General features: G+C 51.3%; 4 protein-coding genes, 1 long non-coding RNA gene and 3 pseudogenes across 24 annotated transcripts; 3 read left to right on the top strand and 5 right to left on the bottom strand.

The window, feature by feature from the left end:
- Positions 1 to 7,358: 7,358 nt before the first annotated feature.
- LOC309665190 (NUT family member 2D pseudogene) lies at positions 7,359 to 8,357 on the bottom strand (annotated as a pseudogene). The gene is made up of 2 exons: positions 8,325 to 8,357; positions 7,359 to 8,153 (listed from the first exon to the last, which is right to left on the bottom strand). The product of its transcript is annotated as an NUT family member 2D pseudogene (transcript).
- Positions 8,358 to 8,589: 232 nt separating this feature from the next.
- LOC309664204 (NUT family member 2G-like) lies at positions 8,590 to 11,440 on the bottom strand. The gene is made up of 4 exons (XM_082469275.1): positions 11,155 to 11,440; positions 9,936 to 10,108; positions 9,187 to 9,482; positions 8,590 to 8,791 (listed from the first exon to the last, which is right to left on the bottom strand). Exons 1-4 carry the CDS (start codon positions 11,361 to 11,363, stop codon positions 8,645 to 8,647), a joined length of 825 nt encoding a protein of 274 aa, XP_082325401.1. The 5' UTR covers positions 11,364 to 11,440; the 3' UTR covers positions 8,590 to 8,644.
- Positions 11,441 to 12,158: 718 nt separating this feature from the next.
- Positions 12,159 to 16,732, bottom strand: LOC309665191 (NUT family member 2G pseudogene; annotated as a pseudogene). The gene is made up of 2 exons: positions 16,707 to 16,732; positions 12,159 to 13,007 (listed from the first exon to the last, which is right to left on the bottom strand). The product of its transcript is annotated as an NUT family member 2G pseudogene (transcript).
- A 4,605-nt stretch (positions 16,733 to 21,337) lies between these two features.
- On the top strand, positions 21,338 to 24,314 carry LOC309665192 (RNA transcription, translation and transport factor protein pseudogene; annotated as a pseudogene). Its single transcript has 2 exons — positions 21,338 to 21,342; positions 21,624 to 24,314. The product of its transcript is annotated as an RNA transcription, translation and transport factor protein pseudogene (transcript).
- Positions 24,315 to 26,804: 2,490 nt separating this feature from the next.
- Positions 26,805 to 35,109, top strand: LOC309664503. The gene is made up of 2 exons (XR_014265836.1): positions 26,805 to 32,660; positions 33,650 to 35,109. It is a non-coding gene; the product is annotated as an uncharacterized lncRNA (long non-coding RNA).
- Positions 35,110 to 42,016: 6,907 nt separating this feature from the next.
- On the top strand, positions 42,017 to 59,849 carry NINJ1 (ninjurin 1). Of its 7 annotated transcripts, XM_082469934.1 has the most exons (5): positions 42,027 to 42,209; positions 49,834 to 49,848; positions 50,064 to 50,289; positions 51,110 to 51,272; positions 52,438 to 53,029. In XM_082469934.1, the coding sequence occupies exons 1-4, from the start codon at positions 42,135 to 42,137 to the stop codon at positions 51,262 to 51,264; spliced, it is 471 nt and encodes a 156-aa protein (XP_082326060.1). In that variant the 5' UTR covers positions 42,027 to 42,134; the 3' UTR covers positions 51,265 to 51,272; positions 52,438 to 53,029. The 7 variants fall into 7 exon arrangements, 6 of the variants coding, with proteins under 6 accessions (XP_082326062.1, XP_082326063.1, XP_082326064.1 ...); XR_014265763.1 differs by lacking the exons at positions 51,110 to 51,272; positions 52,438 to 53,029 and adding an exon at positions 53,956 to 59,849 and having other exon boundaries at positions 42,017 to 42,209; positions 50,064 to 50,558; XM_082469936.1 differs by lacking the exon at positions 52,438 to 53,029 and having other exon boundaries at positions 42,017 to 42,209; positions 51,052 to 51,186.
- A 922-nt stretch (positions 59,850 to 60,771) lies between these two features.
- Positions 60,772 to 75,288, bottom strand: CARD19 (caspase recruitment domain family member 19). Of its 10 annotated transcripts, XM_082469899.1 has the most exons (6): positions 74,969 to 75,276; positions 64,537 to 64,679; positions 62,902 to 63,055; positions 61,647 to 61,706; positions 61,328 to 61,399; positions 60,772 to 61,037 (listed from the first exon to the last, which is right to left on the bottom strand). In XM_082469899.1, exons 1-6 carry the CDS (start codon positions 74,973 to 74,975, stop codon positions 60,922 to 60,924), a joined length of 552 nt encoding a protein of 183 aa, XP_082326025.1. In that variant the 5' UTR covers positions 74,976 to 75,276; the 3' UTR covers positions 60,772 to 60,921. The 10 variants fall into 10 exon arrangements, 9 of the variants coding, with proteins under 9 accessions (XP_082326025.1, XP_082326023.1, XP_082326027.1 ...); XR_014265750.1 differs by lacking the exon at positions 61,647 to 61,706 and having other exon boundaries at positions 61,328 to 61,604; positions 62,898 to 63,055; positions 74,969 to 75,279; XM_082469897.1 differs by having other exon boundaries at positions 61,328 to 61,706; positions 74,969 to 75,288.
- A 13,398-nt stretch (positions 75,289 to 88,686) lies between these two features.
- SUSD3 (sushi domain containing 3) lies at positions 88,687 to 107,684 on the bottom strand. 2 transcript variants are annotated; one of them, XM_082469904.1, is made up of 5 exons: positions 107,544 to 107,684; positions 95,451 to 95,639; positions 93,726 to 93,873; positions 92,907 to 93,059; positions 88,687 to 89,344 (listed from the first exon to the last, which is right to left on the bottom strand). In XM_082469904.1, exons 1-5 carry the CDS (start codon positions 107,629 to 107,631, stop codon positions 89,149 to 89,151), a joined length of 774 nt encoding a protein of 257 aa, XP_082326030.1. In that variant the 5' UTR covers positions 107,632 to 107,684; the 3' UTR covers positions 88,687 to 89,148. The 2 variants fall into 2 exon arrangements, with proteins under 2 accessions (XP_082326030.1, XP_082326031.1); XM_082469905.1 differs by lacking the exon at positions 92,907 to 93,059.
- Positions 107,685 to 125,075: the final 17,391 nt, after the last annotated feature.

Raw genomic sequence — 125,075 nt, forward strand, 5'->3', positions numbered from 1 at the left:
TTCAGTGTACAGGTCTTTCACTTCCTTGGTTAAATTTATTCTTATTTTATTCTTTATGATACAATTGTAAATGGGATTGTTTTCTTAACTTCTCTTTTGGTTAGTTTGTTATTAGTGTGTAGAAATGTGACATACTTCTGTATAATGATTTTATATCCTGCAAATTTACTCAATTCATTTATTAGTTCTGACAGTTTTTCGATGGAGTCTTTAGGGTTTTCTATATATTGTGTCATGTCATCTGCAAATAGTAACCATTTTACTTCTTTCTTCCCAGTTTGGATGCCTTTTATTTCTTTTCCTTGCATAATTGCCCTGGCTAGGACTTTAGTGGTCGTCTTTGTCTTGTTTCTGATCTTAGAGGAAAAGCTTTCACCTTTTCACTGTTGAATATGATGTTATTTGTGGGCTTGTCATATATGGTCTTTTTTATGTTGAGGTATGTTCCCTCTATACCCACTTCATTGAGAGTTTTTATAATAAACTGATGTTGAGTTTTCTCAAAATTCTTTCTGCATCTATTGAGAGGATCATATGATTTTCATTCTTCAAGTTGTTAATGTGGTATATCACATTGATTGATTTGCAGATATTGAACCATCCTTGCATCCTAGGAATAAATCTCACTGGATCATGTTATATGACCATTTTACTGTATTGTGGAATTTGTTGTTTGCTCTCCACATGTTTGTGAATTTTCCAGTTTTCTTTTTGTAATCAATTTCTAGTTTCACACCATTGTAGTCAGAAAAGGAGCTTGATATAATTTAAATCTTCGTCAATTTGTTAAGATTTGGTTTTAGCTTTACATATGATCTATCCTGGAGAATGTTCCATGTGTACTTGAGAAGAATGTATATTCTGTTGCTTTTGGATGGAATGTTATATATATATGTTAAATCCATCTGATCTAACATGTCATTTAAAGCCAATCTTTCTTTATCGATTTTCTGTGTGGATGATATATCTGTTGATGTAAGTACGATACTCAAGTCCCATACTATTATGGTATTGCTATTTCTCCTTTAAGGCCTATTAATATTTGCTTTATTTATTTAGGTGCTCCTATGTTCGATGCATAAATACTTACAAATGTTATATACTCTTATTGGATTGACCCTTTTATCCATATGTAATGTCCTTCTTTGTCTCTTGTTACAGTCTTTGTTTTAAAGTCTATTTTTTCTGATATAATTATAGATAGCTACCCCAGCTTTCTTTTGGTTTCCATTTGCATGGAATATCTTTTTCCATCCCTTCAATTTCAGTCTGTGTGTGTCTTTAGCTCTGAAGTGAGTTTCTTATAGGCCACATATAGATGGATCTTCTTTTTTAATCCATGCAGCCACCCTATGTCTTTTGATTGAAGCCTTTAGTCCACTTACATTTAAAATAATTATTGATAATTATGTATTTATTGCCATCTTGTTAATTGTTTCCTGGCAATTTTGTGATTTCTCTGTTCCTTTCTTCTCTTGCTCTCTTCCTTAGTGGCTTAATGACTTTCTTTAGTTGTATGTTTAGATTCCTTTCTTGTTATCTTTTGTGCATGTACTCTAGGTTTTTGCTTGGTGGTTACCATGAAGCTCACATATAACAACTTATATTTTAACAGTCTATTTTAAGTTGATAACAACTTAAGTTTGAATGCATTCTATAGGTCAAAGTTTTTACTCCTCCCTCCTCACATTTTTTGTTTTTGATGACATATTTTACATGTTTTTATGTTGTATATCCCTTAACTAATTATTTTAATTATAAGTCTTTTTACGAGTTTTGTCTTTTAACCTTCATACAGCTTTATAATTCATTAATCCACTACCTTTACTATATACACTTACCTTTACTGGTGAGATTTACACTTTCATGTGTTTTCTTGTTACTAATTAGCGCCCTTTCTTTTCAGCTTAAAGAAGTTCTTTTAACAATTCTTGTAAGGTTGAGTTAGTGGTGATGAACTCCTTTAACGTTTAGTCATCTGGAAAACTCTTTTATCTCTCCTTCAGTTCTGAATATAACTGGGTGAAGTATTTGCTGGGTGAAGTATTCTTGGTTGGAAAGATTTTTCTTTCAGCACTTTGAATATATTGTGCCACTCCCTTCTGAGCTGTAACACATCTGCTAAAAAAATCTGATGATGGTCTTATGGAAGTTCTTTTGTATGCAACAAGTTGTATTTCTCTTGGTGATTTTAAGATTCCCTTGTTATCTTTAACTTTGACATTTTAATTTTAATATTTCTTGGTATGGATCTCTTTAGGTTGATCTGCTTTGGAGCTCTCTGGGCTTCCTGTATCTGGATGTCTGTTTCTTTCCCCAGGTTAGGAAAAGCTTTCAGATATTATTTCTACAAATGTTTTCTGCCCCTTTTTCTCTTCTCCTTCTGGAGTTCCTATAAGGTGAATGTTATTCCATTTGATGTGCCATAAATCCCTTAAGCTATATTAATTATTTTCATTCTTTTTTCTTCCTTATTCTCTGATTGGATGAGTTCCTCTGACCTGTCTTTGAGTTCACCTATTCTTTCTTGTGCTTCATCGTCTGTATTTCTAAGTTCAGTTATTGCGTTCTCCAGTTCGGTGACTTCTATTTGGAACTTTCTTATATCTTCTATTTCTTTGTTGAAGTTCTCACTGTTTTCATCCATTTTCCTTCTGAGTTCAGTGAGCACTTTTATGACCATAACTTTGAACTCTTTATCAAGTAAATTACTTATGTTCATTTCATTAAGATTTTTTCCTGAGGTTTTATCTTGTTCTTTTTTTGGAGTATAGTCCTCTCTTTCTTCATTTTGCTTGACTCTCTGTGTTGGTTTCTACGCATTAAGTGAAATAGTCACATCTCCCAGTCTTGAAGAGCTGTGTGACAGATGAACCTTGTCATTTAACGCTGTCTACTCTTGGTTGCCTCTCAAACCTTTGTGATTGTCTAAGCAGTTTATTTTTAATAGACTTGGCACACCCTCCCAGCAGTTGAGGGTGTGCCAAGACCAGTGAGCATCCCAAACTGGAGGATCTCAGTCAGCACCTAGATTCAGGTTGATAGGAAGCCAGACAATTTGGTAACAGCTTTTAAAGAATGCAAATATATTCAGTCCTGTGAGATTGCAAGTGTAAGCCTTGCTGGGCCCCAGAAGCAAGCAATCTGAAGATATTCCCTGGGGAGCAGTCACAAGAAAACAGGGCTTCAGATAAGTGTACAAGCTCCATTCTGGGAGATACCAGTGAACTGTAGTAAGGCAGAGTGAGGGTGGAAAGATGGTACCCCCAGCCTACCTTCCTTGAGAGCACATCCGTAGCCTCTAGATGTGTGCTGAACCTGAAGCCTGCTCTTAAGTCTTGTCCCTACTAGCAAATAGGCCTTTTTCATGTAAAGGCTGGGACTGTGTCTCAGTCTGATGTGTAGTGGTACATCCTGGGGGTGGTATCCTGCCAAGAACTGTCTCTCCAATTGTTACAGTCCCATGGGATGCAGAAAAGAGATCCCTCCTGGCCTCCAGAGCCAGGTGATCAAGGAGCATCCCCTGAGTGGAGACCACAAAAATGGAATCTCCCGTCTTGGAGATTCTGGCTCTCTGGAGCACTTCAGAAGGAAAGTGTGAAGATGATGCTTACTGGCTGGAGTGAGGCGCTGGGAAGAGTGCAAAGATGACACCATCTGAATAAAGGGGAAAAGGGAAAAGAAAAAAAGAAAAAGAAGAAGAAGAAAAAAATATATATATAGCAAGACAGAGGAAGAGCAGGGAAGAAGGAGCCAGCTGGCTGGAGCACAAAGTTGTCACCTGCAGGAAAGGAAAAAGGGGGGAAAAGATGGCACCTTTCAGCTTTATCAAGGCAGAGAGAGAGCAGGAAGATGGCACCCGCCAGCCTCTGTCCCTGGGGAGTATTCCAGCAGGCCCCTGTTCCTCAGATTAATGCTTTAAAATTGGGAAGTGAGTCTCTTTCACAAAAAGTCAGAGTGCTTTTCAAAGGGCTGCTTCTGCACTTGGCCCTGGGGCAGGTGAGTCTGTGCACAGGCCCTTTAAGAGCTGTTCCTCAGTCCACCACAGCCCTGTGGGTCTCATGGGATGTGCCTTGTTGGTCTTCAAAGTCAGATGTTTTGGGGGTCTATCTCTCAGGTGCCAGCCTTAAAAGTTGGAGTGCCCAATGTGGGGTCCAACCCCTTCACCTCTCAGGGAGAAGCTCCAGGTTTTGAGCTCCTTCCTGATTGTGTGTCTCCACACCAGGGATGGGATTTATGGAAAAATTGTGTCTCAGCCTTTCCTACCTGTTTTGATGTAGTTTCCCTCTGGTTTTCCTGATGTGAATGGGTTGCTCCACCATCTTTTAGTTTTTTTCAGAGGAAATTTTTCCATATGTAGCTGTAGATTTGGTGTGTTTGTGGGAGGAGGTGGGTTCAGGATCTTCCCATGTTGCCACCTTGAACTGGAACCTATTTACTATGTTTTAAATTTTGGTTTTCAATCGTTCGGTTTGTTACTAGTATATGGAAATATGATCAATGTTGTGTATTAATGTTTACATTAATGTAAACAATGTACAATGTACATTGTTTACATGTAAACAATGTAATGTAAACAATGTTTACAATGTTGTGTATAGATCTTATATTCTGAGATCCTGCTAAAGCAATTTATTATAATTTATTATGAGTTTTCTTATACATTCCTTGGAATTTTCTATGTAGACAATTATGTCATCTGTAAATAATGACAATTATATTTCTTCTTTTCTAATATGTATGCCTCTTTTTTCCTTTTCTTGCTGTACTACACTAACTAGAATCTAAAGTACTACATTGAAAACTAAGAGATGAGAGTGGACATTCTAACCTTGTTTTTGAACTCAGGGAAAAACATTCATTCTTTCACTATTTCATGTGATGTTAGAAGTAGGTTTTTTGTAGATGTTCTTTATTAGGTTGAGGTAGTGACCTTCTATTCCTAGTTTTCCGAGCATTTTTAATATGAATGGGTGTTGAATTTCGTTAAATGCCTTTTCTGTATTAATTGGTGTGACAGTATGTGTTCCTTTAGACCCAATATGGTAGATTACATTGATGATTTTTTACCATTGAACCAGGCTTGCATCCCTGGAATAAATTCCACTTGGTCATAGTCTGTTATTCATGTGGATTCTGATGGTAGGTATTCTTGTGGATTTCTTCTAGTAGGGTAAATTACGGTTCCCCAAAAAGGTCCGTGTTTAACCCCTCCTATGACAATATGTGAATGTCACCTTGTATGGAAAAAAGGACTTTGCAGCTGTGACCAAGTAAAAAATCTTGAGATGAAGAGATTATCATAAATTTTCTGGGTGGGCTATATATAAACATAAAGATTTGTATAGGAGGGACACAGGAAGAGTCAGAGTTGGAGAGACCATGTGATGAGGGAAGCAGAGATTAAAGTGATGCACTTTGAAGATGGAAGAAGGGACTAATTCCAAGGAATGCAGGCAGCCTCTAGAAGACAGAAAGGGAAAGGAAGCAGATTCTCCTGTAGGGCTTCAAAAGGAACAAGCCCTGAGACACCTTGACTAATAGACTACTGAGCTGCAAAAACTTTCTTTCACAAAGGGTCAAGGAGGGCTGGGAGCACATATGTGCTGCCCACCTGGACAGAGGAGGACCTGTGAGGCTGACCTACAGATTAGTGGAGGTGGAGAGACATGAGCCCCTTTCTTCTCCAAGCTCTTTGCAGGGTCCAGCAGAGAGCCATGCCACCTGCGGAAGCCTGCGGCCCCAGTTTTGCATGCTGATGGTGTAGGGGTCATGTTCAGGGAGTCCCTGTTGTCCTAACCCCTGCCTGGGTCCTGGGGAAGGAATCAGAACTCAGAACCTGGAGAAGAGCCTTTGGCCAGCAGGGAAGGGGGGTGAGGCCCAGGGCAGGTCTACAAAAGATCAGAGCATCTGAGTGCTTTAGGAGGAAGGGGCTTCAGAGGTGGGCCAGCACAGGCCGTGACGGAAGCTAAGCAGACTGGGAGGGGGGGCAGTTCAGGGAGACAGCAGGGGTCTGCTCCCTGCCCCTCATTGTTTGCTCGTCTCACCCTTATGAGCGGGTCATTTCCCCTGCTCTGATGATTCGAAGTCTCTGCCGGCAACCGCAGGACGGTGACTGAGGCCTCTACACTCCTCAGCATGGATCCCAGCTCCCACCCAGATCTGGGGCCGCAGACACCTCTCCCCCACCCCTGCTGCCCCTGTGAGCAAGCTGTTCTTGTGAAACACGGTCGTAGTTTGTCAGGAGGAACTGTTTTCTATGGGAATACAAATCAGTGTTGATACCAATACACACACATGTCCAGCCATGGGTGGAAAGGGAAGGGACAGTAGTTCTGGGGTGTCTTTGCACACCCCTAGGCCCCTAAGGCCAGTCCCCACAGCCACAGCCAGATGGGTCCTCCTCCCTCAGTTGAAAGAGATGCTGCTGCACAGAAATCCCAAAAGTCCCACAAAGGGGCCCAACTGTCGTTTCCCTTAGACACACCTGTAACAGGTGCCCCATGAATTTCCCCGCGCCCATTCCCCTCGTTGCATCCTCACTGGGATTAAGAGGTAGCTGCCTCAACCACTCTCCACATTGCAATAATCCCAGTGGGACTAGAGAACGCTCCCGCTATGACGAGGCAGACAGTCCTGTCCCCATGGCCAAGACTTTTCCTCTCTGGTCAGGCCACCCACACAGGAAACCCTGGATGAGCGGAGGGTCACCCCAGCGCCATCGCCTGGCCACTTCAGGGAAGCAGAGAGCAGCTCCATAAAGACAAGGGCCGTCTCCAGGCTCCGTCCTAGAAACTGGTTAGTGTCCAGAGGGCTGAGAGGCACAAAAGCAGCTCTCCTTCCCCAGACGGTTCAGGGATGCAGAAGATGCTACAGATGCCCCAGAAGGCCCCTAGCCAAGCAGGCTTTAGAGAAGGGGATGATGAGTGGGTCCGTGGGGAAAGTGAGAGCTGTGCGTTCCCAGGGGCAGCCTGAGGAGTCCTTGTCTATGTGGAGGAAAGGTTTGGCCACCTGTAGATCCATAGCTCCTGTGACCTCCCTCACCATTCCTTCCTCTCAGGTTCGCTCTCTATGGAGCAGCTCAACACGAAGAAGATGACAGTGGCCTGAGAGCATTTCCCACGAAAACTATCTTTATTCACAATTTACATACATCACTCCAAAGGTCCTGCCCACACCCACCTCCCCCACCTCCCTAACCCCCCACAATCGCACTTCCCCTCCCCGCCCTGCTGGTCCTGCACTCCCTCCCTTCCCCCCACATCCTCCAGGATCAGCACTGGGATGAGGAGGCGCCCCTAGGCTTCCCTGGGGGCCGCCCTGGGGGGCTCGCCCTGGAGGGCCGGCCCGGCTGTTCCCTACTGGCTGCAGTGCTTCCTCTTCCTGTTCCTCCTCTTCCCTGTGACAAACGGGTCACGCTTTCTCTTTCTCGGCTGTGAGGGGCGAGCCAGCCCCAGAGCCAAGGCTGGCCTCCCAGAGACCCCGTGGCCAGCCCCGGGGATGGACAGCTTCTCAGCAGCGGCTGGGCACCCACACAGAGCCCGCTTCCTCGACTTGGGAGCGGCTGGTGGAGCTGGGCTGAGGCCTCTTCTCTGAGGGGAGGGGGCCTGGGGAGCACTCTGGGCCCCCCAACCTCCACGGGAGGCCAGGCCTGAGGCAGGGGCAGGACTCTGGGACAGCCAGCAAGGCAGCAGGCTCTGCGGAGAGGCAAAGAGGAAGGCCAGGCTGGGGAGCTCCTCCTCATCCTCACTGGACGCGTCCCTGGGCCCTCGGGCCTCCCGAACAGGAGACGCCTCTCTGAGAACAGACGCATCCCTGGGTCCCAGAAGAGGGCCAGTGCGCCTTTGACCCTGGGGAGGGGAGGGCCGTCCGGCCCGGAATGGAGAGACTTCCTGACGTCCTCGACAGGGAACAAACACTTTGGGCCCGAACGGGCCAGTGTCTGTTCGGATGGGCCTATGAAGAGCCTCAAAATCAATCTCTGGTGGGCAGGCTTCATCACTGACCCCTCGATGGCGGTCTTGATCGTGCCTCTGGGCACCTTGGCCGGCGTGGGACTCAGAAGGACTTGAGCCCGTTCCGGGTGCACTGTGGCTCGGGGCTGCCGGCCCACCCTCGTCCTCTTTCAAGGCCAGGAGTTGTTTCTGCACCAGCTGGTAGGAGGGAAGAGGACAGTGACGGCTCCACGCGCACGTGTGAGAGGAGGAGCACTGGGCAGTGGGACAATGGCCCTGGGGGGGAGGAGGGGACGGGTGACCCCAGGACTAGACTCCAAATCCAGACACGGTGGCATTCCTGCCATCCTCCTGCACCTTATTCCCAGCTGTGTGTCCTTCCCTCCGCTCCCAGCTCCCCATACTCTCCTTCCTATCACCCTGCGCTGCACCCACCCCAGAGAGGGCCCTTCCCCATGCCAGGCCTCCGAGGTAGGGAAGGGATGGACAGAGCCATGTGGGCCTCCTGCTCTGGGGCCCTACCTCTCCCCTGCTCACTGGGGTCCCTCCGTGCCCTGGTCTTCCTGGGCGTCCCTTGTCTCCCCTGTTCTACCTGCGATCCCTCCCTCCTCTGGCTCCCCTGGGCCACCTGGTTTCCCCTGTCCCCTGGATCACCTGGGGTCCCCCCTCCCCTGGAGTCCCCTGGCTCCCTAAGTGTCCCTCTCCCTCCCCTGGCTCACTTCTTCAGGGGTGAGTCCTTCCTCCTGCTCCAGCTCCTCAGCAAGGGCCAAGAGATCCAGCTGTGGGTCTGGGGAAAACAATTTTGCCAGGAATCGAGGGTGAATGACTGCCTCCACCTTGGACAGAAAGAAGAGGCTGTGAGCATCCTTGGCCTGTGACACAAGAACACCAGGAGGGAAAGTGAAAAGCAGAGACCCACCCCCACTCTCCTCCACAAGGCGGGGATGGTCAGCGCGCACACACACACACACACACAGACACACACACACATGCACATACACAGTCACACACAAAAGAGCACATATACAGATGCACATACACAGACACACAAAGGCATACACACAGACACAAACATATACACACATACATCTGCGTAAACCTCCCCTAACACCAGGCTCAGGAACAAGGAGCTGAGCTTAAGTCCCATCGGCCTGAGCAGAACCCAGATCTTGGGTGCTGAGAGTTCCATGCCCTGGCATCTTGTAGACCCCAGGTTCCAGGCCCAGCCTACCATGGTGACAAAGTCTTCCTGAGAACACAGCTTGTCAATGTAGCTCAAGAGACCCGGGTCCAAGTAGGTGCCGTCCTCTTCCTGCTTCAGCTCATTTCCGTCCTTTCCACATTCTGCATCTGATTCGCCTGTGGCTGAGTGGACGGGCCCCACCAGCGCCTCCATGATGTCCACATACTCCCTCACAGCCTCAGGGGGAATCTCCTTGGGTGCCTTGGGCTCCGGAGTCCGCTGGGATCTGTGTGGCTTCGGGTGCGAGGGCTGGGCCCTGGGGCCGGACATCCTGGGAGCACAGGCTGAGGCAGAGCAGGAGGAAGGGAAGGAAGGTGAGGGACTCCCGGTCCACCTCCTGACCACCGAGCGCACGTTGCTGAGGGCATTGTTTGGGGGACGTTGATGTGGGTGTGGGAGGGGTCAGGACCATCTGAAGCCTCATGCACAGTTGGAGAGGGGAGGTTAGGGGGTCATCTAAGAGAGTCACAAGTAAGGAAGTGGGGAACCTCCAATTTTCTAGGGGTCTCCCCTTCAAGCCCACTACTTAGGCAGACTTCGTGTGGGGTCCTTTGACAGGGAGGTGTGAGAGGAGTTACAAAACTGACCAAGTCAATACCCCGTAGTGACAAGGGGCAGCTGAGACCCCACCCCCCCACCCCCCGCCTCGGTGGCTGTTTTGGTTGAAAGACCAATGCCCCTGTCTTGAAGGAAAAGGATCCACATGGGGACGGTGGCCAACCCTAGGCCCCTGTTACCTGTGCCTTCAGCTCCAGTGGGAACCTGGGTGCCTGGCTGAAGGCCCACTTTCGGGGCTGGGGGCCCCCGAGGATCCAGCTTCGGTGGGGCTGGAGGAGGCAGGTCCTGCGCGCACTGCATCCACTGCAAATGCTGAATGTGCATCTCCTCCTCGGCCGCAAATTCCATGAACCTGGGGGGTGACGGAGGCACAGGCCACCCTGAGAAAAAGGCCTGGGTTCTGGAGCCCAACAAAGGCAGCCAAGAATGAGGCATTGGGAGAGGATGTGCCTTGGGGCCGTCAAGGCCCTGTGAGGTGCTGTCCACAGCAGAGAGCTGCTCCTGGAAGTGATAACAAGATCTGGGACCCTTCCTGCCTCACCAGCACTGGAGGGCATTCAACAGCATAGACCCAGGTCGCTGAATTGAACCAGGTCAACGGGACACATGGCTGACCCAGGGGGCACCCTCCTCATGCCCCCGTCCCCGTCCAGAACCACATGAAGGGCTGACAGCCAGAGGCTGGAACAGGCATGTGTTCCCCACAGGGGTCCCTGACCGAATCCAGGACCCTGGGCTAGGACTGAGAGTCCTGCAACATAGACCTGGAGACAGGGCCCAGGAGAGGCTGGACGATGTGGATGCTGAGCTTAGAGGAGAGGCCTTCCCTTCCTCTGAGAGGCGCTCGTTTGTTTGCTTTTGTTTCTTAAACCAAGGGGATTACCATGGAGCAAACACTGGAAGGGCCGGAGACCCTTGGGCCGATGACAGCTGGCTTCCCCAGCCTCTTCAGGGATGCCAGGGTACCCACACAGGGCACTTTTCATGAGAAGAGGTGGTCCCAAATCTATGTTAGTGGCCGCCAGCCACCCACCACTAAGGAAGCAGCAGGCTGGCGGGTGGAGCTCTTTCCCCGGCCCAGCCCATATGGCCGGAGTTGGACCCCTACTGGACTCACAGCTTCACCCTGCCCCGTCCTGAGACCTTCATGTCAAGGCAAGGGTAGGTCAAAATCAGGGGAAGGCAGAGCTCCTGGTGGAGGAAGGACAGAAGTCTCAAACTCTCAAGGTGAGGGAGGGGTTTCTGGGGGACAGTAGGGCCCCTGGGCTGCGGGGACCCTGTGCTGGGTGACAGCCCTTCTCCTCTGTCCTCTCTGATGAGCACCCCCACGGCCAGACCCTGCCCTCACCCACTCGCCTCACCCTCCACGCAGCCCCTGGGCCCAGGACGCTGACTCACTTTTCCGCCATCTCGTAGTAGATCATCCGGTCAAGTTTGCTCAAGCGCCGCCATTCCTGCACGGCCCTCCGCAGTCCCTCCTCCTGCGTCGTGCTGGGCTTCAGGCGGGCCAAGGTTCGAAGCACTCGGCTGTAAGCACTCGGGGTCAGTCTCCGGGCCCAGCCCAGCCCCCACCTGCCTGACCCCACCCGCCAATGTGGACCACACATCACTCAACACAGCATGACTGAGCAACAGGAGGGTGAGAGGCGGGCGTCTGGGAGGGCAAAGACAAGCCTTCCCGGCCACTGCTGTCACCGCCTCACACTCACTCAAGGACGACCATCCACTCCCAGGCTAGAGCTGGGACATTGTGCCTTGGGGAGCTCTTTTCCTCCTCAAGGCTGCATTTTCATCATAAAAATCACCATCATCAATGAGGCGTGGCATGTGCCAAGCAATCTGCTAACACTTCATAGATTAGCCCAAGGCGTCTTCTGCACAGTCCTCTGAGTGAAGTGTAATTGTCCCCTTTTTACGAGGGACCGGAGGTTTAGGATGGAAATGCCTGCCAGGCTCACAACTCTAGTGGGAGAGAGCCCACGCCCTTAGGAGAGCTCTACCATCACCCTGATCCTAGTGGAATTCTCCACAACGAAGTGGAGGCATGCATAAAGCGCTCTCCTGGGCCCCGCGCTCCTCCCCCTCCTCTGAAGTGACCTCCCCTGGCCATGTACACTCAAGTCCTGTATGAAGGACACGGCACCACAGGAGAGTGCGGCATCCACTCCTTGGCTCCTCACCTTACATCACGACCCTCTCTGACTGCAAGTCTTCAGTCCATATTACCATGAGAATCATGGAAGAGCAAGCTGGCCAGACTCACAGGGTGGTGGGGCCAGTTGAGATAGGGCACATTTCAGTCCTGATGTCACGGACTGGCAGGCCCACCCATGTGACCGACAATGTGCCCTCTCATAGCATGGACATCGCCCTCACACCTTCCTCCCAGTAGCCCTAGAAACCTAACGTGCGAGTCCATCCCCAGTTCCTCTTTATCTAAAAGCTCCCATAAGCTCAGGACCCCCTGAGCGTTCACTCACATGAGAAAGCAGGAAAAAGCTTCTGCATCAGGACTCCGGTGAAAGTGTCTCCGGGCCAGGGGCCTGAGGTGCTGCCAACGTCGGAAGTTACTGTACACGCTCTGGGTGTTAGAGGAGCCATCCTGCGAGGCGTTGGACTGGTTGGTGGCCAGGCGGCCCTCCCTGGAAGTGCCATGTGGCCATGGCCCAGAGTTCACTGGGCGAATGATAGGGGCCAGCTGGGCAGCTGGTGGTGGAGCTTGAGGAGGAAAGCCTGGGGTCCAGCCTCCCTTGCCAGCCTGACTAACTCCAACAGCTGGAGCAGTCACAACGGTCCCCATCACAGGGGTTGCTATGAATACGGGTGCAGGACATGCAGCACTCCTGCTGAGGGCCCCTGGAGCGCTCCAGTTGAGGGGGGCCTGAGTAACGACAAAGGTCTGAGTCTGGGGGGCCTCCACTGGCCTCCCTTGTGACCTGACTTGGACAGTGAGGTTGCAAGCCTCACTGGGGCCATGGCCACCATTAGCCACCAAAGGCGTCCTGGGGAAAGCTGGCAGCAGCAGGCTGCTTCCAGGAGGGAATGCTGGGGTGATGGGAGGTGGCAAGTGCTGCTGCCAGGGTGGCCGGTGCTGGGCGCCAGGAATGGGTGGAGGGAAGGGCACTGCCGTGAAATCAGACAAGGAGGCACCGGGGTTCATGGTCACATCCGTTCCCAGCACTGGAGATGCTGTTGAGGCAAAGGAAAGGAGTGAATGGAGGAGGAGAATGGGCAAGTGGGACTGAGGCTTTCTGTGGCATCAGAGTGTAAATCTCCACAGGTGAGGGACACTTGGACAAGGGAAACTGTGCAGCGTGCAAATGTCTTCAAGTGATTTTCATGCCCTGACCTCCAGTTGAGAATTATTCCACTGGTGACCCCGCGCCCATCCACCAAGGTCCCTGACCCCTGTCTGCCGAGAAGAAATCGCCTCAGCAAGCACTGACTTGGAGAGCCTCCCTAAGGCACCCCCTGGCACCTAAGCCTCACAGGCTGTCTCCCAAGACCTGGAACTGTGTGGACATCCGCTCTGTGAGAAATGCCCCTCAGCCGGCATACTAGCAGGTAGGGACCTTCTCCAAGGTAAGTTCTAGGCCCCCAAAGGCCCTTTGTGGACAGGCACGGTGCAAAATATTGGGGCCCCACCTCCTCCTCAGTCCTCCTTTTCCTGATGCTCAGTAGAAATCCCCTCTTTCTTTCCTAGCCTCGCAAAACAAAACAAAATGCTGGAAAATATCTCTCTAATGGAATCTTGATACAAACCCTTAACACTGGCCCAGAATGCACCTGCATCTCAGAACAACCCACAGCAGACACGTAACATGGGCCAGGTCCTGCCACCCCCTCCCCAGTGCCCAGAGTCACTGTCATCACTCAGGAGTTCTGTTCCTAGGAGGTGGCGCGGGTTGGGGGGGGTCTGAGAAGTAGGTGCGTGTCCCTTAGATTCTGTCATTTCACAGCCAGTGATGGCTGCAGAGGATTAAACAAGGGCCAAAGAATTGTCATGTTACATTGGTCGTGGGAGTACAGACCGCCTGTGGTCCTTCCCCTTCCAGCTCCCAATAATGGAAAGACAATCTAAGAAGCAGGCATAAGCCAGGTGCCATGGCGATCAAGTTGTCTGGAACATATCCTTGTTCAGGAGAACAAGGTACACACCACGGTGCACCTAATTAACCAGAACAGGTGTCATAGGACGTTTAATAATAACACAGAAGATCGTCTTCCTGCCCCTGGGCTACACTCCTTCCCCCTTTAAAAGAGGAAGCAGCCTTCACAGACAATCCACCCGAAACAACCCCACTCCACATCTGTTCCCTGTCCATGAAGGAGTGACAGGAAATATGAACAAACTCTTCCTCTCAAGGCAGCCTGAGAGTCCACCATGAGATATGGGACGAGATGAAGTAGGTCTGAAGTACTTCGATTCCACAAAAGGAAGAACAATTCAGAGCAACTCAGGAATCTGAGCCCTCTCTTGGCTCAGTTACACGGTTGCCCATCCCCTGTTGAATCCAAAGCAACAGTTGCCTGAACTGAGAAGTGAGCTCTGGGCTGGGAGGAGTGGACGAGGTGTGGGCTGCGGCAGTTAGAGTAACCTCCTGCCTAGCTCTCGGAGAGGGCACTTCACTGCAGGTGTGGCCACACACAGCCCCACTGAATAGTTTTCTCACCAAGACCATCTCTCCCCACGGCCCCCTTAGATACAGTATGCTCCTGTTCAAATCCCTTAGAAAGATATGGTGAGGCAAGCTTCAGGTGCCTCAGGAACACAAGACAGGTCTAGGCTTTCCTCATGACCCTCCCTGTGTCACCACCAGGACATCACACACATCCTTACACACACGTTTCAAAGTGGCTTGTCTCCCTTCTAGAAAGAATCAACCTGCCTGCTGCCATCCTTTCTCCATAGCCAGGGCAATTCCTCTTGATCCGCCTCCAATGACCCCTCCTCCCCAGTGCAGTCTCAGGTTTCTTCAGGCTCCCCAGTCTCCCCAGGTGAAATGTCCTCGTGTGTCCAGTGCTCTCTTCTCCCTCTACTTCAGTCCAACTGTGTGCCCACCTTGAAGTATCACGTGTGAACCCGAAATATGTGAGGGATGGCAGGGTCTCTGAGAACACACCCCCAGCCTATAGGCTTACCTCCTTCTGAAGCCATCCTGCAGGCTTGGGCACGGACTACTGCTGCCTGGTAGCCTCAATGAGAAAAGTCAAGACCAGGACCCAGAGAGTGACCTGCTTCAGCAGACGCTCAGGATCCAAGTGAAGGAGGGACAGGTTTGAATCTAAACATTCTGCAGTGGGGGAGGGGCAGAGGGCACGTGGGTCTGGGTAGGGTGGGGGTGGGGAGACATTCCACGAGGGCTCTGGCAGGTAGGCAAGAACCGGAAGTTCCTTCCACCTCACACAGTGGCAACACAATTGGCGTGTGCCTCTTTACGCAGTTTATAAACTGTTTTTTTTGATTCACGGCACCGAGGTTGGACTTGACGGTCCCTTCCTTTCACTTCTTTTTCCATCAACTTAGTTTTGTGTCCCTCAACACACTCTGCTTCCTACCTGGCTCTTGACTTACTTCAACAGAGACTAGACTTTCTGAACAAAATTCAGAACTGTTAGTCTGATAAACACTTGGGTATTTATGGCCACATGGAACTGAGTATTTGAAATTAGGATTGTCTCAGCAGATCCAGTGTCTCTGACTGCTGTATGTACATCACTCCTAAGGGAGTGGTCCTTGTGCTCCAACCAACATCCAGCAGGACCAGCCTTACTAATGATCCTTTGTGCTGGAAAGCCCCCGTCCATCAAAAAACCGTCATGCAGCCCCCACGTCCAAGACCAGAATTCACTAAATGTCTTTCTCATAGTATTCCATGGTTGTAAAAGATTTAGTTTTTTACCTTTTAAATGATTTTAGTGTAATATTTTAAGCGAGCAACACCTTCTCATGGTTCAAAATTAAATTGTGCAAAATGGAATATGCAGTGGCGAGTCCTCCTCCCACCTCTTTTCCCTGTCAACCCAATCCTCTTTCCCGGAGGAAACCAGTGTTATCTCTTTCATTAAAATCTTCCCAGAGATACGTCATGCAACTAAAAACGAAGGCAATCTGTTTTCATTTTTTAAAATGTCTTCGTTTTTTTTCTAGTTGAAAATTCATATATGTTCCAATATATCTGAGGATATTTCCAATGATTGTCTTTGTACGGGTATCGTGGCTCCTCTGTTTCTGCACTAGATTCCTAGAACAAGAATTTCTACAGTCTCTTACATTTCAAAGCACCTGAAAGAATAGGGTGGCTCGATCTAGTAAAGAAAAGTAACAAATGCCTAACTGAATTTGACTTTTGAATTTCACATAAACAATGAATTCATTTGTAGTACAACTTTGTCCCATGCAACATTTTGGACATAGTTTTACTGCAAATTCTTTCCCTGTTTATCTGAAATTTACATTTAACTCGAAATCTGTATTTTATCTGGCAACACTACCAAAAAATCAGAACATACTAAGCTATTATCAGTTACTCATCCTTATGAGAAAGAGAACTTGGAGTGACGAGACTCAAGTGTGCACCTTGGCTCCAACAGAAAACACAACTGTAAACATACACAAAATCTGCAGGCTCTTTGGATGAAATGGATTTGGAAGAGCCATCATATAGCACTGAACATCTTGGCTTAGTAGGGGTAAGGACAGAAGTAAGGAACAAGAAGGCAGAAAATCTTCTTCTCTTTCCTTATGTTAAAGGGACTAAACAGCCTAGAGCCCTGGTTTTTCTAGGTGTTAAAAGTCCACTATCCATGAGATGGATGTGCACCTTGACACAATGCCAAGAGTTTATCCACCAGTGTCCAATCCCCATTCAGACAAGCCCACTTCCATCTAAATCCTAGCCTGCAAGCCCTGCTTACAAGTTTGTTAATTTCCTGTCTGCATTACATACACTTGCTCTTTACCATCTAGGCTCATCGTTGCATATGGCCCCATCTGCATGGGAATGATGGTAGCATTCCTTTTACAAAACTTGTCTGATTATTATTTTCATATTGAGAATCCATGTCAGTCAGTTTACCACTATCAAAATGATATGAAAGAGTATTCGTGGTTTGTGTTGTGAGAAGAGAGGACTGTTAGGAAACTTGTCAAGGGAGATGAAGGCTGAAAACCTCAGAGGATGGCAACCAAATCTCTTGGGAGATGAGATTCTCTCACTGCTGTAGCTGCAGTAGAACTCCAACTGATTGTGGGGTGTTGGAAGGAAACAGAGGTTTAGAAGGACTGTTCCACAGTGTGAAAAAGACTCCTGTTGGTGCTTAAGAAGTTCCTTGCCCCTTGTCAGGAAAAATTGACTCAGAAGAAGATGAGAAGATAAGGTGAGAATATTTCAAGCAACATCATGGTGAACTTTATATCTAAAGAAACTCCTGTCGGGGACTGAAAAAAATAAACAGTTTGGGAATATCGCTCAGTACTGGAGCTTTTACAATGAAGGAAAACTCATATGATTTTCAACCAATAACTTCATACTAGAGGGATGGTGAGGCAAAATATTGTACCCAGGCACTCGAGAAAGGCAGGCTTCCTTGTTGCTTCCTCCCTTTGTTCAGTCATTCAACCAATTATTTACAAGATTCTCACTCATAATTCTGATACAGTATTTGAAGGACTCTTCTCAAGGCCACTGATACAAAAATTGCACTGTGCAAAAATTAGTCAGTCCCAATTCTGCAATCACTTTTGTAATACTTCAAAATCCTACACCCCAGGGACAGAGATAATCATATTAGCCCAAATGTAATTTGGGAAGAGCAGTCACAGAAGGGAGTATCTAAAAGTCCTTTGGATCATGGTCTCTGACTATTCCTGCACAGAGGCTGCGGGCAGGCATTGACTACTGAGAAAAAACAACTCTGGACATGCATCACAAGCCTCAGAAGACAGTTCATCTTCCACTCAATCAGGAAACATTAAAGAAACGAAGAGATACCATGTTTGTGTCCTGTGGAGTTTTCAAGTCTGTGCACTTGGAGGCGCTTAGTGCTGTTAGACGTGAGGGGTCTTCAGAGGCATCCTGTTGAGTGAGAAATGCTCTAATCTTGCAATTGACCAGAAAGAGGATCTGATGATTGAAGTTTCTTTGGGAAGTATTACAAAGTCAGGTCAGTAAGTTGATCCCGCTACTATTTTTGTTGTTGTTGTTGTTTTTAATGCCAACTGAAAGTCTGCAAGATATTACAAAAAAGGAGGGAGGGAAAGTGAAATTGTTCCCATACTACCTGCTGTGTTGAAATTGACCCAGATTGTCCGCTCTCTCTCAAAGTTATTAAAAAAAAAAAAAAAACGTACAAAGGAAACACCTGTGAATCAACATTTATTGAAAAACCTCCATGTATTAAATACACTGAGAAAAAATATTCTAGTAGAGTAAATGCGTTTGGAAAACCTCTAGGAACGGAGTCAGGAGACAGTATCTTAAGAGTGTTTCCCAGGTCTGAATTCTTTGCTAGAATTGTTCTTTAAAGGAAACTTCAGGCTTGCTAGGAAAAAGGACCTACTGTTTTTTGAAAGGCATAAAGAAGAACCAAGGAACTGCAGTCCAAAGGGCATGAAAGCACTTGCCCCAATTTGAGGCTACTGTGCTTAGAGCGGAGCTCTCCAGAACTCTTTGTAGCTAAGTGCATGGGTTTCACGTGTGCAATATAAAAATCAGGAGTGCACATCTCACAAGATCTGGTTTTAAGAAGAGACTGTCACGAAGGTTCCCAGCGAGGAGCGTCGCCAGAGATGCTCCCTAGCGTGCCTGACCCTGCATTTCTCTCCTCTCCTGCAGAGACCTCCTGGAACAGATCCCCGCGTGCCCCGCGCCTGCACGCCTGCGCACGCCCACTGGGGCGGGGCTCTCAGGCACGCGGAACTCCGTCCTCCAACAGCTCCTGGCGTCTGTTGGGGCAGTTGGCTCGGCTCCAGAAGACAGGAGCGCATGCACGAGCGCGGAGGTTGGGGCCCCAACGGCCGTCCGGCGGGGGCGGGGCCTGTCATGGCCGCCTCTGGAGTCAATTCTAGGAACCCTGAGGTAAGGGTACGGGGACTTTTCACCCCTCAGGTGTCGCCGCTCTGCGCTGTTGTTCACCCTGTGGGTTATTTGTGCCCTTGTCCGTGTAAGGAGACTCCCCACAATGTGGATTCACGCCCCCATAGAGCTCGATTCCCTTGAGGGGTTTACCCCAGGGTTATTGGCACCACTGGGGAGCCGGCTGCATGAAGGGTTCAGTGATTGCGGGGCCTACAGTGGGGGGTAAGTAGTGTGTGTGAGCTATTAAACAGGTGCTGTTCTAGGCTGCGCGTTCTGAAGAGTACAAAAGCTAGAGGGACGTTCTTGCGAGTTGAAAACCCTCATCTGGTTCCAAAGGTGTAGCTCAGGTGATTGGAAAATGAGTGAAGATCTAGCGAACATCCTCATAGCTTCACTAGTAACTTTTTAACATAAAAATATCAAACAACACTTATGTTCAAACGGTACTCTTTTGTCAATGAGAGGAGTAAGTTTGCTGAATCTAACAATAAACATGTATTCGTAGTCTGATACTCTCAGATCATGACGGAATTGTAAGCATAGTTTGGCTGGTGATGCAAGAGTTCAGCAAAAATCAACGAAAGGATTAGGTAAGAATCAATTCGGTATATAGAATTTACAGTGAAGAATAGTGTACATTTTAAGTTATTTGTAAATTATGTGCACACATCCATTATATCTTTAAAATTAATTATATGGTATATATCTCCACACTTCTTTAGGGAGTGCTGATTCAGGTTATTAAGGCTTTGCTTGATGACACACCACTGCAGGTGCGTATGGGGCTTAAGGTAGTTTATGTTTGTATTCTGGGGTTGTGAAAGTACTGTGTGGGTGTGTTTGTAGTGTGAATTACATATATGTGCGTTTGTGGCTTGTTGGAGTTCAGTGTCTGTATTTAAGGATATTAAGAAGTTACATCCTTGTTTTTGGCAATTGGGGAGTTGTGGGTGTTTATGTGTATCTGGAAGTGTCATGTTGTATATGCGTATTTGTAGATCTTCCAGGGATTGTAGGACCTCATGGGCAGTGGGTGGTTTTATGTATATCATTATTTGGGAGTCTATTGGGAATGTGTTTCCATGAATTCCTGGCGTGAGGTTTATTTGTGTATTTAGGGAGTTGGTGAGAATCTGAGTAGTGTATTTGCATTTGTGGGTTGGTGATGTCTGTGTGGATATTTGGGGTTATGTGGAATACATGAGTGTGTTGTTGTGAGAGTGGATGTATTTGAGTTTATGTAGAGGGTTTGAGATGTAATTCAGATGTACTCAAGTTGTTTGGGTTATGTATTTGTAGTGTAAGACTTTGGGAATGTGCGTTTATTTGTGTGTTTTCTCCCAGCATGTTAGAAATGCGTGTCTGATGGTGGGTCCCTGCAGCCACAGGTGGAGGCAGCCAGGAGGCTCAGTGGTCTTGAGCGGGTGGTGGCACCCCTCTCCAGCCTCGGTTTCCCCACTTGCAAGGTGAGGACAGGCAGATGAGTGAATGAATGTGGTAGTCTCTGCTCAAAGGATTAGAGGATGGAAAGAAGGGGAGGAGGGAGGGAGGGAGGGACACACAGAAGGAGGGAAGGGAGAAGGTGGAAGGAAGGAGGGAGGGAAGGGAGGAAAGATGAATAGGCAAAAAGACAGGATCACAATCTGTTAAGGATAAACTAGGAAGTTGCCCCCGTATGGTCAGCTGTGAAACCCTGGACAGGTTCACTGACCTCTCTCAAACTTACTCCTCTCTCTGAGCTCTCCTTGTTGACCTGCAGGATGGAAACTGTAATAATAGAGGGGAAGATAGCTTGTCCTGGATTCCTAACACCTGGAGCTCCTAGACCCGGCACTGTTCTGGCACTTCTCTTGGCTGTGCACTTTAAGAAGCACACCGTGGTGCTCAGTGCCCGGTCATGGTCATCTCGTGATATACACCCCGCTGTGCTGGGCTCCTCAGGGTGGGGAGGTGCTGCCTCTATCTGACTTCACCCTAACCTCACTGCGGATCAGCAGTTCAGTCGCAGGGCCAATTATAAAACAGTGTTTATTTGTTATTTAGTTGAATAAATTAATCTACTCTGAGGTACTGTGGGTACCTCTGGAGATATTTTTTGAATGCATGCATGTTGTGCATGACAGAGAAAATCAACATCATCTGGTCCAGCCCCCAGCTGATACAGGAAGCCCCTCCCCAGGACCTGAGGGGTGACAGCCAGCCCTGCTGGCATCTCTCCAGGATGGGAGCACACGGCCTTCAAGATGCCCAGACTTACTGCACACCTGATGTTCCTGTGCTGTAACTGCCCTGGGACAGCCAAGCAGGGTCCCAGAAATTGTCACTATCCCCACCCCACCTACATAGCCGGGCCCCCGGCTGTGCTCCTGTCTGCCACATTGCAGTTTTCCATCACATCCCCCCACCTAGCCCCAGAGAAAGAATCACAGTGCGAAATGAATGAGGACATGAATTTGACAGAAAGCTGAAAATATGTGGAAACTGGGCAGAAATGTTTAAGAATGCCGTGGGTTGGGGGGCCAGAGTTGCAAGGACATGACCAACCCTCAGCCACCACATATCACACTGAGCAAGAAAGTCTTTTTTCAATTGAGACATCACTTGCATACCATAAAATTCCCCTTTTAAAGTGTACAATTCAGTGGTTGTTAGCACATTCACGGACTTATGCAACCATCACCACTAATCCAGAATGTTCTCATCACCCCCAAAGAATACCCCGCCCTCCCGACTGAAGCAGGGAGCACGATGGCCTTCAACTACCACCACCTACCTCTTCTACTGAAGAGATGAAACAAAATTTAGAAACGATGTTTGCATTGAAGACCAGAAAAGTAGACACTACAAGACTGAAGACAGAGGTAATCTAAGAAACATCCACAGCAGTGACCAGCCCAAGTTCTTTGAAAAGTATCTCAGAGATGTCAACTGTTCTTTCAAGATTCAAGATGGACAAGAAGGAATTGACTGGCTTCTTGGTTTAGCTGTTAGTCTTGAATATGGAGATAATGCTGAAAACTACAAGGATTTGGTACCCGGTAATGCAAAAACTGCTGACAATGCAACTAAAAATGCAGAGCCCATGATCAATTTGGATGTAAATAATCCTAATTTTAGGGCTGGTGTCATGGTCCAGGCTAACTTTCAGAGTCAGCTCATGGTGGTTACCTGGCAGTACTTCAGGCAATTAGCATTTTGGTCCAGGAGCCCTGACACAGGATGCAGTTGCTAGCACAAACCCAGCAGAAGAGGGCTTGCCTGTTGGTTTAGACAAGTATATTCTTGGTTTTGACACAAGAGATGTGGTTCTTAATGAAGCTGCTCAAATTCTGCACTTGCTGCATATAGAAGAGCTCAGAGAGCTGCAGACAAAAATTCATGCAGCCAGAGTGGCTGTTCAGGTGATTACTGCTGATCCAAAGACAGACCACAGACTGGAGAAAGTTGGAAGATGAACATTTTAGAATTTTAGCTTCCCCCTTACCTAGTACTCTCTGGCATATATTTGGAAATCAAATATCACATTTTCAATGGAAGAATCCCAGAAATTTGACTATGTTCTAGAGAGCTACCATCATTGCCTTTTCTTTAATAAAGTTTGGGAAAGTGGAAAACAAAAAATAGATCCTGTACCCATCAGGCAATCACTCACCACTCAGGGCCCCTCAGACCTTGACAACCATGAATCTACTTTCTGTCTCTGGATCTGCCTATTCAGGACATTTTATATAAATAGAATCATACCATACATGACCTTCTGTGCCTGGCTTCCTGCACTCAGCATGTTTTCCAGATTCATCCACATTGTAGCATGTACTGGCACTTCACCCCTTTTATGGCTGATTAATATTCCATTGTTTGGATATACCACATTTTGTTTAATCCATCATCCAATGGTGTACGTTTGGGTTGTTTCTGTTTTTTGGCTATTATGAACATTCGTGTACACGTTTTTGTATATATCTAAGTGGAGTTGCTAGGTCATAAGGTAATTCTGTGTTAACTGTTTGAGGAACCACCAAACTGTTCTCCACAGTGGCTGCACCATTTTACTTTCCCACCAGCAGTGTATGAGAGCTCCAATTTCTCCACATCCTCACCAACACTTATTTTCCATTTTTTCTATTCTAACCATCCCAATGGGTGTGAGGTGGTATCTCACTGTGGTTTTGATTAACATTTGTGATGTTGAGCATACGTTCATGTGCTTACTGACCATTTGCATATCTTCTTGGGAGAAATGTCTATTCAAGTCCTTTGCCCGTTTTTGAATCGGGTTGTTTGTCTTTTTGTGGTTGAGTTTTAGGAGGTCTACATATTCTGGACACTAGACCCTTGTCAGATCTGTGAATTGCCAATATTTTCTTCCATTCTGTGGGTGGTCTTTTCACTCCCTTAATAGTGTCCTTTGATTCCAAAAGTGTTTAATTTTGATGAAGTGTATCTGTTTTTCCCTTGGTTGCCTGTGCCCAACAAAACCTTTGACTAAATTCTCCACACTCCTCAGACAAAGTCCTGTGCCCTCTCCCTGCTCAGTCTCCTGGACAGCAGGTCCATTCTCAGACCCTGGTGCGCTGCGCCCCCTGGTGGCGCCTGGCCATTCAGGACACGTGGGCGAGCCAAGCAGCAAAGCACAATCAGGCTCTGAGGGCATCAATGTTAGATGTGACAAAGCAACATCTGTGCTCAAGGCTACTTTCTTCCTCTGGGAAGAGAGAAAGAGGAAAACATTGCCGCTTCCCAGTCCCAGGCACAGCTGACCACTGGCCATCTCTCTTTGTATCCTGCCCACTATACTGTGAGGTGAAGATTCCAGTCCCCACTCTACAGAGGAGGAAGCTGAGGTTTGGGGAAGTGCAGTAAGTACCCAAGGTCCAGAGTTACTGATGGAGCTTCAGGGACGAGCTGACTCTTTCATTTATTCTTTCAACAAATATTTGTGAGGATGCATCCCCACAAAGACCCCAGCTGAGCCCTGGCCAACTCAGTCAGGGACAGACTTAACAGGATTAATGCCATAGGGAACTTCAGGCCAGGACCCCGAGGATCCTGGCCCAGGGTCTGGGGTCAGCGTTTGGTGGGGAGTGTGGGAGAAGGGATGTCATTGTTCCCAGGCTGGTAGCCCAGAGCTGAATGCTGACTGAAGAAACCCTGAGAGGGGGATGTCAGAGGCCTCATTGGTCCTGCTCCTGCTGTGAGTGGAACCTATTGCCCACGGAGCTCCTGAGTCCCCCGAGAGCCGGCCAGGTGGGCCTCATCACCCGACAGAAAAGTCAAGAAAAAGTGCAAAGTGCAGGATGGTGAGAATGCGGCCCTGCCCTCATCTGTGTGTATGGACAAAGAACCTTGGTCTGTGTCTGCTTCACTCCTTCCCAACAAGAGATTCCAGAAGGAAACCCAAGGCAGTGGTTCCCTGGGTGTGGGGACCCTGAGCAGGTGGGGGCAGGCATGAGGGGAGGCCTTCTTAAAATGCCTGAGTCACTTGAATATGACTTTTCAAAAAATAAACTAAAAACAAAAAAGAATGATCAAAGTGTCCTAGAATTGATTGAGGTGGTGGATACACAATTCAGAATATACTAAAACCACTTTAAGTGGGTAAAATGTATGGGGTGTGGATTCTTTCTCAAGCAAGCTGTTAAAAAAGGGGAAATTTTCTGTGGTCCTGAATGTTCTCCGTGAAATGGTGGGAAGGACAGCGCGAGTAGTGGGCTTCCACTGGCACAGACGGGCTGGGGCACCTCCACGCATAGATGTATTTGCAGGCTCAGGACCCCCAAGGGGTGGCTGAAGCACAGATTCCTGGCTCTCTCCCAGACCATCTAACTCAGCAAGTCTGGAACAGGGGCCTAAGAATCTGCATTTCTGAAGTTTCCTGATGATGCTGGGCTGGTCCTGGGACCCACTTTGAGAATTGTTGGCCCAGACAACCTCTGGTAGCTCTGGGTACCTCTGGGGGCAGGTGTGAGAGGGAGAGGTTTCACCACACACCGTTTTGAATTTCATACTGCAGGATCAGGCTACTTAACAAAAAATACATAGGGGCTTCCCTGGTGGCGCTGTGGTTGAGAATCTGCCTGCCAGTGCGGGGGACACGGGTTCGAGCCCTGGTCTGGGAAGATCCCACATGCCGCGGAGCAACTACGCCCGTGAGCCACAATTACTGAGCCTGCACGTCTGGAGCCTGTGCTCCGCAACAAGAGAGGCCGCGATAGTGAGAGGCCCACACACTGCGATGAAGAGTGGCCCCCGCTTGCCACAACTAGAGAAAGCCCTCCCTCAGAAACGAAGACCCAACACAGCCATAAATAAATAAATAAATAAATAAAATTTCAGAAAAAAATACACAAATAAGATTTAAACTTAAACAATGGTTAGAATTTATCAGAATTAGGTGTGTGTTGGGCTTCTCTGGTGGTGCAGTGTTTGAATCCACCTGTCAGTGCTGGGGACACAGGTTCGAGCCCTGGTCCAGGAAGATCCCACATGTCGCAGAGCAACTAAGCCCATGTGCCACAACTACTGAGCCTGCGCTCTAGGGCCCACAAGCCACAACTACTGAGCCTGCGTGCCACAACTGTGAAGCCCCTGTGCCTTGAGCCCGTACTCCGAAACAAAGAGAAGCCACCGCAATGAGAAGCCCGCGCACCGCAACGAAGAGTAGCCCCTGCTCACCACAACTAGAGAAAGCCCGTGGGCAGCAACGAAAACCCAACACAGCCAAAAATAAAATAAATAAATTTATCAAAAAAAAAATAACATTCTAACTTAAAAAAAAAAAAGAATTAGGTGTGTGTAGCAGAGATGGCTAAGTGCACTCCACTATCCTTTCTCTTCCTCTATCATAGAAACTTTAGTTGGGAACATGGATGGATACCTGGAACAGAAAGTACATCTCCCTGATTCCCTTCCATCTAGGTATAGCCACGTGGCTAAGTTCTGACCATAGATGTGAGTGGAAGTATCCAGAAACTTCTAAGAAGTGTCTTAGAGAGTTCCCTGGTGGTCCAGTGGTTAGGCCTCGGCATTTTCACTGCCATGGCCCTGGGTTCAGTCCCTGGTCAGGGAACTAAGATCCTGCAAGACGCGCAGCGTGGCCAAAAAAAAAAAAAGGAAGTGTCTTAGAGTGTAGGATGCACACTTCTTTCTCTCTTCCTCCTTCCTGCTGGATAGATGCAAGCATGATGGCTGGAATTCAAGCAGCTATTTGGGCCACAAGGTGGAGACTACGTATTGAGAACAGCAGAACAGGAAGTTAGGAGGAACCTGGGTTTCTGACAGCATGGAACTGCCACACCAGGCTCATCCTGCTTGCCTTGGGACATCCTCTACATAAGAAAGATCATCTTTCTTGCTTAAGCAGCTGGTATGTTGGGGTTTGTGTTACTCATAGTCACACTTGCCCCGAGTGACACAGCATATAAAGTAACTGGCACAGCATCTGGCCCATCACAAGAATCCCAGCTGAGGATCCTACCCAGTCACACATGTATGATGGGAGTGGAGTAGAAATGAACCCAGGCCTGTGAGCCTGGGAGGGAAGCTGACACAAAGACCGTGAAATTCCACTGCCCCACCCCAGCCCTGGCCCAGCTATTGGTCATTGGTCCTTAGTCTCTGAAGGCCAACACCTAACAAAATGACATGTGTTAAGCCACACATTTTTCTGACTGTATGTTTTGCCAATTCAATTAGATTTTCCTCTGGTTGATATTGGAGTGAGTCTTCATTTCCTGACCATCTGCTGTTTGGGTGGCAGGAAAGTCCTCTGAGTGCTAGAGGAGAAGCCCAGATTGAACGTGCTCCACGGACGCCCCAGGAGCAGAGGGACTGATGGCGGTGTTCCCGGGGAGCTCCCGACAGCTGCGCCACACACAGGGAAGCTCAAGGGCTGCCAGCCCCCGGTCTGAGCCTGCGTCCAGAGCTCTTCCCGCTCCAGACGCTCGTAATATTATTCAGTTTAAAAAGGAAGGAAATTCTGATACATGATGCAGCATGGTTGAAACTTGAGGGCATTATGCTAAGTGAAATAAGCCAGTCATAAAAAGGACAGATACTGTACAATTCCATGTGTATGAAGCATCTACAGTCATCAAATTATAAAATCAAAAAGTAGAATGTGGGTTGCCAGGGGCTGGGGGAAAGGGAATGGAGAGTTAGTGTTTAATGGGGAAAGTTTCTGTTTGGAATGATGAAAAAGCTCTAGAGATCTTTTGTACAGCAATGTGAATACACTTAACACTACTGAACTGCACACTTAGAAATGATTAAGTGGTAAAAAAAAGATTACCTACCTATATCTATATTGATAGATCTCTTGTATCTCATTGGTCACAGACCTTCTTGGAGAGTATCTCTGTGACTGTGTCAATCTGTGTCCAGTCAGAGGGTAGGGACCACACAGTGACCTGAACAGGATGTCTAATAGGCCCAGTTAGTAAGCACTGATGAGACATAAAAGAAAGCTCCAGAGAACCCAGGGCTGAGGGAGGGCACTCACGGAGGTCAGCTTGGAAGGAGCTAGGCCTCAATGGAGAAGGCATGCCTGAGCCCACTAGATGTCAGGGAAATCTGCTGGTTTGTGTGGGCCAGGCTGGTCTGCAGCCACCATGGCGCAGGCGCTGTGCCTGGTGGCCAGGTACCTAGCAAGCTCAGGGCATCAGGATGCAGGTGGGGGCTGAGAGCGGGAAAGCTGAATCTAGAGGCCTTGGAAAGGTAATCACCAGGGTGGGGCTGCAAGGTCACAAGGGAATGTCATTTGGGGTGCATGGCTGGGCACCAAATGTCCTGACCCCCACACCTCAGACCCCCAGGCATCAGAGCCTCCTCCCCCTTCCACCCCTCCAGTGCCCTGAACTGGGGGAGCCTGACATTTTGCTCACCAGGAAGGAGAAACGTCCAAGGGTATTTGGAGCTCAGAGGCAATGAACTGGTACACTGACCTTGGGAGAATAAGAGGCCTCCAGTACAGGATGCCAAAAAAAATAACTGGTAAAATAATATAAAATTATTATTTTATCTGAATTTATCTGAATAAAATCTAATAAACTGGACTACATAAAATTGAAAACTTCTGCTTATCGAGGAATGGGCTGCTGATACACAAATAGCACTGGTGAACCTCAGAAATATTTTGTGAGTGAAAGAAGCCAGACATATAATAAATGAATCCGTTTATTTGTGGTTCCAGAACAGGCAAAGTGAATTAGAACAGTGGTGGCTTCTGTAGTGGGGGGAGAGGGCTTGACTGCACAGGGGCCAGAGGAAACTTTCTTGGGGACAGCAATGTTCTAAGACTTGATATTCGTGATGGTCCATCTAAACAGTTCTCAAAACACATCAGTCTGGACCTCCAAGATGAGTGCTTTTTCGGTGTATGTGAGTTATAATTCACTGCTAACATCTAAAGCATATCTCACCCTGTCTAGCCCTGGCTGGAGAGGTAGCTCGAACACGTGCTCTCCCTGCAAAGTTCAGAGAAGTAAGACCAAGGCCTGAGGCTGCACGGCCAGAGGGCAGAGGCCAGCCTTGAGACGAGAGTGTCCCTCGGGTTCCCTCTGCCCTCCCCAGTCCACACCCTGGTGACTAACTTCTGCATCCAGGAGCCACCCGCACACCTCTGGCCACCCCAGCTGACACAGGGCGTTCCCTAAGGAGTGTGCGATGGACAGTGCACTCAGTGGGTGGTGGGCTGGGAGCAGAGGCCACCTTTGGTGGGGGGCAGGGGGGGTCCCTCGGTATCACTGGGGGCCTATGGGCATCATGGAGGTCATGAACATCACAGGGGCCATGAGCATCACTGGGGACATGTACATCACAGAGGGTCATGGGCATAATGGGGACCATGGGCACCATGGGGCCTGTGGGGGTCATGGATATCATAGGAGCCATAGGCATTTGGGACAATGGGCATCATGTGGGCCATAGATATTATGGGAGCTATGGGCACCAAGGGGGCCAAGGACATCATGGGGTGTCATGGACATAATGGGAGGACATGGGCATCACAGGGGCTGTGGGCATCATGGAGGACACGGACATCATAGGGGAATATGAGCATCATGGGGGCCATCAGCCTCTGGGGCCAGTGAGGTGGGAGATGTCCCCAGCCTTAGGCTGGGCTCTCACTTTGGCCTGAGTGGGTGGTGCCCAGGAGCCCAGGGTTATCCCCACCCCATCTCTGGGGATGCAGAACCAGGACCCTGGTACTCTCTGAAGCATCCCTGATCCTACCTGGCCTGTGCCTTCTCCTGCATCCACTCCTGGGGAAGCTTAGGGAATGCTGGGAAGCTGTCACCTGAGAGGGGACAGTGAAGCCAATAGACGTGCCTTTGACTAGGGATCAAAAAGACCAGCAATACTTTTTAAGTTGTTTCTTTTAACTCTTTTGTCTGGTTATAAAATAATGTAGGAAGTATACACACAGAACTGTAACTGACAGAGGCAAGTCCTCTAAAAAAAAAGGCATTTTTGTCATGCCATTTTTGTTATGGATGAAGAAAGAAGCCAGCGGGCTTACAAGGTGTCACATGCCCACTGGAGAAAGCTTGGTAAGTCAGCAAAGGTGATTAGGAAGAAGACCTCATCCCACCACCCAGGGAAAACCATGGTTAACATTTCAGTGGGTTTTTTCTAAGGAAGTGTGTTTGTATCATTGAAATCATTTAATTTTGCAACCTCTCCCCATAACAGTGTAGTGTCAGCCATAACAAGCTGCACTGTAAGCATCTCTTGTAATGGTCACATGATATTCTATCACGGAGGGGCCACAAATCATCGTTTCCCTGGCATGCATTTAAGTTGCCTACAATTTTTCATTACTTCATATAATGCTATGGTGAATTATTCATAATGCTTTTATCATATTAAACAATGTCTCTTTAGAATAGATTCCCAGCAGCAAAATTATTTGGGTCAGAGGATATAAATATTCTAAAGGCCCTTGATATATATTGCCAAATTGTTGTGTGGAAGAGTCAGTCACTGTGTTTGCAGATGCTTCTCATGTAGCAACTGTGGAAATTTGTGTACATTCAGGGTTTGTTGTTCATTGTGAATCATGGTTTCAACATATAGGTCTTTAGCTCTGAGGCTATTTTTTAAAATATGTGGTAGCCATTTATATTTCTTTTGATTCACTGGCAGAGACAATGCTCAGAGTTTGTCAAATTATTTTCTTGGTCCCATACATCTGGGTGTGATCACATGACTAATTCTCATGTGTGAGAGGAAGTGACCTGCTACTAGATTGAAATATGCTGGGTCCCTGGGCACCACTTGGTTGAAAAGCAGGAGAGCCCCCTTACCCACATCAGGTGTGTGAGAGTGAGAAATAAACCACTCTGTATTAGCCACCAAAATGCTGGGGTTTATCTGATACCACAGCAGAGTTTGGCCTCTCGACCAAAATACTCACACTATTAGTTATCTATCACTTTAAAACAAACAAGTGGCTTTAAAAAATAATCATTTAGTGTCTCTAATAGTTTCTGTGGGTCAAAAATTCAGAAGTGTCTCTGCACAGTGGCTCTGGCTCAGGGCCTCTTATGAGGCTGCAGTCAGATGTCAGCTGGGGCTATAGTCTCACCTGAAGATTTGAGTGGAGCTGGGGATGTACTTCCAAGGTGATTCAGTCCCTCATGGCCAGCTGGTACCGGTGGCCATTGCTTGGAGGCTTCAGCTCCTCCCCACACTGGGCTCTCCTCAGTGCTGCTTGAGCATCCTCACAATATGGCAGCTGGCTCCCGCAGAGAGAGTGATCCAGGAGAGGAAGAGAGAAGCCACAGTGCCTTCTATGACCAAGCCATAGAAGTCACACACCATCACCTCTGCTGTAATTTATTGGCCATATACACTAGCTCTGATTTACTGTAAGAAGAGACTACAGAAGGGTGTGAAAATGAAAGCAAGGATTATTGTGGCCATCTTTTTTTTTTTTAATTTTTTGCTGCATTGGGTCTTCATTTTTGCACACTGCCTTTCTCTAGTTGCGGGGAGAGGGGGCTACTCTTCGTTGCGGTGCACGGGCTTCTCGTTGTGGGGGCTTCTCTTATTGTGGAGCACAGGCTCTAGGAGCGTGGGCTTCAGTAGTTGTGGCTCGTAAGCTCTAGAGTGCAGGCTCAGTAGTTGTGGCACACGGGCTTAGCTGCTCTGCAGCATGTGGGATCTTCCTGGACCAGGGCTCGAACACTTGCCCCTTGCATTGGCAGGCAGATTCTTAACCACTGTGCTACCAGAGAAGTCCCTTGTGCGCATCTTGAGGCCAGCTATCTCACTCCCTAAATCTGCTTTAGAAATTTATTCTTTAAAAAAGTCATGGGTATGTGCAAAGATTTAGGTACCAGGAGAGGATGATCATTGCAGTATTGCTTTTAGAAGCAGAAGAAAAAGGTGGGGGGGACATAAATTCCATAAAGTTGAATAAGGCATAATATGACATTAAAATAGAATTGTATGCAGTCATATGTTGCAGAAGAATTTTTATGACACGGAAAGTTGTGTTTGTAACATAATTAAGCAACAAAATAACATAAGTAGAATGATTCTGTTGTGTAAAGAACATGTCTTTATAAAAAAGCATAGAAAAGGTATGAAAGGCTATACGTCTGGGGTAATTTGGATTATAAATGGGCATGTATCCACACACCTCCCCTTCAAATGTGAGTGGAGGACACTTTCCCACCATGTTGATCTTGGGCTTGGCCAAATGGCTTGCTCTGGCAGCAGCATCAGTAGCCGATTCCAATCCTAAACCTTCAGAGGACTTCCATGCTCTTCTTGCCAATCTGGGAGCTCCGGACTCCCAACAGGAGAGGAGCATGCCGAGAAGCATGTCCCAGGAGAATGGGAGACATGCGGAGCACACCTGGATCACACCTGAAGCTGAGGCTGAGCCCCATCCAACCCACAGGTGCAAAAGCAAGACGTACACCCTCACCCTCCTGCACCTCCTAGTATTCACGATGGCGGTGACTGATGATACAACATCAAACTAGGAAAAGCTGTTATTCCTGCATGATAGAATCATTTTCCTTTTTTTCTCTTACCTTGTCTAAATTTTCTGAAATGAACATAATATTATATTATTATATTAACTAATTATATATTTTATTCAATATATTCATTATTTATATAATACATTATATTTTATTATTTAATTATATTATATTATTTATATAAATTTTTATTGTTTATTTAAATGTTTTTATTATTTTATATAAAGAATGTGTGCATGTGTGTGTATGTGTAAAACAAGGTTTTGGGAAGTTTAAAAAGAAAACCTTGCCCTTAAGGCCACCCTGTCTCTCTGTTCCCTGCCTCCTGCAAATGCACCGTAACTAGTGATAATCACAATGCACATTTTGATATCCTGTCTTTTCTCTGAAGTTACATTGTAAGCACTCTTTTTGTTACTATATGTCCTTCATGAGTAACATTTACAGTGATGACAGAATATCCCACCAAGTGAATATAACAGCATTCTCATGTGTTTTACCTGCTGGAAATTTAAGTTACAGGCATAACTTGTTTTACAGTGCTTTGCTTTATTGCACTTTGTAGATACTGCATTTTTCACAAATTGAAGGTTTGTGGCAACCCTGCATCAGATGATAGTTAGCATTTTTTAGCAATAAAGTATTTTAAAATTAAGGTATGCACATTGTTTTTTTAGACATAATGCTATTGCACACTTAATAGACTACAGTATAGTATAAACATAGCTTTAATTTGCTCTGGGGAACCAAAAAATTTGTGTGACTCACTCATTGAATTGTTCATTTTATTGCAGTGGTCTGGAACCAAAGCTGCAATATCTCCAAGGAGGTCTGTATTTCGGAATTGTCGTTTAGTGAATGTGTGACCATGAATATATTCATGCATGTGCATTGTGTTTTTCCCTTTGCTTCCCAAAGATAAAATCACAGACTTGAGACACACAGGAGGGGATGAATATTTTACTCCCTCTTGATATGTATTTAAAAGTTTGCCTTCCAGAAGGAATCAGCCAATGTACCTCTCCACCAGCTGTACTTACAGGTGTGCCGGCCTGTAGAAGACACCACAGATTACCCACTGCATGTCCCTCAGGAAATGAGACCTGATTTGATTCTGGAGTGTGGGGGGCAATTTGCCCATCCCACCCTGTATCTATGGGTAGCTAATGAGATGTAAGCAGAATTACTGAGTGAGTCATCTGGAAAGCTCCTTAAGAGGGGATAACTGGAAATGAGCCCTTTTTGCCCCCATGCCTGCTTTCTGTTGTGATGGTTGGATCTCCAGCAGCCATCTTGGGCCATGAGGCTATTTTGAGGAGGGAAGCTCCACACTATGCAAGGCAGAAAAGAAAGATCCCCCCCACTCCCTCCTGCTGAGCTGACATTGCCCTGTTGCATATCCCAGCTGCTCTGTGGGTTTTGTGAAACTGTGTGTGAAGTCTCTATCTCATTGTATTATATGCAGGCAAGACTGAACTCTCCTACAGATGTCTGGAGTAAGCTATGGTGTAGTGGTTTTTTTGGCACATAATAAGCACGTTACAGCAGAAAACAATAATAATAATAGTACTGTGGAGGAGCCATGCCAGCCTTAGATTTCCTGTCTCCAGGTTTGTTTCAATGTGAGAGTAAAATAAATCCAGTATTAGTTAAGTCTTTGAATTTTAGACCTCTATTACTAGTAACTGAGCTACTTCTTAACCTCTCCAGAACATTACTAGCATTGGCTTTAGCACATTACATTTTTTAAAATTATGTATAGGTGTCAAATAAGACTTAATTGTTGCTTAATTGTACATTTTTGGAGGAACATTACAGGCAGAAGGAGTAGCACAAGCAAAGCTGTGCAAATTGGGAATGACAGCCATTTTCAAAAACACAACAGTCACTTCCTGGGGCATGACACCGTCTGATTTCATCTTACTGAGAGGGTGTCAGGTAAGACATAAATGCACGTCACTCCCATCATGGAGAACCATTGAGGCAGAGCATCCCTATGGAAACTCAACCTGTGTTTTCATGTCTCTAGTCTCTCTCCTCTCTTGCTCCCTCTCCCCCTTTTTCCCTCTCTCTCTAACAGTTTTAGCAGGAGAGGGATCAGCGAGTCCCCTGCCCAGGACAGGGTGAGTAACTCACATAAAAAGGGACGGGTTGCACAGCTTGGAGAAAGAGCTGGAAAACTGACACCCTCAGAGCAGGAGAGCCCAGCCCTGCTGGCACTCTGTGAAAGGCTGCTTCTCTCCTCCCTGCATTCAGATGGAGACACACCATGCAGCCCAATAAATGCCCCTTTGTGCTGGATGGGTTTCCATCAACTTATGAGATGTCTTTAATGAGAGCTGGTTGTACTCTGCCCAGCCTCTGCCCAGCAACAGGCCTGCCAGCCTGGACACCATAAGAGCCAGCAACAGGAGATGGACGTTTTGGGGAGACTCCCCGGAGTTTTTAGCATCTGCACAGTGCAGACAACATCCACGGGCTGGACAGGCAGCTGGCCCCATGGAGAGGCCAGTGGGTCACATGCAGGGCCTGGCTCTTGGACCTGCCTTGAATATGCAGCTGGAGGCCCCAGTGGTCTGGTGGTTCAGCCCCCAAGCAGTTGTGGCCCCAGAACCAGGCCCTGGGGTCAGCCAGCTCCCATCCCACTCCATGTCAGACCAGGAGGACACACCTGCTTCCTACCTGCTCCTAAAGGGACAAGGGTCCTTTCCTTGGGCAGGCCAATTCACCCCTCAAACCTCCACACCCTCTCCCTTAGATGGGAGGTAGCAGTTGTGGAATTGAAATGGAATATCTCAGCTTCCAAATTCTTCTGATCAGCCTTAGCTGAAAGCAAGGAAAGAACCAGGGGTTAGCCAACCAAACAGGATTCAAGAGAAACTTGAAAGAAGAGGCTGTGGGGACCAACATTTTCAGACCGAGAAGCACAGCCCAGGCATTACAGCAGGCGAACAGCGGCCAGAGGGTAAAAGGCAAGTTAAAGTAAAACCATCTTGCTCCCTCACCTCGTTGCCCTACAGTTGTTCTTAGCAAACAAGGTCCTCTGGGAACTCCTACTTTTTGATGACATAGTCTTTACCAGGATGAAGGTAGCCTTGCTATCTGTTGGACCAAATCTGCTCATCAACTGTGAGAAATGACCGATGACAGGACATCACCTGGTCATCGGGAACCCAGCCAGCATGAAAACTTTGTCGGCTGACCCTGGAACCTATACAGGATCCCTCTTTAGGACTCTTTTCTTCACGGATTTATGCAAGTAAAATAACTAAAAATGGTGTCTTTGCAGTATAGTCATTTCTAACATGCTACACTGAGCAGTCAATTTTTCCACAGCAGAAGACACATGCCCTGTGCTGAGGGGCAATTAGTGAGTGCATCTGTGCAAAGGTGCCATGGCAGGTGCTGAGAAGTGGGGTCTCTTCCCCTCTGCACCCCTCAGTCAAATCCACTTGACTCAAATTCCCACCTTGGGGCTCAGAGTGGGGTCCCCAAAGCAGCCACACCAGCCTCCCTGGGACCTGGGTAGAAATGCAGGGGGTGGGCAGCAAGTAATGTCTCTCAGCAGTTCTGATGCTGGCCTAACCAGGATCAGAACAAGGACACCCCTTTGGATGGCACTGCATGACGTCCGGCAGGCACAGGGGCCAACCACTGTCCCCTCCCCACCTCAGAGCAGGAGAGTCTACGCCTGTGCTCAAAGCCCCCACCCTGTTGTGGCTCCTAGGGCATTTGCAGGGGTCTCCCTAAGGAAAGTGAAGCCATGGGTCAGCCTGAGATCTGAGGTGGGCCACGCTTCTCCAGGGTAGAGAGGAAAGGGCCTGAGATGGCTGAGTGCTCCTGCGGGACTCACCCCAGCCTCGCGGTAGCTCCCAACACCCATCTGGGGTAGGTGGGGTGGACTCAGGGGACCTGGGTTAAAATCTCAGCTCTTAGAGCCTCAGTTTCCCCACATGCAGAATGGGTTCATAGTGAGATAGTGCACACCAAAGCCCCAGACCAGGGTCCCTTAGCAACGCCTGCTAGTTCTATCCTTGGCTTCTCAGTGGCAGTGTCTCCACTTGTCTACAACCTGTGGGAAACTGTGGGTGCTAAAGGAGACAGCCCCCAGCCTGAGCCTCCAGAGCCTCAGTGGGGCTGGGGGTCGTGAAAGGTGGTGGGAAAGACCTGGGGATGCAGAAAGCATGTCCTCAGGGGCATCTGGAGGTTTCCTGGAGGAGGCAGTCCCCAGACTTGGATAATGAGGAGACTGACCCTGGGCCAGGAAAGGCAGGAAGGCGGGGGGCTTCAGGCTGGGTATGTGCGGGCCCCACCAGTCCCTCAGCAACTTTTCTCTGAACACCTGTGTGGAGCTTTCAGACCCAGTTTACTATGGAGGAGCCATCGCCTGTCCACAGGACCTCCTCATGGCCTGAGTTTGGGCCTTCTGCCCAGCTGGCTCCCTGGACAGGCCAAGGCTAGCAATCAACCTTCGGGAAAGGAAGGGGGGTACTTAGACTAGACCTGACCTGCCAGCAGACACCTCTTTGCCAAACCACAAGCCACCTACCCCAGCAGAGCTCCAGACACCTGTCCTCACTCCCACGTTCACCTGTGGCCCAGTGGTTTCGTGGTCTGAGTCAGCGGTCAATGTCAGAGCCAAGAACATGGCGCTCCATCATTAGTGGTTTGCAAAGCATGGGCTTGGCCGAGCCGGCTAGGCTGAGGAACTCCTGGAGACTGGACAAAGCCCACATGGCCAGGGCATGCCCCGGGCAGCCACCAGGTGTGGACTGAGGGTCAGCAGTACCTGGGGTTTTGCGTCTGTGGTTGCGAGGGAGGGGGCAGTCAACACACAAACAGCAAGCATGGTGCTTTCAGGAGCTGACCCAGTGCACGGGGTAAGGGAGGCCAGGGGCTACTGCAGACAGGTGGTCTACAATCAGAGGTTATGAAGAAGCAGGCCACATGGAGACCTGGGGGTAGGATCTTCAGGTAGGGAATATGGGGAGTGCAAAAGCCCTGAAGTAGAGATGAGTCCAAGGAACAAACAGAAGGGCAATGGGGAGGGTGAGGAGAGGGGAGGATGTAGGGGTTTCAGTTGTACAGGTTCCAGGAGTGAGGATTTTCATCAGAAGACTTCAGAGGGACTTAAGCTGGTCAGTGATATAATCTGATTTACTTTTTCAAAATAGGATTGTGGGGAGGGATGAGTGTTTTAATCTGTTATATGTCCTGTGTTTAAAGAAAAAAAAACCTATTTATCAATGAAAAATATAACATATAAAAACTAGGACTGAGATCAGATGTATCAGGAAAAAAACAAAATTACAGTACCCTAAAACAAGACAGTGGTTTTTTTTTTCACATTTAAGAAGTATTGAGGTGGGCAGCCTAGGGAAGGCCTGTGATCCAAGCATTGGGGACACAGGCTCCTTCTGTCTTTGGTTCTGCTGTGTGAGACTCCCATGCCCAAAGTCTCATGTTCCAATATAGCTGCTGGAGCTCCAGCCATTACAGCCACATTCCAGCCAATGAGAAGGCAGAAGTAATAAAGAATGGCATACGTCCTCTGTTTAAGGTCTCTTCCCTAATGTTGCACAACCCTTCCATTGCCAGAATGTAGCCACATGGCCACACTTCGATGCAGGAGAGGCTAAGAAATGCAGGAGAGACCCCTATTCTGGGAAGCCATTTGCTGAGCTAAAAATCAGGAGCCTGTGACTAAGAGAGAAGGGAAGAACCAATAGTAGGGATGACCACTGTTCCTGCCACCTTTGCCCTGCTCCTGGGGACAAGGACTTTGCTGGGCATAGATACCCATAGACGGCAAGTGGGGTCAGCCCCTCGGGGACTGGGGAGAGACCAATGCACAGACAGGCAGGACGGATGGGTGGATCAGGGCTCCACAGAGGAAGCTGCATCTCACTGTTCTCTCTCCACAGTACTGGGTGGGCACCTCCAAGCCAGCTGACCTGCCTCTCACTAGCTCTGTCGATAGCTACATGACAGTCCAGAACATGATGAGCATAACTCAGCGACAACCTCATGGGGGGAACTCACTTTGTTTTGGGGTTGAGGGCCTTACTGTGTGACCTTGGGCATGTCACGTCTCACTAGAGGATCAAGTGAGGTGGTGCATATGCCTGCCTGGGTGCCCATCTCATGCTACCTAGTCCATTACCATGCTTGACCCAGGCATGTCTGCATGACCTTGGCCAGTGCCTCCCCATCCCCGTCTTTAAAATGGGGGTGATGACACAGAACCTCCTCACAGGCTTGGCCTCCTTCCTCTGTCCTTCTGGAAATGGGGTGGCAGCCCTGCCCTGCCTCCCGGCTCTGTGCACTGAACTAGTGGGAGCAGTGGTGCCTGGAAGTGCCTGACAGAAATGCAGAATCCTAGGCCCACCCCACTGCCATGAGATGGTTCCCCTCAGGTGGGTGGCGGGCAGGCGGGCCACCAGCTCCCAGGGAGTGCCCATTGCCCCAGGCTGTCCTCCTCCTCCCGCACTCCCTGGTGGTGGGCATGTGTAGGCCAGCCTGGGCCCTGGCAGAGGCAGGAGCTGTAGCTGCAAAGCCAGCCTCCCAGGGTAGGGTTGAGCACAGGCCTGCTTCACTCAGCCTGGGGCACCTCAGACATGCCTCACCATGTTTCCAACCTTGGTCTCTCTCTCTCTGTAAAATGGAAATGCCATCTCTGCCACCTTGCCTCTCAGGAATGGAAAAGGGCCAGGGATTCAGCCACTTTCGAAGGTTCCCATTCATGAGGTCTATCTGAATGCACATCTTCCCAGGTCCCAGGTGACACAGTCATGATCTCCCCACAGTAATTCGGGGGCACAGGCAATGTTCATCCCCCTCCTGGTGGTGTGTTGGGTGAAGTGGGGCCCAGGCCCTTCTAGCCATGAGACCCCCACCCCTCCTGATGAGTGAAGCCGGTCAGGCATCCTCATCTCTGTATCACCCAGAGCATGAAGCCACCACCCTAAGAGCCACCAGACTCTGGTGATGTGGCCCTTGGCTATCACTGGCCAGCAGGATTTCAGCACCTGCTCAAGGCAGCAGCATGAGGAGGGGGCTTAGGTCAAGGCCACCATCACCCTCAATGCCGGGAGCTGGTCTGGGCTTCACCTGGGCAGGGTCAATTCATCTTCACAGCATCCCCATTTTACAGACTGTAAATGTATCCCCAGTCACACAGCTCGGAAGGGGCAGGTGAACTCAGCATCATGCTGCATGTGTGTGTCTGCACATGTATGTTGGCTGCACATACAGCCCCTCTATCACATGTGTCTCTCTGCTGGAGCATAGCTGCTGGCCCTGTCCCTCCCCAGCCCACCCCCTCTCCTGGGACATTACCCAATTGTCACTTCCCCTTGGACCCAAGCCTCATGGTCAGCATCTGGGAACCGGCCTTGGACAGTCATACTGGTCTCTCCAGCATTAGAATTTGAAACCAGGTAGATGTGAGGACACACGGTAGGCACTGCCCCTTTCAGTCTGTCCTGGGAACAATCTGGTAAACAGACACAGCATAGGCAAATGAAAATGACAAAGCAGACAGGGGAAGTCCCTCCCTGAGGACAGGCACGCCTGGAGAATGAGACCCTGCCCAGGGCTGACCAAGCCCCCCACAGGTCTACCCTGGGAAGGTGAAGTGCCTGCCTGAGTCCCTGGTGGTCAGTACAGAGCAGTTACAAACCCAGGTTTAAATGCCCAATTATTCCACCACGATCTTCCCTCGCTTCCGCCTTTTGGACAGAGGGAATAATGAACCTCAGCACAGAGCTGCCATGTGGCCCACATGAGAGACCCCTATGACACCCACCGAAACCCTCTCACTCAGCAAACAGGCAGGAACAAAGCCCTCTCCTCCCGCCTCTCTTCATCTGCCCCACCCCCGCACCTGGGGCCTCCCCTGCAACCTCAGAGCCCTCTCTCCTGGCTGCCTTCTCCCTGGCCCCTCCAGGAGCCAGCACTGCCCCTAGGGCAGAGAGGCTAGTGCTTTTGTATGAATAATACCAACTTAAAATATCTGGATTTCCAGCTGCTCATGAATAGTTAGCTGTGGGTTATGTGAGAATAACAGTTAACTGCTACTTGTAATGGCCACCATGCCCAGGCCTGATCAGACCCCCAGGCACTGCTGTGTCCCCACTCATGGTGTCTTTGTGAACTAGGACTGAGGCAGTAGCCACCTCTGTGAGCCTCAGTTTCCTTAGCTATGAAGTGGGCCAACAGCAGTTCCTCCTTCATGAGACGGCTGTGTGTGGGCAGAACTGATGTCCCATTGGGATGCATTGGGCCCTCAGCAGTGCTGCGACTGGGCAGGCCCTGCCCACACCTGCACAAAAGGGATACCTGTCGGTCTGAACTGTGGGCTGCAGGACTTCAGGGCTAAGGTCAGGACAAGCTCCCAGGGCAGCCCATACAGACCCTAGATACTAGGCCCCCACCATGGGCAGAGCACTGAGGAATCAAATCCAAACACCTCACTGAACGGAGAAGGAAACCAGCCACATCATACAGCGGGCGAGCGCCCAGCTGGGTTCAGCCAGTACTGTGGGCACCCCATGGCCCCCAGTCTGTCCTCTACCACAAATGGTTTGGACATGCCAGCAGGTCAGGAGGAGGACCTGGAGCAGATTCCTTTTTCTGATAAATCTCCAGGGTGACTTGCATTTTCCATGCCTTCTATTTCACTTTCAAAACTCCCTCTAGCAGCGGGGGTGAGGCTCTGGGCAGGGGGAAACAAGGAGGGTCCAGTGTGGAGGGCAATCACAGGTGAGGCAGGCACTAGGTTACAATGCCCATGGGTGCCCACCTGCTGGCTGGGTAGACTAGCCGGGAGAGCATCCAGTCCACGCTTACAGGACTGCACAATCTCCCCAGTTCTGAGCGTGGCCCTCCTGGGTCTCTTCCCAGCTGTGCCTCAGTTTCCTCCCATCATGTGAGGGGGTAACACCTGCTTCCCAGGGCTGTAAGACAAAAAGTGATGCACCTGGCCCCACACAGGGCTGTCCCATGCCACCTCCCACCTGCCCCAGAAGTCCTGTTCCAGCCCACAGCACCTAGAACAGGGCATGGCATACAGCAGGCACTCTGTGGTTACAGGATGAATGCATGAGCCTCCAGCTCCAGACCAATGTAACTCACTATCTCCTGACCTTGGGCACTGCTGCTTACCCTCTCTGGTCTTTGGTTTATGTGGAGGGGGAAGGTCATGCCCACATGGCCTTGGTCTCCCTCGCAGGCAGGGAAGTTGACGCACAGAGGTCAAGCCACCTGCCTGAGCCACTCTGCTGAAGACATCAGCAGACACCGTGAGAGAGGGCAGAAAAGGGGCAGGGGTGGGGAGGGGGAGGGCGGCGCGACTAGGAGGAGTGAAAAGCAGGTGGGCCTGAGAGCCGGGTCAGGGTCAGGACAGGAGAACACAGAGGCCTGTACTTTCGCATACCTGCCCGGGGAGATAATGCCTGGCCCCTTCACACACGCCTGTCTTCTGGGAGAGGCCCGCGTCCTGGCCGACAGGGCCAAGGGCTGGAGGAACCAACACGCTCAAGCCACCCCCAACGGCTGGCACAGGCACAGACAGGGTGCCACCCCAAACAAGGGGGCCCTGCCTGAGGACACAGAGGCTGTTTCATGAGGGGCAACGGCGGGCACTGGCACAAAGCGGGCCCAACCTGTGGTGATCCGCTCTCTGCCTCCCCCCTCCCTCCCCTCGTGAGTGCGTAGGAGGCCTTCATGCCCCCATTTCCTAGATGAGAAGGCCGAGGCTCAGAGGGTGTGAGACCCACACGACTCGTTGACTCAGGTTCCGGGTGCGGGGCGGACGATGTGTTGGCGAGACCTGCAGTGGGGCCCCCGGGGTGAGCCTCACCCCGTTAAAAAAAAAAAAAAAAAAACCCACACCCGCGGGAGCGCCCAATCGCCTTCACAGCTCGTTCGGCAGTTAGCGAAGCGGCCGGGGAAAGGCCGGTTCTTGTCCTCGTTTTATGGATTAAAAGAGTCCACGACAGGAGCACAGAGGGCGACGTGCTTTACCCACGAACACGCGAGGTCCGGGGCCTAAGAGTGCCGAAACGCAGCGCGGGGTCCTGCGGCCCTTAACGCCCACGCGGCGAAGGAGAGCGGTAGTCTAAGTCTAGCCAGCCGGGCCTCCAGACCCGGCCTGGGGGCGGAGTCTGAGGGCTGTGGCGTGCACTGGGCGGGCCGGGGAGGCGGGCAGACGGGGGGGAGGGGGCGGGCGCGCAGCAGGGTCTCAGCGGCTGAGGCGCCGGCCTCCCTGAGGCCCGGAGCAAGGCTGCCCCAGCGCCGCACCATGGACTCGCGACCCGAGGAGTATGAGCTCAATGGCGACGTGCGCCCGGGCTCGCCTGGCTCCCCGGACGCCTCGGTAAGCACCCCTAGCCCCGTGCCGCTGTGCGACCTTGGCCGATGCCCGCCCTCTCTGAGCCCGGCGCCAGCGGCTCCCAGGGACCTATGGGCGCCGACCAGCTGCGCGCCGCGGCCTTAGGGTGGCGGTGGTCGCCACGCGCCGTGCGTTCCGCCCCCTACCCGCGCGGTCGGGGGCCCCAGCGGTGGCCCTGGGGCTCCAGCCACCCCGGAAGGTGAGCGGGGGCGTGGGCTGTTGGCAGAATGCCGGACGTGGCCCGGGGCAGGTAGCGCCCACACCGAGCTGCACAGCCGAGGGGCCTGGGCGCCACCTTCCTCCCTCCCCCCGCCACTTCCCGCGGGCCCCTGCCTTCCCGGCTCCCACACCACACTCCAACTTTGCCTCTCCTCCGGTTCGATGCGCTCCCGGACTGGGCGGAGTGGATCTCGGCTTCTGGGCCCCAGGCCAGCAGCGGGCAGACAGTTACGTCACCCACGGTGTCCACGGAGACCGCACAATCTTGTGCGTGCCCTAATGGGGAACTTGGGGCCGCTGTGGCCCCCTCTCCTCTCTCCACCCGCATGAGAGGCTCTATTCAGAGCCTGCCCTGCTGGCCTGGAAGCGCTGTGGGCATGGGGCAGGCCCTGGCAGTGGTCCCATATTACAGCTGGTACCCTCCCTCCCTGGGGTCCTGTCCCACTGGCAGGGCCAGAGTAGCGGTTCCTAACTGGCTTTGCCTTGGACTAGCACTTCCCCAGGGCCTCTGTTCGTGGCGCAGTCCTGAGCACTGCCCTCCCAACTTGTTGACTTTGGACATTCTTTCAGTTTCTGACCCCCTCGGGATGGGGGTAGGGACGGTGGCCATGAGCGCCTGACTGGGGCAGAGACCAGCCCTGCTCAGGTGTGGGTGACCAGTCCTAGGCGATGTTGTGGTAACAGGCCACGTTTAGGGGATGGGGGGAGAACATGTGGGGCAAGCAAGGCCTTGCACTGGGGAACGGGCCCTCAGCAGGCAGGACGGGTGTGTTCAGGGATCACTGCATTCATTGGCTTTGGGACCAGTTGCAGTTGCTGCAGCCCTGTACCACTCGGTCTGAGAGCTGAGACCCGTCCAGATGGAGAAGCCACGGCCAAAGTGCTGAACTCCCTGGGGTTGGTCCTGAAGGCAGGTGGGAGTGGGGCCAGGAAGGCTTCCTGACCAGTGGGGACATTGGCACTGAGCCCTGGAGGACTGGAATGGGGTACGGTTATGCCTGGGAAGGGCATCCCAGGCAGGGAGAACAGTGGGAGAAAGGCCCAGGGGCTGGACCACCAAGTATCAATACATTGGAGCTGGGGAGCTGGAGGTGGTATGGGAGGTCAGACCTTGCCAGCTATGGAGGCCCATGGAGGGGCTGGAAGCTCATGTGAGAGTGAACACATTCTTCCAGGGTGGCTCCAGTCACAGGCAGCGAGGCTCTGGGAGAGATGGTCAGTACTGAAGGCTGCTCTGCTCACCCTGCCTGGGGCCCAGGCCCACCCAACACTGCCCTCCAGCCTCCGCCTTCCCCTTCCCACCCTCAGGACCTGCCTCACTGTGTTCTTGAGCACATCACTCTGTGTCTCAGTTTCTCATTTGTGAAATGGGGTGAGAGTAGTGCCTCCCTCAGAGGGTTATGGTGAGGATTAAATGGGTTAGTGCGTGTGAAGTGCTGTAGGAAACTGGGCACACAGCATTGTTAACATTCCTGCCTGCCACATGAGACCATCTCCCAAAGATGAAGCCCAGGCAGCGTTTGGAAGGGGCAGCACCTTCCCTCAGGTGCAATCCCTGTGGACAGGCATGGCCCTCCCCCTGCACCTCACCTGGCTTTTCCACAGCCTTTTCTCCCGGCAGTCCCTGCCTGAATCTGAGCCCCAAGCTCCTGCTTGAGGAGGGGTAGAAAGGCTTGCTGGGAGGAGGGGCAAACCCCAGGATCTTCAGATGTGTCCCCACTTAAGCAAGAGCCCCAGACAGCAGGGTGTGTGGGCTGGGTCACCACTATGTCCTTGGCTGCAAGAGGACTGAGTGGGAGGCCCAGGCCCAGAGCCCCCATCGGTCTCGAGACGCCCTGCCATGTAGCCTTGGGCAAGTGCAGACCCTCTCTGAACCTCAGTTTCCTCCTCTGTGAAGTGGGCAGGATCACTCACCTCCCAGGGTGGCTGGGCTCAGGGAAGAGTTGTATGTGTAATCCATGGGCAGATGAGCCCTGTCGGGCCAGGGTGGTGGGGGAGCTCTGCAGATGTCCCCCTCCACGTGCCCCGTATCCCCATGGCCTCCATGCAAGGCCGGTCTGCTCAGGTGCCCCGCAGGAGTGAGTTGGAGTCTTCACTAAGTCAGCTTACTTTTGGCTGGCAGCAGAAGGAGTAGTAAACAGCAATTTTATTGTGAAAATAAATGTGGCCCTTGACTGTGTCATGCCCAGGGATTTATCTCAGGGGGCAGCTGCGTTGGACCCTGCAGCAGACTCTGGGACCACAGCCAGCTGAGGACACAGCAGGGAGGTGGCAGGACAGGGTGCAGTGAGGCTCCTGGGGCCACAGTTGGGCTTGGAAGCCAAGTCCTGGGAGGGAGGGGTGCGTGCACAGCCTCAGCTGCTGGGGGAAGTTTGCTCCTTTTCTCTTAAACTTTTTTTTTGGCCATGCTGCACGACATATGGGATCTTAGTTCCCCGACCAAGGATCGAACCCATGCCCCCTGCATTGGAAGCGTGGAGTTTTAACCACTGGACCGCCAGGGAAGTCCCAAGTTTGCTCTTTTTCTCATTTCTGCTCTCCTGGCAGATCCCGAGGCTGGTGGGGTCTTGGCCATGTTCCAAAAGGCAGCCCTGACGTGGCTGCGGGGTTACTGCTGGCCATTGCTGAGTCCACAGGAAGCGGGACTGCCCAACCCAGCTGCAGCAGGGAAACCCCCCCGCCCCCCGCCCTAGGAAACTTCCTGCCATGAACTCAGACATGGAGCAAGAGACATCTCGGGGCTGGCTGGGTGCTGACGGTATGGGGACAGGGCAGGAGTAAGCCAGTGTGACCTGAAGCAGGTGCCTTCATGCTGAGTCCAGGCAGTGGCCACAATAACAGCTTATGCCCCGCACTAGTGGGTCAGACAAGGGACACCCCAGGCCCCAACAGATCCTACTCAGTCAGTTCTCAGGTCCCAACCAGAGGCAAGGACACCAGAGCCCGCACATCCACTGTTGCCCACTGAGCCCAAGGGGAGGGGCCTTATGCAGGAGGGGCTGCGATAGCCCAGCATCTGGAGCTGGACCTCCAGTGCACCCTGGGTCTCACTCAGCTCATGCATTTTCTGGGACTAGTACTTTCTCTTCCTTGTTATGGATTTTTTAAATGGAATTAATTACAAATTGGTACAGTTCGTTTGGGAGGTAACCTTTCAAAGTGGTGAGGCCTGGGTGGCGAGGAAGAGGAACATCCAGTCCTGCCCTGCACCAGCTGTGCTCTGACCAGCCACTGGGCCTCTGAGCCCTTCATTCACTCCCCCTTATGTGCCCATTTTATAGATGAGGAAACCGAGGCACAGACCAGTCACTCTGTTGATCCGTGGTGTGGCAGGATATGGGGATGATAAAAGATAGGTGCTGATGGAAGGCCTGCACCCCAGCTCCTCCCAGGGTAGCTGATGAGCCTCATAGATTTGTTGGGAGCTTGGTTCTACAGATGTGAAATTGGGCTCTGGGAGCGTGGGCAGGAATTCCCATGTGGGCTCCTTGTTCCATACTTGTACATGGGGTTTGGAGTCAGTGGCAGAATTGGGGCAGGCAGGATTGGAAGAAGTCCATAACCAAAACCCTGAGGGGTCCTGCAGGGGTTCAGTGGGCCACGGCCCTGGCCTGCCCTTGTCTCCCAGGGGAGCAGAGAGTATACAGGCAGGAGGCTGGGGGTGGGCCAGACCTCCTGGGCCCAGCTGGAGGCCATGGGCAGCCCATCCAAGCCCAGGGTGGACTGGAGGATGCATTGTGCTGAAACTGGGTTCTCTGAGTACCACAGATCTGCTTTGAATCCCGCTTCTGTCCCAACTCCCCTCCCTGTCCAAGCTGAGGTTGCCCAGCAGTGTGACCCTGGGCCAGGTGGCCTGGGTCCCTGCGAGCTGCCTACCAATGGCTGAGATGAGACCCTCTGTCCACAGAAAGTGGGCTCAAGGAGCCAGCCCTGTGGGCACCACTGCCAAAGCCAGCTCCCTCCCCACAGGCTCCTTCCTGGCTTTTAGGGGGAAAAGTCTGGCAGCCCTGAGCTTACTCAGCTTCTGGGATGCCTTTGAGGTTTCAGGGAAGTCCTCTTGGCCCTAGGGACACGTTAAACTGGGTATTTGTTCCCTGCACTGCCCAGGTCATGGGCAGGGGTCTCGGTGAGAGGGTCCCAGCATGGCTCCTGGCAGCTGGGTGGGCAGGTGGCCTGTCCAGGCCCATAGAGCTCCGCACCTGTGAGAGGTGGGCTCTGACCGCCCCCCCAGCCCCAGTGACCTTCTCAAGATAGCAGCCTCCCTGGGATTCACCTGTGCAGCAGTCACCTCTAGGGCCCAGAGCTCCCTCCACAGCTCAAAGCCCCTCCGCAGAAGGCCTAGGACACCAAGGTCAGGCATGGGAGAAGGGGATCAGCCCTGCAGCCTCCTCCCCACCCAAGCCCCTACCACACAAACCTCCTGGGCCCCCTGACCAGGGTGGACATGAAGCTGTGCCATGTCCTGGGTGGTCCTAAGCTCTGAGGTGGATAGGCTGGTTCAAATTCTGATCTGCCCCTCCCTCACAGTGGCCCTGGGTGAGCCCCCCTGAGCCTTAGTCTCCCACTCTGTAGAATGGGAGAACAGTGCTCTTTCTCAGTGTTAGTGGGGGCACTTGGTGGGTTGTAGAGCTTCCCAGACTGTGGCCTGGGGTGTACAAATGGGGAAGCTAAAGCCCAGTGAGGGGGAGCATGTTGTCAAGGCTACACTGCCAGGCTATAGTGAGCTGGGGCTTGACCAGAGCTCCCCCCACCAGCCCCCTGGCCTGCAGCCTCTGGCCAGCACTCCTTATCACTGCACAGGTTGAACAGGAAGCAGATGGCCATATGGGCAGGAAGTGCCCTGTATCAGGAGGGGCACATGGCCTGGGGCCCTTGCTTGCTAACTGGGGCCCTGAGACAGTGGCCAGACCCCCCAGAACCTCCCGGCATGTTTGCTCCGTGGCCCTGTTGCACACATGGGAGACTGAACCCCAGAGGGGGCTGGCTATCCTGAGGTCACTCAGCTAGAGCCAGGGGCTGGGGACTTCTGAGCACTCAGGCTCACAGGTGACCCAGACCCCAGACCCCCACTGCAGAGCCCAAGGGGACTGTGGTGTCAGCTCTCAGGGCTTCTGAGCCCTGGGACCTAGGTTCAAATCCCAGTGCAACCCTCACTTGCCATTGGCTTTGGGCAGGGTTCCTCCCCATATAGCCTCAGTTTACCCTTGGTAAGTGGAGTGTGAGGACAGGGGGGAACTCCCTGGAGGAAAGCACCTAGCTAAAGGGTGAGTAAGATGATGGACTGTGCCCTGGGCACCCAAGGTGGAGAACAGCGGGGCACAGGCACCCTGTTCTGGGGGCACTGCTGCTGATGGTGTCATTCTGTATTTGAACGTGCACGTGGCTGCATGGGCATAAAATATTTAAACAGTTCAAGAGAGCTCAGAATAAAAAAGAATTCTCCCTCCTCCTCAGAAGCCTCCACAGTTAGCCTGGATGTGTACATATGTGTGTGTATGTGTGTTTGTTAATGCATATATACATATGTATTGTATATGTGCGTACATGTATGTATACATGTGTGTGCATGTGTGCTCATATGTGTGCATGTGTACTGTGTATACATGTTTGTGTATGCTTACACACATATATGTATTGTGCTTGAGATGTGTATTAGGTACTTACGTGTGTGTGGAAGACATTTTGGCACTTCTGGTTTATGAAACATCGGGGCACATGGCCAGCGGGCCAGTGTCTCCAGGATGCCCGCACCCAGAGGAGCACACACATGGCGAAGCATGGCCAGCTGGGCCGCTTTGCAAGAGCAGAGCTGGGAGACAGCCTGGTGCTTTTGAGGCGGGGTGGGGCACAGACCCTGGGGAGGAGTAGTGTGCCTTGGGTGTTCTTGGTCTGGGGGTGTGGCCCACCCAGATGTGAGTGCAGCTGTAGGCCTGGCATGGAGAGGCAAAGGGGAGACTTGAAGAAAGAAAGAGGAGACCCCAGGCTGCACATGGAATTTCCCAAAGAGTAGGCCAGGGCCCTGGGTCCAGCGGAGGAGGCTTTCCCTGGGGGCTCTTGGGTCTAGAATTTTAAACCAAGTGGATTTGCTACTTAAGAACAACTGACACTGAGGGAAAGCAGGACATAGCAGAGCCACCTACTTTCCCGTCCTCCCTCCTGGGCATGTTATTGTAGATTAAATTTAAAAGACATAATGTAAAAATGAAGACCCCGCCCTTCTGTAGTTCTGTAATTTCCATGGTGAAATATCTCCAGCTGCAGAAAGTAGAGGCTTGCCCTCCTCAGAACCCCCACCTCCCATCCCTGCATCTTTCATGACTCTAGAAACAAGATCTGAATGGCCCCAGGAGGCCTAGTGGCTCAGGGATTCCTGTGGACAAGTGGCCAGGGCTGAGGGGTACAGGTTTGTCCTGGGAGGTTGGGGAGGGGCCTGGCCAGGGGCAGCTTGAGGAGGGCAGATGGGCTGGATACAAAGAGGAGGCCTGGCAGCTTAGAGCTGGCTTCAAGTGAAACAGCTGCCCCAAGAGGTAAACTCCAGTCCTGGGAGGGGTCTTTGTGGCCTGGACTCCAGCCTCGGAGGCAGGCCTTCTCCTGCCTAACTACCCTCCCCACTCCTGCCCCAGGAGAGAAGAGCCTATCCAACAGGGGGAGTCAGCTCTGGGTGGGGCCTTGGGGCATGGAGGGCACTTGGGAGTGACAGGGGCCCTGGCCTTGAGGACTGGGGATGTTCTCAGGCAGAAGTGAGGGAAGAGGTATCAGAACTTGTGTTCCTGTTTTATCAACGTGAACATGAAGGCAGAATGAGCCCTGGAGATCGACTGTGCAGCATGTCGTGACCAGTACAGCACTCTAAGGGTGATATTAGTATTATCACAAATACTAATAATAAAGGGTCAGGAGAAGACTCTGGATGTGTGGTGGCCTGGATGTGGTGATGGTGTCACGGTACACATTTAGCTCCAAACTCTTCAAGTTGTTCACATTTATTATGTACAGCTTTTTATGTGTCAATCACACCTCAGTAAAGTGGTTTAAAATTTTTTTTAATAAAAATTAAGGAAGAAGCTAAGCTCAGTTGCATTGTAGAATGCAGAGGCATCTATCGAGCACCTGCTGTGTGACTGCACAGCTGGGAGATGGCCTGGGTGGATCGGCCATCCCAGGAAGACTTGTTTCAGGTCTGGGCGAGTATGCAGGAATCTGGGATCCAGCTGCCGTCACGTCATTTCCCGCCCTGGCACCAATCACCTCCTGGAGAGGAGGGCAGGCAGGGGCATGCAGGGAAGGCTACCAGACGGCCCCGCCCATGGCAGGCAGACAATTGGCGGCATTTTCCCATCTAAAACCTGAGTGTGTGCTAAGGTTGTGTTTTGTTTCCTTTCTCTTCCAGGACTTGATTCGTAGGGTGGGTCTTGCAGGGGCTGCACAGCCTTCTCTGGGCCTCTTGTTCTATTAATAAGCACTTCCCTTTCGAGCCCTCATCTGGGCCCTCACCTGCTGATCCGATGAACCCCCACATCCCTGGGAAGGAGACCAGGCTCAAAGGGGGGGACACCAGGGTGGGCCCAGGCCTGCAGCCCCCTGCCGCAGAGCCCGGGCTGACCACCCCCCTCCCTGCAGCCACCCCGCTGGGGCAGGAACCGGCCCATCAACATGAACCATTATGCCAATAAGAAGAGTGCGGCAGAGAGCATGCTGGACATCGCACTACTGTTGGCCAACGCCTCCCAGCTGAAGGCTGTCATCGAGCAGGGCCCTGGCTTCGCCTTCTTCATCCCCCTGGTGGTCCTCATCTCCGTCTCCCTCATGCTGCAGATTGGTGTGGGCGTGCTGCTCATCTTCCTTGGTGCGTGCCTGGGCAGGGGGCCCCAGCAGTGGGAGGGCCCTGGGGTACCCCTGCCCCACGGTCAGCTGATTCTGCCTGCACGCACCCTGGGATGCGTCACTTACCCCACTGAGTGTTTTCCAGGCCCTCACAGAGCTGCACGGGAGCCCCGGCCCTTCTCACTAGGCACGTGGTCCAAAATGTAGCTCCCATCGTGGCCCCCAGAGGGACCCCCATGTCTCCATCTTTCCACTCACCCAAGCTGAGGACACAGGAAAATGTCATAACCATACTAAGAGTTGATATGTACTGGGCACCTACTGTGTACCCTCTAGACCTTATGGCGGTCTGTAGGGACTAGGTGGTAGTCCTGCCCCCAAGGTGAGGGTCAGGGCTAGGAGCAGCGAGAGCTTTGGGCTCCCCCCAACCTCTGCCTGGCTGTGTGACCCAGGCAGGTTACATGACCTCTTGGGCCTCTGTTTCCTTGCCTAGAAAGTGGACATAAGGACAGCCTTGGGTAGGTGTGAGGATGGCTAGATTATCATGCACCAGCACTCAGAAAGGTGCTTGCCTGTGCATGTTCAGCACATTGTGCCTTAAAATCCAAGCCTGGGCCTTGGGCCTCCATGCCTTCCACTTCGTGACCAGGCACCAGGCCCCTCTGAGCTTCTGTTCACTGAACAAGGGGGGATGCAGTGGTCAGGCCACAGATACCAGACTGCCCAGGCCAGAGCCCATTGTCTGTAATGTATTAAGGCAGCCATGTCTCTCTCTGGGGGACAGAAGAGGGCCCCTTGGTGTCGCACAGCCCTGGGCAGTGTCTGCTCCCTCTCGCCCACAGTCAGGTATGACCTCAACAACCCTGCCAAGCATGCCAAGCTGGACTTCCTCAACAATCTGGCCACAGGCCTGGTCTTCATCATCGTCGTGGTCAACATCTTCATCACTGCCTTTGGCGTCCAGAAGCCCACAATGGACATGGCACCCCGGCAGTAGAGGCTCAGGTGAGCTGTCAGGGCCGGCCCCGGCAGGGTCTACTCCACCACGAGCCCACCCGCTCACCCCACTGGGCCACTGACCCAGCGTGGGGGACTCAGGGTCTTGCATGCAGAGCCCCTGTGACTGCATCTGCCCTCAACTGGGCCTTGCAGGGTGGGCGCCCCTGGCCGTTTGCACCCCCACACCACACTCAGCCCACTGTCCTCGCTCGGAGAGACCCAGCGCCTGCCCAGGGTCACCCCACTTGGGAGCAGGAGCCACAAGGAAGTCGAGTGACCCTCATAACACACTCAGCAAGCCCCTACTATAGGATGGTTCATGGGGGCTCAGACACAGGCAACCCTGATCGTCATGAGGGCAGATGCAGAAGGTCAGCAGGTCTGGCGTGTGTCATGTGTCCAGAGTCTGGAGCCCTGGCCAGGGCTGCACAACACAGGTCCACCCACCCTTGGGTCCAGCAGTCCTCGGGCCTGCCCCAGAGGAGAGGTGGGTGCCACAAACAGACAACTGTCCTTCCACTAGCACAGAAGAGTGGACAGGAGACTGTCCCTACACAGCAAGCACCTATGTGTCAGAGGCATACTGGAAAACTTTACAGATTGACCAAGTGGACAATGAGGTAAGATGCTGAGAGCAGGGCCTTTGTGTGGCCCCATTGTGAGCATCTGGCCTCCACTTGCCCATGCCATTGCTATTGGCCCCACCTGGCATCCGATTCACTGCCCAGCTGCTGGCACCAGTTTGTTGTTAAGTCTGTCCCCCATGGAGCCCTCTGGATGCCAGCCTGCTCCCTCACTCATTGCATGACGACTGGGCCACTTATTAATCACCTGCTTGTGTGCCCCAGACACAGTCCTGACTCTCCCCAAGCATCAGCCTAGCAAGGAGACCTTGTGGGCCCCACGGCACATGTCCACCCGCCGGCCCCTGCTCTCAGAGGCCCCCTATCAGAGTGTGCTGGGACCAGGCTTTTAAATCCTGACAGTGACCCAGGAGGGGAAACTGTGGCTCTCCCAGGTCAGAATTGGGCTGTCTGATTCCAGAGTCGGAGTGACCCCAACATTTGTGGGCTGGTTGCCAGACACAACACTGAGGCAGGGTCACCAGAACAGAACTGGAGGCCCCTCTGGCCTTGGCGACCCTCATGCCTCTCCTCTGCCTTCTTTGCAGATGCCCCCGGATCGTGCCTGGCCGCAGCTGCCTAGACCCAGGAGGCGCCTTGCCCTTGAGGCCCACCCTCCTGTGCGCACATTCCCCCAAACCGCCATAGCCCAGGCTGGCCCCACTGGACTGCATCCAAACAAGCCACACACGGTCAGGCCACTCTGGCCAGCACAGGGCCTGCTCCATCCTCAGCTGCTCCTCCTCCTGGAGCATGGCGCGGTGAGGCCCAGAAGACAGAACTGTAGAGTCCTCAGCAAGGGTCGTCGCTGCCGTGGACATGCAGCAGGCCCAAGGATGGGGGGGCAAGAGGCTGGCGCCGTCTCAGGACATTTCCAGAGGGATGAGGAGATGCCTGCCCTCTGCCGGTGCAGCAGTGTCCTGGCCTTGTGTGCTGCCCACCCTGAGTGACCCATGACCTCTGCACTTCCTGACCCAGGACTGTAGACCACCAGTGACCCTGTGGGACCCCCACCGTGGCCACTGACTCAGGCCTCACACCCTCCACCAGCAGTGACTCGGCAGGGCCCTAGCCCCTCCTTGGCGGTCTGAGCCCCCACTTTTCTAAGTACAAGTAACCAGTAAAGCTGATGCTTCTCCTCGTGTGGCTCCCAGTGCCATCCTCCCCTCCCCCAGGCCTGGGTGCTGCACCCTGTCCCTCACAGCACCAGCCTGTGCAGGCCTCCTCTCTCTCTCCCCACAAGCCTGTGACCTTTGTGGGGAGCAGCCTCTGTTGGCATCTGCAGACATCACCCCCATGTGTCCTCGGGGCACTCAGCCTGGTGACCCCTGACCAGACCCTCATGGGAAGTTCCAGCACTCCCACGTTTCCTGCAGTTTGCATGCCCACACAGGTCCCTTCTGTACCCACAGTACTGGCTCACCTTGTGGTAGTGCTGGGCACTGCTGGTCAATCAGGCCGAGGGGACCGAGGAGAGTGGGGCTGGTGCTGAGCAAGCCTCGACCCTGCAGAGGCACCAACAAGGGCCAGGTGCTGTCTCGGGGGGCCATGGGGCCACATCTCACCTGGCTGGGCCCTCCAGCTCCCTCAGTCCACCCTGTGGCCTCTAGGGCCTGAGCCCTCACTCTCTGCCCCCTTGTCACCTCCTTTCTGACTCCTGCTGGCCCCACCCCCCTCATCTCCTTGAGGCAGCAATGCCCTTACTTGGTCCTCTCCAGGTGGGATACCTGAGAATCCCCTCCAAGCAACTGGAGCCCCAGGTGGGGATGCAGCCCCTAGGAGCTCCCAAGGCCCCTCCCCCATCACTTCTGTTGCCCTCTCTACTCTGAGCCTGGGGCAGCTCCAACACCTTGTTCCCTTAAGACAGTCAGGTGACCCCACAGACTCTTCTGTGGGGCTGAAAATTCAACTCTGCACAAAGTGATTGATAAACAGGAGTGCTTATGGGTGAGATGATCTAATCCTGGGCTTTACTTTAAAATAAATAATCCAGGAAAAAACATAGTGAAATGGATGAAATAAGATTGAAAGTGCTAGTGGCTGCAGAGCTGGGGCCACGGGGCCAGCTCTCTGCTCTTCTGAGTGTCTGAATGTCCCATAAAGAAGGTTTTTAAAGGTGATCCACACATGGGATGAGGTCCATGAAGAAGCAAGACCAGCAGGTAGGCAGTGGGTGGACACATGTTCCCAGAGGATCCAATGAACCTGGGCCACCCCAGCCAGAGGGGTCAGATGCAGAGCTGTGCAGGTGACTGGGCCCTGGGAGCAAGTGGTACAGAGGACCACCCCTCCTGCCGCTCACTATGAGCACATCTTACCTTGGCTGTCTTGTTATTGCCAGGAAGCAGCAGAGGTCAGGCTCCCGGCTGTGAACCTCCCCTTCCACCTGGCCCTCATGGTGGGTCCAGAATGGTGTCCGGGCCCATGCCCCCAGGTCCAGCCCTGCCCAGGGCCCAGCACAAGTGGATGCTGCCCAGCCCTACATGCCTGGTGTAGCCTGAAGCAGTCTGTGGCCTGTGGTGTGGGCTGGCTGGCAGCCATACCAGACGGATGCCAGCCTGTGTGGACCATGGACGTGGCCAACAGATGGCCTAGTTCCTCCTTTGGCCAGGACAGGAAGCTGGCCCAGATGTGGCCAGAGGTTAAGCCCCAGATGGCTGGACTGGGTCCCCGGTCACCAAGCCAGGCTGGCCTCCACGGGTGCTAGGGGCATTGGGGACAGGGCATGACAGAGGGTGGGTCTGTGCATCCCAGCCCCCTACAGCCCCTGCCCCAGCTGCTCCCGCAACAGGTACACATGACAGCCCCCCACCTGCCCACCCACCAGCACCCAGGCTCATGTCTCTACAGTTCCAGCCCCCTGACCCTCACTCCAGATGTATTCCTGTCTCAGGTCCATGGCATGTGCTGCTGCCCTCTAGGGTCAGGGCTGTGCCCTGAGGTCTTCCCCACTGGCCCTCCTGACCACCACTGCTGGTCACTGTCATGGTGGGCCATTTGGGTTTACTCTGCCTTTGGTGCCATTGGCTAGCGTCACTGCCCACAGTGTCCCCCTGGGGCCCATATCTGAGCCCTGACTACCCTTGCACCGTCTGGCCCAAGACCAGGGCTGCTCCCTGAGAAGGAGGGTCCTGCCCACCAACTCCCTGAAGGCTGAGGGAACTCTGCCTGAGCTGGGGGAGGAGGTGGACCCCTACTCATACTTGCACTTCTATTTGGTCTGACCTGGCTCTCCCACCGGTTGCAACCACCCACAGCCTACGTCCCCAGCACTGTGTCTGACATACAGTAGGTACTTAGTAAATATCTGCAATAGATTCACTCCTCCTCGAGTTCCAAGCCTTGTGCATGTGTCACAGTGGCCAAGGGATGGACAGAAAACCGAGGCCCAGAGAGCGAGTCAGGGCCAAGCCAGACCCAGGGGGGTGTGACAACCCTCAGGGAGTCCTCCTAGACCCTAGCACATCCACTGCTTGTTAACTACCCCCTCTGCCCTACCATGCAGCTGCCCCACCCGGGGACACTTCTCTGTCCTCCCTGGGGATGGCAGAGACCCTTAAGGAGTAAGAAACAAGGAAACATACGTGCCAAGTTGGAGGACTCCACAGAGGGACACACAGGGAAGTCGAGAGCTGGGGAGCTCTCAAGACCGATGCTCTAGGACCCAGGACCGGGAGGGAGCCCCAGGAAAAGACAGGCTGTGGTGCACGAGCCCTGAGGCCACGTGAGCTGGGGCTGGCTTTGAAGGAGTGTGGGGTGGTCAGTGCAGGGGAGGGGGCAGTCATGCAGAGCTTGTTGAGCAAGCTCTGGGGGGACTGTGTGCTTAACCTTCTTACTGTAAAAGATAGAGAGATGATGGCTGATGGATGGATGACGAAAAGATGATAGATTGATGGACAGATGGATAGATGATAGATAGATGATAGATAGCTAGATGATAGCTAGATAGATAGACAGATAGATGATAGATAGGGGTAGGGATAGATGAGTCATCCCCAGGTCACCCCTGGCAGAGTCACCAGATGAGGAAGTAGCTCTGTGCCAGTGGACGCCCAAACAGGACCCCTCTGTCCCTCCGGGAACCCTTGTTCTTGTCTCCTCATTTCTCATGTCCCCTGCATGTCTGAGGACACCACAGTTTATTCCCGCCTGGCTCAAACCCTGGGAGTATTCTAGGTCCGTTTCACTCTACACGTTCTCCTTCCCTGACTCTCCATCCCCACTGTCCACCCTTCAAGGCCATGGCCCACTTGACCTGGGTGGGGGGAGGACAGGGTGAGTCAGGGGGCTCTGAGGAAGGTAGGCCAGGATGGGATGGGGGCCAGTGGACCAAGAAGGTGGACTTTTGCTGCAGGATTGGGTCATTCCTCCTTCCCACACCTGCCACACCCACCTACCCATTTCCCTCCCCTCTTAGGTGCCTTCTCTCCCACCTGCCTTTAATTGAACTTAATTCCTCTTTTCTCACCACATTATTTATAAAAATCAAGGAGCTGAATGTTTTAACATTTTTCTTCCTTTTCTCTCAAGTATTTATTTCAGGGGAAACTAAGCTAAGCTGCTGGATCTGTGTGTGGCCCAGGGAAGATGCCCCATGGCAGCAATGCCCCCCAGGCCCTGCCCCAGCCCTTGGTGTCCTCAGAGGGGAGATGGGGCTCCAGTCCTGCCTCTGGGTGGAATAAGAATTGAGGTCCCAGCTGCCACATGGCCAGCGATGAGGAAGGGCCCCTGCTCCGTGCTCCCAAACCCCCATCCAGTCTACAAGACTGGGGTCCCAGAGCCCATACAGCAGGGACCTGACCCAGGGCTTGGTCAGGCCTGGGGTTTATGCAGAGGTTTTGGGGGCACAGGGTGAGCAGTATCTTCTCTGAGATAGTCCACAAAGCACTGACCTGGCGAGAACTGGATATAACAACCCCGGATTCCAACAGTGTCAGCACCCCAACCTGGACCCTGTGCCCTCCCCCCAGAGGGAAACCCTGCATTGTGCAAATTGCAGTTGCATTTCTGGTTCCACAAACACCATCCTGTGACCTCATCCGGCCTGAACCACATCACTGCTGGCAAGAGTATCTAGGGCCCTAACTCCCTCCATCACAGGACCACTACTCTTCACACACACGCCTTCTTCTTCACAGACACACTTCTCCCAAATGCCTGCATCACTTCCGTCCCTCCCATCCTCCTCACACCCTCCCTCATTCCTCTCCCTACACATGGGAGTTCTTCCCCACCCCAGGCAGACTGGAGATGGGAGTCATCCCAGCACTGTGGTAGCCAGGATGAGGAACCACTCTTTTCTTACTAGAGTTCTGGGGGGACTTTCCTGGTGGAGATGGCATTTTACCAAAGACCCAGGTTGAGTAGATGGGGGGTGGAGGGCGGATGGTTAGTAAAGAGTGTTCCAGCCGAGGGAATAGCATGTGCAAAGGTGCAGAGGCGTGGATCATGGGCAGTTCCAGTTGTTGAGGTATGGAGGTGGGGACAGGGGACAGAGGGTCAGGGGGCCAGCAGGGGAGACGGTGGCCCATGGTGTCTTTCACACCCTGATGAACTTAATTCATTCCAGGTCATGGTCACTGACTGACAAGGTGGTTGGCAGGGCATGGCCTCATGCAGGGAGGTACTGTGCCTAGACATGGATGCCCCATTGTTCTACCTCCCTCAGTCCCAGCCCAGGAGTGGAGGCATTGCATGGCAGCAACCAGCCAGGGGCAGGCAGATGGGAGAGGGGCCTGGCTGCTGGTCTGGGCTGTTGTTGCAGACTTCAGCTGCAGGCATGGAGTCCAGGCACAGTCGGGGAAGGGGCCGTTGAGGTAGGGATCCACGGAAGGGTCCAAGAACAGCCTGAGCTCGGGGGCTGCTTTGGACCTCCAGGGCAAGGCCTTGGTAGGTCATGGATGGAAGGAGAAAGTCAGCAGTCTCAAGAAGTAGCCCAGCTCGGGCCAAGGGAATAGGTGTCCTGGACTATCACAGCTCACCAGACGGGTCCTGAGACCTGGGACAGGCACTCACTGCCCCTCGCTCAGGGGATGGAACCCTGCCACAGGGCCTCACAGGTCTCAGGGGGTGGACAGTACCCAGGCCTTCCCTGCCACAGGACTGCGGGGCCACAGTGGTCTCATTTACTTTTGCCCAGATGTCTCTATCACCTACAGTCAGGTGTCTGTCACCTTCACCCAGTAGTGCCCTTTACCTAGTTGTGTCTGTCACTTTCACCAGGCATGTGTCACTTTTACCCAAGCGTGTCTGTCAGAGAGCAGGACAAGCATCAAAAATACCCCAGGCATCTGCCCAGGAAGCAATTACCCTCGGAATCAGAATCTCGCTCGCTCACAGTGGGTGGAGGGGCTGCAGACTGGACAGGACATGCTGGGCTGGGCCTCAGGAGTCTGCTGACCTCAAGAACCCCTGCCACCTTCTGAGCTCAGAGTCCAGAGCAGGTGCAGGGACTAGTCCCCTGGTCTGGCTGGCCAACCGGAAAGGTGGCCTCCAGTCAGTCTCTGCTGCAATAAGAGCCAGTTTACATGGGGATCTGTCTGCAAGAGATCTGGAGTACGGCGGTGCACGTTCACAGCCCTGAGGATGGAAGGGAGTGGGCACGTTCACAGCATCCCTAACCCTGGACTCTGAACAAGATCAAGAGGAACCTTCACAGCCATTGGGGGATCCGTTCAGCCCATTCAGCTCAGGGTGGCACCTGTGTCCTCCCCGCTGACCACTGGCAACTGCACTCCTTTCACCCAATGGGAGTCTGTCCCAGAGAGAACACGCATTAGCTGTGCCTTCCAGCAAAGTGGTAAATTCATGAAGCAATTTCCAGAGAACAGTACTTGGAGCAGTGCTATCCAGCTCAGGATAACCATGCTCAAGGAGGGGTCCCAAGGTTGTGTCCCTTTTTACAGATGGGTAAACTAAGGCTCAGAATTTGGAGACACACACCCACAGCCTGCAGTGCAGAGGTGGAGGAGCGAGTGGGAAGCTGCACTGTCCCGGGCTTCAGGGTAGAAAGGAGAGCTCTTATGCCTGGCTCTCCCTTGCCCTGGCCCTCACTTTAATGGCTGGGCATGCAAATGAGTGAACTAGCCCACAAGCTGGCTGAATGAATCAGCCAGAGACCATGTCCTGAAGCTGATTCCTCTGCCTCCCATCTTGTCTCCTTCCCACATGCTCTGAGAGACTAAAACCTGGGAGTGGAACCCTTCCTGGGGGCCCAATGGTAGCGTCATTCCTGGAGTCAGGCTGTGGGTTCCTCCAGAAACCCCCTATGGAAAATGCAAGCTCGTGATGATTCTTGGGTTGACAAACATACTTCTGTTTCCCCAAAGAGGCTGGAGAGGGAGGAGCTGATGGGATGGGGGCAATGGGGAGAGGAACCCATCAGGGGCCAGGCCCAGGCCCCGGCAGCCCATGGCTAGTGCGGTGGACGTGTGTATCTGAGCATTGTGCACGTGTACATGTGCACACTTTTCGTGTATGTGTGTATGCCTGTGTGTGCACGTGCACACGCGTGGGGAGGGCACTCTTGGCAGCTGTGTGGTCCTGGGCTCTGAGCTTCAGCTTCCTCATCAGTAATGAGGGTGGTGACACGGGTCCACATAAAAGACAGGTGCCAGACAACCACAGCCTGCAGGAGGGTAGTAGGCACTGGGGACTTGGCTCACAGGGCCCCCAGAGCCAAAGGCAGAGCACCCTCTTGGACATGTACACTCACCCTCTTGTGTCCACGAGGGACATTTCCATGACAAGATCCTAAGCCTGAGGCCGGCAGGTGAGACAGATAGGTACAAACACCCTGGTCAAGGGGACAGGCCCATGTCCCCAAGACAAATACAGGGGCTCAGCTCTGAGGAGGACAAGGTGCTGGGTATGGCCAAACCCCAGGCTGTTGGGGGAAGGTGTGAGGAGCCAGAGCCCAAGACTTCAGATGGCACAATTACATTTTTCATCTCTAAAAGTTCTAGAAGTTTTTGTGGACTCTTTTTTTTCTGTCTCAACCTCGTCTCCACCTGGGATCAGGGACAAGACTTTGTACTTATTTCTAGGCTCTGACCACATCTGTGTCAACTGAACCCTCCCCAGACCCGCCAAGCGCAGGTCATCGCCTCCCAGGGGGGAGGGGCTCCATTTCCAGGATAGTAGTCTGAGGGGCCTCGAGGGCCCAGGATCTGGGTGTTGGCTCTGGTGACTGGACAGAGACAAGGGGGATGATGGGGGAGGGGGTATCTCCTTGGGACATGTCACAGGAAGGGAATGAAGATGGTGGTGGAGCCTCTCATGCACTGGGTCCCCCTTTCCTGGCTGAGTGATCTCTCCTTTCAGTCTTAGATTCTTCATCAGAAAAGCAGGGGCAGCAGCCCACCTCCTGGAGCTGCTAAGAGGAATCAAATTAACACATGCTGGTACTAGGTATTATGAGGCATTTGGCTGGCGCCCCTCCATGGCCCAGGGCTCGGGTAACAGAGCAGCCCAGTGGGCCCTGTCCATCCTCGCCACCTGGGGCTGAAGGCTAGGGAAGGAGGGAAGATGGGCAGGGGCAGGTGTGGGGACCAACAACACCCAGGCAGGGGATGGCAGAAGGGGTTCAAGGTAGGGAGCTCTGGAGAGAAGCAGTGGAAGGCGGCCAGGGAGGGAGGGAAGGGAACACGTGGCGGGGGATATCTGGACGTGGGCACTGGGGGACACAGCAGGGGTCATCTGGGGCAGGTAGCCCACATGGAGGGGTGAGGCCCAGGCCCACAGGGGTCTGAGAAGGCGGCCTGAGCAGGACCTGGGTCTTGGGTTGGACTCGGGAAGCCAAGAGCCCACAGGGTCAGCCCCAGCTAGACATGCTGTCATGTCTTGTGTTGGTATCATCTAGAAAACACTCCTGAGAGAAGGGATAAGACTCAAACATTTAATATTGTTGAGCACCTCTGTACAGTGAAGGTAAAGTGCTTGTTACATAAGTTATAAACAGTGAAACGTAAACACTTAGAAAAGCAAGCCAGCCCCAGGGCAGCAAGCAGCCAGGCAGGCAGGGCTGGGATTGGTCAGAGCCCCCCCAGGTCATCTGTGAGGAAGGTCAGCAGGAAGCGGCTGACGTGCCTGTCGACGATGACAGGGGAGAAGCCCAGGACACGCCGGGCCCCTGGCAGCACCTTGGGGTCTGGAAGACAAGGGGGTCTCAGAACCCATCGAGAAGGCGCCTTCTCTCAGCCTCAGGGCATCGCTAGCCCCACACCTGAGTGATGTGGGGTCCCCATGCCGAGTGGGCCTGCTTGCCACTGGCTCCCCACACAGGACCTTGACAAGGTCAGCATGGCAGGAAAGGAACCGCAGGGCTGCCACGCTGGGCCACAAGTAGGGGGCCTCAGGTGTAGGCCTCCGTCCATCCGGCAGGGCTCTGCCCCATGGTCTGGAGAGGACTGGGCTGAGGCTTGGCCAGGCAGCACCCACCTGGGGGGCAGCAGTAGACGAGGAGTGCCAGCCCTGCGGCCAGGCCGAGACAGGTCAGGAAGGCCACGGGTCCTGGGGAGAAATGCACGTGAGCAGCTCCCCGAGCCCAGGAGGGCGGGGAGGGGTCCAGAGGCCTCGAGGGACAGGCTCACACCCTGTGCTGTGGTCAGCTGGGCAGGGACGTCCCCAGTAAGCACCCTGAGGGGGTCTGTCCAACAGGAAGCCAGGAACAGAACCCGACTTGGAATGGAGAAGCCCCCGAGGCAGAGATGGAGCCCTGGGTGGGGGAACAGAGAGAAGGGACATGGGAGGCGGTTACCCCTGTCACTGAGCTCACGGCCTGCGGTGCCCGAGTCTAGCTCTGTGCAATCTGAGTTCTCTGGAAACAAAATCACAGGGTGCAGTTAGTCGTGGGTGGGCCAGAGGGTAAGGTGGTTGCCCCGCCCTCGGGAAACCAAGGGGGCTGTCGAGCCCCCTCCCCCAGACCACCCAGGCTTCTCAGGTTGTACCGGTGCTAAGCCCTCCAGGCTGTGTTTGGGGGAAGTCAGCGCCAGGGAGGGAACCCTGCACAGTTTTGTGTCTTCTCCTTTTGTCCACTTCATGAGAACTTGAGGACCATGGAGTAGGGGGTTCACTGTTCCGTGGCAACCACAAGGCACCAAACACAGCGCAAACACCTGCCTGTCCAAAGTCTGATGATGTTGATGTGAGGGCAGGGCGCTCTTTCTCTTTCCCCAGACCCCACTGGGGCTCCCCCTAACCAGCCAGCTGCCAGACAGCCCTGAGGGCACCCTGGTAGGTACTTGACTCCAGGCAGGGCTGTGTGGTCCTGACAGCTGTGGTGACAGGATCGTCCCATGCTGGAGCTCAGGGCTCAGTCCTGCCAGCCTGTCCTTGGGGCCAAAGACACTGGCCCCAGGTCCAGCTGAGTGGCCTGAGATGAGCCACCTCTTCCCTCCCGGCCTGCAGCCTCTCATCCGAGGACTGAGGGACAGTAGCCACTCCTCCTGAGGACCTGGGTGCAGAGGCCTCAGGACTGAGCTGCCATCCCCACTTGTACCTTCCCTGCACCCAACCTGGCAGCTCAGAGGATCCCTCGGGGCTCACAAGCCTCCCGGGCCCACAGGCCAGACCCTCTAAACCAAAACACATGTGTCTTGGACCAGCCATCTGTTAGAAACTGTTCTACAGAAACAGCCATGCCATGAGGATCTACCTGGGCGAAAGTGGACGCAACCTGCGTCGTGGGGGTTGGGGGGGTCAGTTCACTCAAGGCTGGTACAGCCTTCAGCTGCGAGCTATTTCTGATCAGAAGTGTAAGGGTTCCCAGATTCATTAGATTACAGAGGGAAGGGCAGAGCTGCATGCAAGAGATGCTACCTTTTGTGTAAAAATTGGCACAAGAAAAAGGGAGACAGAGGGACAGAGAGACAGAGAGAGGGAGACGTGGAGACAGAAATATCTATATTGTCTGAAATACTCTGAGGGCCACACAAGATGCAACCAGAGGGCAGTCTCTGGTGAAGGGCTGAACAAGAAGATGCCGAGGCCTGGGGACTGGGACACGCACTTACGCAGGGTGTGCCGGCTGGGCAGGCAGCTGTGCAGGGGCTGGGCATGGATGTACAGGGCCCGGTAGAACTCCTGGCAGTCCCGCTCACCGCTCCGCTGCAGGTGGCCCAAGAGGTCGCAGAGACGTACTCGCAGAGATACCTTGGGGTTCCGGAACTGGAGGAGGAAGGGGCACGAGACAGGTCAGGCTGGAGGACTCTGGGCTCAGCACCCAGCCCCAGCTTCCTCAATGGCTGTGATACCATCTAGATGCTTGGAACACCCACGGGGAGGTAGCAATTGCTACCACAGCCTCATGCACTCCCATGTGGCACCCAAGACTGTGCTGCATGGCCACTAAGCCTTGCACTCCCACTGGAGGCCAGGACAGGTCAGCAAGAAAGATGGCGGTGACATTATTCCAAGTGTGGAAATTTAGTGGCTTGCTGACTTGGTTTTCCCATTTGTAAAAAGGGAATAATAAACCCACATGGTAGGGTCATTACAGGGAATCTCTGAGGTAATGATAATTTCTAGTGGTTTACACTCTACAGGAATGTGATTCAAGTTTTAAAAAATAAATCAAGGATTAAGGAGAAAAAAAAGGTGGCTTTTTTGATGTGGTTGACTGAAAAATATGTGGTTGTAAAGGTCAATGGACAGGGTACTTGGCATTGACTCCCAGAACCTGGAGGCTATGGCTCGGTGCTGCCACCTGGTGGTGGTGTACCATGCTACAAGGAACTAGAATCAAACCACAAAGGTACAGAAGCTGCAAAGCAAAGGCAGATGTGCAGCAGAAGCCATGGGTACCTATCAGGAAAGGAACTGTAGTTTTGTGTGTGGAGTTTCCTTTTTCTCATGTAAACATCTGAGCTTTTCAAATTGTTTTTTACAATGAATGTGTATTCAACTTTTAATTACAAGATATAAATTTGAGCCCCTACTTTTTAACTCACTGTACTACTTCTGTAACTTAAGAAGCATCTGGGCCAGTAGCAGGGTCTGTGTTGATTCTAGTTCTGTTGAGGATCAATCTCACCTGTCCCTAGGAGAGACCACCAACCCTCCAAATAGCCCTGCACGTGGTACTGTTACCCTGTGCCAAGGCAGGAAGCTCAGCTCCAAGAGGAGAAGGACTCGCTCAGTCACCCAGATGGGAGGCAGGTCCTGCACCCCAAAGCCCGGGCTGGTCTCTAGCACCCACCCCAGCCCCACGGGGGAGCCAGAGAAGTGGGTGGGGTAAGCAAGGAGCACCCACTCTCACCCAGTGTCCCTGAATAGGATGGGCCAGATTACACCCAAAACGTTTGCCCACTTTGAACTTTTGGAAGATGCAGAGTAAAGAGCCCTATGGCACTGGGTAGGGCCTATCTGGTATCCCTGATCCCCTCCCACCCCAGCACTCCCCCTGTTCCCCCTTCCAGGTTTGTCTCATGTTGTGGCATGTTATCACATGTCTCCTGTGATCCTCCCAGCATTTCTGGAAGGGGCCAGAAGGCCTGATGGCATATAAAGAAACTAAGGCTCAAAGAGCTGATGTTCTGGGCCCAAGGTCACCCTAAGGAGACAGGTTTTCACCACCAAGCTGTCCTGCCCCCCGCTTCTCCCAGCCCAGAGAGGAAGGGATGGGAAAGCAGCCTCAGGTTCTTTGGCACCTTTTCCGCATCCTTGTTGCTGAGGATCTGGGGGTAGTAGCGGTTCAGTTGGAGGATAATCCTGTCCACCTGCTGCTCACTCAGGCGCCCAAGGCCTGTGAGGAAAGGCATGTCCTGGACCAGGCGGTCACAGTAGGTCTGCTCTGAAACAGAAGCAGAGAACACAGAGGGAATGAGCCAGCTCAGCCCAAAAAGGGGGTGGCGAGACCCACACACCATGATGCAGCCATGGCAGGGACCCTTCGCAGCAAGGTCCCCATGCCGACTGAGAGGTGTACCAGCTGTAAGCACCTGGACAACTGCTGACATCCCAGCTCATGCAGAGCCCAGAGTTCCCCCATGTCATGCCAACATCCTTGCCAGAAAGTGGGGTGGGTGAGTGCAGTGATAAAGGTTCATAGTGCTCAAAAGCAGAGCAGAGCCTCTGGCTCCTATCTTTTATGCCTGAGAGCTTATCGCAAAAAAACTCAGAAGGGCGAAGAACCTGCTGTCTGTTGGGCTCCCTCAGTGCCCTCTGGAAATAGCCAGGCCCGAGGAAGAGCACAGGCAGCCTGGAGAAGGCCCAATCTTGAAGCTCCTACAGTCGCTGTTGTCATGGGGACAGGAGACACAAAGACAGGAGCACAGGGTTTGGAATGGCCTGTGCTGGCATGGCCACCAGACACAGTGTATCTGCAAGGCCTTGAGAAGCTGCCACCAACAGCAGACCAGCATGCTTGCTGCCCAGGAGGCTGGGGAATGCCTTTTCTTTTGTTTTTTTCTTTCAGAATCACCATTAAAGCATCACTGTTGCACTATCTTTCCCATTAAGAATGTCCCTTAGAATGACAAGTCTTTAAAGGCAAGGGGTGGGGAGAGGTCGGTGGGCAGTTGACAAAGAAATCTCTGAATCTCTGAGGGAGGGTCCCAAGTTCCTGCAGCACCAGCTGCCTGAACAAGTGCACCACCATACCTACCTGTGGCACCTTGTCCTGTTTCCTGGTGGACCCAGGGGATGGGGGGGCAGGCAGAGCTGTATAGGAGGAGAGTTTCTGTATGTGACTGAAGTTAAGTTGGTATCAATTCAAATTAGATAGTTGTAACTTTAGGGTATTATGTATAATCCTCATGGTAACCACAAGGAAAATGTCCATAGAATATACACAAAAGGAAACCAAAACGTGTTACTACAGAAAATCAACACAAAAGAAGGAAGGGAAGAAATGAAGGAAAAAAAGCTACGAGACAGACAGAAAACAAACAGCAAAAAGGCAGAAACAAGTTATCCCTTATCAGTAATTACTTTAAATGTAAATGGATTAAACTCTCTAATCAAAAGACATAGATTAGCGAAGTGGATTTGTAGTATTGTGATTTATAATAAGAAATACATATTTGGTCTTTGTCCCAATTCCTGGCACACAGTTTCTAAAACCCAAGGAATTTCCTAAGTGATGAGAGCTGTGAAGGTGAAAGGATATCTTTTGTTACTCATAACAATCCCTTTCCAACCTCATCTGACTTTGTATTAATGAGGTGATTTTGGGAAAGCCCCTAAATAACCACAGGGTGGGAGCTGATTGCCAGTGGAACCAACCACGTAATTCAAGGGGTGGAACTTTCAGTCCTCCCCATCTCACTTCCCCTTGCAATGTCTGGGGAGGGGAGAGGGGCTGGAGGTTCAATCAATCACCAGTAGCCAGTGATTTAATCAGTCATGCCTACCTAAGGAAGCCTGCATAAAACCCCCCAAAAATGGGGTTTGGAGCACTCTAAGTTACTGAATATGTGGAGGTGCTGAGAGGGTGGCCTGCCTGGGAGGAGCATGGAGCTTCCATGCTTTGCTTCTCACATGCTTTGCCCTATGCATCTTTTCCATCCGGATGCTCATTTATATCCTTGAAATATCCTTTGTAACAAACTGGCAATAGTGTTTTCCTGAGTTCTGTGAACTATTCTAGCAAATAGGGTCACAAGGAGAGGGTCATGGGAACTCTGATTTACAGCCAGTCAGTTAGAAGCACAGGGGACAACCTGGACTTGTGATCGGCATCTCAAGTGGGGGCAATCTCGTGGAACTGAGCCTAAAGTTAACCTATGGGATCTGACGCTATCTCTGGATAGATGGTGTCAGAATTGAATTAAATTATAGGACTCCCAGTTGGTGTCCACCAAAGTCGCGACTGGCATCTCAAATGGGGGCAATCTTGTGGGACTGAGCCTAAAGTTAACCTATGGGATCTGACACTATCTCTGGATAGATGGTGTCAGAATTGAATTAAATTATAGGACTCCCAGTTGGTGTCCACCGAAGAACTGGAAAATTGCTTGGTAGGGGAAAAAACCCACACATTCCATAACCAGAAGTGTCAGAATTATTGAGAAACATAAGCGTTGTATGTAAGAGTAGAAGAGAAAATTAATTTTTTCCTCTCAGGATTTAAAAAACATGATTTAACTATATACCGTCTTCAAAAGACTCACTTTAGGTCTAAAGAAAGAAAAAGGTTGAAGGTGAAAGAATGGAACAAGATATTCCATACAAATAGTAACCAAAAGAGAATTTACACTGCTATACTAATATCAGAAAAAAATAGGCTTTAAGGCAAAAGCTGTTATGAGACAAAGAAGTACATTATATATTAATAAAGTGATCAATCACCAAGAAGTTAGAACATATATGCACCAAATATCAGAGCCCCAAAATATTTAAAGCAAACATTGGCAGAATTGAAGGGAGAAATAGAAAGCTTTATGATAATAGCTGGAGACTTCAACAGACCACTTTCAGTAATAGAATAACCAGACAGAAGATCAATAAGGCAATAGAGGATGTGAACAGCCCCATAAACTAATGATACCTAACAGACATAGACACAACACTCCACCCAACAATAGCAGAATATACACTCTTCTCAAGTGCACAGGGAACATTATCCAAAATAGACCACAAAACACAGTTAACCATAAAATGTGTCTTAATATATTTTAAAGGACTGACATAATAAAAGGATCTTTTCTGATCACATGGAATAAAGCTAGAAATCAGTAACAGTAGGAAAAGTGGAAAATTCACAATTATGTGGACATTAAACAACAAATGCATCAAAGAGGAAATCACACGAGAAATCAGAAAATACCTTGAGAAAAATGAAAATAAAAATACAGCATACTAAAATTTAAGGGATGCAGTGAAAGCAGTACTGAGAGGAAAATTTACAGCTGTAAATGCACATACTAAAATAGAAGATCTCAAATCAATAACCTAATGTTACATCTTAAGGAACTAGAAAAGGAAAAGCAAACTAAACCCAAAGCTTGTAGAAGGATGGAAATGATAAAGATTAGAGTGAAGATAAATGAAATAGAAAAACAATAGAAAAATAGAACAACAAAACCAAAAGTTGGTTCCAGAAAGATCAACAAAATTGGCAAACCTTTAGCTAGATTAACAAAGAAAAAAGAGAGGAGATTCAAATTACTAATATCAGAAATATTACTATGAATTTTACAGAAATAAAAAGGATTATAAAAGAATACTGTGGACATTTATACCAACAAATTGGACAACCTAGATAAAATGGACAAATTCCTAAAAACACACAATCTACCAAAGCTGAATCATGAAGAAACAGAAAATCTGAAAGGACCTATTACTAATAAGGAGATTCAATCAGTAGTTAAAATGGTCTCAACAAATAAAAGCCCAGAATCAGATGGCTTCACTGATGAATTCTACCAAACATTTAAAGAACTAATACCAATCCTTCTCAAACTCTAAAAATAAAGTTACCATATGATCCTGCAATCCTACTCCTTAGCATATATCTGGAGAAAACTCTAGTTTGCAACCCAATGTTCATAGCAGCACTATTTACAAAAGCCAAGATATGGAAGCAACCTAAATGTCCACTGACAGATGAATGAATAAAGAAGATGTAGTATATATATATATACACAATACAATATTACTCAACCATAAAAAAGAATGAAATAATGACATTTGCAGCAATATGGTTGGACCTAGAAATTATCATATTAAGTGAAGTATGTCAGACAGAGAAAGACAAATATCATACGATATCAGTTACATGTGGAATCTAAAAAAATGACACAAATGAGCTTATTTACAACACAGAAATAGACTCACAGACATAGAAAACTTATGGTTACCAAAGGGGATGGGGGGGATAAATTAGGAGTCTGGGATTAACATATACACACTACCATGTATAAAATAGATAAACAACAAGGACCCACTGCATAGCACAGGAAACTATACTCAGTATCGTGTAATAACGAATAACATAAAAGAATCTGAAAAAACTATATATATATGTACGTACATATGTATAACTAAATCACTTTGCTGTACACTTGAAACTAACACACACTGCAAATTAACTATATGTCGATTAAAAAACTTAAAAAAAGGAATAAAATACTTAGAAATAAATTTAACCAAGGATGTGGAAGACTTGGACACTGGATCTACAAAACATTGCTGAAAGAAATTTTAAAAGACACACATAAATGGAAAGACATCCCATGTTCATGGGCTGGAAGACTTAATATTGTGAGTATGACAATACTACCCAAAGTGATCTAGGAATTCAATGTAATCCCTATCCAAACCCCAATAAATGTTTTTTGTTTTTCATCCTAAAATTCATATGGAATCTCAAAGGACTTTTATGGCCAAAACAATCCTGAAAAGGAAAGAAGGTGGATGACTCATACTTCCTGATTTCAAAATTTACCATAAAGCTACAAGAATCAAAACTGTGGTACCGACATAAGGACAGACATATAGACCAATGTAATAGACTAGAAAGTCCAGAAATAAACACTATTTTGAGTGGGGGAAAAACAAAGACTGAAGACAACCCACAGAATGGGACAAGTATTTGCAAAGCATATATCTGATTAGGCATTAATATATAGAGAGAGAGAATATAAAAAGAACTCCTACAATGCAACAACAACAAAAAAATCCTATAGGGCTTCCCTGGTGGTGCAGTGGTTAGGAATCTGCCTGCTAATGCAGGGGACACGGGTTCGAGCCCTGGTCTGGGAAGATCCCACATGCCGCGGAGCAACTAGGCCCGTGAGCAACAACTACTGAGCCTGTGCGTCTGGAGCCTGTGCTCCGCAACAAGAGAGGCCACAATAGTGAGAGGCCCGCGCACCGCGATGAAGAGTGGCCCCCGCTTGCCGCAACTAGAGAAAGCCCTTGCACAGAAATGAAGATCCAACACAGCCAAAAATAAATAAGTAAATAAATAAAGAAAAGAAAAAGAATATAAAAAAAAAATCCTATAAAGTAACCAATACAAAAATGAGCAAAAGACTTGCATAGGTATTTCTCCAAAGAAGATGTACAAATGAATACTAAGCATATGAAAAGATGCTCAACATCACTAGTCATTAGGGAAATGCAAATCAAACTACAATGAGATAACCACTTCATACACATTAAGGTAAAATAAATACATGGAGAGAGAGGGAATATGAATATGAGGATGAGGAGAAACTGGAACTCTCATGCATTACTGGTGGGCATGTAAAATGGTGCGGCCACTATGGAAAACGGTATGGCTATTCCTCAAAAAGTTAAACAAATACTTCAGCAATTTCATTCCTGGGTACACACTCAAAAGAACTGAAAGCAGAGACTCAAACAGGTATGTGCACACCAAGTTCAGAGTAGCATTATTCACAAAAGCCAAAAGGTAAAAACAACCCAAGTGTCCACGGACAGATGAATAGAGAGACAAAATGTGGTATACATACAATGGAATATTATACAACCATAAAAAGGAATGGAATTTTAAAACATGTATTTGACAACATGGATGACTGTGAAAACGTTATGCTAAGTGAAATAAGTCAGACACAAAAGGACAAACGTTGTATGATTCCACTTACATGAACTATCTAGAATAAGCAAATTCTAAAGACAGAAAGTAGAATAGTGATTACCAGGAGCTGGGGGTAGGGGAGAAAGGGGAGTTATTGTTTAATGGGCACAGAGTTTCTCTTTGGGATGATGAAAAGTTCTGGAAATGCATAGTGGTGACAGCTTCACAACATCGTGGATGTATTTAATGCCACTGAAATGGTTAAAATGGTAAATTTTATGTTCTGTATATTTTACCACATACATACATATAAAGGTGAATGGATAATATATTAAACTGTGGTTCAGTTTAGTAAGTTACAATGGAATATAATTCAGTGATAAAAAGACCTATGAAGTCACAAAAAGACCTCTGAAGTCACAAAAAGACATGGAGGAAACTTAAATGCATTTTGCTAAAGGTTAAAGAAGCCAATTTGAAAAGGCTATATACTATATGATCCCAAGTATATGATATTCCAGAAAATGCAAAACTATGGAGAACAGTAAAAAGATCAGTGGTTGCCAAGGGTTAGGGAAGAGGGAGGGATAAATATGTAGAGCACAGATTTTTAGCCAGGTAAAACTACTTGTATGATACTGTAATGGTGGACACAGGACATTACGAATTTTTCAAAACTCATGCAATACACAACACAAGGACTTTAGTTAGTAATACCTAAAGTTATTAATATTCTATCAACATTGGTTCATTAAGTGCAACAAACATACCACACAAATGCAAGATGTTAATAATACAGGAAACGGGGTGTGGGGACCCTCTGTGCTATCTGCTCAATTTTCTATAAACTAAAAATGTTCTAAAAATAAAATCTATTAATTAAAAAGAAATCCTCTTTGGAAATTCTGTAGCTGAATTTTAAAGCAAAAAAATGAGAGTCACAGAAAGCATATGAATTCTTGGATTGGGTGGGGTTCCCTGGAAAGGAGCATGAAGGAACTTTCTGGAGTGATAGAAATGTTCTGTCTTGATTAGGCCTGGGCTAGTTGTTCCATGGGTGCATTCATTAGTCAAAACTTATAGAATTATTCACTAAAAATGAGTGTATTTGTAAGTAAATACTACCTCAATAACGTTGATTTTTTTAAAATAGGGTCATTGAGGTGGAACAAGTGGGGCCTCCTCCCTGATTTCTTCCACGAGGCCAACTCAACAGACTGTCTTTCTCATCTCTCTCTCCTGATGCTACCTCCTCCTGGATGGTCTTTTCTCCCCCAGAATATGAATTTCTAACTTCTGATCCTCCGAGCCTCTGAAAGTCAACCTTGAAAATGGACTTGTCAGCAGCTCCAACTTGGTGAAGAAGCCATGGACAGGGATGCAGACAGACCTGCCACCACCACATGGCAGGACCCTCCTGGCCACCTGGCTTCAGCATCTACAACCTCTCTGATTAAAGAGTTAATATTGGCCATAGTTCATGGAGTGTGCCCCATGCTTGGGCATTCTGTGGGCTCTAGGCATACAGATAATCATCATTCTTCCATCAGCTCTGCTACACAAGCATGACTACCACCCCCATTTTCAGAAGAAGAAACTGAAGCACAACGAGTAGACTTATCTAAGACCTGCCTGAGACCTCAACCAGCTAGGGAGTGATGTATCGAGGTCAGGACCCAGGCACAGTATTGGGGCCAACTCTTGACATCTAAATTTTCTGCCTCTCTAATCAACCTACTAATTAACTATGCAATTAGCTGCATCATGTCTGTTCCTGGCCAAGCCATAGGCTGTCTTGCCCAGCACTGCCAGTGTGTGCACCTGTGCATAGAGCCAGCACACACTAAGCACTAGGGAAGTTTGGGAATGAATGGACGTAGGTCCAAGGCTCAAGGGCGAGGGCTGTCAGTGGATGGTGGCCAGCATCTTGCAGTGGCTCCTCCTACCCTGCAGGTTGCTAGCCAGGTGGTGCCTCCATTGCCTGCAGCTGCCAGTCACCTGGCACGATGGCATAGCCTGGGGGCCAAAGCTCTGGGCTCTGCTGTGCGCTGTGCTTCCTGTGGTCTTTGTGAGCTGTGCACACAAACCACACCCAAGCAGCCATTCAGAGGCATGAGAAAGCACAAGAAAGGAAAGCACTTTGGTCCCAAGTGCTGATAAACAGTCCCAGACAGTTTTTACAGGACAAAGGAAGAGGAATGCTCTGGCATAAAATTCACCAGACCTTCACCAGCAACCTCTACTAAGCCCTACCTCCCCCATCATCTTGCCCTCCTGGCAGCACCACAACCATAGACACCCCCCCCCCAACCTGTTAGCCTGGCTTGGCAATCGAGGCCCTGTGGGAGCTGGCCTCACTTGCCCTCACCGGGCCTCCCAGACCCCTGAGCCATCCCTGCACAGCAACCCCCAACTGCAGTGTACTGCCCAGGATTCCCGCCCTTGGCACAAGAATACCTGTCCCTGTGGTTTCGCCTGGCTAACTCATGCTCACTGCCCTCCCGCCAAGAGACCTTCCTGAGCTCCCCTGCCGCCCCACCCCAAACAAAGTCCAGATGCTTGGACCTCAACCTCCCCTCCCAAATTGAATCTCCCAGAATCCCCTCCTGTCCCAGTGCCCAACCTGGCCTCAGGCATGGAGTTGAGATGGCGCACTCCCCAGCACACCACAAGGCAGGGACTCGTTCTGCAGCAACAGCAATTGCTGCAGTGACACTCGGCCAGTGCTGGCCCTGAGCAGACACATCAGGCCCCACACACTCACTCTGCAACCCTTTGTAGAGGCCCCAGAAACAACATGAGGCAGGTTCCTGTTGGTGCATGGAGACAGTGAGCCAGGAACTTGAGGCCCGCAGCCTTGCAAGCCTGCCCATTTGACCCTCCCAGGCCTGTGTTCTCTGGGCCCCAGTTCCCCATACCAAAAATGAAGGGCTCTGAGGGAAGGGGTCTCTAGAGGCCCAGGACACAGAGATGGCAGGGAGAAAGGGGATTGGTGGGCCTGGGCAGGGTCTAGTCCTGGCTCTGCCACTGACTGCCCCAGCGGTCTGGGGCACCTGCCCAACCTGACACTTTATTTCCTCATCCACACATAGAGATATTCCACTTTTCCCCATAGAGCAGTTCTGAATGGGAAGCACCTGATGCAAGACCATGTGCACAGTAGGTACAATAGACCCTGGAACAATGTGGCGGTTGGGGGCGCAGATCCCTGAGCAGTCGAAAATCCACACATTACTTTACAGTCAGCCCTCCATATCCATAATTTTGCATCCAAGGATTCAGCCAATCTGGGGTCATGTAGTACTATAGTATGTATCGAAAAAAAATCCACATATAAATGGACCCTCACATTTGAAACCTCAGCTCAAAGGGTCAACTGTACTCAGAAACAGCAGCCACAGATAAAAGAATTCAGAGAGATGACAGGGGAATGCACAGCAGCTGGGGTCTCTTCTGGCTAAGGCTGGGACACTGGTGTCCTGGAAATCACCAGGTTCCTGCCCATGAAATCCTACTTGTGTGCAGGACTCAGGCTGGGACTCCAGTGAGTGCTGGGGAGAGAACAGGGGCTTCTGGGGCCTCCCTGACCCCGTGGGCCACCCCTAGGTAACTTCTACCTCATGAAGCAGCCTGACCATGCTGTCATGGGCTCTGTCACCAGCCTGTCTCTGTCATGGAGCTTCTCCTACAGGGAAAGGTCCATAGAGAAGGGTCACCCTGCTCAGTCAGGAAGGTGGTGGGCGGGTCCCCATTCGAGAGGCCCTTGGCGGATGGCTGGGCTGGAGAACCCATCCTGGGAAAAGAAGGAGGGACTGGGGCAGTTCAGTATGGGGCACAAAGCCTTCGGGGACCGAGTCTGTGTCCACAATTCCCCTGGGCCTGTCGCTGGGCAAGGGGTGCAGCCTGGGAGGCACCACAGAGTCCCACGGGTACCACACACTGCCCAGGTATGCACCACCTGTTGGGCATTCTCCTCAGGTGGCTGTGAGGATGGAGTGTCTATATTCCCTGATAGAAGCACAGTAGAATCATTTTTACTTTCACCTCCCACTGTCAGGCCTCAACCCCCTCCTCCACCCCACTGCCCATGCAGCATCTCCCCACCTACAGACGTGCACTGGTCCCTGCCCTCCCGGAACCACCCACGACGTGGCCCCCACCCACTAGAACCTTCCATGGCCTGACCTGGCCTCACCCCACAGAACCATTCCAGGCCTAGCCTCTGTCCCCCAGAACCCTCTAGGGCCTCACCTGGCCTCGCCCTCCAGAACCCTCCAAGGCGGGGCCCCCAACGCTCAGAAGCCTCCAGGGCATGACGTGGCCTTGCCCAACAGAACTCTCCAGGGCGTGTCCATGGCCCCCGCCCCCAAGAACCCTCCAGGACCCGGCGTGGCCTCGCCCCCCAAGAACCCGGCCCCGGGCCGCGAGCTGCTCTGCCGTCGTCTAGTCGACAGGACACTCAGTCACAGGCAAGGTCACTCGCCGCCGCGAGGAGCGGCCCCCGGTGTGGCATCGGGACACCCGGACCCTATGGGCCACCGTGGCCGCGCGCCCGTCCCTGTATGGCAGGCACGACCCCGGACCGCGCTCACCTGTCATGGCGCCGGCACGCCGTGCACCCAGCTGGCCCGGCCAGTCCCCCTGCCGCCGTCAACCCCCTGGCTGGCCGTGCGCTGCCCGTCGACCCTTGTGACGGTCGCCCGCTCTTTCCCTGTGAGCCCCGCCCCCGGCATCGTCGCGGCTAAGCCCTAACCCCGCCCTCACTGAGCCCGCCCCTTCCCGATAGGCCCAGTCTGTAGCGTCCGCTGCGTAGCCTCGAGGGCTCTAAATCCCCATCCCTCACTCGAGCCCCGCTTCCGAACGCGTGGGCTACGAAAGCTGCCGAGCCCTTAGCCCCTCCCCTCACTGGGCCCGCGCGGTGCATCGGCTCTGTCACCGCGAGAGCTCTAAACCCCGCCCGCATTGAGCCCCACCCTCACGGACGTTAGCTCTGTCGCTGCCACAGCCCTTGAGCCCCGCCCCTTGCTGAGCCCGGTCCTCATCAGTTACTGGGCCTCTAGAAGCCTTAAGCCTTGAGCCTCGCTCCCGCCCGCAAGGGGTACCCTCAGCTCCGCCTCTCACTGAGTTCCGCCCCCGCTGTCCTGGGCTACGTCACCACCAGATCCCTGAGCCCCGCCCTTTTCCACGCGGCCCCGCCCCCGCCTGCGTCGATGGCGTCGCCGTGACCACTCTAAATGCCGCCCCCATTCTAGCCCCGCCCCCTCCGGCGCCAGCTTTAGTCGCCGCGCAGCTCTGTGTCCCGCCCCTCACCCGAGCCTCACCTCCATCGCTGGCACAGCCTCCATTATAGCCTATGTTTTCCTCCTTGGCCTTTCCCTGCTTTGGACCCGCTCAGTCTTGGCCTCCCGGGGCGGCCAGGGTCCGTGCCCGTGCGCAGACCCCACCCCCCCACCCCATGAAGGAACTGGAGGATGGGTGCAGCTGTCGGATGGAAACCACAAAACTCTTGGGCCGAGTCGTGGTGGTCACCACACGGGAACCATCCCCGCTCCGAACACAGAGTGAGTCTGGCCCGGCTTACTGGAAAAGCCCAGCCGGGTCCTACCCCAGTCCGTGGGACAACACGGGCAGTGCCTGCCTGCGGCAGGAGGGCTGTATAGCATGACCTGGGGGTGCACTAGGGGAAGTCCAAGCCTGCTCTAGGTCCCACGGCCGTCCTCCTGGAGGGGGCCTCCTGCCCACCAGTGGAACTGGTCTGACCCCCCCTCCCCCATTACTCTGCATCCCTCATGCTGGGTCATGACTCTGCAGACAAAAAGTGTTGCCTGTGACATCCCAGTAAACATAAATGTTATCCACTATTAAGCCATTAGGCACTGCAGCAACCCCCCTTGAGGGGAATTCAGGATGGAGAAAAACAGGATACAGGCCCCAGATAGTTGAGATGCATATCTAAGGAATAATTTCAATAAGCCCAGATTCTTGTATCTTCCCAAACAGAAAAGCACTAAGATCATTAGCTTGACATGTTTGTTTTTGTGATTAGTAATCTTTTGATGTTCGACTACATGGGTTTTTTGGGGTTTCTTTGTGTTTGTTTTCTTCAGCAAAAACTCTTGTGTATCCTGGCTCCTCCTTAACTCTTTGAAACTGTCAACTGAAAAAAATGCACAACCTAAAAGTTGAGAATTATGTTTTATTTGGTAGACTTTCTGAGGACTTCAAGCCTGGGAGGTAGCCTCTCAGATAGCTCTGAGGGACTGCTCCAAAGAGGTGAGGGAGGAGCCAGGATATATAGGAGTTTTGCAACAAGGACCAGGTAGTTGGAACATCAAAAGATTACTGTGTAAGACTTCCCTGGTCGCGCTGTGGTTAAGAATCCTCCTGCCAATGCAGGGACACAGGTTCGAGCCCTGGTCCGGGAAGATCCCACGTGCCGCGGAGCAACCAAGCCCGTGCACCACAACTACTGAGCCTGCTTTCTAGAGTCCGTGAGCCACAACTACTGAGCCCGCACGCCACAACTACTGAAGCCCCTGCACCTAGAGCCTCTGCTCGGCAGCAAGAGGCCAGTGCAGTGAGAAGCCTGTGGACCGCAATGAATAGACCCCGCTCACAGCAACTAGGGAAAACCCGTGCGCAACAGCCCAAAAATAAATAAATAAATAAAATTTATGTTAAAAAAAAAAAAAAAAGATTACTGTTTGTTAAAGAAAACCAGGTATCTCAGGTTGATGAATTTAGTGCTTTTCTTTATGTGGGAAGATGGAAGAGTCTGGGCTCATCGAAATCATCCCTTTGATATGCACCTTACCTATCTATGGCCAGTATCCTTTTCTTTCCCATCCTGAGTCCCCTGATGGTGCACCGCTGGGGTTGGCTGCAGTGGCTGAGGGCTTGGGGGGTAACGGGCAGCCTGTTTGTCTGCATCCTGAGTTCCCTCAGCGCTCTCCATAGGAGGCAGTGGTAGCGGCTGATGACTGCAACATCCTTTTATGTTTACTGATATAGCAGGCAACGTTTTTCATTCACAGAACAGTTCCTCAGAGCTACCTGAGAGGCTGTCTCCAGGGCTATAGTCCTCACTAAGGTCCCTGAATAAAACATAACTGGCAACTTTCAGGCTGTGTGTTTTTTAAAAGTCAGCGGCTCCTAGCATTTACTTCTCTCTGTTCCTTTCACTTTCTAGGAGTAATGTCAGTGGCATAAGTGTGAGATCTAGATGGACAGGGGACACAGTGAGGAAGGGGAGCTCCTAGGCCTGACTCTTTCCTGGGTGGCCAGCATTCCATGCCACTCCCACCAAGGGACAGATAGGGAAACTGGCTCAGAGCAGCAGATTTCTGGACCTTGCCCCTGTTCAGCAATGACAGGGCCTCCGAAGTGCAGGATTTGCTAGAGGGACCCCACTCCCTGGCAGACAGGCCCTGTGCCCCTCGGGATGTGCATGCCAGGCAAGCTAGGGCACGGGATCCCCACCCTGTGAGTGGCAGGCAGACGCTCAAAGGGTCAATGGGTGGGCCCTGGGCACTCCCCTCCCCAGATGGTGTGGGGGGTGTGTGCAGTGTCTCCCTCCTTGCGCACTGCCCTACTGCCACTGCATGATTCGGATCGAAAGTGAGCACTCAGGAAGTTGGGCCATCTAGGGTGGGAGGGCGGGCCTCCTGGGGACCCTCCCCAATCTGCTGAACACTGTGGGTCTCAAATGCAGAGGGAAACAGATGGCCCTGTGTGGACTTACTGGTGCGAACTGACGTTGCTCCCCACCTGTCCCTAAACATCCGGGATGCACTGACCCTGACCCTCACCCCCACCCCCACTGCTTTCACTTCTGACTTTTGCTTCCATAGAATTTTGTAATCCTGGCATGCTTTATGTGATCAGAAAGTAAATACAAGTTTAAGTCAGGTATGGAGAGCTCGTCCCACATGGTGTCTGCACTTGCCACTTGCCTGATCTCCTCAGGGCTGCCCTCCCCTCCAACATGTAAGCAAAGTCAAAAAGCAAACAAGAAACTGGGACATGTTAGCAACTCATCTCCCTAATTAATAAAGAGATCCTAGAAATCAGAAAGAAAGAAGTCAACATTCCTATATTCAGAAAAAGAGGAAATGCCTAAGGAGCTGCTCAATTTCATTCATAATAAGAACATCGTGTTCCATGGTTACAACTGGCACAAATCCAAGATCCTGATCAGACCTTCTGTGGACCAGGCCATGGGAACACCTCACCACAGGGCACCACCACAGGCTCCCCATCCTGTCCCCCCAGGCACTTCCGGCTACCCATCTCCCTACTAGAGTGTCAGTTCCTAAAGGCAGGGCCATGTCTACTTTGGTCACAGTGCCAGATTTACAGCAGGTGCTCTGTAAATGCACTTAGAGCCTAACTAGATGAGCTGAATAAAGCGGCAAGCACAGGCCAGAGGCAGGAGGAATGCAGTGTGTCTGTGGGCTGAGAAGCAGCCTGCCTGGGTAGAGCTGACCATGCGAAGGGTTGGGGTGGGTGATGAGGGGCCTGAACACTGAGGAGGTGCAAGGGCATTCTCCTCCCACATTCTCATATGGCCAAGGGCCACAATTCATTCATTCAATCATTAATTTACTTAATAAATATCTCCTAAACACCCGCCATGAGCCCAACCAAGAGGTAGATTGTCACTGGGAGAGCAGAGGAGCCCTGATCCCATGGAGCTTCCATCAATAGCAGCAAAACACATCTGAGTGCAGGTGCTGAGTGTTGTGAAGAGCAAGAGGCTAGAGGCTGCCTGGGGAGGCTGCCAGCCTCCAAGATGGCCCCTCACATTTTTACTGAACTCAGGTTTGGCTGCTCACTGCTCAAAAGTCAATAATTGAGGACCAAGTGTCGATAGAAAGAAAAGGTGCTTTATTCTGAAAAGCCAGCAATCTGGGGAGAAGGTGAACTCCTGTCTGGAGACCAATTCCAAAGATTCTGCTCAGCCATGACAACTTTTAAAGGGAAAAAGGGGAAACGACCTCAGTTAATCATTAATGTAAGAGGTCAGATTCATCGTCATTTTTCCATTGCGTGCAGACCTGCTGACTTCTCCTGATCTTCCTTTGGATGCTGTCTTGCTCACATGGTCCCCCTAGAATTGGATGTTCTCTTGCCCATGTGGTCTGCCTTGCAGATGTAGCAAGGGTAAGATAGAGATAGTCAGTCATTCTTTAACTACGTAATTCTTCATTCTTACTCCTTTTAATCCAGGAATGAACACATTAGGCTAGGCATTGTGTACATCCAGTAAAGCAAAAATCAGGAGCTGGGTTAAATGTTGCCTAGTGATCTCTCTGATTAAGGTCTGAAGAAAACAGGGATGAACAAATGGAAAAGGGGCAAAAGAGCTGCTTGCAACATACTGCGTCACACCCCTGTGCAGTCTCCTCCACAGAAAATCAGGCTAGTCTTTGGTGAAATGTGGCAGAGGTGATGATGTGTGACTTCTTTGGCTGGGTCATAAAGGGGATTGTGGTTCCTGCCTTTCTCTCCTGGATCACTCTCTCTGGGGGAGCCAGCTGCCATGTCATGAGGATGCCCAAGCAGTGCTGAGGAGTATAGGGAAGAGCTGGACCCCCAGCCAACAGCCAGCATCAACTTGCCATGAGGGAGTCCCTGGCTCCAGTCAAGCCTTCAGGAGAAGGCCTGGCCAACATCTGACAGCAGCCTCAAGAGAGATCCAGAGACACAGCCACCCTGCCAAGCCTCACCTGAAACTGTGAGAGATAATAAATGATGATTATTGTTTCGAGCAGAAGGGCGAGGTCAGGTGGTGACAGGCAGGTCACACAGGGTAATAATACAGGCCAGGCAGCTGGGAGCTGACAATATGAGGGTTATGAGCTGGGGAGGCGGGTGGGGGAATGGAGATCTGCTCTGATTTATATGTTCTAAAAATAACCCCCTGTACACACAAAAGTATTGAAAGCAGGGTCTCAAAGAGATGTTTGCACACCCCTGTTCAAAGCAGCATTATTCACTGTAGCCAAAAGGTGGAAGCAACCCAAGTGTCCATCAAGGGATAGATAGATAACCAAATGTGGCATATACATAAAATGGAATACTATCCAGCCTTAAAAAGGAAGGAAATTCTGACACATGCTACAACATGGATGAACCTTAAATACATTATCCTAAGTGTGATATTACAATTTATAATGAGAAATATATATTTGGTCTTCATTCCGGTTTCTAGCACAGTTTCTAAAACCCTCAAAATTTCCTAAGTGGTAAGGTAGCCAAAATTCAGTCTCTGTACCCTGGTACCGAATTGAATCGCAGAAACAGAGTTTTGGGTGAAGTAGAAAAGAATAGCTTGTTGGTGAGAATGTAAATTGATACAGCCACTATGGAGAACAGTTCCTTAAAAAACTAAAAATAGAACTACCATACGACCCAGCAATCCCACTACTGGGCATATACCATGAGAAAACCATAATTCAAAAAGAGTCATGTACCACAATATTCATTGCAGCACTATTTACAATAGCCAGGACATGGAAGCAACCTAAGTGTCCATCGACAGATGAATGGATAAAGAAGATGTGGCACATATATACAATGCAATATTACTCAGCCATAAAAAGAAATGAAATTGAGTTATTTGTAGTGAGGTAGATGCACCTAGAGTCTGTCATACAGAGTGAAGTAAGTCAGAAAGAGAAAAACAAATACTGTATGCTAACACATATATATGGAATCTAAAAAAAAAAAAGGTTCTGAAGAACCTAGGAGCAGGACAGGAATAAAGACGCAGACGTAGAGAATGGACTTGAAGACACGGGGAGGGGGAAGGGTAAGCTGGGACGAAGTGAGAGAGTGGCATGGACATATATACGCTACCAAATATAAAATAGCTAGTGGGAAGCAGCCGCATAGCAAAGGGAGATCAGCTCTGTGCTTTGTGACCACCTAGAGGGGTGGGATACGGAGAGTGGGAGGGAGACACAAGAGGGAGGAGATATGGGGATACATGTATACGTATAGCTGATTCACTTTGTTATACAGCAGCAACTAACACACCATTGTAAAGCAATTATACTCCAATAAAGATGTTAAAAAAAAAAAAAAAGGAGGGCTTCCCTGGTGGCGCAGTGGTTGAGAATCTGCCTGCCAATGCAGGAGACACGGGTTCGAGCCCTGGTCTGGGAGGATCCCACATGCCTCAGAGCAACTGGGCCCGGAGCCACAATTGCTGAGCCTGCGCGTCTGGAGCCTGTGCTCCGCAACGGGAGAGGCCGCGACAGTGAGAGGTCTGCGCACCGCGATGAAGAGTGGCCCCCGCTCGCCGCAACTAGGGGGAGCCCTGGCACACAAACGAAGACCCAACACAGCCAAAAATAAATAAATAAATAAATTAGGGAAAAAAAAAAAAAAAAAAAAAAAAAAAAGGAAAAGAATAGCTTTATTGTTTTGCCACGAAAAGGGGGCCGCAGCAGGCTAATGCCCTCAAAACTGTGTCCCAACCTGGAGATGACAGTGAGTTTTATAGTAATGGTTCAAAGAGGAAAGCGTGATCATCTTGTGGACATTCTTCTGATTGGTTGGTGGTGAGGCAGTTGGGAGTCAGCGTCATCAACCTTGTGGTTCTAACCGGCCTCGGGTCTACCTGCTTGTGGGCAGCATACAGTTAACTTCTCCCATGTGATGGGGGTTTCAGTACCTGTAAAGCAGCTCAAAGATATTGCTATGTATATCCCTAGAGGGGAACCAGGACCACTGTTTCTTGACTGTTCCTCCCTTGTCTCCACATCCTCTCCTTTCCCTGATTAGCAACTGTTTGAACCTGCCCTTTGGAACTCAGGGAAGGCCATGGAGGCTGAATGAAGCCTATTTCCTGTAAGCAAGAAGTTGGGGGCACAGAAGGACTTTTGTGCCCAGGAGCCCCACAGGGTCCTGCTTGGTTTCAGTAAGAGAGAAAAAGGTGTCTTTTGTTATGTTAATGAGGTAACTTTTGGAAAGTCCCTAGGTCACCTGAGGATGAAGGTTGATTGCCAGGGGAACTAATACTGTGATTAGAGGGTTGGAACTTTCAGTCCCACCCCCTTACCTGGGCTGGCAGAGGGGCTAGAGGTAGAATCAATAACCAATGGCCAATGATTTAATCAATCTTGCCTATGTAATGAAGCCTCCTAAAAACCCCAAAAGGTTGCGGTTTAGAGCTTGCATGTTGGTGAACTCATGGAGGTGTGGGAAGAGTAGTGCACCCAGAGAGGGGACGGAAGCTCCACACCACTTTCCTCATACCTTGCCCCATGCATCTTTTCCAACTGACTGTTCCTGAGTTATGTCCTTTTATAATAAACTGGTAAACTAGTAAGTAAAATGTTTCTCTGAGTTCTGTTACTCTAGCAAGTTAAGTGAACCCAAGGAGAAGGTCATTGGAACCTCTGAACTATAGCCAATTGGTCAGAAGCACAGGTGACAGCCAGGATTTGTGATTGGCATCTTAAGGGGGGGGCAGTCTTGTGGTACAGCCCTTAACCTGTGGAATCTGATGCTATCTCTGGGTAGATAATGTCAGAATTGAGTTGAATTGTAGAAAACCCAGCTGGTGTTGAAACCGTGCACCTCAGATTGGGACTTGAACCCATGTGGCTGGGAGTCGAACCTGGCCAAAACCCTCGGTCTTCCAACCAAGATCACACACCTGGTTTCAGGACTTAATGAAGCTCAGGTTCTTGATGTCTCATCGCAGAAAAAATTCAGTGAGAGACAAAGTGTTAGGTAAGAAGTAGATTTATTTAGAGAGAAACATACTCCACAGAGTGTGGGCCATCTCAGAAGGTGAGAAAGGCACCAGGGTATGGGGTTGTCAGTTTTTATAGGGGTGGGTAATTTCATAGGCTAATGAGTGGGAGGGGTATTCCAGCTATTTCAGGTAGGAGCAGGGATTTCCAGGAATTGGGCCACTGCCCACTTTTTGATCCTTATGGTCGATCTTGGAACTGTCATGGCACCTGTGGATGTGTTATTTAGCTTGCTGATGTGTTACAGTGAGCATATACTGAGGCTCAAGGTCTAGTGGAAGTCGACTTATCCACCATCTTGGACCCATTTGGTTCTATTCAGTTTATGTCATGTCCTCGAGCTATGTCATTCTTTCAAAGGTTGTGCCCTGCCCCCTTCCCTCTTGTTTCAGTGTCTGGAGAATTGCTTGTTGGATGTGTGGGGAAACCTCCTACCACGTTGGAAATTGGATGCTCATGATGCCGAAAGCTTGGCCTCTCTGCACCAGTGCTGAATCGAATCTCGGAGACAGAGTTTTGGGTGAAATGGAAAAGAATAACTTTATTGCTTTGCCAGGCAAAGGGGGACAAAGGGGCTCCCGCCTCACAAAACTATGTGTCCCAACCTGGGAGGATTTGATGAAGGGTTTTATAGCAATAGTTCAAGGGTGGGGTTGCTGGACAAGATTTGGGTGTGTGCAGGGCTTGCACTACCTTAATCTCATCTCAGGTGGTAGCTCTCCTTAATCTTGATGGGCTTCTCTGGTCTAATCTTGCCTCAGGTGGTTTCTTGGCTGCTCCTTCTTTGATTAGCAACTGTTTGAATCTGCCCTTTGGAACTCAGGAAAGGTAATGGAGGCTGGGGTCTTGCCTACAAGAAATGGGGGACAAAAAGGCTTCTGTACCCAGGAGCCCCACAGGGTACTTCTTGGTTTCACTCAGAACACAAAAGACTGAGTGAAATTGTTCTCAGAGAGACAGCAGTGAGTGGTCTTGAAACAGGATCTTATTTCCCTGCCCAGGAATTGAACCTGAGTAGCCTGGATGAAAACAAGAATCCTAGCCACCAGTCCACCAGGGGCTAGAGGCTAGAAGCAAAGTTGCCCTGGCTCTTGCCCCTGTTTGAAAGCAAGAATGTTTCAAGGAGGCAAAAACTGCAAAAACAGGTACAAAGTTTATGGTTAGAGACACAGCACAACATGTGGGATAGACACAGAGAAGCAGTTTATTTAGACAGAAGCAAAGCAGAAATACACACCTGGAGAGAAAGGGGGTGGGCATCCCCCCTAATGAGGAGGAGCAAAGTAAAGAGGTGGTTAAATCATTTATATGGGGGCAGTTCTTCTGGGTCTTTGTTCTCCTCTGGCCAATTATCTCGCTTCTTTTACCACATCTGACCTGTCTTAGGGCCCTTCCCGATATGCATGCACATCTTTTTGCCAAGATGGATTCCAGCGCAAAGGCTAAAGGGAGGTTTGACAGCACCTATTATTGGATAACGCCCCCTCCCTTTTTAACCCCCAAGGAGCCTTCCTGTGCAAGTGCAGTTGGGGAGGTTTCCTTGCCCTCAGGAGTGATAGATGTGGTTATCTTATCTCTTTGCTCAGCAGAGCCCAGCTCCTGCCATTAACTTTGTCCTTGGAGTGTCAAGGAAAACAAAGCTCCAATTTACTCTTGACAAACCCCAGCTGCTCAGCCCAGGGGCTGTCTACCTCCTACCTCAAAATAAGCTAGTCACAAAAGGACAAATAATGTGTGATTCCACTTATATGGCGCCCCTAGAGTAGTCAAACGGCGGGTGCCAGGGGTTGAGGGAGGGGTGGAGGAGTTAGTGTTTAATGGGAACAGAGTTTCTGTTTGGGAAGATGAAAAAGTTCTGGGTATGGATGGTGGTGATAGTAGCACAACAACGTGAATGTGCTTAATGCCACTGAACTTTACACTTAAAAACGGTTATGATAGTAAATTTTATGTTATGTATTTTTTACCACAATTAAAAAGAATAAAAGTAACCCTCTGGTAGCTGTATGGGAACTGACTCTGGGGCCAGGAGGTTGGGGCTTGAATGGAGGAAGGGAGACCAAGGGGCAACCAGGAGGAGGCTACTGTAATGGTCCAGGTGAGAGGAGGAGGAGGCTGGAACCAGAGTGGTGGTTGTGCAGGTAGGAGATGGGGTGTGTTCTGGTTGAATTTTGAGGCTGAACCAAAAGGACTGCTGCAGGATTGGTTATGGGGTCTGAGAGGAAGTGGGGCTGGGGTTTTGGGCCTGGGGAAGGCGAGGGAGAGAGGTAGAATGGAGAGTTCTTCTCTGGCACACTGAGTTCAAGAAGTGTGAGCATATCTAAATCTTGGACTGCATGGCAATAGTCTGGACCCAGGCCATAGGAAACCAACAGCCCCTACTTCCTGTTTCTGGGATGCTTACCCTTGAATCCCAGCCACCACGCCTGAAGAATACTCAGGCTACATGTGGTGTTTCCACCTAGAGCCCCAGCTGAGGTCCCAGACAACTAGTTTCAACTATTAGCTGTGTGAGTGGTCGCCTCTAGAAGATTCCAGCCCTGGACTCTGCTAACTGCAGCTGTGGGGGAGGCATGCCAGCAAGAACCCACAGAACCAGGAGAGATGACAACATGGTGGCCACGGTTTAAAGCCACTGAGTGTTGGGACGACTCACTATCCAGCAGTGGATAAATGGGACACATAGGTAACCAAATTGTTGAGGAAATGACACATGAGGTACAATTTTTTCCCAAATGCTGTGCCCCAACTGCTGGGTAATGAAGTCTCCCTTGTGACATCTTAGCCTGATTCTGCACAGCTACTTCTGGGGACAAGAATGGCGCTGTTCCAGTATTTAGGTCTGACTGGTATTTCTCTGATAAATTAGCTGTAATAGCAATTGAAAACCATGGGACTCGCCAGCACTGTATGTGAAAGAGCTGATGCAGGATGATATGGTAGTCCTGGTGTTGTTCTCACCTACCTGTTCCCTCTCCTTCTGCACACCCAGGAGAGTCACTCTCCTGGCCCCTGAGGTCAGTCTGGTTGATGTGTCTTGCACAGAAGTGAGGTGTGTCCCCTCCAGGCCAGAGGATTGCATTGCTGGTCGAAGAGGCTCCAGCATCCCTTCCCCTTCCTGGAGACTGTGGAGGTGCAAGTTGGAAAGGGGCTGCTCCACCAGGTGAGGCCCTACGACTCCACTGAGCAGAGCCCCTGCTGATTGAACTGGACACGCAATGTGAACAAGGAATAAATGACGTTGTTTGAGCCCCTGAGACTTAGGGGGTTGTTATGGACTGAGTGTTCCCCCCAATCCATATATTGAAGAAGCCCTAACTTCCAGTGTGGCTATATTCAGAGATGGGCATTTAAGGAGGTAGTTAGAGTGAAATGAGGTCCTAAGGGTGGGGTTCTGATTCCATAGGATTAGTGTCCTCCAAAGAAGAGACACCAGAGAGCACTCTTTCCCTCTTCCTCTCTCTGTACACGCTCCAAGACCACGTGAGGACATAGCAAGAAGGTGGTCATCTGCAAGCCAGTAAGAGAGCCCTCACCAGAAAACAAATCAGTCAGCACTTTGATCTAGGACTTCCAGCCTCCAGAACTGTGTGATATAAATCTCTATTGTTTACATTGCCCAGCCTGTGGTATTTGTTACAGCTGCCTGAGCTGACTGAGACAGGAGTTGTTTGTTTCAGCAGCACAGTCTCGCCTATCCTGAAAGATATAACAGTGGTTAATGTTTCTTGAGCTAAGAAGGCAAGTGTGGGAGTGAGCCATGTGGCCTGCAAGGGAGGGGGCACAGCAGGTGCTAAGGCCCATCGGTGGGGGCAAGCTTGGCATTTCGAGAAACAGCAAGAAAATGTGTTCACTCCTCTCTCTTCCTAGTACAAGCTGGAATTGGTTTTAGGGGAGATTTGGGGCTGGCTCCCCCTCCCCCTTCTCCTCTGGTGCTGAGTGAAGTCCCTCTGCTCTAAAATGCCTGTGAGAGAACGTAGCTCTCTTCCTGCTCCTTGGCAGGCATGTCTCCCAATCCAGCTGAGACTCCTGGCCATGGTAGATGGGGTCAGGGCCCAGCATGCTGCACCACAGAGGCCTCATGCCCCACAGCTCTCCTGAGCAATGACTCTGATGTCCAGCCTGCACCCTTTCCAGCTGGGCACCATGTCCCTTCCTTCCTGCCCCTGTAGCACCTTGTGGCCATCTGGACGCCTATCCCTGTAACTCTCAGCTATTGGGAGCTGGAGCAGGATGAGGCCATCCTCTTTGCACCACTTCACCCCAATCCTCCTGTCCTCTGCTCCAGTAGCCCAAGGTCAGGTACCTGGGACAAAACACCCACCTCCTGTTGAAGGCAGCCCCAAACCCTGATGGCAAGCCTCCCATCACCTCATTCTGATAAGGGCATGGAGAGGGCCTGGTGGAGTTAGCACTTATGACAGGAACTCAGAGCCTTGCCCAGTGTTGCTGAAGCCCCGTAAGGAGCCTAGCGGTTTCTGACAGTATCCACACGCATCGACATCACACCCTGCAGGATCGGGGGTGGGGGGTGGACCTTCCACCCCTGCCTGGCCCCATAAAGTTGAGCCCACAGGCCCCTTGCAGGCATATAGTTGAGGGCCACTGCTTGCCACTCCCAGAAAAGCTGGAGAGGGCCTGAGTCTACCAGGGACCCCACAGCGTGAATGCTGCACTGTCTGGTTGAGGGCTGGGTCTGGGTCCCCACACGTGACCTCCCCACCACTGGAGCACCACACACTCCCTCTGGCCTCACAGTTCCACTCTGGAACCCACCTGATGGAAAAGTATCCCAGAACAGAAAGGATGTTGGCATCAATGTGGCAGCTGAAAATGTGAAACCACCCAAGTGTCCCCTGCTGGGGGCTTCCCAAGTGAATCAGAGGACAGATGGACTGCCCTGTGTAGCCTGTATCAAGATGTATTTGTTAGTGATGGAAACCATGACAAACGTGGCTTCAGGGTAGCACAGGCTCCTTGAGGACCACCAGCTCTTCTTTGTCAGGCTCCACTCCTCATGGGCCCAACGTGGCTGCAGGGCCTCCAGGAAGCAGGAAAGTTCAGAGGGCAAACATCAATGAGGTTCCTCAATGGCAAGAGAGATCACACCCCAAATCTCAGAAGGCTGGAAGTCAGATTTCAACTGGCCCAGGAGAGGAGTGGAGTCCAGCTGCCTCCCCTCGTTCAATGGAATGCAGCAGTAGTGACCCAGGGTGACTTCTGAGGCCCTGACAGGTAAGATTTGCACTCAGGACTCTCACTGTGGAATGCCATGATGTGAGGAGGCCCAGACCACTTGAGGCGGCCATCACCCCATGAGGTCTCTGCTGACACCTGTGAGCAACCCAGCCAGCCTTTGATATGACCCAGTGCGTGCCACCAGCTGCCCACAACCACATGGGAGAGGCCCCAGTGAGCAATGCCCAGTAAAGCCCGGCAAACCTGGAACCCCGAGCTGTAATAAGAAGGAACTATAGTTTTGTGCTACTACACTTGAGGTTTTTGTTACGCAGGGATTGAAAATTGAGACAGTGATTTTTACCTTTGTTGTTTTTCAAAGAATTGTTTATTTCATACCCCTTACCACAACTTTACAGATAATAGATGCAGCACCCCAGCTGGGTCCCTGCTTATAGATACAAGACAGCCAGCTGTAATTGTTGAGAAACCTGCTGCCATCTTCCCATTCTGCTATGCAAAACTAGACGTGCTTAAAATGTCCCCCAGTCTCTTCAAAGGAGCCTGACTAGAGGCAGGCTGCAGCTGGTTCTGTGAACCTCAGCGGTGGTTTCAAGGAAGGCTGTCTATAAAAACCACTACACTACTGGGGTCCCCTGGGACAGAACACCCCCCAAATAGGGTCCCCAGCTCAGTGCCCCGAGGGATCCCTAAACCCGGAAGCTGATTTCACTGACCAATCTTGAGCTGGACACATGTTGAGATGCAGTGACCGGCTGGTGGGGTCAGCCTGGCCCTCCCATTGTGGGCTCTGGCCTCCGCCTTAGTCACCCCGGGACATAGGCTGCAGGCTGTCTGAGCATTCCCACAGTTGGCCTGGAGGCAGGCAGCATCTGCCCTGGGTTCGCTGTATGCACCATCACCTGGGCACGGGATGAGCTGGTGGGGCCACTGGGGGTCCAGGGGTCCTTGTCAATGCCTCGGGCCATGCTGGCCAGCTCTCTGGTCCCCTCGCCAAGGTCTCTGCAGGAAGAGGAGGTGTGAGCCTGGGGGCAGAGCGGGGGCCCCATTTAACCCCAACTCTGCCACCATGCTGGGTACCCAGGCCCTGGTCTTCAGCAGGCCTGGGATAGACTGCTGCCCCTAGGTGAGGGCCCCCATTTCTTTTTGCCTTGCACCCAAGGATGCCCCTCCATCGGTGCCCCTCCCTGGGCCTCAGGCCCCTCACTCATACAAGGGGGATGACTCAAGGAGCATCACACCCACCTTCCAAGGGTGGGAAGGGGCTTCCTGGGGCTTTGTAGAGGAAGGGAGCTTATTCAGAGTGTGTATAAACTATGTGCACCAGGATGCCCTAGGCAGAGAAGGGACACTGGGGCCCCAGGAACATTCTGGAGGACACCCTCGCAATTGCCAGCCTCTCCTCTGAGTCTGGGACCAGATCTCCCACCTTCCATATCTTCAGTTCCCTAGGGGCCTCCCCTAGCCCCCAAGCCACAAACCCACCCATTCTCCAGGCTGAGCAAACCCTGGCCCCATCCTTGTCCACCGGGCCCTGCTCCCATCTCCCGCTTACACTGGACTTTGCTTCCTGAGGCTGCCTGGCTGCTTCCTCCCTTTAAGATGCTGTCTCTCTCCTTCCCCCCCAGTATAGGCTCTCCTAATCTGTTCACCTCAGGCATCACTTCTTCCAGGAAGCTTTCCCAGATCTATGTTGTCACCCACACCTAGTTCTCAGAAAAGCTCTAGGCAGTAGTAGGAATTAAATTATCTGTTGGTTCAATGAATACGTGAATGATTCAATTAATTAGCGGAGAGGAAAGTCAGCTTAGTGAGCAAGTCCACGGACTTTGGAGCCACACAGCCTGAGTTCAAACCTGGCTTCATGCTTAGTAGTTATGTGATTCTAGACAAGTTTCTTAAAATGGGATAAAAATAGTGCCCACTCCTATGGTTAGAACAGGTAATATTTGGAAAAACTAAGAACAGTGCCTGGCATAATGTGAGTGCTGGGAAGCGTTTATAAAATAAAAGTAAGGTCAAGGGGCAAACCTCACCTTACTAAAGATGATTTCACCACCAATCAGTGGGAGAACTGGGGTATCTGGGCCTTGCCTAGGATGGCACATCCTGAGAGGCAGCAATTCCTTCCCCTATTCCACTGGGGTTTCCCAATTGAGACACAATACAGTGTGTCACAGGTCTGTAATGGGGAGAGGGTGCCACAGGGCAGGGGGCAATGGAGAAAATTCGAAACCTGCCAAGGAAACATGACTATATGAAAAGGATGTACACTAGCAAGACAACCCCAACATAACTGAAACAAAAAGGAAAGTGCTTGCAGCCAACTGACAGGTAAGGGTCTCTTCCATAATGTACACAGAGCTTCCAGTATTTATGAGAAAAAACATCAGCAGACAATTCAGCAGAGCAAAGTGAAAGTGACTAAAACCAGCAATGCAACTGCTAAGCAAAGGTATAGAGAAAACACTCTTTCTCAATGTTAAAGAAATGCTGATGAAAACCACCTATGTAACTCACCCCTGCTAAGTAAGTGATGGAAAACAAATCATTAACACTCAGTGACAGTACAGGTGTAAAAATGGCTCAACTAGTGCCAGGTTCCTGGAGAAAGAATTTGGTAATAAAAATATTCGGACTACTTGGCCTAAACAGTCTGTTCCTAGGATTGCCCCAAAATGTCATCTCAAAAAAGAAAAACAGCTCTAAGCACAAGCATTTACCCAAACCTGAGCACAGCAGTTGAAGTATCTGGAGCATAGCTCCAGGGGCCTCAGACCACCATGGCAACACAATGACATGCCAAGTCAGGTGGAAAGGGTGCAAGGCGGCATTTCTGCCATGGCCATCATGACGTAGGCCTAATGTGTATCAAAAGCTCAAGGGAAGGAGGTAGGAAACCAGTCCTTCCCACAGGCCTCGCCACTCCAGGAGTCAGCCAGGCCTGGTGCGTTGAGTGTGGACATGGGACCAGACAGACCTTCGCCGCGCCTGCACAGGCCACCACCTCCAGCACCTCAGTTTCCTCACGTGCACACCAGGATCAAGAGCAGAATTAACAACAACGGCTAGCACTCACTGAATCTGTACTCTGGGCCCAGTCAAGGCCATTGACTTATATCACCTCAACAGGGCCAGGAGGTGAGCCCTGCCATAATCCTCACTGTACAAGGGAGGAAAACGAGGCATGAGCAGTTGTCACACAGCAAGGCGTCAGGCTGGGGGGCAAGCACTTGGTTCCCTGGGAGGTTCCTGTGGGGACAGGCTGAGGAAATGAGCAGACTGCCTCTGCGATGCCAGGGCAGGACAGAGAAAGCACTAAATGGGCCAGAACATCTGTGCAGAGAGGAGGCACTTGGAGAATAAAAGGCACGATCAGGACGCAGCACAACAGGGCTCCAACCAAGAAAGAACTGGAGCCCATAGGAAGCATGGGTCCAGATGATGCAGGGGGACGGTGACCCCTGAGGATAGCAGACGGGGACAAGAGACCCGTTACACTATTCTCTCTGCTTCTGTGTATTCGTGAAATTTCCCCATAATAAAGTTTGAGAAAAGAATACCTATGAGTTCAGAGTGATACAAAAACAACAAAACAAAATGAGAAGGAAAGGAAGGAAAAAACAGAACTCATTTTCATTCCTCATAGAGGGAATAACAGAATCGCAACAGAATTAAAATCATTATTCTGTAACCCCCAGGGCCAAAACCGATTCTGGCTGGAGCATCCCTGGATGCTAAGGCCACAGGTCAGACATCATGGGGGCAGCAGAGTGACCCTTAGCAGAGTCCCTTCTTCATCACTTGACAGCGGACTCATTTCAGCCAAGAGCGCCCAGTCCTCGTGCCTGCAGGGGGACAGCCTGACCCATATCTGTGATTCATACCAGCACCGCCCATGGGGCACCCACATGAGAAACGCTGCCCGAGTGCAGTCATGAGGGAACGTCAAGACAGGCCAGAGCACGGTGTCTGTAGGAGGCCACTGGCCTAGAGTCCGCAAAAGGCAATGCTGCCAAAGACAAATATCCTGCCCCGTTTAAGGAGCCCAGAAACCGGACAGCCCTGTGATCCTGGGGTCAGAGGGTGCTCACTCAAAGCTAGTAACGACCCTGGGAGATGTTCTATCTGCAGTCCGTGTTCAGCCAAGATTAGACTCCTTGAGTCAAAAAAAAGTATGTAAGAAATGTCCTTGTATTGGTTCATAAAAAGTGTGTGTGTGTGTTTCTAAAGAGAGACAAGAAGAGATAGAAACTGAGAGACAGAGGAGCAGGGAGGGAGATGGCAGGAGAGAGCAAGTTGACAGGGCACCATGGGTCCTGGTGAAGGGTAATACTGGTGTCCAGAAGCCTCCTTCTCTAGACAAGGGGTGACAAGATAAAGACACGGGGTGGAGCGCAGCTTTAGGCACTAGGGTGCAGGGTCTGACACGGATACTAGAAGGACCATCGGCCCCTGTCTTAGGGATGGGAGTTGAGACCCTGGTGAGCCTGGGCTCGCAGCATGCTGGGGCCCCCCTGCCCTCACCAATGCCCCACCGCCCCGTTGCTCTGCCCATGCCCACGTGGTGAAGCTGTGGTTGTCATGAGCCTGGATGGGCTGGATCCTGGCCTCGCCACTGATGTTGCGTTTGTTGTTGAGGCCCTTGAGGCCGAGGGAGGCGGCCTGTACTGTCTCTAAGTCCTCGCCTCTCAGCTGGAACCACAGCTGGGCTGCCCTGGAGAGAGATGGGGGAAGGACATTCAGTTGCATGTGTGTCCAGGACACCGCCTGCAAGCCTCTGCAAGGCCGATAGTGAGTATTTTAGGGCCATACAGTTCCTGAGCAATTACTCAGCTCTGCTGCTGTAGGTAGAAAGCAGTCATGGATGATGAGTAAATGTCAGGAAAACTATACTTACAAAGACAGGCAGTGGAAAGTTCTTGAGATGAATCAAGCTGATGGCGGCACAACACTGTGAATGTAACTAATGATTCTGAATTGTGCACTTAAAGATGGTTAAAATGGTAACTTTTATACTGTAAATATTTTACCACAATTTTAAAAATAGCAAAAAGAAAAAAAGGATAGGTTTCCATGAAGAAAAGTAGAGGTGGGCCAGACTCCACCTGCAGGCCCTAGTTAACCGCCGTGTAGTCAGCCCTTCACGTCCACACAGAGCAGAGCATATACTGCGTGTGTGCACAGTCTGCAGAATGAGACAATTCCCTGTGTACCTGTCACCTGTCTTATGGAAGACCAAGCGAGCGAGCCACGTGCCCTCCACGGCCTCAATGCTCTGTGAACAGCAAGATGCCAAGATCCCAGCAGCCCCGCTCCCTGACACACCCAGGAGTCTCGGAGTGACTTGCAGGTGCCCCGCGGCAGTGCCAGGTCACTGTACCTGTTGGATCGCCGCTGCTCACTCCTCTTCACACACTTCATGAGGCAGCAGGTGAGGAAGGCCATGGACATGAGCATGATGATGGCACAGCTGACGATGGAGGAGATCACGGCCACCTTGAAGCCAAAGGTTTCATAGGGAGGCACAGCTGCGAGTGAGACAAGACCAGCTCTTGGGCCCAGCCTGCCCTCAGGGAGCCCCGTTCCATGGGGGAGGCAGGGAGGCGCTGGCAGCTGAGGTGAAGATCTGTGCAAATTGTTGTAGGGAGTGGGGCTATCAGGCAAGATTGCCCCCCAAGAAGGGGGTGTTTGAGCAGGGTTTTGGAGGGTGTGTAGGAGTTTTTGGTGGCACACTGGGGGAAGCTCTGACAGGGAGTTCAGTGATAGTCCCTTTGGTTCCCACCCACTGCAGACTGGGCCCCTGAGACCACAGGACAGCAGACAACACACAGTCTATTTTCACAATGCCTCAAGTGGGCAAAACCCTATGGGGGCCTATGTGCTTTCTCTGGTCACTCTCCAGGAAGGTGCAAAAGCAAGAAAAATGCCAGTGTTTAGGGTCAAAGGGCCTTTGGCACATTATCAGCTGTGTGACCAAGAACTAGCTATGTGCCAAGAATTACTTCTATCAGGTTCTAAATGATGTTCCTGGGAATCAAGGCCCAGGATCCTAATTTGAACAACACCGCATACTCTCCCCTGTAGTGGACACTGATTACGCTCCCCAGTCCCTAGTCCCCCAGCCCTAGCTGGACACTGGCCGTCCAGACTGAAGACTACATCTCACAGCTTCCCTTGCAGCTACATGTGGTCACATGACCATATTCTGGCCAGTGGTGAACAGGGGGGAGGGGTGTGGGACAACTTCTAAGAGCCTTCCTTGCCATGCAACTAATCCTGTAACAACTGCCTGGATCACGCAGTTGAGGTCATGCCTAACAGATCCATAACATGGAAAGGACCTGAGTCCCCACCATGGGGTGCTGTACAAGCCTAGGACTGCCCATCTTGAGGGCCATGGGCAAGAAAAAGCTCTCATAGCCCCCATTATTTTGGTAACCCCCATTATCTTGGGTTTTCTATCTCTTGGAGTCTAATCCTAACAGATACTCTCCTTCTCAGAGATTCAACCACCACATGAGTATTTCAAAGGCTCTGAGAAGTCCTGCAGCCTATTAACCTAGGCTTTTCCAAATTATATTGACTATAAAGCCCTTTTCAATGTACAATACACATTAACACAATATATGTATCCTCACTTTGGAAAATGCTGTGCTGGGTATTATCCTTTAACACCCTGTATAACAAATACAGCTAGAAAACCATCTCCTCCCCCAGATTGGGGCCCCATGGCCAAGAAATCCTATTCCCCAGTTCTAGAATTCTTGGCACATGAAACATCCTATTAATGTTTGCTGCATGTGTGTATGAAAGAACATAGTTTTCTGCTTAACAGATGAAGTACTAGCTCAGACAGCACAAGTAACCTCTTGGAGATGACAGGCCAAGTCAGTGGCAGAGCTAGAATTTGGAGCAGTTGCTAGGACTTGAGTCTACACCGCTGACATGGAGCCCCAAGGGACCACCAGCACTGGGAACAGGACCCTACACAGACGCCCATGGAACTTTCTCTGTGGACACCCACACCATCCATGTGACAAAATCAGCAACCGCCCACCAGGGGTCGCTGCTGAGCTGGGTGCAGCTCACAGGGAATGGGGCTCACTCTTGCACATGGGGGTCTCTGAAGACCACTCAGCAATGTTCCCCTTCCAGACACAGGTGAGGAGGCCAGACCCCACCATCTGGTGGCCCGAGGGGCAGTGGAACACGATGACAGTCCCCACAGAAGTGCCGTCCCCACGAAGTACTTGGAAGGTGCCCTGCAGGGGTGGCTGCACTTGCACACACATGCCTAGGAGAGAAGAGAGGAGAGACAGAGTGAGGACCTCACCCTGGAGGGCAGGGGCTTCGCAGGAGCCCTCACCTGGGACAGGCGTCATTGACCCAATGACCACACGATGCTCTGGAGAAGGTCACACAGCCACCCAGACAATTGGAAGTGGCGTCCGTGTGACTAGTGGCTTGGGAACAAAAGTGGAGCTAATCCCTACATTAAGTGAAATCTAGATGCTCTGAAGACCATGGTGTTGATAAAAGAAACACACATCTAAAGACAATAAAAGCAAAAGGACAATTATTACCCAAATGTAGCTCAAAAGGCAGAATCAAGGGGGAAAAAAAGGACGGAGAGAGATCAACAGATGTGATTTCATTAAAAGTAAAAAACAAAAACTTTTGTTACTCCCTAATAACTGAAAAACAAACAAACTCAGATGAAAAAATTAGGAAAAGGTATTTGGAAAACATAGCACAAAGGTCCAACACCCTTAATTTATAAAGAGATCTTACACGTCAATAAAAGCTGAACATCCAAGTAAAGCAGAATGGACTGGTGTGTGAACAAGCAAATCACGAGATACAAGTAGCCAACAGACATGAGAAAATGCTTGCCCTCATAGTAACTGAAGAAACACTATTTCAAATGAGAGCTAATCTTTCACTCCTCCACTTGGCAAAAAGGAAAAAAAAAAAACCATGTGTGAAGTTAGCAAGGGCCTGGGAGCCACTCCCCTCAGACTTGCCGGTGGGGGCACAGATCCAAACCTTTCTGGACAGAGTCTGGTAAAGTGTATTAAGAGCTTTATGTTGTGTACACATCTGAGAATTTAGCCAAAGGAAGTAGTTATGTATCTGCTGCCAGGATTTCTATACCAGGATGTGTGTCTACACCCACATCTCCAGCTGTGGGGATCAGTACAGTTAATCAAAGTACATCTGACATGAATGCCAGCAATGCCATCCTAAAGTGTTACAATGATGTCCTTATATAAGGACACAGAGAGGCACTCTGGATAAAGTGGCAATCACAAGCATTTTTATAAAATTGTAACAATGACAACAGCTGGCACATAGAATTTACTGTGCTGGACACTGTTCCAAACGCTTTATGTGCATTAACTCATCAATCCACAAAATACCTCCCCACTTGACAGGAAAGCAAACTGAGGTACAGTGTGGTTTAATCATTTCAGTCACACAGCTGAAGTCACACAGCTGAAGTCACACAGCTCCTATGTTGTAGGGTAGAGATGCGGAACCACACAAGGAGGCTCTGGGCCTACCTTCTCAACACACACGTGTGACAGATACATCACGTGTCCCTTGTGCCTGGCTTCCCTTGCTTAGCACAATGATGGGAGAGGTGCCGTGCTGTGTGTGTTGGCAGCTGTCCGTATTTATGGTGGAGCAGAGTCCCGTTGTATGGATGCCCTTGTTTGCTTCCCTGTTCCTGCTGATGGGTGTGTGAGTTGTTTCCGGTGTTCATGAATACGGAATGAAGCTGCTGCGCATGTTCTGGAGCACACCTCCTGGTGCCTGAGTGCAAGAGGCTTTTCCTTCTGCTTTTCTGGAACTTTCAGATTTTGAGCACTGTATACTACTAGTGTATAAAGCAGTTAGTCTCAGGCAAAAGGGAGACTGGTTGAGCTGATTGTCCGGCCTGTGGCTGAGGCAACACTGACCAGAGGCAGCGTCTGTGTCCAACTCCCTCCACACATCCAAGGCCTAGGTGGGAGCAGTGGTGGGGATTCAGACAGAGGCTGGCACTGCCCAGGCTGAGGACCACATTATTCCACACCAGCCCAAGACAACCCTTCCCCTGTCCTCCACGGGATACCTCCAGCTAGGACTGTCCCCTGGGCACCAGGAACAGATGTCCTAAAGCCCACTCGGCCTGCCACATCCAGCCAAGCTCCTGCACTGGCCCACCTGCTCATCACTTGGCCTGCCCCATTCTAACTTTGATGTTAGCCACTATGCCCTCCATCCTTTACTTGCTCCAGCCCCAAAACTTGGAACCTACCTGGACTCTTTTTCTCAATCCACAACCAATTCACCAGCAAACTTTGTGGGCTCTGTTTTCAAAATATATACCCAGAACATCTGTAGTGGGCTGGAGAGTCCTCCAAAATCCACATCCACCTGGAAGCACCCATGAGGGGGCTCCACTGTGGAATGCATGGTACCCCATTTCACATAGGCTGTGGGGACAGAGGACACCCGGCACTGCCCAAGGGCAGTAGCTGTCACTCAGGAGGGCCACACACATGCATTCACACACCCCGTGATAGTGCTTCACATGTCTGTGCACAACCAGCCCTGTCCAGAGGGGAAACTGAGGCTCAATGAGGTCAAGTCACCCCTTGCATGGCCCCATTGGCCCTACCCCACTTAGGGTGAGGGTGTTAACAGGGCAGTGGCAGAGCCAGGCTTCAGCCTCAGTCTTGCATTCTGCCCTCCAGGAGGCCAAGGCTCCTTGACCCTCGCTGTGGGCAGTGACACTGAGGGACAGCGTTTGGCTGAGATTGGCCAAGCTCCCCCTAGCTCTGCCCTACCAAGAACCTGGGGGGTGCCTCACCAGGCTGAAATGCTGGGGGGAGGAGTGTGAGCCTGGGGGGTCCTTGTAGTTTGTGTACCTAGCAGGGAGGGGGGGCTGACATTCGAACAGCACAAACAACACTGGGCACCTAATGGATACTTCACTGTATTTCAGCCATATGAGGAAGACCATCCATCTCCATCTTACAGATGGGGAAACTGAAGCAGAGCAAGGCTGGATGACACGCTGAGGGTGGTAGGGGTGGAAGTGTGCTGGGCCACGGCTGCCATGTAAACTGCACATCTGGGAGGATTTGGGCTTCCCTGTCTGCAGATGGCCATCATTAGTGTCACACTAACAACGGCAATGCAGGTCCGATAGAAACATCTGGTCAAGAAGGACCCCAATTCCTGACCTCACGCAGCACTCAGTCATCTGCAGAGGACAGCAGGGAGGGAATTGTTATTATCGTCATTTTAACATGAGCAGCCAAGCCTGGAGTGGTGGCTGACCTGCTCAACACCCACAGATAGAGAGGGCACCCACAGACAGGACTGACGCAGAGCTTAATATTCCTAATTAATAGCAGAACAAGGGAGTGTGGGTATTTGCAACATACATGTAACAGAGCATCTTTCCTACATAAACAGCACTTACATAAGACATGACAAAAATTACAACAGAAAAAATGGTTAAGTTAGAAAAGAAAAATATGGAAATAGCCCCAAACCAGGGGGCAGAGCAATTAATTAAGAAAATTAAACAGCATCCACATCAGAAAGGAAGCAGCAAAACTTCTCCATTAAATGACATGATCCTGTATCGAGAAAATCCCTAGGAATCTGCTAAAAATCTACAGGAACTAATAAATGAGTGCAGCGAGTTTGCAGGATACAAGATCAACACACAAAAATCCATTGTATTTCAGTACAGTGGCAATGAGCAAACTAAAAATGCAATTAATAAAACAATTCCATTTACAAGAGCATCAAAAAGAATAAATTACTTAGGAATAAATTTAACAAAAGAAGTTCAAAACTTAAACTCTGAAAACTACAAATCATTGTTGAGAGAAATTAAAGAAGACCTAAATAAATGGAAATACATCACATACTCATGGGTCAGAAGACTTAACATGGTTTAAGACGGCAACGCTCCTCTGCTCGTCTACAGATTCAACATGACCCCTATCAGATCCCAGCTGCTACCTTTGAAGAAATTTACAAGCTGATCCTACAGTTCATAAGGAAATACAAAAAGAACTAGAATAGCCCAAACAACAATCTTGAAAAAGAAGAACAAAGTTGGAGGACTCGTACTTCCTTATTTCAAATTTTACCACAAAGCTACAGTGATGACCACAGAGCGGCACTGGCATAAAGAGAGACGTATAGGCCAATGCAAGGCTTTAGACTCCAGAAATAAACTCATATTTACAATCAACTGATTTTCAACAAGGATGCCAAGACAATTGAATGGGAAGAGAATAGTTTTTCAACAATTGGTGCCAGGAAAACAATACTTACATGCAAAAGAAGAAAGTTGGAGCTCTCCTTACATCATATACAAAAATTAACCTAAAATGACTCAAAGACCTCAATATAACAGATAAAACTATAAAAAAACTCTTAGAAGAAAACAGAGAGGTAAATCTTCCTGACCTTGGATTAGGCAATGGTTTCTCAATGATACCAAAAGACAAACAACAAAAGAAATAGATAAACTGGACTCCATTAAAATGAAAAAATTTGTGCTTCAAAGGATACTATCAAGAAAGTGAAAAGACAACCTACAGAGTGGGAGAAAATATCTACAAATCATCTATCTGATAAGGGACTGTATTTAGAATGTATAAATTATTATACTGAATTATAAAAAGACAATCCAATTTATAAATGGGCAAAAGATATGAACAGACATTTCTCTAAAGATATACCAATGGCCACCAATAAGCACATGAAAAGATGCTCAACGCCATTAGCTTCAGGGAAATGCAAATTAAATCCACAGGGAGGTACTTTTTCACATTCACCATGAAAAAGACACATGAAAAAAAAAAAAAAAACAGATGATAACTGGTGTACCAAGAACGTGGAGAAACTGGAGCCCTCACACACTGCAGCTGGGAATGTAAACGGGGCAGCCGCTTTGCAGTTTCTCCAACAGTTTCGCAGAGTATTTCCAAATGATGCAGCAACGCCCCTCCTAGCAATATACCCAAGGGAAAGGAAAACACATCTACATGAAAATTTGTACACAAATGTTCACAGCAGCATAATTCATAATAGCCAAAAAGTAGAACCCACCTAAATGTCCATCAACTGATAAATGGATAAATAAGATATGGTCCACCCATACAATGGAATATTTCTGGAAATAAAAAGGAGTGAAGAACTGACATGCTACATGGATGAACCTTCAAAACACTATGCTCAGTGAATGAAGCCAGTTACCAAAAAAACACATATTGTATGATTCCATTCATATGAAATGTCTACAATAGGCAAATCCATAGAGACAGAAAGCAGATCAGTGTTTGTCTGGGGCCAGGGAGACGGGGAGTTGGGAGGTGACCTCTAAGGGTCTAAGTGATGCAGGGCTTCCTTTTGGGGTGATGAAAATGTCCTAAAATTGAGTGTGGTGATGGTTGCACATATCTGTGAATATACTAAACGCCATCACATTGTACACTTTAAAGGTACAATTTAAATGTGTGAATTGTATGGCACATGAATTATACCTCAATAAAGCTGTTAGAAAAATTCAGGGGAAATATTTATTTCAATTAAAGAAATGCAGATTTGAAACCTAAGTTATTATTTTTGGCTTCTTAGCTTGGTCAAGACCAAAAAGACCAGCCCAGCAGGTTGGTGAGGGTGTGGGGGAAGGGGTGCATAACCCCTGGGGCAGAGGGCACAGCAGGGAGGACCTGAGAGGCTGTCCTGCCCTGTAGCAGAGGACAGGCAGTTGCTTGCAGGCAGGAAGGGGTGGGGAGCCTGAGCTGGGAGCCCCAGGGAGGTAGGGCAAGGAGGACACAGCACCCACCCTGAGCCTCCAATCGGACATTTCCTGATTACCCTCACTGGCCTCGGGTCCTCCAGTACTCAGTAGTACAGAGGGATGCCAACTTTGATTCTAGAGTATAGGCCCTTAATTAATCACCACGCTTTGTTTCCACAGGTGCCAAAGCAGGAATGAATGAATGCATGAATGAATGAATGAACAAACTAACAGTTGAAAGCTGTGATCAACACTCCCCCAGGAAGAACCTCTTTTCTTTTTCAGGATCTGTGGACTTGGACATGTGCTGTTCTTCCAGCCAGGGAAGTGGACTGGGGTTTTGGAACTGGGTAGACACAGCAGGGCAGCCACGGGCCAGCCACGTGGCCCTTTCCCCAGGGTCACCGGGCAACCAACACTTCCCAGTCCCCAATTTAGAGCTGCCACTTCTCTATTCTTCCATGGCAGAGCACCTTCTTTCTCCCGAGCCCCATATGGCCCTCAGAGAAGCAGGGCCCCTGTGGGGGGATCAGCAAGGGTGAGAGCTTTGTGGACACTTGTCTGCCCAGCACCTGCACCAGCGCCTGGCGAATGAAAGAAGGAAGGGATAAACTTGTATTCATCTTTTTTTTTTTTATTTATTTATTTTATTTATTTATTTTTGGCTGTGTTGGGTGTTTGTTGCAGCGCGTGGGCTTTCTCTAGTTGCGGAGAGCGGGAGCTACTCTTCGTTGCAGTGCGCAGGCTTCTCACTGCAGTGGCTTCTCTCGTTGTGGAGCACGGGCTGTAGGCGCGTGGGCTTCCGTAGTTGCGGCACGTGGGCTCAGTAGTTGTGGCTCACGGGCTCTAGAGCACAGGCTCAGTAGTTGTGGCTCATGGGCCTAGTTGCTCCGCGGCATGTGGGATCTTCCCAGACCAGGGCTCGAACCCGTGTCCCCTGCATTGGCAGGCGGATTCTCAACCACTGCGCCACCAGGGAAGTCCCTGTATTCATCTTTTAAAGATGCAACTAGGACTTTATCAAAAAAGTAAGATGCCTTGAGGGAGGGACAAAGAGATGGCAAGAGATATGATGAAGCAGGCCTACTGAAAAGTTATGGGTAGGATAGAGCTGGGGGTGTGTGGTTATAAATTCTTTCAACTCTGTGGTATGTTTGAAAAAATTTTAAACATGGGGAGAACACCTCAAGCATCACTGCTGACTGCCTGATATGCCCCAGCTGGCCTGCCAAGCCATGAGGGGTGGCTGTCCAGCTCCCTAACCAGAGCACAGCCCAGACCCTGCATTACCTAATGGCCCTGGCATGGAGAGTCACAGACTGGAGAAAAAGCTCCAGAAACAGAGGCAGCAGGCTGGTTCTGCAGCCAAACGTGTCTGGGTGTAAACCACACTTAACCAGTTGGGTGACCAGGTCACCAATCGGGTCCTCTGACCCACCTGTAAATGCTGCAGAGGGCAGGACAGGGGCTGACTGAGATGACGTGCAGCTCCAGCTCCAGCCCCAGCGAGGAAACCACCAATGTCGTAGGGTAAGGGCTCGCCTGTCAACAGCCACATCCTGTGCTGCTGCTGGGTTCCGCTATGGTTAAGGGTGCCCATCGTGACACAGCACTGCAGGCTATTTCACCACCCAAGGGGGTCACACATCTTAAAAGACAGAACTAACCCCTCACCCCAAGAGGCCCAGAGCCTGTCCTGTCTCCTGGAGCCTCATCAAGGTGGGAGGGTGAGAGGTGACGCCACAGAAAGGAAACAGGCCTGACCTGCAGATGCCTGCATGGTGTGCATCAAACTGAAGACTTAAGGGAAAGGTACAAGAAAATTTGAAGCACAGGCCCAACGAAAATGCCGCTGCCCCATAACTATGCACGCTGCGTGGCTGGGGGCAGGAGGGGCCTCTGAGAGACTCGGAATGGAGGGCTTTAAATGCAGTCATGGCCCCTCTCCCCAGGCCTCGTACTCTGCATTTCCAGCCAGCCAATACAGGGGTCTCATGCCCATCAGAGGCAGGGAGCCCCTGCTCCTAGCATAAGTGTATTGTTTGAACGGCTCTTCTTTTAAAAATGAAAATGAAAGGTCAGAGGAAATAACTCTGGTAAAGAAGGTAGAGGGAGGATGAGCCTTGCCCATGGCCTGCCCCCTCCTTGCAGTGACCTTCCCCTACTTGGGAGGCAGGGAGCTTAACCCCCAGTAATCCAAGAGCCCAACCAGGCTCAGAGGAGAAGGCAAAGAAGCCAAGTGGGCCTGGTCTGCTAGGAACCCAAACCCCACCCAGCCCCTCTCCACCAAGTCTGACTCTGCTCCACCACCTCTAGCCTCAGGTCCTGGACCTGGTCTTTGCCTTGCTCAGACTCATTTTCCCAACCTGCAAAATAGGGTGACCTGCCCTCCGGGGTGACAGGAGTGGGAGCACCTGGTGGAGACCTTAAACCTGTGCCCGGGAGCTCAGGAACGTCCCCTAGGAGGAGGCTCAATACCTCATCCTACCCCCCACCCCAAGTCCACAGCACCCAGGATACCTGCACCTGCCACCCCTACCCGCCACCCGCCAGACTCCAACAGGATGGCCTGCATCCCTTCTCTGGGCCTGGAAGGTCAGCAAACACTTTGGGCTGGGCCCATTTTCCAGATGAGGAAACTGAGGCCCAGAGACTTTTGAAGGCCCCAGGTGTACACTGGCAGGGCTCCCACCAGACCTTTCTACAGGACTTGTGACACGTAGCCCAGGTGGGGCAGGAAGGTGGCACAGCATCAAGGGACTACAAGGGCTTCAGTCTACCCATCTTCTAAGGATATTCCATGAAACCACCAGCTGGCTCCAGAGACCACATCCCCTAACCACTGCAAACCCAGCCTCTGCTCACACTCCTCACTGCACCCTCCACAGCCTGGAGACCCCTGGATCCCCTAGCTGGGCCCCCAACAGTCCCTCCCCACACTTGGTGTCTAAGAGGCAAATCCCACCTCCTCCATCCCCTGCTGAAAACCCTCACAGACACCCAGTTACCCCTGTATACCCTTCCTAGGACTGGTCCCCAAAGGGGAACACCCCCCAGCTATCCTTTCCTTCCAGCCTTGTTGCCTGGCCCTGTCCACTTGCGGCCCCCCTCAGACACTGGATGCTACACTTCCCCAGCCTTCCTTTGGCTGGACCCCTGCACCTCTCAACCTTTGGTGCAATTTTTTCTCTGCACCCTGCATGACCCTATCTTTTTTACTATGTACAAATAAATCTCAAAGGAGAGGAAAAACAACAGAAAAAACAAAGGGAATGGATTTGATGCAAGCAAGATACAAACCAAAAGCAAACCCTATAGACTCACTGGACAGTAGAGAGGCAGACCTGCCCATCAGGTGTTCGCCCGACACTCCCAGCTCACTCCCCAGCCCCAGGCAATGCTCTCTCCCACCCCCTAACACACAGGGGGTGCATGGCCTGACCTAGACAGCCTGTTCTCCCAGCCCATGCCTCCCCCAGCCTGCCTGGCCAGTGGGGGTGAGAACAATCCTTGCTTGTTAATCTTTTATCTGGAACCTTGGACCACAGGACCATCCCTCCCATCCTCCTTTCTGGAGCCGACACGGCCCCCAAACCCTGACCTCACCCGCTGAGACCAGGTAAATAAGTTACCTTTTATGCTGGCTGTGACTGTGGACAAACAGTGGGGAGATGGGGGGAAGCAGGCCACTGGACCAGCCCACTATGGGCCTGGGTCCCTGTGGGACTGGAAAGTCGCTTCTGAGTCTCAGTTTCCCCAAGTGGAAAGAGGAACCCTCAGGAGGAATTTCTCAAAGAGAAATTAAAGATTGACGTGTACAGAGGTACTCTATGGAGAGTGGGACCCCCCAAGACCCCAGCAGTGGGGACAGCCACATGCAGGAGGCCCATGCCCTGGTCGTGTGTCCTGAGGCAGGTGCAGGGTTCAGAGCTACTGCAAGCCTGGCCCTTGGCTATGGTCCAGACCCCGGTCTCCCAGGCACTTCCCTGATAGCAGGTCAGCTCACACACCCAGAATATATATTCTCCTCCAGAACATAACCAGGTAAATTCCAAACCAGGAAGAGCGCACTTCCCCCCACCCCCCAACCCCCAAATCTCTCAGGGGAGAACATCGAGGCTCCAGGGAACCTCGTTCATCCAGCAGCTCTGCCTGTACCATGGTGGGAGGCCAGAGCTGGGCCTTAGGGGCACATAGGCCACATTTAGATTCCCACCTACTCCCTCTGGGCTTTGGTCTCCTCCATGAAATGGGCCCAGGGCTGGCCCAGTGGCTGGGCTGCAGGAGTGAAGCGAAGAGGATGTCCACAGAGCACATCCTCACCCACCCAGCAGTCCTCCTGCTGTCCCCTTTCAGGGGTATGGGGGAGGGTCACCTCTGGCCACTGGTCTTCCTCTGGCAGGGCCGTGTTCCTGGACAATCTCCTCCATCAGGGAGTGCTGGAGCTGCCCTGGGAACAGGGCCAGGGACAGGCCAGGGGCCTAAGAGCAGTGGGAGGGTGGCCTCCCAGTCAGCCATTCAGAGCAAGGCCATAAAGATTTAAGGCCTTGCTCTGAGCCGGCCTTCCCCCACCTGCCTCTCCCCGGTCGTCGTGCATGGGAGATGAGGGGAGAATCCTAGGACTCTGTGTCTGGACTCTCATACCTCCTCTAGGAAAAGCAGAATAATGTGCCCATTTTACAGATTGCAGGAAAAACACCCATCCCATTGCTGTGTTTTACACAGTGCCAAACTGTCTCTAAAGACCCCCGCACCCATCACTTCACTGCCCCACAAGGAGAGGTGGGTGCCCATTTCAGAGCCCAAGAGACTGGGGCCATGGGGCAGAGGAGTGGATGAGTCAGGACAACAGCATTACCCTGGAGCAGAACCATGCAAGGATGGGTGCACTGGGCCCTCCCTGGCTCCCCCTGGCCTGTCCACAAGCCTGGGGCAGGTATACAGGGCCCACCACTTAGCACATGGAGAAACTGAGGCACACAGATAAAGAGACGCACCGCAGGTCGTTGTGTGTGTGGGGATCCAACCCTAAATTCCTGGGAAGGACTCACAGGCTGGGACCCACAGGGCTCACATCTGGGAGGAGGCTGAGCAGCAGCCGGTCAGAAGTAGGGCTGGGGCCAGGCCTGGCAGGCCAGAGGGCAGGAACTGGATTCTGAGACCCTCTTTCCCCCAGGAGAGTCCTCTGCAAACAGCCTTTTATATATAGTCAGGGCCTCCCCTTCCCTGTCCTTGGCTGACCTTGGGCAAGTCCCTCCACCTCACAGTGGAAACTCACCTCCCCAGGCAGTGCTGCACAACTTGCACACACATTGTCCTCTTCACACACAGGGGCAAAACACCAAATTCAGGACTGGGCATCAGGCTGCCCGAGGGAGTCAAAGAAAATAAACCGACCCCACCACACCAGGGGCAGTATCAGGTCTTAGCTTCCACGCCACCAAGCCACATGCCTCTGCTTTGTGACTTACTTCCCTGGGCCTGTTTCCCCATCTGAGAGGAAGCCAGCATTCCCCCCAAGGTGGCAGGTGTCACTGTTTTAAGCATGACTGGCTGCATCCCGGGGGTGTGTGTGTGTGTGAGACCTGTGCCAGCCTGCTCTTTCAGGCCCAGCTTCCACTTGTGCAATTCAGCGCCTGGCCTGGGGCACAGGTGTGCAGAGACCCTCAGGCTTAAGGGGGAGCGGGCAGTGTGCCCTAAAGTGAGCCTCCAGGAACATCTGGGGCTCAAGGTCCGGCTTTATCTTTGTTTCTAAACGGGTTAGATTTTAGACGCATTCATGGAGCAAGGCCGACATTCGAATCCGGGGCTTCAGCTGCAATACCCCTATCCGAGCAAGGCAGGAAGGTGAACCCCCCTACAGAACAATCTCGAAATCAAACATTTAAGATAACAGCCAGCCCACTCCTCCTTCCGGAGACCCCGGAGCCTCACCCCAGGCTCGGCTGCAGCGGGACCTTGAGCAGTCACTCCCCTCTCCCAGGTTCAGTTTCCCCGCCTGTGAAGTGCGGCTGGGGAGCTAGCTGAGGATCCAGAACACCTCCCTTAGATGAGGCCAGTTTCGATTTTCCCACGTCCGTCACACCGACATCCCCCGCACTGAGGCGGCCCCCACTGGGAAAAGGCGTGCACCTGGGTTGGCGGGCAGCTGGACGCCGCCGCCTGGTTTCTGGCCGCTTGCCACTGGGCTTCGGCTCCGCTGGGGCGCCTCCGGGGCGGACGGAGAGCGTCGGGGAGGTTTGTCCTCCGACTGTGCGCCTCACCGCGGCAGTGCGGCACCCACCGCCCCCGCGCAGGGCTGTGCACCCCGCGCCTCAGCTTCCCCGTCTGAGAAATAGGCGCAGAGCCCCGCTCGAGGTCTGCGGCCTCGGCCCTCACCTGTGCAGTTCCCCGGGGCGGGCGTGGCGTCCCCCATGCGGCCCCCGGGCCTCGCCCTGCGGCTGAGGGTCGTGGCCTCCTCGCGCATCCCTGCGCGCTCCGCGGCGTTCGGCCAGACTACCGCGCAGGGGCCAGCGGGGGCTGGGCCGCCCGGTCACGCCCATCCAGGGTTGAGGGCGGGGCCGACCCCGCAGGAACCCAAATCCCCGAGGGGGCGAAGCCAGCAGAGCGGGAAGTCTCGCTCCAGGGCTTTGCGCAGGTGTTGACCTCTGCCCCTGCGCCTCCGACCACCAGGGCCCCCCACAGACCAGGTGTTTTCGGTGAGTAGCACATGTGAACCCCATCTGTGTCACTGTGGGTCAGGCCCTCTGTGGTGGGTGTCGATATTGTAGGTCCTCAGTGAGGGACCCCCGAGTCGTGGGGGGCAGGATTCAGACCTCCAGGGTCTGGCCCTGGGCTCACACACTCGGGGACCCTGCCATATCCTTGCTCCTCCTACCCAGCTCCCTCTGAAGGGGCCCCTGGCTAGGCTCAGAGCTGCGGCCCGCCCCTTCCTCTCCCTAGGACCCCGCCCAGCCCAGGCGCAGCACCCCGCCCAGGCCCAGGCAAACACTGAGGGAGCTCTAAGACAACAGACTCAATAGACGACCCCCTCCCCCACCAACCCCCCCCCGCACCCCCCCCCCTCCTCCCGCCAGGGCATCTCAGGGTAGCTCCTGATCAGGTGACCAGCCCGGTAGAGCTGAGGGAATGTAAGTGGAGGATTCCTGGGTCTGTCTTCGTTTGCAATCCTAGTCTAATGATGGATCCTTATGTCTATCTTGGTCTACACTATCTAGGCCAATGGTGGATCCCTGGATCTGTCTTGATCTCCACTACCTAGTGTAATGGAGACTCCCTGGGTCTGTCTTGGTCTGCACTCCTAGATTAATGGTTTATCACTGAGTTTATCCACCATTAGACGAGGTAGTGGTCACCAAGATAGACATATGGCTCCATCATTAGACTAGGAATGCAAACCAAGATAAATCCAGGGATCCATCCTTAGAATAGGTAGTGGAGAACAAGATAGACACATGAATCCAACATTTGAGTACAGACCAAGATAGATCTTGGTCTAATGAAGGGATCCTCCATTAGACTAGGTAGTGGAGACCATGACAGATCCAGGGGTGCGCCATTAGCGTAGGTAGACCCAGGGGTCCTCCATTACTAAGTAGTGGAGACCAATAGACCCAGGGATCCACTATTAGATTAGGAGTGCAGGCTAAGATAGATCCAGGAATGCATCATTTGACTAGGAATGGAGACCAAGATAGACACTGGGACCCTCCATTAGACTAGGTAGTGGAGACCAAGATAGATCCAGGGATCCAACAATGGACTAAATAGTGGAGACCAACCTAGGCACAAGGATCCACTATTAGACTAGGAGTGCAAACCAAGATAGACCCAGGGATCAAACATTAGACTAGGAGTGAATACCAAGATATATCCAGAGATCCACCATTAGGCAGTTAGTGACAGAGAGAACAACTGATGCAAAGGCCTTGAGATCTTAATTCTTTGGAAGCTTGAGGTATAGCCAGAAGTCCAGTGTGGCCACCCCTGCAAGTCTGTGAGGTGGCCCAGCTGGACAGGCCTGGCTCTGGAGTGCCTGGCAGGTGGCAGCGAAGAGGTGGGTGTCTTGTGGGACAATAGAGCAGGGTTCCAGCGGGCCAGCCCCTCCCCACCTTTGCTTTCGTAGCCTGGTAGAAGCTGATGTTCAGTGCGATACATAAGGGCCCTGCCCTTTCCTGGGTCAGAGTTGTTTCACCCCATAATATCTAATTCCCACTTCCGACTTGTGGGTCACACATAATGACTTTCTTCATTTCCCTTGATGTGAACCAAGCGTGTATGTCCCATCTGCCACATCAGGAAGCCAGGTGAGTCCACAGGGCCCACTGTGATCTGCCCCCTCCAGACCACACTCAGGGACATGGGACCCCAGAATTCCCTACCACATGGCCCCGTACCCACCTCTGGGATCTTGTGGCCTTTTCATTGGCTCTGGTCTTTTGTGCACCACTGTACCCAGGACAGCTGCCTGTAGGTGCATGAGCAGGGCTGGGAGGGGAGGTCTGGTGTGGCCCTTGAAACTACAGGGTAGAGCTGGTGGAAGCTGCCTGCGGGCTGCCTACAGCACCGCACGCTGGCCCAGGCCTGCTATGTGTATGCATCCTGGGGCTGCTGTAACAAGGTACCACAGACTGGGTACTTTAGGACTACAAAAATGTGTAATCTCAGGGTTCTGGAGGTCAGAAGTCTGAGATCAAGGTGCTAGAAGGGCTGTGCTCCCCCTGAAGGCACTAGAAAGGGTCTTCTCCATGCCTCTCCCCAGCTTCTGATAGTTTCTTGGCTTGTGGCAGCATCATTTCAATTTTCATACAGCTGTTTTGTCCCTTTGTGCATATCTGTCTCTGTGTCCAAATTTCCCCTTTTTATAGGGGTACCAGTCCTATTGGAATAGGGCCACCCTAATGACCTCACTTTAACTTGATTGCCTCTATAAAGACCCTATTTCAAAATAAGGTCATGTTCTGAGGTACTGGGGGTTAGGACTTAATCACTTGAATTTTGGGGAGGACACATTTCAGCCCATAACAGCCTATAACATAACAAGAATGAGACAACATGTTTTCTTGGCCATCTGTGGCATGGTTACATGTTCTGGGTATTCAAGCATGTGGTGCTGGCCTCCGTTTGTACCGTTAGGGAACTGGTGGTGGCCTGAGACTTCTGTCACATGCTACAGGAAACTATACACCTCGTTATACCTCAGAACACCCACTTGTGTCAAAGACATCTTCAGAAGCAGTGGGAGGCACTGGGTTTGGTTCTGGAGGTGGAACCTCAGTCAGTATGAACCTTGATCTGGACCACCCCATCTACCTTTGCTGGGACTTCTTGGAACGGCGTGCTCCTGGAGAGCACCAGCAACACCTACCATGGGTAGGGAGGGAAACTGAGGCCGGGGAGGCGAAGGCAGTAGTCTACCACAGACTCAGACCGCTTGGGCCACCACCTCGTCCCCCATCCATGTCAGGGATGGCAGTTCTGACAGGCATCCTGTGCCTGAGCCTTAGTATTCTGATCTGAGGGATAGAAAAGATCCTGCCACCCTCCCAAGGTGAGGGAGACTGTGACATGGTCAAGGATGGAGCATCTCCTGAAAGGTGGGTTACACAGGCCCTGCCAGTGTTTGGACTTGCTGCCATCCCTATCTGCACCCCAGCTCTCCAAGTCCTGGCCCAGACTGGGAACAGTGCCTGTGCTATGCCAGGCTGGTGTCTCCTGGCCCTCAGGCCTTGGCCGCCTACTCAAGGGAGCCCTCCCAAATGCCATTCCTGGACAAAGCCGTTCCATGCTGCATGACCTCAGGCCTGTGAAGCAGACAGGACATATGGCTCCGTGGTGGAGGCAATGGCGAAGAGGCAAGAAGAACCCAGCAGAGACACTTGAGGAACTGACCCAAGCCTTGGCCTCTCTGCATTTGGGGTCCAGCCCCTACCCCATTACCTCTTCCCCATCTGCGTTGGTATCTGGGAGCACACAGTATGCCCAAACAAACATTTGTTGAATAAATGAACTGGCAGGAAGGAACCAGGGAGGTGCGTGAAGGGGGAGGGGTCTGGAAGCTCTGGGTCTTGGTGTTCTGCTCTATAAAATGGGCTTACACACATGCTACCAGAGACTTTGAGGGGATGATGAAGATCTGGCTTGGGGGTCTCCTCTTCCCTCAAGGCTTAGCCTGTCCCAGAGAGCCTTCCTCAACTTGATTGTCCTGACACAGCGTCCACAGGCCATGGTGGCGGGGTGCGGGGGAGGCGTTGGTCATTGGTGTGTTTCCCTCAAATTGGATAATCACTTTAGAAATGTAAAATGCTTTTTGTTTTTCTTTAAATGTTCTTCATTTTTTCCACCACTCAATATAAAAATAAGATTTTAATCCTAAAACCCTCTCATAAAGGACCAAGTCCAGAAAATTCCATCCCAAAATGAGAGTCAGGGAAGCAGGGTGGTCTCATGGGCTTTGCCTCTTTTTTAAAAAAATTATGTTTTTAAATTAAGAGCAATTATTTTAAAAAGTAATCTAAACTTGTAGCTCCAATGAGCTGGGTATTTGGGGAGGGAATTTTCCCAAAAATATTTTCTGCCAGGCTGTTTGGCATCCTCCACACACACTAGTCCTCTGGCTGCTCCACAGGAAGGCAAGAGCTGGTCCTCTTCTGTAGGGAACCCCGGGCTGGAGCCCACTCCCCACCAGGGCCCAGGCTCTGACCACTGGGCTGTCCTCCCTGGCCCTAGGTCTGTACAAGTGAGGCTTTCCTTGGCTTCCAGGAGGGAGACAGGTGACTCACCCCAGGTGACATCAAGCCACCACCCACAGGTTCACGGTGATGGCTTGCAGACATGTAGCAAGGAAGCTGGGAGGAGGCAGGCCTATGGGCTATACGCTTTCCTAGGGGGGCAAAAGCAGGTGATGGATTCACAGAACAGATAAGACCAGGCCCTCCTGAATGCCAAGCCTGCTCAGCAGCCAGGACACAGGGGGCACAGGAGGGACAAAGGCTGATGGGCTGCTTCCAGGGCTCCTCTTCCACCTCTGGGCAGCCAGACTATGGGTCATTTTTTCCTGCCTCTTGACTCTTTCTGAGTTGTCTGAATTTTTTACAATAAGCATGAATCTATTCTCTCATCAGAAAACAGGAAACTCATAAAGATTTTAAGGGTGGGATACATGTAAATGGTAACACACATTCACAGGACAGTTCTGAATTCTACCTGTCAGAAAAGATATGGACTGGCCCCTCATTAGTAGATGGGGAAGCTGAGGCTCAGAGAAGTGGAACTGTCCCATCTAAGGCCATTTGCCAGCTAGGATGATGCCTCATGACTGTGGTCTGAGGGCTCACTCATAATGATAGGGTTTGGCTGTGCCCCCGCCCCCGCCAGGTGGGGGCAGGGGTATGTTTTCACAGCCAGAAGTTTTCCTAGGTAAGCCTGGGGTAAGAACTGAATAGGCAGGTCCAGGGCAATCCAGAGGCTTAGTGGTTATGAGCCAGTTAAGCTTCCTTGATGCCATGCACCTGCCCAGCCAGCTTGGAGGGAGCCTGAGTCCCCAGTCACAGAAGTATGAGAGCCTGCCTCCCCCTTCCTAACACAGACCCTGTGGCCTCTTGGCCCTCATCAGCCCCTCAGGCTCAGGGCATTTTAGCTACTTCTGCAGCCTGCTGGTTGACTTTGGGTAAGCCCTGCCCCCTCTCTGGGCTCCTGTCTCCTCCCCACCTCCTCTCAAGCCACACCTGCCAAGGCTATGGCTCAAGGGCACCTCAGAGGCCCAGGCTTGTGGCCTGGCACATGCCTTGTGGGAAGGCATTCCCTGGGCCTCCTAGGGGGTGGTCTTTCACAAGGCCTGGAAGGCTGGCCAAGGCCATCTGCATGGACAGATTGAAGAGACCTGGCCTGGGACAGGTGCTTGGAGGGCTCCCATTTTACAGATGGGGAGTCTGAGGCCTGGGGAAAGGGTCTGTCCCTAGCAACACAGCTCATCCCCAAGGCCCAGCCTCTGGGGCCTGACATTCTGGCTCTCTGTGCCTCTCAGTTTTCCCAAGATGGGCATGTTAGCACTCCTCATACCAGGGCCAAAGGAAGGATGAGATGTACAGTGCAAGTCCAAGTGTGTCCAGCATGTGAGCCCTATAGTCAGGGCTAGTAGGAGGGTCAGGACAGAAGAGAGCAGGAAGGGGCTGCTCTGAGTCCTGCAGGCTGTATACCTGCTCTCACCTCCTCACTCCCTGTGCTCACAGCTGTGCTTTTCCAGTAATCATCAGGAGCGCTTCGCTGTCCCCGTTTTACGGGTGAGAAACTGAGGCTCAGGCCTGTGAGTCACACATTTGCTAAGTAGCTGCTTTAGTCAGCTGCAAGGGATAGAAACCCAGTGTCAACCCAGAGGAGATGGCTGCTGGCAGCTTCAGAGTTCAGAGGGAAGTCCTTGAAGCTCAGGATCCCAGAGCAGGGGAGCAACTCTTTCAGCATCCCAACACCTCATCCCAGAGATGCACTGGACCATGTGTTCATTCCTGGACCAATCGCTGTGCCAGGCAGAGGCACTCGATGAGCCAGGGTTCCAGGAACCTGTGGCTGCATAACCACAGATACTGTTTACAACAGCAACAGTCATTTCTGCTCATGAATCTGCAGTCCAGGCAGGGCTCAGCACCTTGGCTCTGATCCACCGTGAGACTCCACTGGAAAGGCATCCCAGGGCATTGGCACCTCTCCACAGGGCTGCTTGAACTTCCTCATGGCATGGTGCTGTCTTCTAGGAGCAAGCGTTCCTGAAGACAGGGAGTGGAAACTGCCTGTTTATCCAGGCCTTGGCCTGGAATGTCACTTCTATTGTATTCTATTCATCAAGCAGCCATGGAGCTCAGGTTCAACGAGTGGAGACAGACCTCACCTTTCATAGGGAGGATCCTCAGCAAATTTGAGGGCCACAAGCACTAGGCCAGACTCTTCTTGGGTATCTGATGTGCACCTGCACACTAGCAGGCCATTCCAAATTAGAGAACTTAGATCAGATTCAGACCCCAAATGCAGGTATGACCTTACTGAGTTCTGATAAAACATGCACAAGCAGATGCAAACACAGGAGGACTGGAGGACACTAGTCCGTGGTGTTAAGTGCTGACAGGGGATACAAGTAATGTCTGTGTTTTTGATGCTTGTCCACATTTTCTGAACTGTTCAGAGGAATGTACACTCTATTCGTCTGGCCTTGGGCTGTAACAATGCTATCTGAGGGCAGGCGGGCAGAGCCTATAACCAGAGACAAGGTCATCTCTCACGTACCCACATGTGGAGTCCTGATTATGGTGCCCAGGAGTTTTCCTTCCCATCGAGACCCAGCTCAGCACAGGTGGGTCCAAGCTCATGCAGATCTTGGATATTGCTGTACTCTTTTCTCCCCTGTCCTCGGTACCCCCATGGTCCCAGTCCTCCTGGAGACCACCTTGTTCTCATCTCCTTTGAGAGGCTCAAGGAGGGCCAGGGGAGGCCAAGGCTAGCCCATCTGGTGAAGACCAAGACCCTGAGGGTAGTGCATGGGCTGGATCTCTTTGTATCTCTGTGCTCACTGGGGCCCCTGTGCAGCAGACAATCTGTCATCTGAACACTGTGATCCTCGGTGGGGGACATGCCCCTTCAGCCTTCAGAGGACTGTGGGCGCACAGGTCCTGCCTTCCCTTGCTGATGGCCACCACCTCTTAAAACCAGACTCAAAGGGTGATTAGGTTAAAAGCTCCCTGCCCAGCTCTTCCTTGACTCCCTATCTTATTCCATCCAGTCATCAAATACCTGCTCCTGCCTGGCTCTGTGCCCCATGCTGCTGACCTCTGTGATCTCTTGGGTCCACAGGGCCCAGGAATAAAGCCTTCAGTTAAGCTGACTTTCCTTGCAGTCTACCCAGCCCTGTGGCTCTCCTCGTGCTTCCACAATTCACTCAGGTGCCACTGCTTCCAGGAAGGACTCCTTGCCTACCCAGGCTGGCTTGGGGCAGACCATAGGCTTGTGACTCCTTCTCTCCCACCCAAGAGACAGATTGTACCTGGAGTGCAGGAACCACACCTGGTTCATCTCCTTGGCCCCAGAGCCCAGCACAGGCTGAGCACAGGGCAGGTGTCACTAACTGTTTGAGGAATCTGAGAACGAGAGATGGTCCAGGTAGATAATGTTGGTGACACCTTGGGCAAACTCCTGCTATTCCTTTCTCTCCACTCACCAAATTGAGCTGTGGATCAGATTGTGGAATTTGGCATCAGTGACCTTAAGCTCAAATCCTGGTACTGCTGTGGTGACTTTGGGCAGGTCATCTGTGACAGATGCTGCCTGTGCCCACCATGTCTCCTCTGCTAAGCTCACTCAGGGCCCTAGGCCCAACTCCCAGCTTCCTGAGTCTCCCTCTGGGGTCTTGTGTTAGTCATGTCTTTTATTTTCTGTGTTCTGATGCTTTGACACAGGCCAGGCTGACCCTGGAGGGATGACCTCCAGTTCCTAGAGATAGTAAAGGAGTTGCCATGAGCACATCTTTCATATGCAAACCAACACATCCAGCGCCAACGCCACAACAACCTCACACTCCAGACCAGTGTCCACCCACCCTAGTCACCCCAGGGCCAGCTACCAGACAACTAGCCTCTGTGCCCTGGTCCACTAAAATTATTCAAACTGGCCAGTCCTAAGCCTGCTCACCCTGCTCACTCGTTGCTTCCTATGGAAACCACAGTAAAGGCTCTCACCACATGTCCCCCTCTCCCTCTGCCTCCTGAGCAAACCTGGTGCTTCCTTGTGTGGCCCTACATGGTGCAGTGTGCTCCCAGCACCCTGGCCCCTCAGGCAGGTTAGCTCTGAGGTGCTGGTTCTATACAGTGAGAAAGCTGGGCCCTGGGGCTCTCCTGTTGAACATAAACCGTCACAGAACATCAACGTCAGACAAGGTCACTCTGTGAGACAAAGAAACAATCAACTGTACCTATCCTGGTGATATAAGTGGCTGCTGCTTTGCTACCAGCTACAGCTTTTGCTTCCCTTCATTCCTTATACTTTCTAATAAAACTTACTGATACTCAAACACAGAACAAGCCCCACTTCCTAACAGCATCCAGTCCAGCTCTGCTTCTTTGAACCTCTTCAAAATTGCCTTATATGAGCCCAAACCCTACTCAAGTCCTCCCTAACACCGTTGCACTGAGACACCTTACGATTTCGCATGGCAAGTGTTTCACCTCACCTCATCATGGCAGGTCTAAAAACCCCGGCATCGTCCTGGGGTCTCTGCTGGGACAGGGTGAGTGGCACACAGGCTTCCCCTACAGCCAAGCTTCAGTTGCCTCCAGACCTAAGTTGCTTGATACCACACTCTGTGTATCAGTGTCCTGGGGCCACTACAACAAAGTACCACAAATCAGGAAGCTTAAAACAACAAATGAATCCTTGGCATTCCTTGGTTGGAGCTGCACCACTGCAATCTCCACCTCCACCATCACATTTCTGTGTGTCCTTTCTCTCTTCTTATAAGGACACCACTGATTGGATTTAGGGACCACCCTAATGCAGTAGGACCTCATCTTAACTAATTACATCTGCAAAGACCTTCTGTCTTGGTCACATTCTGACATTCCAGGTCGACATGAATTTTGGTGGGGGACACTATTTAACCCATCATAATCTACCCTTTGACCCCCTCAAAAGTCACTTTGGTCCCACTTTCAAAATACATCCACCCCATCCCAACATCTCCCAAAGTCTTAACCCATTCCTAATGGGAGAAAAAGGAAGGAACGAAGGAGTCACTGATCCAAAGCAAGTCTGAAGCCCAGCATGCACATTCCAGTAGATTTCAAGGCCTGCAAATAACCCATTGTGGCTTGATGCTCTGTCCTTTGGGTGCATGAAGGTGGCCCTGCTCTCCGGGGCTTTGGCAGCAGCTGCATCCCACCTTCTTTGGTCTCTGCCTCTGCATTCGTGGCTCTGCCCTCCAAGCCATTCTTTCTTCACTTCATTTCATCTCTGGGCCTCTCAATCTAGACTGGCAGAGTTTCCACTAATGTAACAGTCTCAAAAGCCTTGTTGGTCTTCTGCATAATTCACAGGGAGCTACACCATCAGGTAAGAGGCTCCTCAGATCTTTCCTGAGTAGTCCCATCTCTCTTCCTGCATTCCGCTGAGATGGTGGAGTATACCCGACAGTCACAGATTTAATCTCTTCAACAGTAGGTTCTCCCACAACATCTTTGGTGCTGTCTTTAGACCACACTTTCTGAACAGTGAATTTCCTAATTTTAACAGGCTGAGGACTTCCCAAATCATCATGTGCTGGTTCCTTTTGCTTAACAGTTCCTTCTGCAATTTATATCTTTCCTCTAAGATTTTACTACAAGCAGCAAGGAGAAACCAGGCCATATCATTCATATTTTGCTTAGAAATTTCCTCAGTTAAATATCCAAGTTCATTCCTTACAATTTCTACTTTCCAGTCAACACTAGAATACAATTCAGCCAAGTTTCTGCTGCTTTATGGCCTTTCCTCCGGTTTCCAATAATTGGCTCTTCATTTCCATCTGAGACCTCACCAGAAGCACCTTTCATGTTCGTACTTGATACCAACATTATGTTCATGACCATACATGTATTCTCTGAGACAATAGAAACTTTCTCTACATTCTCCTCACTTCTTTCTTTTCTTTTTTGGAGGTTCTTTTTTTTTTTTTAATTGAAGTATAGTTGATTTACAATGTTGCATTAGTTTCAGGTACACAGCAAAGTGATTCAATTATACATATGTATATATCTGTTTTTTTCAGATTATTTTCCCTTATAGGTTACTACAAAATATTGAGTATAGTTCCCTGTGCTATACAGTAGGTCCTTTTTGCTTATCTATTTTATATATAGTAGTGTGTATATGTTAACCCCAAACTCCTCATTTATCCCTCTCTCTCACTTTCCCCTTTGGTAACCATAAATTTGTTTTCTATGTCTGTGGGTCTATTTCTGTTTTGTATATAGGTTCATTTGTATCATTTTTTTTAGATTCCACATATAAGCGTTAACATATGATATTTGTCTTTCTCTGTCTGACTTATTTCACTCAGTATGACAATCTCTAGGTCCATTCATGTTGCTGCAAATGGCATTATTTCATTCTTTTTTATGGCTGACTAATATTCCATTGTGTGTGTGTGTGTGTGTGTGTGTGTATCCCGTCTTCTTTATCCATTCATCTGTCAATGGACATTTACGTTGCTTCCATGTCTTGGCTATTGTAAATAGTGCTGCAATGAACATTGAGGTGCATGTGTCTTTTCAAATTATGGTTTTCTCCAGCTATATGCCCAGGAGTCCTCACTTCATTTTGACCTCTCTCTCACCAGAATTGCCTTTATTGTCCGTATTTCTACCAACAATCTCTTCAAGGAAATCTAGGCATTTTCTATCATGTGCCTCAAAACTCTTCCAGCATGTATACATTACCCAATTCCACAGCCACATTTTTAGGTATCTGTTATAGAAGCATCCCCCTTCCTGGTACAAAATCTGTATTAGTTTTCTACAGCTGTTGTACAAATTTCCAAATTTAGTGGCTTAAAACAACAGAAATTTATCCTTTCAAAGTTTTGGAGGCCAGGGGTCTGAAATCAGATGTTGTCAGGGCCATACACCCTCTGGAAGCTCTAGGAAAGGATCCTTCCATGCCTCTTCCAGCTGCTGGCCACTCTGGGTGAACTTTGGTGTTCCTTGGCTCATAGCTGCAGCATGCCCATCTCTGCCTCCATCATCACAAGGCCTTCCCTGTGTGTCCCCTCCTCTTCTTATAAGGACACCAGTCATAGGACTTAGAGCCCACTCTATCCTCATCTTAACTAACTACATCTGCAAAGAACTTATTTGCAAATAAAATCACAATCTGAGGTTCCAGGTGGACATAGATTTAGGGTGGGGGACACCATTCAACCCAGGAAGCCAACTTGTGTTGGCTTTCTTCCCTTCTCTGCCTTATTCTTCATTCCCCTACTATTCTTCCTGGGTTGCCTCCCAAATAAACTCCTTGCATTCAATCCGTGTAGCAGGATCTGCTACTGGGAGAAAACTACCTAAGACACAGGCCCCCTGCTGTGAGTCAATGGGGACCCACCTAAGACATGCCCACCTCCACCCTGTGAGCTACTGGCAACCCATTTAAGACATAACTCCTGGTGCTGAGCTACAATGTCCCCCTCTGTGAGTGGAGTGAAGATAATGGCCCTTTCCTCTAAGGTTTTGGGAGCACAGAGGAGAGAATGCCGTAGGGCTCTGGGTTTAGGACCACACACAGGGAATAGCCACTCCCTACTTCTGGGAAGTGGGGTACTTTGGGAATGACCCCAATATTTTTCCTTGAAGTGGATGGGCTGCTCTTTTGTCAGTTTTCCAGTGCCCCTTGGGGGCAGATGTTGTTCTGGGGGGCTATAATGTACTTTCTGAGTTCTGATAGGGCACAAGGAAGTGGAGATCCCTCTCCAGGATGGAGATTCATGGGATGGTGGCATGTGCATTTTCAGCAGGCAGAACTGGAGTGCTTAAGACCAGGCTCCCGGGGCAGGCCTGGCCCTGGCAGGAAATGGAAGATTTTTGTCCCTCTCAGGGATACTGCCAGCCTGGATTCTGTTGGGGAGATAGGGTCAAGGCAGGACTTTTTGGGGGGTGCAGGCTGGTCCCTGCAGATGGGGTCTGCGGGGTGGGGCAGGGCCATAGAAGAAATCAGACTCCAAATGAACTTTGTTCTCTCATGGCTGCTTCAGGTGAAGTCAGAGATGGGTTTCTTCCTGCCTCTGTTCTCCCATCCTGGTTTGGGTTCCCCGGGAGGCCCTTCCATCCCGTTCCAGGATGGCCCCCCTCCACCCTCAAGTGGGGGGGAACTATCTTAGGTCACGTGGCCATCTTGGACCAACCCCAGCAGAGGGAGCGGGAGAGCTGGTCAGTGAGCCTGTGCCACAGGAGGGCTAGCTGGAATCCTTCCCCTGTAACCTTCACTTTCTAGGATCTTGGGGCCAGGTGGCCCACCCGAGCCACCAGCTCTTCTCCTTGGCAGGAAATTCCCTAGGCACTACCTGGTATTTGCCATCCTGCTGGTCAGAGAGGACCAAGTCCAGTTTGGGGACAGCACAGTGGGGCCATCAGGAAAGTAAGACAAAGCTGGGAGAGCAATGTGGGTGTGCGACCATCCGCAGGGATCCCTGGTATGCTCCCATCGGGGGGGCCACTGAGGCCCAGCAGACAGCGGCTTGAGCACACCTGGGCTTTGAGGGAAAGAAATCTGCAGGCTGCGAGATGGCGCGGGTGCCATGGGACAATGGCTTCCTGGGGCTGCAAGGGCCTCCATCAGAGCTTTGCACCTGTGAGCAGGGCACCAAGCCCAGAAATTTGTTGGGTCAGCAAGACCAGGCCTGGTGGGCCTTGTGGCCAGGAGGGTGGGGGAGGCCAGCTTTCTAGGACGGAATGTGCAGAATGCAGGGTGGGAACCTGGCTGCTCCCCATGGCCTGCCCTAGCCCCACCTACTTCTCTGGCCCTCAGTTTTCTCTCTTGTAAATGGGGGGCAGTGGTGGGTGTGGGAGGGTATGTGACCAGGAGCAGCCTGGCCTCCTGTCACAGCTGGTTGCCTTGGGACCATCTGGAGCTCCTCGGATTACTTGGAGTACTTAGGAATACCTGGAGCCCCCAGGGGACACCTGGAGCCTCACAAGGACCATCTGGAGCCCCTGGGGACCATCCGGGGCCCCCTGAGACAAACTGGAGACCCTTAAGGATCCCTGGGGTCCTCGGAAACACCTGGAACCCCTCAGGACCACCTGGAGCCTCCTAGGACACCTAGAGTCCCTCATGGACCACCTGGGGCCCTCAGGACCACCTGGAACACCTTGTGACCACCTGGAGCCCTCTGGGACCACCAAGAGCCCCTTGGGGACCCCACGAGGAGGGGGAGGTGACTGAAAGGAATGGGCGGTAGGGGGTCCATAGTGCAGCCACCCTCTGTTGCCAGCTGGGCCTCCTAGAAGGATCATTCAGAGAGAGCTTGTCTGCAGACACATTGCAGTGGCTCCTGGGGAGGTGAGCCCACCCTCCTTCCTAGATGCCAAGCACTTGGACTAGCTGCTCAGAGGGGCTTGGATTCCAGGGCCCTGTCAGACCCCAGGAGGTGGGGAGGCCCTTTGAGCATCTGGGGGATGAGGGCTAGAGCCCCCCAAGGCCTGGACTCTGAGGCTTAGTGTAAGCAGGGACTTCAGGGGCTGATCCTGCCACTTCCATGTGCACAGTGGTCTGCTGTCCGCTTGGAGGGTGGTGAGGGATGGGCACAGGTGTGCGGCGGACCCACCTGGGTCCAAATGCCCCTCTGCTGATTTCCTGGGGCATGGCAGCCCCTTTGGGTCTTGTGTGCTGGTTTCTGCAATGGGACCAGACATCTGAGGAGGAATTGGCTCTATGTCCTGGAGACCTGGGGACCTCAGAGGAGGCAGGAGAGCACTGGGCCTTTATGATCTCAGGCAGCATCTGTCTCTCTCTGAGCCTCGATTTCCCCAACTGTTAAAAGAGGATTCCATATCCAAAGTGCTCTGGGGCTGCATGGCAAGAACAAAGTCTCTGAGTTTTCACCCAAGCTGTTGGCAGATATTAACTGAGCACATACTCTGTGCCAGGCACTATTGTAGGTGCTTCATTCTGCTCTCAGAACTTCTGTTCTAGATGAGGAGACAGAGGTTAAACAAGAGGGCAAATATCCCAACAACAAGTAGAGAGACTGGGGCAAGGGCTCTTTGTTGAGGTTCACGGAGCAGACTCTTGCAAAGTCCTGCAGGAAGAAACCCCAGGCAAACAGAGCAGCATGTGCAAAGTCCCTGAGATGGGAAGGAGGCTGGTGTGTTCTGAAGGTCCAGTGGCTGGAGCCTGGTGACCTGGGGTGGGAAAGAAGCAGTGCGGGGGCACCGGACAGGAGAAAATGAGGCTGGAAGTGTGACAGGGCCAGAGGCTACAGGGCCTGAGTCCAACCCCTGAGTCCCAGAAATCCAAGTGGCTGGCACACCAGTGCCCAGCACACAGGAGGTATGCCAGCAGTGCCTGCTGCATGAAGAAATGGACAAAGAGTGAATGAGTGACTCCTGGCTGGGTCCCTAACTCATTGTGTGACCTTGGGCAAGTGTATTTCCCTCCCTGGGGCTTAGTTTCACTGCTACTAAGACACCCTGAGTTGTCATTATTTTCAGCGAATGGCTGGGCTGGGTGCCTGGCTGCAGCAGGCCCTTGTGTATGCTGGCTCCTTCCTCTTCCCAGGACTGTGAGGGACACGGCCAGCATCCCCCCGGGCCTAGTGGGGAATGTGTGTTCCCCAGGCTGAAGAGGAAGCAGCCCCTGGGGGCACAGAAGACCCTCAGCTCAGGCCTTTGACTCCTGTGACAGTTGGGTACTTCAGACCCTTTCCTGCCCCGTCTGGCATTCTTTAGGACCCCAGAGGCCCCAGGGGCCACCTCCTGCTCAGCCCACTGGCCTTCCTTCTCCCTCTATCCAGGGGATGGCCTCCTGTCCTGCAGGGTTGGGGGCTGGACTTGGGGAGGAGGAGGAGGAGGAGCAGACAGAAAAGGAAGGACAGTGGAGAGGCTGAAAGCCAGTGTGCATCCAGCCTCCACCCTCTGTGGGTGGGCAGTGCAGAGTGCCCAGGCCCCAGGCTATGGGAGCAAGATGAAGGTGGACAGAGGTGGGCAGTGTGCAGGTAGGAAGACGCCCAGGCCACACACATGGTGTGGCAGCCTGTTTCTCACAGTCCTTACTGGGGCATCCAGAGGGGCAGGCTAGATGCCCCTAGCCAGAAGGGTCCCTGGGGACAGACCTGCCTTCTGGGGCCATGCACCGGCCACCGACCCCATGACTTCAGACTCCACAATAGTTATTAACATTTATCAGGATATTTCACAAGAACATCTGAGTTTCTTTTCATCTCCTGAAAAGCTGGAAGCTCTGGCCGCACAGGTCCATGCCTGCGTGGGGACAGCTGGCAGAGGCTCCCCTATATCACCATGACTGCTGGCCTCCAGCATGCCCGTCATGGGGGTCTGTGTTGAGACTTGCTGGAGACACCAGGCCCTGTCTCCAGCTCTGCCCTGGTTGCCCCCATTGCAGCCAACTGGATCTGTTAAGACCCCCAAGCCTGCCCCGTGGCTCTTGCCTCCTGGCGCATCACCAAAGGAGACCCCGTGGAGACCCCATGACCAGGCCTTGTCTCCCCCAGGCTCCCTCTGCTCCTCGCTGTGTGTCACTGGCTCCTCCAGGCCTTGGTGGCCCTGCACTAAACTTAGGCACCCTTCCTGCAACCCCTCCCCCAGGGTGTCCTGGTTGGGAGTGGGGCTCCTAGGGACCTCCTGCCACACCCCCTGCCATGCCCACTCTCCTTCCCTGCTTCTGTTCCTCCCCTGTGGCTGCACATCTTCTTCTCAATGTCTCAATGGGAATAGCCACTCCAAAGAGAGGGATTTCCTTTCCTCTGTGTTCTCAGGGCCCAGCACTGTCTAAAATGGACAGCGAGGACATTTTTCCTGGTCCTGCTGCAGCCACAGCCTTTGGGATGCCTCCTGCTTTCACCCTTGTAGCTGGCCCCAGAACATATGGACCGTGATGGAATATAATGTCCTGGTGTACCCTGAGCTGCTAGGGACAGAATGCCCACCTCGCCAGCCTTCCGATGTGCTGACTGAGGACAGGACCCTCCTGAAATTACTGTGGAAGCTTGTGTGCCAGGCCCCCCAGGCTGTTGGGTGGGAGAGGATAGGGCTCAGGTCTGCCCTGGGGCACAGAGAGCTCACTGGGAACCGGACACGGGGACCCTGGGCAGGAACCCACGGTGGGGGCCGCGGGTGAGGACCCTGGATGGGGGGTCCAGTCTTGCCCCCTCAGACCCCAGCAGAGTGGTACCATGTCCAGCAGGTCAATTCCGGCTGCCCACTTGGTCTGGAACTGTGGGACTCTTGGAGGCATCCTTTCTGTGACTGTTTCCTCAACTGTCAAGTGGGAACATCCTGGGGTTGAGGTGAGACTGGAGTATTACAGAGTTGACCCTGAGAAGGAGCCCCAATAGGTCCGCTCAGTCAGTGCATGAGGCAGAGAGAGCAGAGCTCCAAGGGAGAAGGGGCAGGACCAGCAGGAAGAGGCCAGCTGGGCTCCAGGTCCCTTCAATGCCTCTGACACCTGCTGTCCCTGCCTTGGCTCCATGGGCAGGGACTTTGCTGTATTTCCTTGAGTAAGAGCTCAGTTGGAAGGGCCTGGCCTCCCCTTCAAGCAGCTTCAGAACACCCACTGCAGGGTGGTGAGCTCTTACAGATGCAGGATTGACGCCCAGGTATGCAGCAGGTATACCGCTGCAGCAGCATCCAGGCATAGCAGGGTCGGTATGTGGGGGATGGCGCTGACTCATGCCTAAGCTCACCTGTGCCCTGCCCACCTCACCTGGGTCTCTACTTTAGCTGTGTCCTGTCCTACCTCACCTGGACCCTGACCACCTCACCTGGGCCCTGCCCACTTCACCTGGGTCCCACTCCCAACTCACCTGTGCCCTGAGCACCTCACCTGTGCCCTGTCACTCCTTGCCTGGGCCCCACCCCCGCCTCACCCATAACCAGTCATCCATTTCTGGCTCCCACAATGGCCCTCTCAGCCCACAGGTATATGCCCTGCAAGTCTGCCCATGGCTGGGCAGTGATAGGCATCCCTGCAGGGTGCCTTGCGGATGTTAGAGGGAGGGGGTCCCAAGGGACTGGACACCACTCAGTCATCAGTCCCTAAGTCCCTCTGCTCTCCCTCAAGGGCCTCGGGGCTCTGGTGCAAAAAGACCTCCCTGACATCTTTGTGAGTAGCCAGCACCCCCACGATCCCATATCTAAGTCTGGCTCCACTTGCTACAGGGGCAAA

This window comes from Balaenoptera physalus (genome assembly GCF_965194825.1).
Source record: "Balaenoptera physalus genome assembly, chromosome: 7".
Classification (NCBI taxonomy): Eukaryota; Metazoa; Chordata; class Mammalia; order Artiodactyla; family Balaenopteridae; genus Balaenoptera; species Balaenoptera physalus.

Coding starts and splice junctions, on each gene's coding strand:
- LOC309664204 (XM_082469275.1), bottom strand. CDS start 11,363: ATGTGTGGTCCACATTGGCGGGTGGGGTCAGGCAGGTGGGGGCTGGGC. Junction 9,483..9,935: donor CACTGGAGCTGAAGGCACAG/GTAACAGGGGCC, acceptor GCTCTGCCTCAG/CCTGTGCTCCCAGGATGTCC. Junction 8,792..9,186: donor AGGAAGACTTTGTCACCATG/GTAGGCTGGGCC, acceptor TTTCTGTCCAAG/GTGGAGGCAGTCATTCACCC.
- NINJ1 (XM_082469938.1), top strand. CDS start 42,135: ATGGACTCGCGACCCGAGGAGTATGAGCTCAATGGCGACGTGCGCCCG.
- CARD19 (XM_082469893.1), bottom strand. Junction 63,056..64,536: donor GCAACAAGGATGCGGAAAAG/GTGCCAAAGAAC, acceptor TTCCTCCTCCAG/TTCCGGAACCCCAAGGTATC. Junction 61,707..62,901: donor GCCCAGCCGGCACACCCTGC/GTAAGTGCGTGT, acceptor TTTTGTTTCCAG/AGAACTCAGATTGCACAGAG.
- SUSD3 (XM_082469904.1), bottom strand. CDS start 107,631: ATGCGCGAGGAGGCCACGACCCTCAGCCGCAGGGCGAGGCCCGGGGGC. Junction 93,060..93,725: donor GAGCAGCGGCGATCCAACAG/GTACAGTGACCT, acceptor ATCTCTCTCCAG/GGCAGCCCAGCTGTGGTTCC. Junction 89,345..92,906: donor GACAACCACAGCTTCACCAC/GTGGGCATGGGC, acceptor CTCTTCCTGCAG/AGACCTTGGCGAGGGGACCA.